Source organism: Vigna unguiculata, chromosome 7 (genome assembly GCF_037176805.1).
Source record: "Vigna unguiculata cultivar grain cowpea cultivar isolate G323 ecotype 2 chromosome 7, ASM3717680v1, whole genome shotgun sequence".
NCBI lineage: Eukaryota > Viridiplantae > Streptophyta > Magnoliopsida > Fabales > Fabaceae > Vigna > Vigna unguiculata.
In genome coordinates this window covers 25,307,289-25,451,467 of record NC_140798.1, presented here as the reverse complement: position 1 = coordinate 25,451,467, position 144,179 = coordinate 25,307,289, and the positions used below count along the sequence as shown (strand labels likewise).

The 144,179-nt window shown below is 35.0% G+C and overlaps 5 protein-coding genes and 1 long non-coding RNA gene across 13 annotated transcripts; all 6 read left to right on the top strand.

Annotated features, from left to right (window-relative positions):
• Positions 1–1,682: 1,682 nt before the first annotated feature.
• LOC114189778 (protein CUP-SHAPED COTYLEDON 3-like) lies at positions 1,683–6,327 on the top strand. Its single transcript, XM_028078465.2, has 3 exons — positions 1,683–2,104; positions 4,958–5,223; positions 5,516–6,327. The coding sequence occupies exons 1-3, from the start codon at positions 1,936–1,938 to the stop codon at positions 5,963–5,965; spliced, it is 885 nt and encodes a 294-aa protein (XP_027934266.2). The 5' UTR covers positions 1,683–1,935; the 3' UTR covers positions 5,966–6,327.
• Positions 6,328–28,687: 22,360 nt separating this feature from the next.
• On the top strand, positions 28,688–35,188 carry LOC114191244 (uncharacterized). 3 transcript variants are annotated; one of them, XM_028080417.2, is made up of 10 exons: positions 28,688–31,535; positions 32,768–32,850; positions 32,932–33,168; positions 33,243–33,905; positions 33,990–34,252; positions 34,334–34,501; positions 34,576–34,680; positions 34,770–34,818; positions 34,903–34,998; positions 35,088–35,188. In XM_028080417.2, the coding sequence occupies exons 1-10, from the start codon at positions 29,021–29,023 to the stop codon at positions 35,175–35,177; spliced, it is 4,269 nt and encodes a 1,422-aa protein (XP_027936218.2). In that variant the 5' UTR covers positions 28,688–29,020; the 3' UTR covers positions 35,178–35,188. The 3 variants fall into 3 exon arrangements, with proteins under 3 accessions (XP_027936218.2, XP_085531691.1, XP_085531692.1); XM_085675565.1 differs by lacking the exons at positions 32,768–32,850; positions 32,932–33,168; positions 34,334–34,501; ... (2 more) ...; positions 34,903–34,998; positions 35,088–35,188 and having other exon boundaries at positions 28,688–30,472; positions 33,330–33,905; positions 33,990–34,256; XM_085675566.1 differs by lacking the exons at positions 32,768–32,850; positions 32,932–33,168; positions 34,334–34,501; ... (2 more) ...; positions 34,903–34,998; positions 35,088–35,188 and having other exon boundaries at positions 28,688–30,530; positions 33,637–33,905; positions 33,990–34,256.
• Positions 35,189–73,582: 38,394 nt separating this feature from the next.
• LOC114190735 (protein LIGHT-DEPENDENT SHORT HYPOCOTYLS 4-like) lies at positions 73,583–75,261 on the top strand. Of its 2 annotated transcripts, XM_085665171.1 has the most exons (3): positions 73,583–74,285; positions 74,377–74,768; positions 74,903–75,261. In XM_085665171.1, exons 1-3 carry the CDS (start codon positions 74,038–74,040, stop codon positions 74,950–74,952), a joined length of 690 nt encoding a protein of 229 aa, XP_085521297.1. In that variant the 5' UTR covers positions 73,583–74,037; the 3' UTR covers positions 74,953–75,261. The 2 variants fall into 2 exon arrangements, with proteins under 2 accessions (XP_085521297.1, XP_027935526.1); XM_028079725.2 differs by having other exon boundaries at positions 73,589–74,285; positions 74,377–75,261.
• A 6,399-nt stretch (positions 75,262–81,660) lies between these two features.
• On the top strand, positions 81,661–89,146 carry LOC146884708 (uncharacterized). 5 transcript variants are annotated; one of them, XR_014983926.1, is made up of 4 exons: positions 81,661–81,891; positions 86,479–86,538; positions 86,631–86,766; positions 88,673–89,146. It is a non-coding gene; the product is annotated as an uncharacterized LOC146884708 (long non-coding RNA). The 5 variants fall into 5 exon arrangements; XR_014983924.1 differs by having other exon boundaries at positions 86,638–86,766; positions 88,673–89,145; XR_014983927.1 differs by having other exon boundaries at positions 81,661–86,538; positions 86,638–86,766; positions 88,661–89,146.
• A 15,029-nt stretch (positions 89,147–104,175) lies between these two features.
• LOC146884707 (uncharacterized) lies at positions 104,176–105,369 on the top strand. Its single transcript, XM_085675987.1, has 2 exons — positions 104,176–104,683; positions 104,804–105,369. Exons 1-2 carry the CDS (start codon positions 104,176–104,178, stop codon positions 105,367–105,369), a joined length of 1,074 nt encoding a protein of 357 aa, XP_085532113.1.
• Positions 105,370–111,985: 6,616 nt separating this feature from the next.
• On the top strand, positions 111,986–112,439 carry LOC146884706 (uncharacterized). Its single transcript, XM_085675986.1, has 2 exons — positions 111,986–112,102; positions 112,239–112,439. Exons 1-2 carry the CDS (start codon positions 111,986–111,988, stop codon positions 112,437–112,439), a joined length of 318 nt encoding a protein of 105 aa, XP_085532112.1.
• The last annotated feature ends 31,740 nt before the right edge of the window (positions 112,440–144,179 follow it).

Genomic DNA, 144,179 nt, shown 5'->3' with positions numbered 1-144,179 from the left:
ATACAAAAGATATACGTACATGATCATACTATGTTTTTTCTCCTTTCGTCACATTCCTTCATACATGTATTATTTCCCTCCAAACCTTAATTAATTAAGACAAGTTAAATCACCAGAAACTCATAATTAATAATTGCATGTAAACAGTTGAATTGAAGGTATCTTTAGATTTAAGTATGTGTATGATCAAATAGTTGAAGAAAAGATGGTGAGGGACCCAAGTTGAGTCATCATCTGCCATATATATACTCCCTTCGTTATCATAATTTATTTAGATGATACACGCTGTGACAAATACCATTTTTGTCCGCATCTATATTATTATTGCTCCTGCTAGCATAGCACCCCCATCACTCAGAAAGAAATAAAAAATTAATTTTTTTTAAAAAAAAAAAAATATAGAGAGGAAATGGAAAATTAAAATCCAGATAAACTAGAAAAGGAACATGGCCTTATAATTAGGTTCTGAGCGGACCCCAGATGAAAGACAAATCCGGTGCCCCACAGCACGCACATCCTTCCAAACTCTTATTCAGTGATCCAAAATGGAACATATGGGACTTCCAAGTTCATGATTGGCATTAAATTCTAATTCCAGCTATCCATACATGAATTATTTGATGTGTTTTTTTCTCGGAGCTGTCCATGTTGTTCTATCTACACTGTTCAAGAGGGTTGGTTTGGTTAATAAAAAATGCTTCCGGTGTTCTCAATCTCATACATGGCATGGTATGTGATTTCTGTGTGTTCGTTAACCTATCCATAAAACAAAAACAGATAGAGGCACCTTGTCCTTTACCAAGTGGAGCAGAGTTTTTTAATGTGCGCCATGGAGAAAGATTCTGCATGCAAAAGGAGTGCCACGCAAAACTACTGGAAGGAAAAAAACGAAGAACGTGATTTTGGGATGATCCACAAGTAATTTCCTCGGTTCAATGCACTCTAATTAAATATATTTAGTGCACCATTAGTTAATCAATTAAAGATAAACAAAACAGGAAAAGTGTTGGACTTATTACCAATGAGGTCTCGTTGCTTCACATTTCTGGCCGAAACTTCTCTAACCAGATGCAACCAAAGTTGATCCATGAACGTCATTAAGGAAAAGTAATTGAAAATGATTATCAGAATAGCCATGTCATATTAGATGGATAGATACAAAAATACGGTACAACAACAAAATCATTCCCCTCCTTCAAGTTTCATGAAAGTAGATTAATTATAGATGCGCCTTTATGTAAATTTTAAGGTAATTAAAAGAAAAAGTAAGATATGTACAAAAACAAAATAAATGTGTTGGTTTATTTTCTTGAAAGTACATAAAAACACGTTTTCTTCTTTCTTCTTGCGGAAGATATACAACGGGGAAAAAAATTAAAAATTAAAAAATTAAAAAAAGGTTAATAATGCAAACAAAAGGGGTATTTTGGAGGGTTTCTCTTAATAATTTTACATGGTGTCTTTCTCCTTTCTTTTCTTTTTCCCGTATTTGTTGCAGAAAATTAATCAATCATTCCTCTTTTATTAGTTATTAGATGCTTTCTTGTAACTTTGGTATTTCTTGAAACTTCTTACTATATTTCTCACCAGTTACACAAGCAGGTTCGTGCCTGAACAGTGTAGTAAAGAAATTTTATATGGCAAAGTCTCTTATCATCCTAACTATATATATATACGCCATACCAACCTTTCTGCCATAATACCTTAATATTTCAAATATCCAGAGGGAGTAACCTCTCAATTTAAAGCTTCAATTATATTCTTGATTTTTCACATTTCTATATCCACCTCTACCATATATATCCACAAACCTCTTTTAATCTAAACTTTCAAAAATATCTATATTAGATTTCCCTCTTTCTTTCTTTCTCTCTCTGCCTTTTGCACACTTTGCTCTGCCTTCATCGTTCACTTCCCAAAAACACTACCAAATTCATGGGTCTTAGAGACATTGGTGCTTCACTGCCCCCAGGGTTTCGCTTTTATCCCAGTGATGAGGAGTTGGTCCTTCATTACCTCTACAAAAAGGTCACAAATGAGGAAATTCTCAAGGGTACCCTCATGGAAATCGACTTGCACACATGCGAGCCATGGCAACTTCCAGGTATAAATCATATATATACACATCTTCTTATTAATTTACACAATTATTCACAAATCATGCTTTTCTTCAACATGCATGGAGTTATGTGATTGTATTAGTAGGATCATAACAATGTTTACTTCACATTCGCTAACCAGAGCCTATATACTTCACCTTGTTTGCTCATAAACATGCTGTTTCTAGCTTCAGTTCTGACTCAAAAAATCCCTCTTCAAAGCTTGGCTTTCTTTTTTTTTGTTAACAAATATGATCAAAACAATTCAAGAAATTAACATAGTTGATAGAGGAACATGTCTGGAGTATATAGTAATAACAAAGTAGAAGATCTTTGCCTCGAGAAGAGGCAAAACTGAGAAGACAACAAAACTGAATGGATAAGAGTTTGAGGAGGCTGTGTTACAGTTATGTTATTCGAGTAATAGTTTATTCAGTTCTTCAATGATTAAGGCAGCGACAACTCGATAAATATTGTCTCTGTCAGTATATAAATAATTATTTCTATTCGTTATAGGAATACATAATCTACCACAACTTGATTTCTGTATTCAAATGCATCATCAACTTGTTTTTCAGAATTTTTAAAACTATTTTACATATATATATTCATAATTTTTTTTTTTCTTTTCGCATCACTTATGGTTTCTTTGAACTGTATATACCCAAGGGGATGGGTGTGAAATCATCTTTTGTTGACAAACATATGACTATGTGTGCCTTTATAATTGCTTTTGTCCTTTTGAAGTTTGTACATAGTTGTTTTTTGCTGTAAGCGCGTCACAAGCACGTTCAATTTTTATATCGTAAATAAATCTATATGAAGATCATAACGAAGACTTTTGTCTGCCTGCTATGCAGATTCTATATTCCTTTTTTCTTTAATCCTTTTTATTCCCTTACAACCCATTTCCCATCATTTTCTTTCTTCCTCAGTCAAAACATTTTCACCAAACAGTCTATTTCCACGGTTAATTAATTCTTCCACAGTACAATAAATAGTGTTTTTCATCACTCGGTTAGTTATTATTTTTGTCTTTTTTGTACATTTTACACCAAGATGGATATACCCTTCTGAAGTACAAGAACAATTAATACTCCACCTTTTTTTTTTGTCCCTCGGTTATTTTGGGAAATCTGTTTTTGGTTTCAAAACAAATGTGATTTACATGCATGTCCTATATCTATACATGAGGGTCCTTCTCATGTGTGCAAATATCGTCTCTATTGCATGGTTAGTTACACCACCAGCAGCAAAACCGTTGAGACCAAACATTGTTCGCTGCTCTGCATGAATGTCCATAAATACACAGATGCACATGCGCCACAGCACTATTATTTGTTTCATATGCAAATGTTTTGGCTTCTTGCTCATCATGAGCCCCTCGATTAGATAAATATAACTATAGCAACATTCATTTAGTACTTTTGATGTTCTTGCAATAAAAGCACAATATCAATCTTGAATAACACAACAAATCCACCATTTTTATAACATAAAAAAAAAATGCACTTACAACTAGTGAAATCATATTTTTTATCGATCACCTACTATTTTACTATATATTGATGTTTGGTTCTATATATTTAACATACTGTGTGTTTGGTTCGTTCATCTTTCACCCGATCATGTTTTCCAAAGTTATGTTTATCGAGAAATAAGAAAATATTACTAATTAAACCTCTGCTTACAGCCAATGCAACTTGTTTTTTTATCAACAAACAATTATATATATATATATATATATATATATATATATATATATATATATATATATATATATATATATATATATATATATAATGTAATTATTTGCCCTCTACATGGATTGATTGGTCTTATTCATGCTTGTATGATTATCATTTCAATCATCTCCACACATCTATAGATAATTAACGTTTGAAATATCTATTCACCAGAAAAATAATTGTTTACCTTCTAAAATTTCTCCATGCTGTTCATAAAAAAATAAACGATTATTTTTCTCACAATAAAACAAACAAAACATCTATATATTTGTTGAAATAATTCAATTATTTATGTCAATTATATATTGCATTGATATTATGTTTTTTTTAAAATTGAAACAAAAAAGTTAGATTCTAAACATTTTAAGCCTAGAGATTAACTTGCTTACGCGAGAGAAAGTGTATAGATTTTCTAGTTTATGAGAGAGGAAATATTTTGAGTGTATAGATTGACAAACTAAATGATTTAAGAATATTCGAAAACATTGAATTCGTATCTCTGATCACTTCACTTTTGTTGGCCATGATTATTTACTATTTAAGCGACTTTGTCAATTGTGAAGATTCTTATGCATATTATACAATTTTAAAATAAAAATAATTCTTACGATGAATATACAGTACATAATATAATGGTGACTGAATACACACACTAAAAGGAAAGATTACAGCACCTTTTGTTGTTTTTACGTAATCATATAGTCCACAAATTAATGTGAAGTAAAAAGGGGTAAAAAGAAGGTAAAAAGCAGTGTGAGAAACCTCAGAGGCTACGCAATCACATATACATGGTATAATTAAGCAAATTAAAACTACGTGTTTAGGTAATGTTTATCTGATTGGATTGAAAATCGAAAATGGTATGTGATTTATGCTAGGTGACATGTGATGGTGATTACACAGAAGACCTAATTATTATGGTGATAATACTAATAATTATATTTGTTGAAGACAATTAATATTGTACATAATGATAGTACATATCTATATATCTATATATCTATAAACCTATGCGTTTTGATGGTATTATATATACCTACCTTAGTCATGCTTTGTCCATTTGCTACCAAAAACTGACCCATCATGTGTTCATGCATGCGTGCTCTACAGAGGTGGCTAAGCTTAACGCAAACGAATGGTACTTCTTCAGCTTTCGTGATCGCAAATATGCAACCGGCTACCGGACCAATCGCGCAACGACATCTGGGTATTGGAAAGCCACGGGAAAGGATCGTACGGTGTTCGACCCCTCCACGCGTGAGGTTGTAGGGATGAGGAAGACTTTGGTGTTCTACAGGAACAGGGCCCCGAATGGCATCAAAACGTGTTGGATCATGCACGAGTTTCGGTTGGAGACGCCACATATGCCCCCTAAGGTTCGTTTTCGTTTTCACTTTCATTTCACCTCTCCTAGTATACATGCCTCCATTTTCAAACGTCCAATGAATGTTAATCAAGATTAGGTCATGGAAAGCTAATGATTGTAGTTTAGCTTTGAATTAAGATTTAACAAGGTTGTATATGAATATTGTGTTGATGTATATGAAAGGATTGAATTGGATAGAATAGAATATATTCGTTAATAGAAGGTTGTCTTTGGCGCGTGATATTAAGATTGTTTAAGCGTGTGTTCTTGGTAATTAGGTGAAAATTGTTTGTTGATTGCAGGAGGACTGGGTTTTGTGTAGAGTGTTTCACAAAGGCAAATCAGACAACAGTGCCAAACTAAACTCACAACTCATGTATGAGAACACAGTTCCATCCCTAACTCTGGCTTCGTCATCTCCAACCAACCAAACCATTGGGTATAACCAACTTCCCCATTTCTCTTCCTCAATCACACCCCATCACAATCATCATCATCATCATCATCATCATCAAAATCAAAATCAAAGCCAAACCCAAAACAACAACTCCTTCATGGGCCTCCTTCACTTTTCTAGGGAAACAAATGCAAACTCTAGCACCATCACTCAGATAAGTCCCAAATGTGATGATGGGTATGGGTTTCTATGGGACATGGAGATCGAAGAAAATAGCTTCCATGATGGCGTGGCCTCCAACATGGTCGACGGAATGAGATTCGAGGTTGATAATAATAGTGTGGTCTTGTTATGAAAAACCAGAAACAAAAAAAAAAAAATGAAATGTGTACATATTATATATACCTATATCTTGTGGTTCATATATCGTAAGTTACGGAAAATTGTTGGTGTGATGTGATAATGGTGTTTAGCTTTAGGGGGCAAGTCACGTGATTGGATTGGGATCGGTTCTTCCATATGGTTGGGGCCACTGTTCAAGTGTTATATATATACCAGTGTTGTTAATTAGGTTTTTTCGTATTAATATTATTATTTTTTGGGTGGGAAAGGTTATTTATATATACATTTAGCATTTGTAGATGGAGATAGTGATACTTTAATATATGTACCATTTGTTAATTTATAATTAATATATTATTACTGTTCACTATATCATTATATTGCTCTCTTTCTAGATTATTTCTTTTGTGTGTTTTTGTTTTTGTTTTCTGCAAAGGATAGTTTTGGTTTACTCAATTCTCTCCTCTCAAATTACAAAATTTTATGAAAATAGGTGCAATTTTATTTATAAATTATTGGGATGAGTAGATTTCGGAAAGATGAATTATGCAGGTAGACCGAATTCGGAAAACGATTTTAAAACGAAGAATTTTTTTTCAATTTTCTTTATAATTTTAGAATAAGTCTTCCTAAAGGTGGCAATTTTTTTTTTTTTTTTACTCACTAACACAATTTTCATGCAAATCAAAATTTCAAGGTAAACTAATATATTTGAAGTCGCAAATATTCTTGATACATAAATGAATTAATATATCATTCTAATAATAATAATAAATAATAGTAAAAAAATAGAAAAGTGTAACTTCATAAAGTTGATAAATATTATTTTATCAATCCTATAAACCGATCGATTACTTCACTTCAGATATATAAATTTTGAAAATTGTATTTTAGATTGATACTTTTAATTACTTTCACAATATTCTCTATTGAGAAAGGTATTATTAACAAAAATCTTCTTTGGATGCTCCGGAAAATAATAAATTATGTTAGATTAATGAAAATTGAACATTCAATACTCTAAGTAAAACTCAATAGTATATTAAACAATCAAATAATTTTTTTTTTACTTTATAAAGTATTTTGATATTCAAAACGAGATTAAGGAAAAATTTTGATCTGTAAGAAAAAAATGTATAATAACGGAGCACTTGGGTGGGTGCACCAATCCTGTATATAAAAAGTATAAAATAAAATGGTATATGTTTAACGAAAAACAAAAAAAAAAAAATTGCACTAAAGTGTCATATTTTCCCATCAACTTACATCTTCTCTTTAAGGTTTTAGGTTGCTAACATTCACATGACATTACATTACATGCTCTTGTTACATTTACATGCACTAAAGTATTAACATTTTATGTGTCTGGACTTTGTCACACGTAAATTAAGAATGTATAATATTATATTGTTTATTAGAAAAAGTACTTTCATCTTTTATAATGTGTAATAATGTGTTGTGCGTAGTCATTGTTATTTAAACAAAACATAATCATATTTTTATATTTAGTTGTTTTCGGCACTTACACAAATTACAAATTATAGAGTGATGTATGGTCCACTTTTCGTTCTGTCCCCTTTTCTTAGGATTGTCCCTAACTATTGGGTCTTAGGGCTGGTCCAAAAAGGAAAAACAGACCTACTATGCCCCAAACCCTAACCTATGGTCACTTTCGTAAAAACAGAAACCACACCTCCTTGAGTTGCTGCTGCTGTCCTCTGCTAGGGTTTCAAAGTTCCCTCAGATTCACGTTTGGCTTGACCTTGATTCTGCTCACGTAAGTATCTTTTAATTCCTACCGCCATTTCTAGTATAGTTTTCGTGGTCACAGTTGGAAGCCCTGTAATAACTCGTTTTTGTCCGATATTTCCAGTTTGCGAGTCTGGTTCTAGAACTGTTGTGCTCTGTGATTCAGTGTCGAAGTCCCGTACGAACCCCTTCCAAGTAAGGGAAGCTAGAATCCTCCTTATTGTTTGGGGTAATTGTGGTTGTTTGGTGTTGGTTTCATGATTGATTGAGTATTTGCCTGTTGTCATGGATGTACGAAATGGTTGGTTTATTGTTTGGGTATGCCAATGTGTCTGCTGCAGGTGAAAACAGTGGCGAGCACTGATAAACTCGCCCAAGTGAGCTGGTCTCGCCTAGGCAAGATTAACAGAGGCTCGCCTAAGTTATTTTTTCCACGGATGGTTGCCCAGGCGACCCACTACATTTTTGAGCGAGCGAACGTCTCGCTTAGGCGAGGAGAGTCTCGCCTAAGCGAGAATGCATGCAAGGCCACTGTTCTGGAAGTCGAGCTCTCGCCTAGGCGAAGGGAGCTCGCCTGAGCGAGGGTCCTCCTCGCCTGGGCGAGACCCTTCTGCCTGAGCGAGAAGCTGGGCGAGAAGGTGGTTGGCCTTGATGTTTTCCTTGATTTCAAATGTTGACAATATGCTTGTATGGGTATTATCTTTAAGAATATGAACTAAATGACCTTGATGAATGGGATGGTGTATGAGTTGTGATTTATGAGTTTTAACATGATGTGAGTATGATATATGTATGAGATGATTCATGGAATTGAAATGATGAGTTTGGTATGAGTTCGACATGAGACATGAAAGGGTTGGTATCAATGTGGCATGATAATGATATGAGACGGAGTTCCATATTCATGGTTCGAGAATAATGAGTTGGTATGGTTTGGCTGGGAATACGAAAGAGGTGAATTATGAGAAATTGTATGTGATGTATATGTATATATGTGTGTATGCATGTTGAATCCGTTTGATTGATTAAGAATGATTGGTCTGTGTCAGTGTGTAATTCCTTGAGGTCCCTAGGTGGGACTTTCAGGGTCGCGCTTCAGTGGTCGGGATGTAATCCCATGGCCCGTGTTAGTGGGTGACCATGGTGGTGGCCCATCTATATAATTTGGTAAGGATTCAAGGTAAGGATTGCATCCTGACACTCTAAGGAGTCAGTTAGTCTCACTTAGAGTGGACTGACTCTTGTGGTGAGAGTAGCAGGAGGCCTGAAACTCATTAAGGGCTAACCTTGTGCGTGAGGGAATTATTTCATTGTAACACTTGTAACACATAACTCGGGGGTGAGCAGAGGTATCCACCACAAGTGCAAGCGTCCGCTGAATCCGACCAGGTTATATGTATCCAGATGAGTCGAGTCGAGTCTTAGTGTATTGTTTGGAAGGTCGTAACATGCTTGTGTGACGTATGTATAATGGACTGTGAATATGCATTTGATTTCTTTGATGAAATGGTTTTTGGCTCTAGCTTACCCTTTGCTTGTTTAATTGTCTTGTGTGTGGTACTTCTCTTTTGTGATGATCATCAATTTATTGATGTGAGCAGAAGCGAGAGGTTCTCGCGGTCAACAGGGGAACGGTGACTCCGCTATGTAGCCCGCCTGGGCTGGATCCTGATTTATGATCTTTCTTTTAGGGCCACGGCTCATATACCATTGTCCTTTAAATTTGCATTTGGATTACTGTAGAATAATTGTAATTGTTTCTCTTGGCACCGTTTTGCGTTCTGGTTGGTTGTATGGAGTTACTTTTAAACTACGGGACTACGTTAAGATATTATCCAAGCGTGATGCTTCGTTTAATTACGCTATTAATTAAATGGGGTGTTACAATGATGAACTTACCTTTAACACATCTTGTAAGGCCTTCTTATTTCAGCCCTAATCTTTAAGGGTCGCTCCAAATCTAATGGGCCTAAGAGTTGGCCCAAAAGAGAAACCAAACCCTAAGTCTGCCCTAACACACTCATTCTACTCACTTTCAGAAAATCTTAGAGCTGCAGTCGTCTCCCTCTTTGCTAGGGTTTGGTATCACCTTGGTCAATCAAGTTCGAACCAGTTCATTTCTTCCACGTAAGTGTTTCCTCATCTGTGCTTTCATTTTCTGCTACTATTACTCTAGGTAACTTATGTCCCTATTGTCCTTCAAATTTTTCTAGCTCCTTAAGTTGTTCCTGAGCTAACCTCAGGGCTGCTGTGCTCGCTAGTTGTGGTTTAGGAGTCTTGTGCTAGCTTATTTCCAAGTAAGGGAAGCTAGAACCCTTTTGTCTGGTGTGATTGTGGTTTGTACTATTCTTGGTTTCATGATTTTTGAGTTGAGTACTGTTATGGATGCCTGGATTTGTCTGGTTATTTTGTTTGACATATGTATGTGGCTGATGCAGGTGTGAACAGTGGCGATGGCTGATAATCTCGCCTAAGCGAGCTTGCCTCGCCTAGGCGAGATGATTAGAGACTCGCCCAAGCCTTTTCACTCGAGTGGTCGCTCAGGCGACCAGCTCAGTTTTGAGCGAGCGAGCGTCTCACTCAGTCGAGAGGAGTCTCGCTTAAGCGAGAATGTGTAGAGGCCACTGTTCCAGATTATCGAGCTCTCGCCTAGGCGAAGGGAGCTTGCCTGAGCGAGAGACCCTCTCGCTTGAGCGAGACCCTTTGGCCTGAGTGAAGAGCTGGGCGAGAGTGCGTCCTGGTTTGATATTTTCTCTGTTCTTGGATGTTTGGCATGTATTTGATTGAATTACTATATAATGGCATGATGTGAATGAATATGCATGAGTGGGAAGGTGTATGAGTTGTGAATGATGAATTTGGATAATTCTTGGCATGTAATGAACATGAAATGGTTGGTTATGAAAGTGGCGTGGTATTGATATGAGATAAAATTCTATATTCATGGATGGAGGATGATGAGTTGGTATGAATTTCACATGTGACATGAATGAGGATTGGTTACAGAGAATGGCATGAAATTTATATGCATGATGAGTATCCCTTTATCATTTGATTTTGATTGGTCTGTGGTCAGTGCGTAATTCCTTGAAATCTCTAGGTGAGATTTTAGGGTCGTGCTTCAGTGGTCGGGACATAATTCCATGAACCCTGTTAGTGGGGATTCATGGTGGTGCCCCATTTATATAATTTGGTAAGGATTCAAGGTAAGGTTGCATCCTGGCGCTCTAAGGAGTCAGTTAGTCTCACTTAGAGTGGACTGACTCTTGTGGTGAGAGTAGTAGGAGGCTTGAAAGTCATTAAGGGCTAATCTTGTTTGTGGGGGATTGAGACATTGTAACACTTGTAACACTTACCTCGGGGGTGAGCAACTAAGGGGTGAGCAGAGATATCCACCACAAGTGCAAGCATTCGCTGAATCCGACTAGATTATATGTATCTAGATGAGTCGAGTCTGAGTCTAGTGTATTGCTTGGGGAGTCATAACATGTTTGGATGACATATACTGCTTGGACTGCGAAATAGCATGTGATTGTATGATCAACTGTTTTTTACTCTAACTTACCTTTTGTTTGTTTGTTGTATGTTCTGTATGTGTGGTTTTCTCTTTTTGCGATTATCATCAATTTATTGATGTGAGCATATACAAGAAACACCCGTGGTCCACAGAGAGGTGATGGTTCCGCTGTGTAGCCCACCTGAGCTGGATTCTACTGTTTTGGGTCTTATTTTAGGGCCATGGCCTATGTATTGGTTGTCCTTTAAATTTCCGTTTTATTTCCGTTAAATATTTGTATCTGGTTTAGTGTGACATCGTTATGTGCCTTGGATAGTTGTAAGGAGTTATGTTTAAACTCCAAGACTGTGCTACTATATTATTTTGATGTGACGCTTCCTTAAATTACGTTTATTAATTAAATGGGGTGTTACACATCTCAAAAGTAATGCCATTTCATGTATAACGTTTGAACTTTCTTGCGCCCTTACATTACTTGTTTCATCATTTTACCTTTCCAATTTCCATGGTTTCTTTGGAAACTTTTATTAGAGCACTTTACATTTTTTCATCATCGTTCATCACCATCATCACCATTTTCCTTTAGGTACATCACTAATGGCTTCCTCTTCTTCCTCCTTTTATTCTTTCCCTAAAAATAGTCCTAGTTAGAGGTTGTTGACATTGGAGAGGAATTGTTTTCAGAGTTCTCTACTTCATTTCTCTAGAGAGGTGATACAAAGGAATCTTTTTTTTTTTTTCGTTCCACCATAAACTTGATGTTACCACCAAGCCATTGGCCAAAATGGTCGTGGCTGATTCCTATAAAACAACTTAATAATATTATCTCAACATATTTGAGGAATTTCAATGTCATATGAAAATGAAAAGAGGTTTCACAGATAAACATTTGTATCTATTATATTTCAATGGGGAGATTTGTTGTCCTATGTACAATAGTTTTAAATTGTATAAGAGTCAAGAGAAGAACAATTCAAATACATCTTCTTTTAACTCAGACATTTTTTTCCGAAGACAAAATTGTTACAAAAACTCCAAAAACAAACCATATTTCAAATTATAGTAATTGATTCTAATATTATTACAATAAACTTAAATTTCAATTACAAAATAAAAATATAATTTAACTCTTATCCATATGAGACATGCACTTATAGGATTCTTTTTGCGGAAAAAGAATATAAATATAAAATAATAAGGAGGAACATAACATATTATGGGATATTGAAAGTAATTGCTCGCTAATTATTTAAGTTTTGAAACTTTGCGAAACCAAGTTGACTCAAGAATATACATTATCAACTTGAATTATTATGTCTTCCCCAGCATGACACGTTAATAGATTTTAAGATTACGTTTTTATTAATTATATTGAAGAGATAAACATTTCAGCATTCAAAATTATTTTACATTTATTACGTATTTTATTATGTAGTTATGATGACACAAGCAAAATAGATATAAATATTTCACATTAAATACTTTATAATGCTTTTCAAAATAACCCAGTGAATGTATTTTTTTATATATTAAATATTGTCTTTTTCTCGCAGAAACTTTTATTTTTTAACTTTTTGAAGACATAATATAATTTTTTGATGTTTTTTTTTTTTTCTAAAATTTTATGTGGGTGGTTAATGGTAAAGCATGCTTCTTTATTGGCACAGATTCGGTTCCTTATTTTCAACGGGAATCTTCCGTCTATTCATGCATCTTAAGAGACATAAACTAGACTTGGTCTCAGTATATATGATATTTTGCAATCTCAATAAAATTTTATATTATTGGTATCATTTCAAACCCTTAGATAATGTTATTAGAATTGAAAGAAAATAAAGCACATGACACGTTAAAATGGCAAAAAAAAAATGATGTTATTAATATTACAATTTATCATTATGCATTGGTTATAAAATACAACAATATGACCTTTTAAGATTACATGACATCAGGTTCCTTTAACTTTTAAAAACAAATCCATAAGGTTTTTTCTGTTCAAACTTCTGCCATTAGTTTTATAATTCGTGAATAAGAATGGTCATAAATTATAAATTACAAAATTGACACCATAATTTCTTTTACTACTATTTGATATTATCTTTTTAGTACTATTTATTTTGTATTTTTTAATTTCAAAAATTATTTTTTAATAAGATTATTTTATTTTTATAAAAATTGTTAAATGGTTGTTAAATAATATCAAATAACTTTTTTCTAAATTATATTATATCTAAATTAAAAATATTAATATTATTTATTACCTGGGTTGATTTGAGTAAAAAGTAGTGGTATCTTTACTTTTTGAAAACTGAGATTCGGTTCAACCATTTACTAATAATGAAATGAAATTAAATAAATAAGAAGACTAAAAAGTTATAATTAAGCCTATGAATTATAAGTGCTTAGTATATTATTTAAAGTTTATAATGCATATATACACAATAAGTGTATTAGATATGACATGTATCTGATATGTCAATACGTTTATTTTTAAAATAATAGGATACGATACGTGATAGATACGTGATATATGAATAATGAAAAGTGTACAATAATTCTTATAAACATAATAAATATATGAATGTTAATGTGTGAAGCCAAATTTTCTAATTAGAGACCAATTATTTTGGTAGTCAAAACCTTGTAGCTAATGTTAGTGACCAATTTAAAAATCAATTCATCATTGAAAATATTTTAATTACCAATTTAGAGACCGGTTATAATTTTTTTGGAACTATTTTAGTTGTCAATTTGGTTACTTAATAGTGACTAATTATTTTTGTCACTAAAATTTGTCACTATTCAAGATTTTATTGTAGCGTACTACTACTTTATAAATTAGATACTTCATTGATAAGTATCATTAAAGTATCAGACACGATACGTGTCGGATATGGATATGTGACCCAAGTTGAAGCATCGATGCATTATAGTTTAAAGTAGTTATAAATTCTTCATCCAGTAAATTCCTGTCATTTATATTTATAGTAAAGATTCATTAAATCTGTATGAATTTCCTGTGAGTAAACACCTAATTAGGATATGATTTATGCAGTGTTATTTTGCACAAATTTACTATGTAAAGGAAATTAGGAAAGCGATGATTCAAGTATAATAATTGTGTTTGTTTGGGTGTGAGTAGAGGAGTTTGGAAGCGATGAATAGCGGGATTGCTCTGAAATCCCATATTGTTATATGTGTGATGATTTGAGGGTGACCAATAATCATTTACCGAATTACCCTTGTATGAACTCACGTTTCATGCACATATGTGTTGTGGTGTGTTGAGTTTGATGAAATGGAGAAGAGACCATTGTTTATGGTGAAGAACCCGTGTCAATAATGGAGGATTGGTGATTGATGTTGTGTAGGTCCACGGTGACAAAAATGAAGAAGACGAAGCATTGAACGATTCTGAAATATTGTAGAAAGAGTGGAATCGTTATTAAGAGAGATGAAACCAATTTCATATTCTTGTGTAGTGTGTTTTGGAATGATTCCCTCCATTATGGATCGATTTCAAGGTTCTGTAACGTGGTTTGGATCAATTCTCTCCACCATGAATTGATTCCATGCTTGTGTAACGTGGTTTGGAATGATTCCCTCCACCATAGAATGATTCCATGTTTCATCCATGGAGTTTGGAACAATTCCCTTGGTTTGGATCCGACTTCATGCAATTGTTTTGACTTCTTCTTTTTGTTTTGCAAGCATATGTAAATATTTAATTGATTTTCATACCAAGTATATTGTATTTTTTATATTTTTAAATAATAATTATGTTTTTTTTAATTTCATTCATTGAATAAAAATTAAAAAAATAGTTCTAACTCATCTAAATATAATTTTATAATACTTTTAAATCAACTTCACTCTCAAATTTATCCAATCCTTTCCTCTCTCTCTCCATCAAACAATCCTTCAAAAAGAACACATAGTGAACATGTTGATAAACAATAATTTAAATACATCAAACTCTACTATAGTCTATTTCAAAATATTGTTAGTGTACAATTAACCTTGTATCTAATGCATACATGATTAAACATAATAAAAAAATGTCTTCTAGTAATGAAAATGTGTTACAATAGTTTGAGAAATTGGACATCTTAAGCTACAATAAGTGAAATATATATCTCTTATTTATAGATTTATGTGATTAATATTTCCAACCATGAATTAGGTCAACATATATATTGTCCTAAATATGTGACTTAATTAGTACAGTTCTAACATATCATTGATAAATTTAATAATAATTACCTTTAGAAGAAAAAATATTATTTCAAGAACACATACATCAACCACTACAAGAAAAAATGGTATTACCTACTACACAAATCCGTATATAATGTCCAAAATTCGTAGGCAAAACAAATTTACCTACGAATTACCTATGGACAGAAATCCATAAGTAATATGATTGTAGCTAACGCTTACCTATGGATATTGGAATTCATAGGTAATTACGTACCGATATATACGTAGGTAGGTAATTACCTACCGATATATTTGTAGGTAATTACCTTTTTTTAAAGCTTTTGGTTTTGGATTGTTTGTCCTGCGATTTATCCTAAGTATATTTTCTGATACAGTTCAAATTAATATTGTATCAACACATTATGTAGAAAAATTATAATGCTTATATTTAGGAGTAACAAATAATGCACATATAACACATGCAATGTTCCTAATATAACATAATGTTTTCCAAACCTTACAAAAACATAATGTTTTATCTAAGTTAAAACTACCATAATCCAAACCTTACATAAACATCCAAGCATACTAATATAAAGGTTCTTGATATAACATAATGTTTTCCCTAAGTCTAATAATCAGTATAAGGACGAGGTGAATTAATTTGGCCTTCATTATCATGTTGCACTTGTGGATTGTCCTCCAACTCTTGATTTTGTTGTTGTTGAGTGTTTGGTGATTGAAGAATATTTTATGCAGCAACTGCTACAAGAGGTGGGGGGATACTACATGAGTGTACCAAGTAAAATTTGGAAGTTTTGGAATTAAGTTTGCATTTGGTTTTGAAATTGAGTACTCATTTCATGATTTTTCTCGGACATTCGATCCTCGGTAGTTGCTAGTCGCTGTTGAAGTTCATTAATATCTTCCAAAGGAACTTGTTGACTAGAACACGCCTGTGTATGTTTTAAGTAACTCTGAACACAATCATCTTGAGAATCCAGATGTCCAACTCCATATACTCGTCCCTTATACCTTCCACCTGTCGCCTCTAAACAACACTTGTTTCTCAGTCTCTCCTCCTCAACAGGGTATAGGGGTTGCATTGTGAAACACCGACAAAATTGATCTTTTGTCAACAATATCGTCGAAAGTCTTTCGTATGTGTGTTGTTGAAAGATTTCATCAACATGAGCTGCACGACTAAGCATTTATTTTTGCAAACACAACAAATTGTAAAGTAAGTAATTGGTGTTACATCATAAATAAGTATAAAAGTATATTAAATATGTTGTGCCAAACGGATAGTGTGGTCATGCACGCTGATAAATCCCTTGGTGTGTAATGTTCCACCTTTTTCTGATGCACGATTTTTCTTAGTTGTATCACATTTTTTTTCGATATGTTGGCATATTCCACTTTTTTGGCAAACAGTTCCAAATAGAAGCTCCAATCCAATTAGGCCTTGTTACCTTCTTTTCTAGTTTTTTTAAACATCTCTGAGAGTCTATGAAATGCTCTAGAGTGAAACTTTTTCATAATTTTGTCCTCATCCTTAGCCCTCTATGACACACTTCTCTATGAAACATAATGAATATGTTAAACATGAAAATGAGCAGAAAAAATAAAACAAGATGACTATGAGACTATGACATGTTGTCTACATGGAGGAATGATGAGACTATGAGACTATAAAGGCTTTTATGAGTGATAAAAATTGTCACGCCTACAACAGTTTTAATAAGATGTTATTGGAATTGAAGAACACAAATGGTAATACATACACATAAGTACCACCAAGGAAACAATCCAAACTAAAATTTTCCAAGTATACCTATCTTATTGTAAGTATATTTGAGGTTAAAGGGTTAGAAGAGAAGAATATATATATATATATATATATATATATATATATATATATATATATATATATATATATATATATATATATATATATATATATATATATATATATATATATATATATATATATAACCACCTTAAGAATAATTCATATGATTGCTTAGAACAATAAGAGAGAAAGTTTCAATTTAAATGATCAAGGTCAAGAGCCTAAAGAGTGTCGCAATGCAACCACAAGGAGTCACGTAAATAGTTTCACACTTGCCAAACTTAGAATGAGATATAAAATAGGAAACTAAGATCTTTAATTTTGAGGTAATAAAAAACAGTTGTTACAAATAGCCAAACTATTGCCAAACATAGTCTTTAATTTTCTATTTTGAAATTAATAGAAGTATGACAGGAAAAGATTTAGGGCCTATAGGATTATGCCGAAATGTGATACACACATAACTACCACTTTAAGTCCTTTGTTTGATCACTTAGAAGAAAGAATTATTTACATTATCGGTCATTATTTTTCACAAAATATCAAGATAAACATTTTTTTCACAAATGCCTAGTTTAGTTCAAGCGCTTCCCATAATAGTTTTAGTACGACAAATTATTTTACAAATGTTATCATACAAAACACTTAAAATATATTCGTGATATAAAATATCTTTATCGGATTTAGAAATAGAAAAAAGCATATTGTTACTAGCAAAATATATATATATATATATATATATATATATATATATATACCCATAAAATTTATTGGCTTGTTCAAAAATGTCTTAATCATAACCATAACAAACATATTATATAATATTAACAAAATTTTACAATAAAATGAATAAAAGGAATAATGATAAATAAAGTAAAACAATATAATTTTCTCTCTAAGAATGGTAGGAAAATATCAATTAAAATAAATAATTATTATTATTAGAGAAAGACAAAGATATAAATAATAGAAGATTCATCAAGTCAAACAAATAATAATAATATAGGAAAAAAATATAAATGAAGAAAGGGTAGGAAGAGCCAGGATTGAGACACATAGAGTATTGTCCTCGGGGAGAAAACGTCTCTATTACACAGAGGCAAAACAAAATATTATGTGCAAGGAATGATCTCAAAACCTTATGAACACCAACGTTTTAAAAGACAATATAAAATAAAAGACTCAACAATTTTATATAAGTTGTTTTGTGATTCTTATTGTGTTTTTCCTTGTACAAATAATAGTATTTATAGCTAAAAAGGAGTGGAATAAGAGTAAAATTGTAATAAAATCCGATTATATAAAATAGTAATTGGTAATAAAGTTCAACCCATTATAACCCATAAGTAACATTTGTCCATAAAATAATAGTCCATAAGTAATAATAGAGTAATTTATTTTATTTTATTTTAAATCATATTAAATATTTTCAACAATACCAACTCTAAAAAGCGTTTTGTCCCTCTAGGCACGTTTGGTCCTAGCAGGACAATATCTCGGGAACGCGGTGGTTGATCTTGACGATGCTGCTGACTTGCGGTCGGAACATTGGCACCGTTTGTGGGGACGACAACTCTCCTTGCCCTTGATTAGGGGTTTGTTCCGATACACCCAATAAGTCTCACATCGCTTAGGAATCGATGTCAAGCGCAGTTTAAATACTTCTTCCTCCCTTCATCCTCTGAGGCTCCTTTTAAGGACAAAATTGTGACAGAGTTCCACATTCTAAAGCGGACAATATCTCGGGAACACAGCACTATGTCGGGTCGGTATCTCCTAATTGATATAATTTGTGTTCGAAAAGGTGAGAAATTGCATTACAAATTTAGGGAGAAAAAAATTGAGACTAGAGATAAATGGAGAAGCTTGTGGGAAAATAAATCAGCCACAGAAAAAAAAAAGGAAAAAAATTAAGCCAAGACCTAAGGACTTACATAAGACGTGTTTGGGTCAATTCAAAGTGCCAGGTAATTTAACTCATAAGATCATAGAAGCCCTCTTCGTTCATTTTCGTCGTGAACAATGAAGCATATATCATGGTCTTGTGATATTCAAATATCCAATAGAATTTATCTGCACACGAGTAGTAGAAATTATATGTTTTGCAGGGAGTGAACTCTAATTTAAGAGAGTGAACCCATTAAATGAAAGTTAGACCCATAAAAATTTATTGTTCATTAAATGATAGAAATCTTAAAACAAGAGTTTTTGAAGAACAAAAATGCTCTTTTTAAACCTAATATTTTTGAAAGACACAAATTCAAGATCTGCTATACTAACATGAAAACTTGATTCACATATTCATGGAACTTCCCCTAAATCATTATATTGTAAAGTGTGATACACCTAAACCTTTTATTAAAAAAAGTAAATTAAAATCTTAATGATAACACTTTCATATTTGTCGGCGAACATGAACACTTGACTGAGACAGAAATCTAATTGCTGCCTAGGGCTTACATGAGTATAGAGATTCTTTCACTATTCTCCAACAGGATTGGGTTTTACTTTTTTATAGATTTGCTTGTTTTTTATATGCGTGCGTGTATATATTAAAATTATTTTATCTTACTTCCAAAAGAAAAAAAATAATGAATCATTGAAGTGAATTTGTCTTTCTTAATAAAAGCATTCCTTATATAGTGTCGAGAAGAAATCCTAATGAGCATGTTTTTCTTTTTTCTCAATTTTCAATTGGCACTATAATTATTTGCAAACATCTTCATTATTGATATTCACTATCCTTATTATCATATCTGGTTTTCAGTTGATAAAGACACATGACAACAATGGGAGCATAAATAATTGAAGGGCGATGATTGAGGAATGGTAATCGATGAGATTTAAGATCTATAAATCACCATTATTGTTTACACTGAATCAATATCTTCTGAATTTCTATCTATATTACACCAAATGAAACAAATGTGTTATCTTAAGTTCATAATAATATACACATATGCAAACATCTATATAGATGAAAAATTATTAAAATATAACTTTAAAATAGAAATGTTTTAGTATTATATATATATATATATATATATATATATATATATATATATATATATATATATATAATTGAAAAGAAAGATTCACAATGATGATTGATTCTGTCAAATGAGTACAATTAAATCAATCTCTCATAATAGTTTATTCTAAATTAATAAAAATAGTTACCATTTAAAAACTGGAGAGACAATATTTAAATTTTAGGTTAAACTATTTTTTTAGTTTTTGTTTTAGTTAAGAAGTTTTAAATTAGTTTTTCGATTTCTTATTGTCTCAATTTGGTTCTAGTATTTTTAAAAATGATTCAATTTGATCATTTCTGTTTGTTTGACCCAATAGTGTTAAAGTCAATATTACGTGTTAATTTGTGTATTTTTTATTTTTTAGTCAATTTGCCACTTTATATTAACTTTAACACTGTTTTGTCAAACTACTTGAAATGACCAAATTGAATATTTTTTTTAAAAGGACCAAATTGTGAAAAAAAAAATAGAGGACCAATTTGAAACTTCTTGACAAAAGTAAAAAAAGATCAAAAGAGTAATTTAACATAAATTTCAATATAAATATAAGTGATTGTTGAGGAGTATAAGTAGCTTAAAGTTAAAATATAAGAATTAAATCTCTATGCATATGTATATTATTTATTATTAGCATAAACACGAGCATTATCGCATCGCGTATGTGTATTCACATTTTTTAATTTAAATATGTATGATATTACATTAATTGGTGATAATATTGTAATGTTATTAAGTTAATATACAAAATAAAGTTATATTTATTAAAAATAAAGTGAAATAAAGTGCAATGAATACAAAGAAGATGAGTAAATAACTGATGAATAAGGAAAAAAAGGAGAGAAGATAGACAATTTTATAGAAAATATGTAGAAATAATTATTAATTTTTAAAAATTTAACAAATAATTATATTGTAAAGGGTAAAATTGAAATTATAAAATATGGACATAAAATTTAAAAATAGTTATATTTATTAACAAAAGAAAGATTTTTTTTTATATATAGTTTTAGATAGAATGATCAAGTTATACATCTTTAAATATAATGATCTTTACTAATTATATATATATATATATATATATATATATATGGAGATTTCTCTAGTTACATTTGTTTTACAATTTTACTCTTTAAATATTTTTTTTTAAATTAAAAAACTATTTTATTAATTTTAGTATTTAAGTGACCGATCTTTAATTTTAACCATTCTTTTTTATTTGATATTATTTGAAACTTAAATAAGATATATTGTTAAGTATAAAACTATCGTGCGTATAGTCCAAACCTATCCTCGTTTTGACGAGAATCTCTACATTGATTGAGTATGGATATGGGAAATTCTTGATTTTTTTAATTGGGTATGGGAATGGGTATGAGAATGTACATATATGTCACGTCTAGAAATGTCAAAAAAATCCATACTTCGAGATAAATCCCACAACGGGTAGGAAATGGATATTGTAAATGGATACTTGCGGGTAACGGGTACGAGTATTTTTAGTATTTGCATGTTAACGTGGCGGGTACGGGTATCATAGTAGTTGTACCCGTGGATGCCTGTACCCGCTATACTCAAATTTACATTAAAAAACATAAAAAAAAACAATGTTAAAATATTAACATATTGATTTTGAAGGATTTATTTTTTTTATCAATTAGTTTTAAAAAAAAATCATTTCTTTATAAACTGTCACTCAACACTATTTAAATGAGTTATTTGGACTTTGTTTAAAATTTATGAATGTTATGTATTGTATTTTATTTGAATTTACAATTAAAATATGTTAAATATTTATTTTTATTTTTTTTTTGTAAATACCCACGGGTACCCGTGGATATTAAAAAATTATGCGGGTACTCGCATAACAGATACACGACGGATATGGGTACGGGTAGGGCAAATATTTATTCAGTGGGTAGGGTACGAGGGAGTTACTACCTGTACCCTACCCGTCCCGTTGACATCCCTAGTCACGTCCCCGTCCCGTACTCGCCATAATACTCATCCCCACCATATCACCCGTCCTTGTTTAAATTATTAAATATTCATAGTTAATTAAGTAACCTTATATATATATATATATATATATATATATATATATATATATATATATATATATATATATTACTACAAACTTTTTATTTTTTATTTCTCATAATTGTTTGGTTTGTCATGAAATTCATTCGCATCTCTAATATATTTTTCATTTTATCATAACCTTTATGTAACTATGTTCAAATGGTGTATGTCAATTAAATATTTTTTATGTCTCACATTTGAATATTTCTATTCTTTTTTAATATTTTTATTTATTGTATATTTTCATTTCATATGAAAATGTTTAACACTTTCAATTTAAGTGTTTAATAGCATAAACTTTTCACAGGTAATATAAAAACATTATCTTCTTTACTCTATTATTATTAATTTTTGTTTCATTTGAAGAACCTTTTTGTTTCTTTAAAACAATTTTCGTATTTCTCAACCATTGACCAGGTTGTTATTTGAAAATTTTTCTTAGATATCTAAAGTATTTTTCATCTTATCATACCCTTAATGATACATTTGTTTTTCTTTGCGCAATTTCATTCAATAGTCTCTCAAATTGTTTCTAAAACATACATTTGATAACTTTTTAATATTTTTATTTGTTATTTATTTTTATCATGTAGAATACTATTTTGATATATTTTATATAATTATTTTTTTATTTTCTAACTCATTATCAATCATATTGTAATTTTGTCACTATAATTGTATAAATAAATTTTATTTACTATAATATAAAAATTTAATGTAATTGCCATGAATTTTTTTTATCACCATTCAACGTATATTGAAGTTCAAAAGATATAAGATCTATGTTAAAAATTTTTTATTATTAGTTTAATATTTGTTATTTGCATTATTTTGATCTAGTGGTGTGTTATAAACTTTATAGTGTATAAAAAAGATATTCATTAGAATTTAAAAAATTGAAGTAAACAAATAATGATATTTAAAATATATATTTAAATTTGAATATTTGTTTTCCTTTGATATTTGTTTTAAAATATTTTTAAATTTTATCTACTATGTTCCACTATGTTTGCAAATTTAATAAATATTTTGGTTCTCATGAAATTTTATTTGGTATTCTAATTTGAAATATATATAATTATAATTTCTTTCTAAATATTTGATATCGAAGAAATAACCCTCTTTCTAATATTGAATATTTGATAATATTATGTTTCCTTTAGTGTAATTTTTATTATTTTATAAAAATTAATTAATTAATATTGAAATAGTAAGAAAATGGGTATGTGTATAAGTACGAGAATATACCTGTCACCTGGTGGGCATGGAAATGAGACAAAAGTTTGATACTCGTTGAATTTGGGCATAAAGATATAGATGATTTTTTTTTCTGACATCTCAGACTGACTTGGCATCAAGGTGTCCTTTGCAGACATCTCCCCCTATTTGCAACTTTGGAAGACGAGTTCTTTTCGAGACCAAGTTTGAGAACCCTCAAACTTTTTAGGAGACTTTAGAGAATATATTTTGGCCTTATAAGAATAATAAACTATGTGAAAGTCATATTTGTTAAAAATTGTTATAATTAGTACTAAAGAAACTTACGGAAAAAGCCAATTTATTCTAATGAAGACATTGTATTAAAGTGGTTTTTCAGAATATAAAGGAACAAATTGAAACATAAAATATAAATAAGTTTAGTATAATTTTCATACATAATTGATATATAGATCCTTTTTAATCTATAGATATAGTTCCATTAATATGTAATTTTGATCTCTATAAAATTTAATAGCACGCTTAATTCTTTTCTTTTGTATAAAATTAAACGTTTTTGACCTAACAATAGTGGCTAATAAAAATGATAACATGTTTTCCGTGATTACAATTATTCCACAAGAATAAATAACTAATTCTGTCGTCACTAATGGGCACATCAATATAGGGACCAAAATCATTAATTTACTTAACTACGAGAATTAAAAGTAAATTTAAGTCATAGATATTCGGGATCCTTAAATACGTGGTAAGGAATTCAATTTATGAAAGGTACATAAAAAAGAATTATTAAAAGAGATAAATTTCTTAAACAAATTTGTATACCTCAAAAGATGAGTGGTTTAACTCTCGAGAAACATCTTGTTTCAATAAAACAAAAAAAGAATCTATTTCTGCCCCAAAATTATTTACAGAGTTTTTTTTCTTCTTTTAATTAAGCAAATAAGGACCTCATACCCAATTGTTTACCTTGGTGTAGGGTAGAGAGCATTTGTTTCTTGAAGGTTGGGGCTTGACTTTGTAAGGTTCTTTTGGTGCTTTTTCCTTGAATGAAAGGGAAAAGGAATCAAATAAAAGTGTGAGTAGTGGATATGGTGTTTTTCCTTTGAAGCCCAAGCCCTATGGCCCGCTAAAAAGTTGAACATCGCGTGCTCCAGTAAAGAAATACCCAATTTCGGTTTCTTGGGAAGTTGGCAACGTACGCGCAAAGTCCTAATCCCTTCAATACGTTTCACGTCATTCTTATTCTTTCACAATGGTTAACAACTGTTGCCAATCCTCTCTCTCTCCCAATCATGAAACTATATATATATATATTTATATAATACGGGTGGATAAGAAATATAAATTGTAGTGCCCCAAGGGTTGACTTAGGTGACAATTTTGGTAAAATGAAAAACAACGATGCAGATAAAAACACTACTACATAGTTGGGTACAAAAGAGAGAGCATTTCTTCCTGCACCCCCTTTTCTCTTCCTTCATTCCCATGTTTTATCCACATCTTACCTTTGAATAAAATATATTAAAAATTCTATATTTCTTTCCTCTTCCTACACTTCAATAATTACCAAAGCTGCACCTATAATAAAAAATGTATGGTCTTTCTTCCTGCACCTCCAAAATTTCTTCTACACCTTCAAATTTTCTTTAAATTCTTAAAAAACCCTTTGACCATTTAAGAAATATGACTTCCGGAAAGTCAAAATGTATCACCGGAAGTCCCAAAATTATTTCGACTTTCGGAAGTCAAAATATATGACTTCCGAAAGTCAAAATATATTACGGAAGTCAATTTCTGGAAGTCAAAATATATCACCGGAAGTCGACTTCCGAAAGTCAAAATGTATCACCGGAAGTCAACTTACGGAAGTCAAAAATCATCACCGGAAGTCGACTTCCGGAAGTCAAAAATTATTTCCGTAAGTCGACTTCCGGAAGTTGACTTCCGTAAATGAAAAACAAATTTTATTTTTAATATTTTTAATTCTTTTTAAAATTTATATTTTTTAACTTTTAACGATTTTTTTAGATTATTATTTTATTTATTTTTTACGTTTTCATATTTCTTCATATATATTTTTTAAACAATATTAATATCTATATATATAATTTTATTTTAATTTAATATACTGAAAAATAAATATAAATATAAAAATAGGTAAAATTCAAATAATATTAAACATTAAATAAAAAAAACAAAAGAATAAAAAATTTATTCTGCTTCATTTAATTTTATTTAATATTTAAATTCATTTTAAAATAATAAAACTTTAAATAAATTAAAAAAAAGAAAAAAGAAAAAATATATACAAATATATATATATATATATTCGTTTTTTTTAATTTTAAATTTCATTATTTATATATTATTTATATATGTTATTTTAAATACGATTTTTTTAATTTTTTTTTCTTTTATTAAATGTTTAATAAATTACATAAAAATAAATTTAAATTTAAAATATAAAAAATATATAATTGAAAAAATTTTAAAAATTTGTTTAAAATTAAATATTTAAATTTTAAACAAAATTAAAAAATTCAAATAAAATATAAAATAATAAATAATTATAATAATATTAATAAAATAAATAAAATAAATAAATTTTAAAAATAATTTAAATTAAAATAAAAAAACTTTAAATTTAAAAAAATTTATATTTTTTAACTTTTAAAAATAATTTCATTTTTTTAAATTTAAAGTTTTATTATTTTAATTTAAATTATTTTTAAATTTTATTTTTCAATATTTTATTTAGTATTTTTATTACTTATTTTTTATTTTTTAAAGTTTTTTTTTTTTTTTAAATTTATATGTTTTATAATTTTTAATACGTGTTTTTAAAATAAAATAAAATAAAATATATTATTCTTTTTTATATACGGAAGTCGACTTTCGTAATGTATTTTTATTTTCGAAAGTCGACTTCCGATAATGATTTTTGACTTCCGAAAGTCGATTTCCGGTAATATATTTTGATTTTCGGAAGTTGACTTCCGGTGATATATTTTAACTTTTGAAAGTCGATTTTCGATGATATATTTTGACTTCCGGAAGTTATATATTTTGACTTCCGAAAGTCGACATCCAAAAGTATTTTTGGAGGTGTGATATCCGTGAGTTTTTTTAAATGATCAAAGAGTATTTTGGAAATTTAAAAAAAAATTGGAGGTGCAGAAGAAATGCTTGGAAGTGTAGGAAGAAAGACCCAGAATGTATGAGGCGGGAGTGTATTTAATGTTGTTATTGTTGTTTGTTGGTGGCCCGTGATTGTTAGAGGTGGTGGTGGATAGTGATTGTGGTTACTGGTGGTGTACATTCAAATTTCATGCTTTTTAGATTATAAAACTCATAATACAAATTTTTAATTTGCTTTTTGGATTGTATATTTCGGAAGGTATTTTGATAACATCCTTTTTTTTTTTTTTCCTTTCTAAAAATTTAATTTTAGTTTAAATAAATATGTGTTTTTCTTTAACTAATTAGCTTTTGTTGATTATTTAGAAAAATAGAATTTTTTGAAAAATGTGATAAAAAGGTTGGTTTCAATAGTATTTTGTTGCATTTAGTTGTGTTCTCTTTAAAAATCCTTCTTTTTAGAATATTTTTATTTTATTTTTTTAAGTTTTGAAGCCTTGACTCAAATTTCTTTTATTTGTAGATCAACCCTTGCCTTGGTTAGCTAAAATGGTTGACCCATTATTCAAAACGTGCGTTTCACTTAATTCTACTAATCCATCCTTTGCTTATGAACAAGGGAGGCACAACTCTGATCCAACATTCCATCACGAAGAACGCCCCTGATGTTGCAACCTGAGTACGCGAACCAAAACTTGATGTAAACGGAAGTGAAGGCTGATGCGTGATCAAAAGAGGTGATTTGAAGATCTAGATGGAGAAAGTGAGGGTGGTTTGAGATGGACAAACGAGGAGAAGATCAAAGCAAATCAAGTGTGCATGAACAAGGAGTCTCAAATTAGCAATTTTGGTTTGGAACAAGTAGGAAATGGTTAGACAATTTTCACTTTTTTGAATTTTTTCTTTAAAGGGTTCTTAGGGGTGAATTGTAGTTGACTTTGGTTGTGTTAAAGTTTGCATTTCCAGCATTTAATTTCCATGGCATCCTGCATATGCATTGCATGACATCACTAACACAAAAAAGGCCTTTAACGTCACTCCAATAACGTCTGTCTAAAAAAAGTCCAACGTTAAAAATGCGCGGTGGCATTTTTGTAAATAATGAGACATTTTTAACGTCTGCCCGCTCCACGTCAGACGTTACTTAACGTCTGTTCAAAAACGCCCCGACGTCACTCAAAAAAGGACGTCGACCCCCAGCTCGACAGACGTCAAGGGACGTCGGACCAGCGCGCGCCAGACGTCACTTAACGTCGGCCCCCCCACCCCCGATGTCACTTAACGTCGGGCATAACACCCCCGATGTTAAGTTTTGCTTTATCTCTGCGCGAAACGCAGAACCCTCGCGCTGTTCATCGTTTTCGCGAGAGTTCCCGCCGGCGACGCCATTTCCGACCCCCTCCAGGTGAGTTTCGAAAGGTTTTGGCCATCAAACTTGTTGGGGTTTAATTATGGGTTGATTTTACGCGTTTTGAACCGATTATTTTCCGTTTTCATCCCCATTTGCAGCGTTTTGAGATTCGTCCCACTTGCTCTTCGTTCCCATTTGGCCAGCAGTGTGCGGAGACCCTAGACTTCCTCTCAAAGTTCGTCTTTCAATTAGAGGAGGTTAGTTTTTCATTGTATGTATATATTTGTTCATTGTATGTATAGAATTACTTGTATTAATTTATAAATGTCATTATAGTTTTAGTCTTAGACTATTTTTTTGTTAATTTTTTTGGCCTATTTTTATATTTTATTTAAAATTTTATAATAATATTTGTAAAATTAGTAAATAAAATTATATTTATTATTAGATATATGCATTTTAAATAATTCTCATTGCATTTTATTTTTGAATATTATTATTAGATATTATAGTATACAGTGAGCGAAACTTAGTTCCCGTTTGAGATTTAATACAAATGATTAAATTTTTAATCGTTTGTATTAAATCTTGAATTGTCCGATTGGACAGTTTGAAAAAATTATTTTTCATAATTTGCTACAATGTGTACATTGAGGTTTACGCATAAATTTCATAAAATTTCGATTGAGGCTAATTTGTGTTGTTCTCTGGATGCATACTTGATTGTGATCATGATTAATCACTTTCATTTCGTGTACTTCAGAGACCAATGCGAAATGCTGTCGAAATTTTGTGAAATTTATGATGTTTGACTTATTTGTACATGTGTTAGCAAATTATGAAAAATAATTTTTTCGAATGGGTAGGGCCTCACCTTGTGAGAGTTAAAAGTTTGAGATTGATTGAGTTTTTTACGAACATATAGTATGGATCGAAGCTGGATGAATGAGCGTCGCATAAGTGAAGAGTATGAAAAGGGGGTTTCTGAGTTTTTGCAATATGTTCAAGAACACGCAATCTCAAGTAACGGGACATATTTTTGTCCTTGTGTTCGTTGTCTTAATCAAATACGTCATGACTTAGGAACAATGCGTGATTATCTATTCATCTTTGGTATAATGAGAAGTTATACACTTTGGACTTGGCATGGAGAAGTATTAGACAAGCCTACAACGTCACGAGGAACAGATTATGTAGATGACTGGATGAATGATCATTTAGAAGATATGGTACGTGATGTTGGGGAGGAGAATTTTGGAAAAGTTCATTTATATGATTCTCTTAAGTCCGATTCAGAGGAACAATTGTACCCAGGATGCACTAACTTTACGCGACTGTCAGCAACTTTGAAATTATTCAGTTTAAAAGCAAGGCATGGATGGACGGATACAAGTTTCACAGAATTGTTGGAGTTGTTAAAGGAGATGCTTCCAGAAAATAACACGTTACCTATCCGTAATTACGAAGCGAAGAAAGTTTTATGTCCAATGGGTTTGGAATATCAAAAGATACATGCATGCCCAAATGATTGTGTTTTATACAGAGACGAGTTTGCTTCACTGAAGGCGTGTCCAACATGTGGTTTATCGCGGTTTAAAAAGAAAATTGATGGAAATAGTGGCGATGAAGACAAAGATGGTCCACCTGCTAAGGTGATGTGGTACCTTCCTATAATTCCTAGATTCAAACGACTATTTTCCATTAAAGAAGATGCAAAAAACCTGAAATGGCACGTTGATGGAAGAAAGTGTGATAATCTTCTTCGACACCCAGCTGATTCTCCACAATGGAAGAAGATTGATGAAACATATCCAGAATTTGGTGCTGAGCCAAGAAACTTAAGACTTGGACTTGCTACAGATGGTATGAATCCTTATGGGAACTTAAGTAGCAAACATAGTTCGTGGCCAGTTTTGCTGATGATTTACAATTTATCTCCTTTGTTGTGCATGAAGAGGAAATATATGATGTTGTCTATGATGATATCGGGTCCTAGACAACCTGGAAATGACATTGATGTGTACCTAAAGCCGTTGATCGATGATTTGAAACTATTATGGGAAGAAGGTGTCGATGTGTATGATTCATATTCTGAAGAATTGTTTTGTTTGCGTGCAATGTTGTTTTGCACCATAAATGATTTTCCAGCATATGGAAACTTGAGCGGTTACAGTGTTAAAGGTCATTTTGCATGTCCCATTTGTGAAAAAAACACGAGTTATATTCAATTGAAGCACGGTCAGAAAACTGTGTATACAAGACATCGAAAGTTTCTTCCTCGAAATCATCCTTATCGTAGAATGAAAAAAGCATTTAATGGAAGTCCTGAGGATGAAGTTGTAGCGAGACCCCGCAATGGTGAAGAAATATACAACCAAGTGGAAAACATTGACATTGTGTTTGGGAAACATCCAAAGAAAAAGACCACGGAAAAAAGCATTTGGAAGAAACGATCAATCTTCTTTAATCTTCCATATTGGTGTAAACTTGATGTACGACATTGTATAGACGTGATGCACGTTGAAAAAAATGTATGTGATAGCGTCATCGGGACTTTACTAAATGTAAAAGGAAAGACTAAAGATGGAGTTAAAGCACGACAAGATTTGGCTGAAATGGGCATCCGTTCTGAGTTACATGCACAATCAATTGGAAGACGAACCTACCTGCCTCCAGCTTGTCACACTCTTTCTAGAAAAGAGAAGCAAATTTTTTGTGAGTGTTTAAGAAGTGTGAAGGTTCCCCAAGGTTACTCTTCAAATATTAGTAGCCTTGTTTCTATGCAAGATTTAAAGTTAGTCGGTTTAAAGTCTCACGATTGTCATGTGTTGATGCAACAACTTTTACCAGTAGCTTTTCGAGCCATCTTACCTACTTCTGTCAGAGGTATTCTAACACGTTTGTGTATGTTCTTCAATGCCATATGCAAGAAAGTTATTGACCCTCGAGTGTTAGACGATTTGGAAAATGAGGCCATTAGACTATTGTGTCAATTGGAAATGTATTTTCCACCTTCATTTTTCGATATCATGGTTCATTTGATAGTTCATCTTGTGAGGGAAATTCGATTATGTGGGCCAGTTTTCTTGAGATGGATGTACCCAGTGGAAAGATACATGAAGATCTTAAAGGGATATGTCAAGAATCAGTATCGACCAGAAGCTTCTATTATAAAGCGGTACATTGCAGAAGAAGCCATTGAATTCTGCTCAAGTTATATGCCAAGTTGTGAACCAATTGGAGTTCCTAAGACTAGACATGAAGGTAAATGTGAAGGTAAGGGTGTGCGTGGAGTGAAGATTCAAAGTGTTAGTAGAAAATTAGTTGATCAAGCCCATTTGTACATCTTAAACAACATTGTAGAGGTCATTCCTTACATAACGCAACACATTGATGAAACGAAATCAGCACATCCACGAATGAGTGAAAAATGGGCACTTAATGAACATAACAAAACATTCTTATCATGGTTTAAGAAAAAGGTTTACGCGACTCCAAATGTTTCTGAAACTCTATTGAGGCTAGCTCGTGGACCGAACAATGATGTCATTACATATGGCGGGTACTACATAAACAATCATTGTTTTTATTCAAAGATGGAAGATGACAAAAGTAGAGTTCAAAATAGTGGGGTTACACTTCAAGCTGAATCTGTACATTTTGCCAGTTCTAAGGACAAGAATCTAGTTACAGCATCCATGAGTTACTTTGGAATAATACACGAAATATGGGAAGTTGATTATGTGACTTTTAGAGTGCCAGTTTTCAAGTGTAAATGGGTTGATAGTAATTCGGGTGTTAGCACAGATGACTTTGGCTTTACTTTGGTGGATCTTAACAAGATGAGTGATACAAATGAACCATTTATTATGGCTAGTCAAGCAAGACAAATTTTTTATGTCATTGATCCAGCCAATCAGAAATTGTCAGTTGTATTGGAAGGAAGAAACATGCACGTAAATGATGATGAAGATTGTCTAGACATACTTGAGACAACATCTTTCTCATCAAGAACCATTCAAGACAAAGTTGATGATGTAACTGATGACATCCATGCTATTCGAAGTGATCACAATGAAGGCATATGGGAGAACACAATTTCTTAATAGGTGTTTATTTAATAATATTGTCACATTTACTTTTTTTTTTATTTTTCTTCCTGTTTTAATATAATAGAGGTTAATTGAGTATATTTTCATTGTTAACATTTCCTAATGATATGTTTCAGGTATGACAAGCTCCGGATCAGACCAGGAGGGACCTGGTAGATCTGTGACTCGGTTGCCGGATGTCACAAACCGACGAGAGAGGATGCCGGTCCACATTGATCCTCGATCGGGTGAACCCAGTGGCCCTTGGGAAAAAAAGTACCGTAGCTACATAGGAATGTTGGCCAAAACGAAAGTTTCTATTGCAATTGCATGTTGGGATGACGTCGCGGAGGTCGAGAAGAACCTTCTATGGCAGGATCTTGTGGTATGTTTACTTAAACCAACTATAGTATTTTTTTATGTTACTGTTAACATAACATATTTTATGTTTTAAACAGCACAAATTTGAGATTACTCCGAACACTGAGCGAATTAGAAAGAAAGTCTTATCTCACATAGCCACCAGATGGAGGGACTTCAAGGCAAGGCTCACACGTTTATATGTGTTTGGAGATAGACAACATGACACTCCTTGTGAGAAGTACAAAATCTCGGAGGAGGAGTGGATGCAATTTCGTGCATGTAGAGAGTTTGGAGACTGGCAGGTTTGTTTGTTAAATTTGTTTATAGTGACACTAGTCATACATTTCTGTATTCAAACTATTAAATAATGTTATGTGTGGCAGGAAAAAAGGACAGCAGCCCAACAAAGACAAAGGCTTAATGATACACCACATGTACTCTCTCGAGGTGGTTATGCATTATTGGAGAAAAAATTGAAAAAGTCGCGTGCACAGACTCTGGGACTTGAGTCCCCTGACCTAGTGGATGCAATTCCTAGGTACGAGATGTGGAAGGCTGCTCGGACTAAGTCCGATGGGCAAATGACATCACAATCAGCTCAAATCATATCTCAAAAAATAGTAAGTACAAATCTTATTTGACTATCATAGTTCATATGTTTCTCCTTTTGATTAAACTTTCTTTTGTGGTGTAGGATGAATTAATTGAGCAAGAGACTCAGGGTTCGTTTGTTGGCCATGGTCGGGACGATATACTCACAACGGCAATTGGAAGGCCAGAGCACCCAGGACGTGTGCGTGGTGTTGGAGGTGCCATTGGTCTTCGAGATTACTTTGGTCCTCCACAAAGAAGTAATGAATCGTTGAGTCAAGAGGCCTTGAGGAAGATGGAGCAACAAATGGAGGAAAGATTCAACCAACGCATGGGAATTATGGAGCAACGTTTTATGGAACAACTTCAACAGCAACAACAAATACAAAGAACACTTGAAGAAAAGCTTCAGTCCATGCAGCAACAGAACATGGAATTACCCACTCAAGCTCCAACAGGACAACGTGTGAGTACAAAAGGCTCATGCTCTGGTGTAGATCATACTGACTACACAAGTCAGTATGAGCTATTGGTTGATGAAGACCCCCCGCGCGTAGTGGCCATAGGACGACAACTTCAGGGTGGGGAGACTATCCATGGTGTTCCTCTATTGCCCCATCATGTGCGTGTGATGATTGATGAAGTTCGAGATCCCCATGCCCAAGTGCCTGTGCCAACTTCAGAAATCCAATTTGTTGGGGAAGCTTTAGGCACATTTATTGCTTGGCCTAAAGCATTGATCATGCCATACTTTAGCCCACCAAAGGTATTATGACATCATGTTTTTAGTAGTTCAATCTTACAATTTATAAAACTTTTAACGTCAAACCTTTATAAATCTTTATTTCAGTCCACTCGTCCTGAAAAACAGCCGGTCCGACGTCCACGTGTTATACGTGAAGATGATGAAATGGCGGAAGCAGAAGATGATCCTCTAGGAAAGCTGCTTCTGAAATTACACAAGTTGAAAAGAGGACCGGTAGAGCTAGAGTGGGAGTTAAGAGTATTTGGCCTCCATTGTCATGTCCCATTGTACATAAACCTGAATGATGCACTAGAGATCATTACAGGAGACAAGATGTTAAATATTTCAGTCATACAACTATGGTGCATGTAAGATTTTTTTTATTGTATTTCATATTTAAAGCAAGGAATTGGTACCTTTTAATATTATACCTAACTGTCTTCTTGTAGGTACATGGACAAAGTCATTGTGGACCAAGGTCGATCTTCCGTCTATGGATTCATTGAACCTCAAACAATTCAACCTTCGGGAAACTCACCTGACCAAATCAAACTTTATTTGCAAACATGGATGGTTGAGTCAAATAGAGAGATCTACTTTGCGCCATACATTGATTCGTAAGTGTTTTTGCTAATAATATTTTGTGAAGTATTATTAATTATTTTGGCTAAGTACTTGTGATTGATGGTAGGTATCATTGGCAACTTTGTCTCATCATTCCAAGACAATGCCTAGTTGTATGGTTTTGTTCATGCCATAGGAAGATTCCACCAGCTTTTAAAAACATGTTACAAGAGTAAGTATTATTTTTTTTTCAATCCTAACCTATGTATCTACTTAGTTATAAAAACTTATATATGTTTTATGTTTCCAAAATTTCATTAGAATTGTGGGTAAACCTAGAGGCCAACAACTTAAAGTCATATATCCAAAGGTTAGAACTCATTCATTTTAAAGTTATTAATTTCTGTATGTCAACTTATGACTTTGATGTGTTTATTTTATTTGTAATGTTCAGTGTAACAAGCAAGAAGATTCATGGGAATGTGGATATTATGTCATGTCTTGGATAAGAACAATCATTCAAGCTGCAGTTAAAGATGAATGGATAGAGGTAATTATATATATCTTTCACATATTATAAATCATATCAAACTTTAAAGAATGATATTCATACATAATGAAATTGTATTACTTTTTCAGCGATTCAAGAATCCATCACCTCTACCAGATGACATTATCCACACACTAAGACAAGAATGGGCAGCATATCTATTGGAGAGATGGAGTTGATACCACATGAATTAGAACTCGTTTTAAAAACTTTATTGTACAAGAATTTCATGTTGAAACTTTTAGTTTGTTGTTATTTATATTAGTTTAGAATATATGTTGAAACTTTAGTTCTATTATATATAACTGTAACTCTAAAATTGTGCTGAAAGTTTTATGAAATTGTTCTGGGAATTTTCTGATTTTCAGGTGTGTGGATATTGTAAAAACAGTCAAATTTTTTTAAAAAAATGGTGCAGTTTGACGTCTGGTGTGCCCTGACAGACGTAATTTAACGTCGGACTGTACCAGGGCCGACGTAATTTAACGTCTGACTATTGCAGGGCCGACATTATTTAACGTCTGACAGTCTCTGACAGACGTTAAATTGCTCAGTTTTTTCCCTCTTTCTGGTGCAAAAATTGACGTCTGCTATTACTGGCCCCGACGTTGGATAACGTTGGACTCCCAAAAGGACCGACGTCAAGTGACGTCTGCTATTTTGCCGACGTTATTTTGACGTCACCCGATACGACGTCGGTGTTTGGGCAGACGTCAAAGGTCGAAAATGTCAGACGTTAAAAGGCTTTTTTGTGTTAGTGCATGCTTCAATTCCTTGAATATTAACTCATCACCATCGTTTTATATTGAGTACATTTTGATACATTTACCATCTTGTTTATAATTTTTCTCTGATTAATTCATTACATTATGCATCATTCATATTTTTTGTAAGGTCAATTCATGTATTCTAAATAATCTTTTTGCCCGTTTTTAAGCATTGATTGCACATCCATTTTAGTGGGACATATTAGACTGGACATTTGCATTGCATCTATATGTGAATTTAATTAGTTGTTTGATTGTTGTGAATTGAGTATTAAATTTGTTTTAGTAAATGCATATTTTTACCCTCATATAATGTTTAATTTTGGATATTTTAATTGAATTTTGTTTTTAAAAGATTGATTTAATTGAAATTTATGATAATTAAGTTTATGGAGTTTGTGAGATAAAAATGTCTTAAAAAATAATTTTAGTTACATAAAATATTCTTGAATATTCTAACATTTGTTGATGCAGTTGAAGTTCAATTGAGTCATTAAAAGTGTGAAATTAAATTGTTCCAAGTTACAAAATAAAGTCAAGATTACTAAATTATGGAAACAAATAAATCTAGAGCTAAATATACCCTAAGTTTTTACGTATACACTCTGCCATTCTCAAATGGCCCATACAAAATTTGTCATGCACCCCCTATTTCTACTAACTTTCCCCTGACCTATGACTCACTAATTCAACCTAACTAGATCATGTCATGTGACAATCCACTACTTTCAAATATGTCCAACAACATCTTAACATGTGGCAGCATCCTAACTCACAAAATTAGACCAATCATGTGCTGCCATAAAATCATCTTCAACCTTCCATCCTTTTCCCCACAAGCCAGAAACCCTAGGCAGCTTTTGCACATGTACCATTGACGAACACCACTATCAGCCACTACCTCTCACCAGTGTTCGACCTTATGAAGCCCATTGTGCCACTAGCAGCATCATCTTCATTGGCCATATCAAAACATCATAGAACGAAGTGCAGAACGCGCCAAAGCCACCACGATGCATTGGAACCCTCAATATCGCACACTTCACACAGTCCACAGATCTGCACCATCACAAATGCAGAATGCGAGTTCAATCTCACTAGATCCACCATGAGAAAAACGAAGTAGCAAAAAAACGCACTCTAGATGCATCCTATAACACCTCTTTTGAAATGCCACGTGTAAATTTTTGTTTCAAACTTCAAAACGCAATCACTGACACCATCCTATTAAAAAGAAATTTTCCAAATAATTTTATTTCAAAACACCACTTGTTCGAATATTAATATGAAATAATTTTATTCCTCAAAACAAAACATGATTTAACCCACCGATTGAGCTAAACAGTCAACATAACTCTTAATACAAATTCTTCAAGTTCAAAAACTTGCACCAACTAATTATTACATCTAATATAAAAGGATGTTTTCAAAACTAAGCTAAGCTTCTCACACTGTATCTGCACCATAATCTACTCCCTAATAACCCAAGTTATATGATCATCATAGGTGAAAACCATAACCACAAACATGCAAGGGTGAGCTAACCATGTCAAATATCACATAACAATACATATCAACATACACTCAGCTAGGATCATCATAATATAGCATAAACTCATTCGAGATATCAACTATAACATGTTATAAAAACCATAACATGTATCCAACAACACATTACCTTCAAGTAATATTAAATGGGAAAAACATGATCACATGATTAACCACTTAGCCAAAATTCACACGCACTTTACCAAAGATGCCACTTTCCATTACTCTCACAGCGAGCCCCGGTGAAGTATAACAATTCTCATTACTCATATCGAGAGTCTCGGTGAAGTATAACCACCCAACCAATCTCATACAAAATTTATCAAAGATGTGACTTCCCAATACTCATATCAAGAGCTCTAGTGAAATACGAAATCTCCCATTACTTTTGTCGAGCCTCGACGAAGTGCGCAACTTCCCATTACTCTTATTAAGAGCCATGGCGAAGTGCACCTCCGGTACACTTACGCAGTGATACCTTTCAAAACATTCATACCCAAGCATACACTATCTCATCATGATCTCACATCAATCAACAATAAAATGATTATCCGCATGCATAATAATAAACACACATGCACATCAAGGCCTGATCATCACATGTATCACAACACATTGACATCAAACAATCCTCATTACTATATGATGAGTCATTATTTTCTTCCATTCCACTAGCCTTTGTGTACCCATTAGACAGTTGATTAGTGCTTAATTGTTCATCATTAGAGTGTTTTTCATCTGTTGGGCTTTATTGGGCCACTGTTCCGAATTTGGACTAATTTCACATTATTTAGCCTAATTTTTGTTTTTAATTATTTTTAGGTATTTGGGTGAAGCAAATTTTGGAGCTTGGACATTAATATTTAGTTGAAGAGACTTTCCACATCATTGCCACATCATTTCCATGTCATTTCCACGTCAGCAAAGTCAATGGGTCAACATTTGAGGCCCAGAGTGGCATTTTTGTAAATCTGAGTGGTAGAGTGACAATTTTGTAATTATTAGTGGCAAGGGTGATATGATCATGCAAATTAGGTCTGCATGGGGAGGAAGGCCGCCACTTCATCTTCTCCATTCTCTCCACCTCCATTTTTTTCGTGCTCCAAGCTTCCATAGATGCCTCCCCTTGCGGTTTTTCACATTTTTGGGTCATTTTTACCGTTTTTATGCACATTTGATAGCACCCATTGAGGGTTTTGCGTTTTAATTTCGTTTTCTACATTGGGCAGCTCGTTTTGTGATTTCATTGAGTTGAAACAATACCCATTCATGGGGTTTTCGCATTTATATATGATAGCACCGTTTGGCATTCCATTTAAGCTTTGAAATCTCTATTTTTGCTCTTAAATTGCGTTTTCAGATTTGATAAGTTAGGGTTCTTGGTTCTGTTTTGTGATTGCAGTTTTGAAATGTTTAATTGTTCATTCTCTATGTCTAGCTAAGTTTTTCGTATTGGTTCCTTGAAGAAACTGATTTGAAACCATGAGGTTGATGATTTGTAGTGCACTCCAATTCCTATTTTCTCTTCATCGTATTCAATTTCGTAGCTTTGAATGAAACGGAATTTGCGATGCTTAATCGTGGGTTCATGTTTTGCACAATTTCAGAATCCTTGTCATGCTTAGTGAGTTCGGGTTTTGGCCACAGTTGCTTAATCTGTGTGTGTGTGTGTGAAATTGAAAGAATGATGTGTGCTATGCTTAATGGCATAATGAAGCTATGTTAATTTTCGCATAGTTGATTAATTCAGATTTCATGAGAGTAAAGTGGATAAGAGAATTGATTTAGTTACCTGTGATTGGTGGATTTTCAGTGGAATCAAGGAACCAGTACATTTTGAATTATGTGTTTAATTCAGTTTTGGTGTTTTTATTAGAATTTAGCAAAGTTGTGTGAATCTGCCAAAGCCCCCCCCCCCTTTAATTTGGTGGGATACGGCCTCTATCACTATACTTAACATACAACATTCATCATGCCCAATATCCAATATATTGCAAACAAACTCATAACAATTTATCACAACCACATCTCAACATAATATAACCATGAAAAACCAACAATCATGTGTAAAATATATCTCCAACTAAAAACCTCTAAACTGAGATCACACCGTTCAACCTAAAGAACAACATGTTTTCGATCAGCTGTCCAAATTTCAGCTAAATCGAATGTTTAACAAACAGTTTTAAGAAAACTATACAGATTAGAAAAACACGTACTGCCCAATGCTAAAAGCCAATGCTCATTGCTAGGCCTCTTGTAAAAAAGGTTGCTCAGTGCCTATAATTAGTTCTCAGCGCAAAACCTCTCGTAAAATCACCATACACATACTTTCATAAAAAACATTCTTAGCTTCCCAACCTTCCATATCATGCACATAATTCACCATTGCACACACCAATCCAACCAAGTACTAACTTACCCATTCATGGACACAATAACCTCATGATTTCTATATGCTATTGAATTGTTACTACACAACACACAAAAATATCCAAGAAAAATGTACATACTGAAATCATATTTGCATTATAAAAATTCACCCAAATTGATCAAAGTTAGCCCAACAAAAGGAACCCTTCTAATATCACTACGTCATGATCAATCCAACAATAATCATTGTTATTGATGTTTTACACCAACATGCTCCACTAAGTTTTCTTGCATCTCTTTCAATAAAAAAAAAATAATAAGCCAAAGCAAAAAAATTCAATACACCAAAAGTCATAATTCCAAGAAAGATAGAAATTCAGTCATACTATCATCTTCACCATATTATCTTTAGATTACTAGAAAATAAAGAAAGAATCAATGCCAAAATGCCCAATGAATTGCTCCATGCAAATGTACCCATTTTTTTCAAAGCAAAACATCACCTTCCCCACGTGATTCCGCAATTACAAAAGAAGAAGGACATTACTTTTCCCCATACCTCATCACGAATGAAAACAGAAGGGAAAAAAAAACACATAGTCTCCTTGTAATCCCATGAAAAAACCCATCCCCAATACAATATCATAAAAAATCAAGAAAGCAAGCTTAGCACCCTTTACTTGGAATTCCTACAATGAGATCACCTTAGCTTATCTCCACCCCTCCCTTGCTCCGACTCTCACTTTGCTTTTCACGTTCTATCCAAACAACTCTACTCTATCTTTTTTTTTCTTCCAAAACTACATGTTCCCTTTTTTTCTCACCCAAAGCCCAAATTTTTAACTTAGGTAAAAATTATCTATTTTCCCTTAGCTAACAATGAAAAAAAATAAAATTATTTTATCGGACTATCTGTGTCTAGATACAATGCTTGCATTTGTCTCTACTTTCCACCTTCCTAGTTGCATGAAGAATTTACTAAAAAAATATCCATAATTTCTCCCTTTTAGCTCTAGCCAGGATTCAAACACGCAACCCCCATTACTCAAGCAACACTCAAAAGCATATCAACCATCACATCTTTCTTATCATTCCACACGTATAACAACATTACAATATCTCCACACATTTAATGCATTCAAGAAAACAACCAAATAAATTCTAAACATGCCAAATAAAAATTTTAAGCCATGACAACATATAAGTTACATCCACAAGCACACACATAAGCACTCCTAAACAATTATAAGACAAAAAAAAAAAAAATACAATTACTCCAAATGCACACAAAAGACTCGAACATATAACCATCAATCCATAGTTAAGGCCTTAACCAACTGTGCTATTCTTCACCTTTGTTTGTAACCTTACGTATTAATTCAATTAATATTCCTCACGTCCAAATATCACTTTATAATTATAATTATTTTCCCGGTCTTACATTCTCCCCAACTAGAACAATTTTCTTCCTCGAAAATTGTACATACCAAGAAACAAATACGCGATGAGTCATTATTTTCCCGTATTCCATTGCCTTTTTTGTGCTCGTATTTATGGATGTTTAGTGCTTAATTGTCTATCTCTAATGCATTTTCATCAATTGGGCTTCATTGGATCATTATTATAAATTTTGATTAATTTGACATTAATTGGTCTAATTTCTATTTATAATTATTTTTAGGTATTTTGTGAAGCAATTTTGGAGCTTGGATGCTAATCATAAGGTGAAGAGAGAGTTGTCACATCATTTCTGCATCATTGCCACGTCTGCGCCATGTTAATTAGCCTGTCCACATCATTCGGCTAGCATTTTTAGCCCATAATAGCATTTTTGTAATTGCGCACCCCGTAATGAATTTTTTTTGTAAATTTTTGCATCTGTGGTGATGTGACCACCTAGGGGTTTAGGGATTTAGGGGCATAACCCTCATTTTCATTTTTTTCATCTCCTTTTTGCATTTTTGGAGAACTTGGAAGAGTCATTGATAACAACCACTCTATTTTGACATTTTGGTTCATTTTGGACAACACCCATGTTAGTGTTTCACATTATGCTTTGATAATTTACATTGCAATTCAATTTCCCCTTGTTTATGATGTGTTTTCATTCTGGTTTATGCTATAACTCGAGTCCTATGGAGAATTAATTTGGAGTATTGATTCTTTGATGAGAATGTGATGAAATCTTGAGATTTTGTGCTTATTTTTCACTATTTATATGTTGTTCTTCATCATTTTAATCGGTGGTTTGTTGTTGGATACAAATTTTGGACATGCTTAATGTTTGAGTTTTTGTTCTTGCATTAAAACAAACTTGAATTCATGTTTAATGTCTGTGGGTGTTGTTTTGGATGTTCTCCTAGATGCTTAATCAGTGGGTACGATTAAATGATGTGATGAAATCGTGTTAATCCTTGCTTAGTGGTTTAATTACAATTTCACAAGAGTTTTTAGATAGCATGCTTAATGTGGTGATCTTTGATAGCTAGAATTACATTCGAATAAAAAAATAATGCATTGTTATCAAATTTGCAATTACGTTTTAATTTTGTGTTGAAATTGTGAATCTGCCAACCTCCCCCCTCCCCTTTTGTTGAATCTAGAAAGCTTTGATTGAAAACAATGGTCACTAGGAGACGACCTTGGGTTAACTCCTGAGTACTATATTTATCTGTTTAATTTGGTTGGGTAGGACCTTGATCAAATTTAGTGCTGTTGTCGAGGACCAACATTTTCGTTCAAAGTTATTCTTAGTGTTGTTTTGTCTTATGTTTTGTTCTGTGTATGTGTTGTTTCGTGATGTTGGATTAAGTGTGGTTGAAGTTTGATGTGCATTGTTTTGTGTTGTTATTGTTCTGTTCAATGCGTCCATTGCAGTATTTCTGTTTCACTGAGTGTGTGTTGTTGTTAGAGTCATTGTAGTAGTGTTTGTAGTAGGAAAATTGTGTAATTTTTCAGCAAAATTTCAAACAACCATAACTTTTACTCCCGTTATCAAAACATGGCAAATTTTATATGCAAGTAGGTAGGCCATTTCAGAATCTCCAAATAAATCCATTTTCTTATTTAACTTATTTTTTCTTGGTTTTTTCCTATTTTTAGTAAAACTTTGTGTGTTTTGTTCGTGTAGTTAGGATATGAATTTGGGCTTCAAAGTTTTTGTGATACATATTCATGATTTTAGGATTTTTGTCAAAAAATTTCATGTCAATCTGAGGTACTTCAATTTATGTAATTTTTACCCCTAATTGACTTTTTGTTGATTTTTGCTGTTTTAGATTGATTAATGCATGAATGGGGGGAATCCTGGTATTTTACAAACATGGGATCCTAAAATTGATACAACTTCCCATAGAGGAGTTAGACATCATAAGAATCCATCTTTGCATCCTGCATATTTGATGGCTTTTCTTGATTCAATTGATACTCTTATTTTTTAGCATTTTGATCATTTTGGTTTTCATTTTGATATTGATAACATGGTTGAATCTCCACCTTCACCTCATGAGAGGACAATGAGTGAGCTGACTACACCTAAATTAACCTATGATTCCTTGTGCATTCATTATCCTAATGAGGAAGTCCTTTATGTTTTGAAAATTGGAATAATCAATTTGTTGCCAAAGTTTCATGGCCTTGCAGGCAAGGACCTGTGTAAGCACTTAAAGCAGTTCCATGTTGTGTGTTCCACCATGACGCTCGCGGATGTCCAAGAAGATCATGTATATTTGAAGGCTTTTCCTTATTCCTTAGTGGGCAATGCAAAAGATTGGATGTACTACTTTGCACTCAGGTCCATGATGAGCTGGGATGACTTGAAAAGGTTTTTCTTGGCCAAATTCTTCCCTGCTTCCAAGACCACAACCAAAAGAAAGGAGATTTTTGGCATCAAGCAACAATTTAGGGAGAGCTTCTACGGATACTGGAAGAGGTTCAAAAATTTGTGTTCCAATTGCCTCCCACCCCACCACCAAATATCTGAGCATATGCTTCTTCAACAATAGGACGCCCCAGCAACACCAACCAAACCATGATTTGTCCACTAACAGATACAATCATAGTTGGAGGAATCATCCCAATTTGAGATGGGGCAACCAAAAATAGTAGCAAAACTAACAAGTTTAAAATGTGCAGCCACCTCCTTACTAACATCAAAGAGCTGAACCTGGACAAGCTACCCAATTCCACCTGTTCTTGTTGCCACCCCAACTCTTGCTGCACCTTTATCTTCTACTTTATTAGAGGATTTGGTAAGGATGATGACCCTTCAAAATATGCAATTCTAGTAGGAGACTAAAGCCTCAATCCAGAGTTTGACAAATCAAATGGGGTAGATGGTTACTTAGCTAAACCAAGCACATGCTTATAATTCTTACAAGTTGGCATCTTAGATAGTGCAAAATCCGAGAAATGTGAGTGTTATCATATTGAGATCTAGGAAGAAGATTGAAGTTCCCACTCCTCAGCCTACACTTGAAATAGAAGTTGACCCTACCACACTTCAAAGAAAGCATGATGCTCATGCAACTGGTCCTTCCACATTTGGTGTGCCTTCCACCTCTACTATTGCGCCTCTCATTCCTCTTCCTTTTCCACCAAAAGTCATTCCAAAAAAGTAGATGGAAGAGGTTGATAGAGAGATTCTAGAAACATTCAGGAAGGTGAAAGTGAACATATCTCTATTGGATGCAATTAAACATATTCCCATATATGCGAAGTTTATGAAGGAGTTGTGCACTCACAAGAGGAGGCTAAAGGGAAATGAAAAGATCAGCATGGGAAAAAATGTGTCAGCGTTGATAGGTATATTTGTTTCTTAGATTCTTGAGAAGTGCAAGGACCCAGGTACATTCTATGTATCTTGCATCATAGGTAACAATAAATTTGGAAATGAAATGCTTGATCGTTGTGCTTCAATTAATGTAACGACTCTATCTCTTTTTAAATCTCTTTCTCTTGGACCCTTGCAGCCTACGGGTATGGTTATTCAGTTGGCAAATAGAAGTGTTTCCCACCCCATATGTTTGGTTGAGGATGTTTTGATTCTTGTTGGTGAATTGATTTTTCTTGTTGTTTTTTACATTCTTGACATGAAAAAGGGATTTTTACATGGTTATGCACCAATCATTTTAGACAGAACATTTTTGAAGGTCGCACGAACCAAGATTGATATCAAAGAACTTTGTTGACGGAGTTTGATGATATTGTGGTGCGTTTTAATACTCTGGATGCCATGAAACGTCCCTCTAAGGACCACTCTATTTTCCACGTTGATATCATTGATGATGCTATTGATGGACATATTTTTGATTTCCACCATTTGCATTGCATGAAATATTCATCAGTGTCTGAATTGTCTCAATTTGCATGCATTAATGTTGATTCTGATTCATATTGTGATTCTGATTCATATTGTGATTCTGATTCTGATTTTAATGTTGATTCTGAGTTTGATTCTCTGGGTGTTGTACCAATTGATTTTGATGTTACATATGCATTTGATTGTTATGTTAAGGTACATGCTGTGTAACCAATTTCACCCTCCCCTCAGGTTCTTGCTATTCAGTCAACAACCAACTATCTAGAGTTAAAACCTCTACCATAAAACCTCAAGTATGTCTACCTTGAGGATGAAGAGAGACTACTTGTGATCATCACTACCTCCTTCAATGCTGAACAAGAGTAAAGATCATTGTAAGTGCTCAAGAAGCACAAGAAGGCTATTGGCTGGACATTGGCTTGCATTCCTAGTATTAGCCCATCCACATGCATACACCTGATATTATGGATGATGAAGCAAAACTAGTGAAACAACCATAGAGGCAACTCAACCCTGCCATTCTAGAGGTTGTAAAGAAGGAGGTGACCAAGCTTCTACCAGCTGGGATCATCTACCCCATTTATGAAAGTCAGTGGGTCAGTCCCATCCATGTTGTTCCCAATAAGACAGACCTCACTATTGTGAAAAATGAGAGGGACGAGTTGATCCCAACAAGGGTGCAAAACAGTTGGAGAGTTTGCATTGGCTATAGGAGGCTCAATCAAGCAACTAGGAAAGACCATTTCCCCCTACTATTCGTTGACCAGATGCTTGAGCGCTTGACAGGTAAATCTCATTACTGTTTTCTTGATGGTTTTCCTGGTGATTTCCATATTTATATTGCTCCTCAGGATCAGGAAAAGACTATATATGCAATGCCCCTGGCACTAGGGGTGGCAATGTGGGCCGGCCCGACCCGCCTTGCCTGCCTTGCTCCACATTTTAAATGCGGGCTGAAATTTTTGACCCGCCTCGCATAACTGCGGACCCGCGAGCCAACCCGTTTTTTTTTAATTTTTTTTTTTAAATTCTAATGACAAAACTTTCAATGTTCAAAAAATTGGGAAACTTTAAGAAGTTCATAAAATTAAGAAAAGAGTTTTAGGGAGTTTGATGATAAATTGATGATTTAACATTTTTATCATGTTTGTACTATGACATACACGATCTATTCTTTAAATTTTGGCACAGTAAAAAATACATAATACTTGTCTTTTTCAGTCATATAAGAATTTGAAACGTTAATGCAGTAGTCCATAAAAAAATAACTAATATACGCAAGTGCAAATTTTCATTTTTTTTATTTATGCGGGCTTACGGGCCAACCCACGCGGGCTGTAGGCCAATGCGGGCATGTGGGTTCACTATCTTAGCCAGCCCAACGTTATTTTTGTGGGCCTGCAGGTTGGTCTGACGGGCCAGGCCCATATTGCCACCCTAACCTAGCACATTTCAACGGTACATGTTTAACATTTTTAGTAATTTTCTTGAAAATTGCATAGAGGTGTTTATGGATGATTTTACTATGTATGGATCCTCCTTTGATGCATGTTTATACAGTCTGGACAAAGTTCTGAATAGGTGCATCCAAACTAAATTGTTCTCAATTTTGAGAAGTGTCATTTCATGGTAGAACATGGTATAGTTTTATGGCACATCATTTCAAGTAAAGGCATAGGAGTAGACCCTGCCAAGATTTATGTTATTTCACAGTTTCCTTACCCTTCTTCTATGCAAAAGGTTCATTCTTTTCTTGTCCATGTAGGGTTTTATAGGAACTTTATCTATGATTTTTGCAAGAAAGCCCTCCCACTGTCCAAGTTGTTGCAAAAGGATATTGATTTCATATTTGATGAAGGACGTAAAGAGGCTTTTGATTGCCTCAAGAAGGCCCTAACCACCACTCTTATCATTCAGGCACCTAATTGTACAACCCTGTTTGGGCTCATGTGTGATGCATCAAATTATGCCTTAGGAGCTGTCCCAACATAAAATATTGATAAGAAACCCCGAGTGATCTACTATGCCTCCAAGATCTTAGATGTTGCTCAAGCGAACTACACCACAATAATGAAAGAACTTCTTGCGATTATTTTTGCCTTTGAGAAGTTTAAATCATATTTGCTTGGTTCTCTTGTTGTTGTGTTTACGGACCATCAACTTTGAAGTTTCTGTTGAAGAGGGCGGAGTCAAAGCCTTGGTTGATAAGATGGATGCTCTGCCTCCAATATTTTGATTTGGAGATCCATGATAGAAGTAGAACACAAAATTTGGTTGCAAACCACTTGAGCAGGATAAAGAGGTTTGCTAATGATGCTTCATCGATCCGGGATGACTTTCCCAATGAAAGTTTGTTGACACTCTCTACTTCTTCCTTCTCACCATCGTTTGCTAATATTGTGAATTACTTGGTTACTTATGTTTTTCCTCCCTTATCATCCAAAGATCAATGTGATAAACTTAAGAGCGATGCTAGGTATTATATTTGGGATTACTCGTAATTATCAAAGATGTGCAATGATCATGTTATCAGGACGTGCATTTTGGACCATGAGATTGACTCGGTCCTTCAATTTTGTCATTCATCTACACCTAGTGGTTATCTTGGCACATAAAGGACAACTCATAAGGTTCTAGATTGCAGATTCTACTGGTCCACCATGTTTAAGGATGCATGAAGGATTTGTAGCATATGTGAGCAATGCCAACGAGCAAGAGGAGCCATTTCTTGGAGACAAAAGATGCTTTAACAACCCAAGTTGTTTGCTGCGGTCTTTGATGTCTGGAGTATAGATTTTATAGGCCTTTTCCTTGTCTTTTTTTGTTTCACTTACAATATGCTTGTTGTTGATTGTGTTGCAAATTGGGTGGAAGCCAAAGCCAAAAAAAACTAATGATGCTCAGGTTGTTGTAGACTTTGTTAGGTCTCACATATTTTGCAGGTTTGGAGTTCCTAGAGCTATTGTTAGAGATCAGGGCACCCATTTCTGCAATAGATCCGTAAGGGTTTTGCTCCAAAAGTATGGGGTTGTGCACAAGTTTTCTACACTGTATCACCCCTAAACTAACGAACAAGCCGAAATCTCAAATAGATGATTAAGAGGATCTTGGAGAAGATCGTACAGCCTAACCGAAAAGATTGGAGCAACAAACTTGAGGACACTCTTTGCCTCACATGACTGCTTACAAGGCACTTATAGGAATGTCTCCCTATCGGGTTGTCTTTAGTAAGCCATGCCACCTACCAATGGAGATAGAGCACTGAGCTTACTTGGTTGTCAAATCATGCAACTTCTCACTTGATCAAGTTGGGAAGGAAAGGTGATGAGTGCGTATTTTTGCCCTCATTTAATGTTTAATTCTGGGTATTTAATTGAAATTATGTGCTTAAAGAGTGATTTAATTGATAATTTTGATAATTAGACTATTTGAGCTTGTATGATAAAAAATGTGTTAAAAAGTGATTTTTAGCTGCATAAATTATTTTTGGATATTTTAACGTTTGTTGATGCAGCTGAAATTAAGATTAAGCTCATTCAAGGTGGGAAAATAAATTGATTGAAGTTACAAACCACTTGTAAATAAGGTTGAAATTAGCAAGTTCTCAAAAAATCACTTCTGCACCCCCTAAATTACACATAAACTCCCCTTTTCCAAATGAGCTACAGAAAATCTACTTCTACACCCCTAATATTTCTATTTACACCCCCTCGTACCACTTAAACCCAACTCACTCAGATCATGCCATGTGGCAATCCACAACTTTCAAATTTGTCCAACCATATGTTGACATGTGTCATGATCCAACAACTCAAAATTCGGCCAATCAAATGGTGCCACATCATCATCTTCCATCTCTCTCACAAACCAGAAACCCTAGCCTCACATTCTGACGCCGGCAGCCACTGCTCCGTCACCACCTTCACGCCGGCAGCACCTGCACCACTCCCCCGGGAGCACTAGCACCATCCAATTCTTATATAAAGAGATCAAGGGAGGAGCAGAAAAAAACAAGCTCAGGACTTCGGAGTTTTGGAACCCTTAGGGGGGCCTAATTTCGTTTCCTTTCTCTCTCTCCATTCTTCTATTTTTATTCTGTATTCCATGAATTGCTAAATTTCTTGGGTTGATTCCATTTCCATATTGAGTTTGCCTACAATAGAGTAGTGTCATAGGACTCTCCATTTGAAGTTGTTTATGGCTTTAATCCTCTCACTCCCATGGACTTGCTACCACTTCCTACATCTTTTGATTTTATTCATAAAGAAGGGGTGGCAAAATCTAATTTTGTTAAAAAAAATGCATGAAAAGATTAAAAGCCAAATCCAGCAACAAACAAAGAGGTTTGCTAAGTACAACAATAAGGGGAAGAGGGAAATGATTTTTGAAGAAGGGGATTGGGTGTGGCTACACCTTAGAAAAGATAGATTTCTTAAGCAAAAGAACTCTAAACTTAGCCCTCGAGGTGATGGTCCCTTTAAAGTGCTGAAAAGAGTAAATGATAATGCGTATAGGCTAGTGTTGCCTAAAGGCTATGATGTGCATGCCTCTTTTAATGTTGCTGACTTAATACCTTTTGCAGGTGGTATAGATGATGAGGCAGAGACTACAGATTTGAGGACAAATCCTTCTCAAGAGGGAGGGGATGATGAGATGCCTCGAGCCAAGGGACCTACAACAAGAGCCATGCCTAGGAGAATACAAGAGGAATGGGCCTTAAATGCGCATGCAAGGCCCAAGATGAACTTCACATGGGCCAAGGAAGATGTGAAGACCTAGCCTAGGACATTTTGCTTGTAAATACTAGATTAGGATTTTATTTTGGGCTTTGTATTTTGGGCCCAGTAGAATAGGGTTTTCTTTGGGCCATGTATTGGGCCTTAGATGAAATTGGGCTTTAGAAGTAATTTTGGACCAAAAAGGGGACTTGGGCCAAATGGGCCAAGAGTAGTGTGTCTACTCTAGAAAAGCCTGGAAGCTTCTCAAACTTGCTCTCCAAGGATGAGAGTTAGCTTCCCATGGCAAGACAAGTGTGACTTGCTTTGGTGGTAAGTCACACCTCCCACATGCTCCTTTTTGGCTCTAAAATTCAACTTTCTAGACTCCTTTTTCCCTCCACTTTTTGGAGACTCCTTGGTCTCATTTTAGCCTATAAATAGAAGGCTTAGGAGATGTATTTTTCAGCTTGAAATTGAGTAATGAATTGCTGCCCAAATTTGTGCACAAATCTCTTTTGAGCTCACCTTAGAGTAAACTCTTCTCTAGTTTACTCTAGTCTTCTTCCTTAGGAGTTGGCCTCACCTCTCTTAAGAATCCTTTCACCTACACCAAACCAAACACCTTAAGCTTCTTTCCTTCATGCTTCCGCATCCAACACCATCCATGGAGCCTCCATTCTTCAAGCAAGCTTCAATGGAGACAAGAAGAAGCCAACAATTACATTTTCATTTCATTCACTCTATGTGGAATTTCGATATTGTCCTACACCTACATGTATGAACACTCTTATTTTTTATTTCTTATTTTTGCATATTTGTGTGAAAACTTGCTTCCAGTGGTTTCTTTGAGTTTCATCTATGCATTAGGAACATTCCATATGTTCAAATTGTGATTAGGATATTCACATTTCAAAAGCATGCATGAACACATACTTAGTTCATCTTGAACTTTCATCAAACACTTTAGGTGAATTTTAATTCATATAGGCATTTCATCAAACACTTTGCATCTGAATAGATTCTTGCCATTTTAAATTCAATTTAGTTTCAGTTTAAAAAGAATCTAGTAGAGGTATTGATTTCCTTCATTTCACAAAACATGTTCAATAAATCTTTCATTTCCCTTGCCTATCTTTTGGATTTATCCTTGATTGATCATTGTGCTATATTAGTTAGTATTAGTGAGGAAATTGATTTTTGATTAAATCTCTACACGACAAGAGGTTTATCATCATACTCAACATATAACACACTACATCACATAACAGAAAAGCAATATACACTAGTGCAAAATTGCATTTTTACCTCGCCTTATAGGCCTCGGTTGGCAAGGAACCAAAGCATATAATGGCGCAGTGGCATTTTTGCAATTCCAGACAACTTTTATGCCTCGGTTCAGGTAAAACTCGAAGCCAAAAGGTGTTATAGGCTTCAGTTCAAATAAAACCGGTGCCAAAAGGTGCTTATATGCTTCAGTTGAACAGACCCGAAGCCAAAAACGTGGCCAGAAAATTCAAAAATGCCATTACCTGTTACGTCTTTGGCCTCGGGTGGCAGTGAACTAAGGCCAAATAGCACTATATGCCTCGATAATCAATTGAATCGAGGCCATATAATTTAATTAGGGCACAAAAACGTGAACGCCTCTTCTTCTTCCTCGCGCGCGCTGCATCTCCTCCATCTCTCTCTGCAGCTGTTCCGGCGAAACCACCACATGAGCCCCCTTGTTCTTCCACCATCGTTGTGCTGCCACCGTCGCATCTCGCCTCCGGCCACGCTGCTCCGACCAGTCTTCGCTTCGATTGGACAGAGTCTCTCTCTACAACTGTTCCGGCGACCCTCCACCACCACACGAGCCCCTCTTCTTTTTCCACCAACGTTATGCTGCCACCGTACTCTCTCGCCTCCGGCCACGCTTCTCCGGCCACTGTCGTTGCACCTCTTTTTCCTGCACCTCCATTTCGTGCACAAATATTTTCCTTTTTTTTCCCGCAACTGCCGTGCTGCGATTCCTCCAAGGTAAATTTCCAACGCATTTTTGTTTGGTTTTCCGTTTTGTATATGTTAATTTTCAATTTTAGTTATTGTGAGTGTTAATTTGCATTGAATTGAAATTGTTTGGAGTGTTTTGATTAATTTTGTGAGAGAATTGAGTCTCAATTTAAAAGCATTGTGTCTTCAAATGTAGAGCATTAAGTCTGAATTTAAGAGAATTGTAAGAACACTATAATTAAATAGGTAATATATGATGTTAAGAAAATTGTTGTTTTTTCTTTTATTTGTTACTTATGACTTTCTCTTGTGTTTTTAGTTATCTCTTGTAGCTCTCAAACACGTTGAATTGCATCATCTTCCATTGTCATCTGCTTTTTACGTGCTCCCAGGTTCATAATTCTAATATTTTCCTATGATGCCAATATGTTGTTTGCTTTATATATGTGATTAATTATTTGTTAAAATATGTTGTTTGCTTTTCTTATATGTGAGTTAGCCTTAGTTTCCCGTTTGAGATTCAATACGAAAATTATGTATTGTCCCCGAGTTTTCATTTTGAAAAAACTTCATTTTTTTTAAAATTAGATATAAGGGGATACAATACTAATAATTTAAATGTATTGAATCTTGAATTGTCTGATTGGACAGTTTAAGAAGATTAATCACTTTCTAGTAATTTATTAGTGCATATATATGTATATATATATATATATATATATGTATATATATATATATATATATATATATATATATATATATTAAAATACATATCTTAAAATTCATGAATATTTGTCAATTATGTTTTGTATTGATCTTCGGGTGCATATTTGATTGTGGTTTATAATCACTTTCATTTCGTGTATCCTGAAGGCCAATGCGAAATGCTGGCAAAATTTCGTAAAATTTAAGATATGTATTTTAAAAGTAATATGTACCAATAAAATAAAGAAAGTGAATCTTCTTAAATGGGATAAGGTTGACACCTTGATTACGACATGAGCATTGATTCAAAGATTACTGAAATTGTTCACGCAATTTCAGTATGGATCGAGATTGGATTAATTTACCACATATCAACGCTGAGTATGAGAATGGAGTAGAAGAATTTATAAAATTTGCGCAACATTATGAGGGGAGAAGTGATGATGAGGTGAAGTTCAGATGTCCTTGTGTCAACTGTTTGAATGGAAGAAAATTGAATGCAACTCAAGTTAGAGAACATCTTATTTGTGATGGTTTCCTTAGAAGTTATACAATATGGACATGGCACGGCGAATTAATACACATTCCAACTGTTTCTCGAACTGAATATCTTGCCGATTCCTCCATGAAAGAGCGACGGGAAGAGCAATGTGAAGAGCGAGTAAAAGAAGACAATATAGAGGACATGATACGGGATGTTGGCGTAGAAGCTTTTGCATAAGTGCATGTGTATGAGATGATGTTTGCTGATGCGGAAACTCCGTTGTATGTTGGTTCAACTAAGTTCACGCGATTATTAGCGATTTTAAGACTTATGAATTTGAAAGCGACCAATGGTTGGACAGATAAAAGCTTCACAGAATTGCTCGTGCTCTTGAATAAAATGCTTCCCGAAGGAAATACTTTACCCACTCGAAACTATGACGCCAAGAAAATTCTTTGTACGATGGGTATGGAGTATAAAAGGATACACGCATGTCCTAATGATTGCATATTACACAGAATATAATTTGAAGATTTGAAAAAATGTCCAAAGTGTGGGTCATCACGATACAAGTAGAAAAGAAACAGTGAAGATGATGGTCAAATAGAGAAGGAAGGATCTGCTTTGAAAGTAGTCTGGTACCTTCCAATCGTGCCTAGACTTAAGCATTTGTTTGCAAATCTTAAAGACGCTAAAAACCTTAGATGGCATGCAACTGAGAGAAGATGTGACGGACTCCTTCGTCATCCAACTGATTCAAAGAAATGGAAAAATATTGATCAAGAATTTCCCAAGTTCGGTGAAGAATGTAGAAATATTTGTTTTGGCTTAGCTACCGATGGAATAAATCCATTTGGTAATTTAAGTACAAACTACAATTGTTGGCCCGTTATATTATTCATTTACAACTTATCTCCTGGACTCTGCATGAAGAGAAAATACATGATGTTGTCTATGATGATATCTGGTCCAAAGCAGCCTGGAAATGACATAGATGTATATCTCAATCCTCTAATTGAAGACATGAAGTTGTTATGGGTTGATGGTTGATGAGTCATTATTTTCCTCCATTCCACTAGCCTTTGTGTACCCATTTGACAGTTGTTTAGTGCTTAATTGTTCATCTTTAGTGTGTTTTCATATGTTGGGCTTTATAGGGCCATTGTTCCGAATTTGGACTAATTTCACATTATTTGGCCTAATTTTCATTTTTAATTATTTTTAGGTATTTTGGTGAAGCAATTTTGGAGCTTGGACATCAATATTCAGTTGAAGAGAGTCGTCACATCATCGCCACGTCACTTCCACGTCATTTGAGTGAATGGGCCAACATTAGAGGCCCAAGAGTGGCATTTTTGTAATTCTGAGTGGCAGAATGACATTTTTGTAATTACTATGACAAAGGGTGATGGGACCACCAAATTAGGTCTGGATGCATGCAAGGAGCCGCACACTTCATCTTCTACCTTCCTCCAAACTCCATTTTTCGTTCTCCAAGCTTCCATGGAAGTGCTTCTTGCGATTTTTCAAGTGTTTGCCTAGTTTTTACCGTTTTTATGCACATTTGACAGCACCCACTGAGAGTTTTGCGTTTTGATTTCGTTTTTTATCTTGGGTAGCTCATTTTGTGGATTTTATTGATTTGGAACAACACCCATTGATGGGGTTTTCGGATTTATATATCACATCACCATTTTACATTCCTTTGGAGCTTTGAAATCTCTCTTTTGCTCTTGATTTGCGTCTTTAAAAATTCATAAGTTAGGGTTTTTAATTTTGATGTTCTGTTTCAGATTTAAGTGCTTGATTATTCGATTTTGATGTCTACCTAAGCTTTTTGCATTGATTCCTTGACGAAATTGAAATGAAACCATGAGATGGTTGATCAATTTTGGGTTGTATTCAAAATTGCATTGAATTCAGGTTGCGTTTTTTATGATAAACACATTTTTGATGCATGCTTAATCTCAAATTCGTGTGTGCACATTGAGGGGCTCGTATTCATGCTTAATGTTTATGGGTTCTATCACAGCTTGCTTCAATCTGTGGGTGTTAATTGCCTGAAATCTGTTATGCTTAATGACAATGAATCCATGATAATTTTCGCTTAGTTGATTACTTAGGGTTGATGAGAGCAAATTCGAATAGAACAATTAATTTGGTAATTTGTGATTGGTGGACTTTCAATTTAATCAAGGAATCATCGTGTTTTCATATAACTGTTAAATTTGTCTTCATTTCGAATTTAAGTTTGTTGTGAATCTGCCTGCCAACCCCCCCTTGTGTTATTGTGTTGTGTTGATCTGGAAATTGAGGCTTTGAACAAGAACATTGGCCGTTGGGAGACGACTTGGTTCAACTGTCACATACTACATTTTAAGTGTTTTAATTTGGTGGGGTACGACCTCTATCAATGGTGTTGAAGTATTTGATGTTATTGCTTCTAAAACTTTCATGATGCATGCAATGTTATTTTGCACCATCATAAATGACTTTCTAGCTTATGGTAATTTGTCAGGGTACAGTGTCAAAGGTCATAAAGCATGTCCTATATGTGAAGAAAACACAGCATCTCATCAGTTGAAAAACGGAAGGAAGACCGTGTATTTGCGCCATCGAAGGTTTTTACAAGCTAATCATCCTTATCGAAGGTTAAAGAAAGCATTCAATGGGCATCAAGAGAATGACAAAGCACCAACTCCATTAACTAGCATTCAAATTCATGAAAAAGTTAATAAAGTACATCATGTATTTGGTAAAATGTCAGAGAAGTCATCTACATCGAGTCCTTGGAAGAAAAAAATCAATATTCTTTGACCTTTCATATTGGTCAAAGTTAGAAATTAGGCACTGCATAAATGTGATGCATGTAGAGAAGAATGTGTGTGATAGCTTGATTGGTACACTACTTAACATTCAGGGAAAGACAAAAGATGGAGTAAATGCTCGTTTGGATTTGGTTGAAATGAAGATCCGAGAAGACTTGGCACCAAGGGAGATTGGTAGGCGTACTTATTTGCCCCCTACATGTTACACTATGTCCAAACAAGAGAAGATAAGTTTTTGGTTATGTTTAAAGAGTGTCAAGGTACCTCAAGGATACTCTTCAAATATTCAGAGTTTAGTGTCCATGCAAGACTTGAAGCTTGTTGGCCTAAAGTCTCACGATTGCCACATCTTAATGCAACAATTGTTACCTGTAGCTATTCGTGGAATTTTACCCAAAAATGTTAGACAAACTATAACGCGTTTGTGTGCATTCTTCTCTTTAATTTGTAGCAAAGTCATTGATCCTTTAAAGTTAGATGAACTTCAAGCCGAAATTGTTATCATCTTGTGTCAGCTAGAGATGTTTTTCCCTCCATCATTTTTTGACATCATGGTATATTTACTTGTTCATCTGGTGAGAGAAATCAAGTTTTGTAGACCAGTATACTTAAGATGGATGTATCCCATTGAACGTTACATGAAGATTTTGAAAGGGTATGTGAAAAATCAATATTGTCCAGAAGCTTCAATGATCGAAAGATATATTGCTAAAGAAAGTGTCGAGTTTTGTTCAGATTACATGGCAAAAGCAAAACCGATAGGAGTTCCTCACAGATCATGGTTGAACATGTGTTCTATAAGTAACAACATCCGAGGTGTGAGTGTGGTTACCAAAGATCGCGAATAGTTTATGCAAGCACACCTATACGTATTGAACAACACAAATGAGGTAATGCCTTACTTATCTGCATACAAAGTCCTTGTGCAAGAGAACAATCCAAGACAATCAGAGAAATGACATTTGATGGAGCATAATAGAACATTCATGCCTTGGTTTAAATCTGAGGTTTTGAAAGATTTGCAATGCTCTGAGACTTTGATGTGGTTAGCGAATGGGTTGAAATTTGATGTCATCTATTGTACAGGTTATGAAATCAATAATTGCACATTCTATACAAAGTCTCTAGATGATAAAAGCACAGTACAAAATAGTGGAGTTAGTCTTGAAGCTGAGTCGCTACAATTTTCTACATCTAAAGATCAAAATCTCGTAGTAGGATCAAATACATACTATGGTGTAATACAAGAGATATGGGAGGTTGATTATACCATGTTTACTATTCCACTGTTCAAATGTAAGTGGATTGACAATAAGAGTGGTGTCAAAATAGATGAATTAGGAATGACTCTAGTGGATTTTCGAAAGGTGGGTTATCGAGACGAGCCATTTATCATGGCACAACAAGCATCTCAGGTTTTCTATGTTAAAGATCCTGCGTCTGAACATTGGTTTGTCGCTCTTCATGGAAAAAAACAGATTGATCCTAATGAAGAGAATATGAGTGATCTTAATATTACTATCACCCACCCATTTAGAAGAATGAAAAATGTTGATGAAATTCATCTAGTTGATGATGTACATGCAATTCGAGAAGATCACGATGAACGAATATACATATGACCAATCAATAACTTTATGTATGAATTTCATGTTCTTGTTAAAATTTAGGTGTTTTGTTAAATAATGTTTTATATATTATTTTATATGTTTCTTATTAATGTTTTTTTATGTTTTCATTTCACAGATACATGACTGAACATTATACTTCATTAGAGGATGAAGCACCTACTAAGAGACCCACCAGAGGACCCACTAGGTTGAGAGAGCTCTTAATTAGAAGAGCTAAAGGTCAGAAAACACATGTTGATATTAACGTCGACACTGGAATGCCTAGTGGTCGTTATGGGGACGTCTTCAAAAGCTATTTAGGAATGTTGGCACGAGAGAGAATATCAATCCTTTTGCCATCTTTTGATCATGTCACTGAAGTTGATCGGGAAATTATATGGCAAGATTTATTGGTAACTAATATTAATGTTATTAAGGTTATATTTTGATTTTGTTGATAATATGATAAATATTGTTGATGACATTTTCTATATTGCAGCTAACATTTGATATTCCAAATGAGGCGACGCTTAAACAAAAATGTTTGTCATCGGTGGCTGATAAATTTCGTGGTTTTAAGACCAAGTTGATGTCTAGGTATGTCTTTGGATCTAAAAAGAATGAAAATCAATTGTTGAAATACACTTGGATTGATGAAGACACATGGCGTCAGTTTCTTGAGTTTCGGACATATGAGGGATGGCATGTATGTTTATTTGAAATCATCAATAGCACAATTGATAATTATGCAAAATTTTAACTAATTCATAAAGTGGGTTTTATATGTTACATGTAAAGAGAATAAAGGCTCAAAGTATAAGTGCTCAAAAACCCGCACATATTATCTCGCGGTGGGTATAGAAAATTTGAAGAGAAGATAATGTCAGAAAAGAAAAAATCTAGGCCCCCACCTTCTGAGGGTGAAGATACTGAGCCTCCTTCACCACCAGCACGTCATCAAAAGTGGAAGTTAGCCCGTTTACGCTCATCGGGCAACTACACTTCTGAATCTGCACGAGAAATCTCTGAGAAAATTGTAAGATACAATTCTTATCTAAATAGTTCATTCATGTTTTATATTGTATTTTTTTTTAATAAATTTTTTTGTTACATTGTAGGATTCGTTGGTTGAGCAGACCTCCCAAGGAGGATTCATTCCAGAAGGTCGTCATGACATACTTGCTGTTGCAATTGGACGACCTAAGCACCCTAGACGTGTGTGTGGTACTGGATCAGAAGTCGGCATACACCAAATTTTTGGTTCCTCCTCTTGTCAGTCTTCATGCAGTCAATGTGCTGATTATGAACAAAGAATGAAGGAAATAATCACGACGCAGGTGAGAGAAGAACTTATGCGCCAATTTGAGCATTATGGCATTCATTCGCTAGTGGATCCTCTGCCAAAACTAGACCCATTTGTGCCTCCCATGGGTAAATTTGTTTTCTATAAGTTATGAATTGAATAAATGATATTTAATAAAGTAATTGAATAACATTAATAAATCGTTGACTCTAACAGGTAGAAGCGGAAAGGGGAGTTGTTTAGCTCCACCCGGGGATGACATGGATGACACTTATCCATGTCAGCTATATATTTGGGATGGTACAAAGAAGACACTAGTGGCTCGTGGAAAAGTATTTGAGGTAGCCACAGTTCTTCATGGCATGGAGTTATTAGAGGATGAGGTTAAGGTCACGGTAGAAGAGGTTCTCATGCCGTTTGCTTTAGTTCTTGTGCCAACAGATGAGGTGTATACTGTGGCACAGGCATTCCAGTGTTTCCTCGTCTGGCCTAGAGATTTGGTTGTTACTGACCCCCCGTACAGACTCTTAAACCCACAAATATACTACATTTTTAGGTTTACATGTTTATTATATTCAAAGTTAAATTATATTCCATTTTAATTGAAATTGCATCAATATAGGAAAAACCTCAATCAGAGAAGATTCTTCTCTCTTTGGACGATCCTCTTGGTGCATTGCTCCAACTTGCAGAAATCATAGCTGATAAGCCGATGCAGGTTCCTTGGGATGCTAACATTTTTGGGAGATATCTTGACATCCCACTTTACTTGCATTCCCAAGATGTCTTGGAGCTTGCACGGGGAAAAGAGGAACTAAATATTACCATTATTCAATTATGGATGATGTAAGTCTTTCAGTCATTATATATAGTTATATGATATATTTCTCTATTTACTTAGATCAAATCAATTTTATGTTTAGGTATTTGTCTGGTGTCACTGAAACTATGGGTCTGAATGATGTATATGGGTTTTGTTAAGACTTTGGCAAGTGTACCAAGTCGCGCAAGTAGTAACCGGTAAGACCGGGATATCGTTTCCCAAGAGACTCGTGTATACTAAATAGTTGTGTAATTAGTGACTAATTTAAACTAATGAATAAATTCATGATTTGGGTTTTTATATGCAAGAAAGTAAATATTTCATAAACAATTAAAATTGAACTTGGATATTTGAAGACTCTAGAAAATGGTAAAGGCTAGAAATGCAATGGATTGATATTGTTGGAGTTAGACTTCACCTACTTCACTCTCATGTATATTAAGCAATAAAACTCTTCTCCATTAATTACTAATGTCAACCCACAAGTTTACTCAAACTCTAATTCCTTAGTTGAATGAGCCTAGGTTTCCTTATTTAGAGTCAATTCCTTGAATCCCTAAATAAACAAACCCGCTTTACAAATTAAGGTTTAAGACAACTAATGGGTCAAGTTCCATTCCTAGATACAAGTTCCATTAGGTATCTTGTTCCAATTCAAGGTTTCAAGAGATATTTTCCAATACCTAATGACCCAAATATCATGCAATGAATGGGTAAAACAAAGCAAGCTTTAAATACATAAACAAAGATACTAGAAATCAATGGAAGAAGCATATATATATTCAAACCATTCGAAAATACATAAGAGTTCAGTGGCTACATCTAACCCCAACAAAAATGGGTTTAGCTCTCCATTGTCATGGAGAGCTCAAGCTTACAAAATGGAAATGGAAGAGGGAGGAGACACAAAGAGGTAGATGGAGCTGTTCCCACAAGCCCTAGCAGACCTCCAAGCACTCCAAGACGTGTTGTTCGAGCTCCAAAATGTCCAAGATCCTTTTCCCCTCGCGAAAACAGAAGAAAAGGAGCCAACTTGCCACATCAGCGAACACAGGCGCCTGGCGGAAGGGTCTCACCGCCAGGCGGTATCGAGCAAACAGTGGGCAAAACTGGCAGCTACCGCCCGGCGGTGTCCAGTTACCGCCAGGCGGTTCGTAACAGGGGCGCCTGGCTGGCGCTTGGTTGGCGCTTGACTGGCGGTCTGTTCCGCCTGGCGCTTGCTTCGTGTCGCCAGGCGCTTCCTGTTGACATTTTTCTTCTTCTCCTTGCTATTCCGGGTCACTCATTAATCTGGATTTTTGGACAAAGCTTCCCATCTACAAAAAGGACACAAAAAATGGGGATTAGTGGTATATTTAGATAAATGTAACCCAAAATGTATTTATTTACAAAAGTAAGGTAAAATTGAGGATTAAGTAGGTTAAAAGCTTTGGAAGAGATGATTTTGCTAATGAAATATAGCTTGGATAATGGTAAAAATTAACATTATCAGGTTTGTAGACCCCCAACTCACTCATGAAGGCAACAAGTTTGATGACATCCAATCATATGTGATTGGATGCTTTCAACGCGGAAAAGAAATTTATTTTGTCCCTTATGTTGCTGGGTAAGTCATTTTTGTTAACTTATGAATATAATCTATCATTTTAATGCATAACAATGAATTTATTTCCTTCTCATATATCATTGGCAATTACTTGTGGTTTCCCTAAGGGAGAACCTTGCTATGTGGTTTTTCTCTTTGCACCGCCCTCCCCCCAACCATCTTAGACAAGTGATAGATTGGTAAGAAACCTAATCTCAATCTTATGAAAATGACATGTTATATAAAAGTATCCTAACTTATTCCCTTTATCATAGTTCAATTATTGGACATAACATGTTGTTAGGGAGATCAACGGCTAAGGCAAAATGTCTTGCATGGTGTTCCCTCCAGGTTTGATATTTCTATCCATATATTTATAATTGTTTGATTTGATTTTCTTCATTAATTGATTTTAATGTTGTTGATATAATATAGTGTAATCGACAAACCAACTCATATGAGTGCGGTTACTATATAATGCAATGGATGACAACAATTGTGCGTTCTCGAACTAATTGGGAAACGATAATATATTATTGAATTAAAACAATTACTTTGCAATATTCTAAAGTTTGGTATACTAAAGTTGCCTTTCTATATACTAACTTAACTTAATGTCTTATTTTGCAGACATTCAAGAGTCCTTTGCCAATTCCCGCGAAGTCCATAAAGTTTGGTAGGATAGCATGTGCAAAATTCATAATTCAAATGTACAATAGTATTGATTAGGATATATGTATTTGAATTGTGTATATATCTTTTAAATGTTTTTGGATTGTGGATGTTTCAGAAAATATTATGTTCTGGTTTATGCTGCTCTGTGAAAAAATATGCAAGTTTAAATGTGGGAATCATAATAAAATAATAAAATTCTTTTAAAAAAAAAGCAGTAGAATAGGCCTCGGTTGTTACCAAGACCGAAGCAAAAAGGTACCCTATGGCCTCGGTTCTAACCATAACTGAGGCCAAAGAGTCTGCGAAAATTTTAATTAAAAAAAAAATATTTTTAACCTATGGCTTCGGTCCTAGCTGACCCGAGGCAGAAAAGGGGGTATATGGTCTCAGGTAACAACCAAGGCCAAAAGGGTACCTTTTGGCCTCACCCCAATATGCCTCAGTTCCAGATCCGAGGCAAAATGAGGAAAATAACTGGGGCAAAAAGCCCTTACTACACTGGTGATAACACTGAAATTAACTTTGACAACAACATTAGTCCCAAGCAACGGAGCCAAATTTGATCGATGTCGCACCCGAACAAATAAAAAGGTTAAAAATGTAATACTATGAAGACTTTTGCAAGGTCATCTCCTGATGACTGATGTTATTAACCAAAGTTTCCAAACACACACAGTAGGGGGTTTTGGTAGATTCAAGAGCAACTTCAGATTTAATAGAACTATATATAAAAACATATATACTCCTTGAATTCAAATGAAAATCCACCAATCACAAGTCACAATTTGATTTGTATTGTCCAACTTACTCTCATGAAACCCGAAATTAACTAACTAAGCAGAGATTAACATAAGTTTATTATGCAATTAAGCAAAGCACATATCATTCAACCTCACCCACACAGATTAAGAATTTGCTACTCCACCCACACTTATTAAGCATGAAAAAGGGATATTAAGCATGTTTCCATTTTGTCTTCATACATTCACCACAAATTGAAGAGGATAAAGAGCTACACAAAACAAAACAAAAATACAACACAAAAAAAAGTAAATCCTCAAGGTTTCATTCCATTTTCTTCAAGGAATCAAAACAAACAATTAATTCTCCATGGATTTTCAATTACAGCACAAACAAAAAAAAAATTCATCATTCAAATGAAGAGAAGAGAAATGAAAATGTGAACCAATGGAAACAGTGAACTGAAAATGTGAAGTTAGTTGCCTCAATGTAGAAAATGTGAAAAACCCTAAGTGGGTGTTATCCAAGTTTAGAGAAAACCAAAATACAATGGCTGACTTTAGTGGCTCTTCCAAAAAATGTGAGAAGAAGAGAATTTCTGAAAAACTAAAAACCCTAAAACTCGTGGTCACGTGACACAACATCTTCCTAATTAAAAAATTGCCACTCTAAACTCCAGAATTACAAAATTGGCACTTTGGTCCTAAATAGGAGGTGGCCCATTACTAATGCTGATGTGGAAATTGCGCTGATGTGGCAAAGATTATATGACATTTCTATCTGCATCCTAAGATTAGTGTCCCAAAAAGTGCTTCAAAATAAAAACTGAAAATAATTAAGAAATGAAAATTAGACCAAGTAAAGCCAAAATAATAGAAATTTGAATCACTAGTCCAATTAGGCCCAATAAATGGAAATGCACTAACAGCAGACAAATAAGCATTAAACATCTACCAAGATGGGTACAAAAATGTAGGAAAACAAGTGAAAATAATGGCTCATCAGCCTTGGCTCCAAAAATTATGTAGACCTTGAACTAGTTCTCTAATCCCAAGTAATTTTGCCAGCACCATTGATTCCGGACTTAAGTCCTCATTCCTGCATGCGCACCTTTTACCATTTTGTGCGTCTAGTTGGTTCTATTTAGGGTTCCAGCAGCTAGGTTAGCATTTTTTGCATAATCACAATCAAATTAGGTGCAAGCCATTTCCAATTACAACACTACATTTTTATTTTCAATTTAATGGGTCAAAGCCCTTGAGTTGACTAAGTCAGCCTCCTTTGACCAATGGTTGTCTTGTAAAAATTGAAAATTAGAGTAAGGGTTAAAGAGTAAAAAAAAATTAAGTATTTAAAAACATATTTTTAACAAAAATTTATAAAACTCCCTTTTTTATACCTAAAGCTAAAATATATGCTAACTCTAGAAAATTATACTTTAAAGAAACCTAAGAAAGGAATTTTAAAGAAGAAAAAGAAGGAAAAATCTTTTGTTAACAACTAGAATCAAGACTAACGCAAGAAAAGCTTGAAACAAAGACTCTTTGGAAAGCACTTAATCATGCATTAGCAAAAGACCAACCAACATGAATATACCCAAGAAGAATAGGTCTTACTATTATAGGGCTAATTTTCCATACACACCTATGAACTCAAATTAATGTAAGTTAGAATCATACCACACCAATTTTAATAATTTTGAGTTCCAAAAATGCTTAGGAGCTCTTGGCAATCATGAAATTAAGGTGGAAATTTTTTTTCTTTTTTAGATTCTAGCTTAGCAAAAGTTCAATAATGGTGTACAAATGTATTTGAACAATTATTGTTTAGGTCAACAAATCAATTCAAAGGCATATACAAATTAAGCTAATCATTTGACCATACATATTCAAGTACTTGCAAAACAAGGCAAGAAAGCTTCAAATAGCATATATGACATATGACTCAATACAAAAGCTAGGCACATTTAAAAGACTCACAAGACACAAAATTTGTGGCTAACATGTGACTGTAAATGGATGCATTCAATAAAGGTAAGACTAGAGCAAAAGCAACACGATCACAACTTGGCATTTGAACAAACACATAGAAGATGAGATTATGATACTCTAACCTCACAACCAAGTAGGAAATAGGCTAACACCATACAACATACACAAACTTCTACCCAAGATAACACATTTTCCAAGAATCAAGTTACGTGATTTAAAGGCCTTAATACCTGAAACTACATGCATCATTCCTACTATTTTTGGGTATGAAACCCCTCTACTTCCCTACTATTGGTTAGTTAGGAAACTAGTCCTCTATTGTTAGGACAATCCTCTATTGGTAGTAAGACATTTTTTAACACCACTCTAATAGTGAGGTTCCCCACACCTGAAACATTGTATTCTTCTGTGCTGAAAAAAGGTAGCTCCAGTCCTTTGGAACTAAGTCTTGGAATAAGACTTCTTCCTCTCCTCATGCTTGGGTTTATTCTCGGGCAGTCCTCCTACTTGTGGTCTTTTTATTAGATAAAAGAGGTAAAATAATAGACATGATTAGGATTAGTAATATTTAATTGAGAAATTACTTTGGTTAAATTTACCATGATTAATCTACAAAGTTCTTGCTTTTGATTGAGAAGTTACTTTATTTAAAAGTGAGGATGCCAACAAATCAATTGAGAAATTACATTGATTAATTTGAAATCTTAAACAAAAAATCAATAACAATAATCTTCAGAAAACCAATGATGAATCCTATGGTGAAAAAGCAATGGAATTAACTTGTTTTCTTTACTATTGTTTTTATCTCTTTTCAATTCTATTTCTCTCTTTCTTTTATCTTAATCCTCTTATAATTTGACTAACTCTTTTGTATAATTTTATAAGAATTAATTTGTTAAAAAGCAATTGCATGTTCGTTGGGAGACGCCTTTGGGTTACTTTACCCTTTCTATTTTGTTGACTACTTTCTTAACAATACTAAAGTTGTTATAAATTAGTAGTATTAATTTGATTGTTTCACGACAACGTTATCAATAATAGTAATGGGTTGTTATGGATTATGCAAAATTTTCAATGCGTATTCTATCTATGGTTGAAAATTGGTGTAGCTCTCAGACTTGTTGGCCCTTATCTAAATGTGCATTTTCTCTTTTTGATCCTCCTTTGTTCTTTTTAAAATTGTTCTTCATGGAAGTTTATGCCCAATGTACTCTACATAGTGCTCAACGCTAGAGACATCTGAAGCTTACTGCATTTTAATTTCAAAGTGCGCCCATCATGAGTACTAGGTGTTGGCCAATGCCACATTGAAAGACAAAAAGCTACCTATGCAAATCCAATTTTATCAATTGAGTTTTTTTGAACCAATTTACTTTTTTCTTCACTTAATTAATTTTATACATCATTATGAAATCAGTTCATTTCATTACCAAAATCATTCACAATTATCAAACATACACAATTATCCAACTTAAACAAAATTATTTTACTATATATATAACATCCTACCTTCGCTTATAGTTCTATTTCTCACATGATGGTCTAACTATACAAAGAAAATCCCAATTAGAGATCTAAACATATCCTTAGGATTACAAAAAAAATAGAAATTTGCTTTGAGTTATTTTGAGTCACATGCTTTGAATCACAATCCGTATGCAACTCAAAATGCTAAACTACCGTAAAAGATAACAAAAGTTGGATATGTAGAATTCTCCTCGAAAATTACTCGTAAGGTCTCTAATCTTAAATAAGGTGAATAATGGGTCAAAAATCTAAAGAGAAGATAGATAACAATTTTTGGAAAAGATATTTAGAGAGGTGATAATTTTTATAAAATATATCTCAATTAATAAAATTTCTATTTATAATTAATATTTTAAATGTAAAATAATTTTAAAACTACCATTACTCTTAACTGTTTTGTAGGTCCTTACAATATACATACTAAACTTATCCATTGTAACATCCCATTTTAAATAGATGATTCCAATTTAATAAAACGCCACATATATAAATATCCAAAGAGTACAAAAATTGGTATATGAAGGTACACAGTACCCCAAACCTATTCATAACAAAGAAAAGAGGCACCACACTGCCTATCACCAATACAATAAGTCAAAAACAGCACAAGGTTTTGTCTAGAACAAGAGAAATTCTAACTAAATAAACTCTTTCAGCCGCGGGCCCCATAGTGAGCTCAATACCCATCCATAACCATCAAGCTGCAGCATCTCTACTATCATTACCACTGCCAATGGTTCACACATCTGCTCACATCAATAAAATTGATGATCATCGCAATGGAGAAAGCCACACACAACATACAAGCAAGCGAAAGGGTAAGCTAGTGTAACAGATCCTTATATTATAACACTCAGCAGGTAAGTTCAAAACCAAACATAATTAACAACTATCCACACATGATATACCCAAACCACTTAGGGCTTTTAGACTTGACTATCCGAATACATACGATGAGGCACCACCACCAAACTATGGAATTACGTCCTAGTAGTGAGGCATCACCACGAGGCCTTCGCAGAATTACATCCTTACATGAGGCACCACCACGAGACCTCCGTGGAATTACGTCCTGGCCTTGAGGCGTCACCATGATACCCCCCGTGGAATTACGTCCTTATGTTGAGGCACCACCATGAACCCTCACCCCGAGGTTCTTGGAATTAAGTCCATTAGATGAGGCACCACCAGGGACTCCCAATAGGAAGGCCCATGGGATTACGTCCATTAGGTGAGGCACCACCATGAACTCTCACTACAAGAGTCATGGAATTACGTCCTACTCAAACTTTGTATATGTGTCACCAACCAATCAGAGAGTTCCCATAAATACTAATATCATGTTGACATGCATATGTATATAAACAACCAATCATACAACTCACAGTTCCCAATTCATACACAATAAAGCATCATCTTATTTCCATCTCCACCTCATACTGTAACTATTGCATCATCTCTCAACCCTTCTAGTAAAGCATTTAGATCAGATAAGCAAGCAACACATCAGTGAATCACTCAACGATAGTATCAAAACCTGCCCCCAATCTCGCTCAGGCTAAAAGGTCTCAGTCAGGAGAGGGAGATCCTCTCGATCAGGCGAGCCCCTTCTCGCTTAGGCGAGGGCTCGAGGGGTGGGACAACAACTTCTGCGATCTCTCGCTCAGGCGAATCCTTTCTCGCCTAAGCGAGATCACCCTCGCTCAAAAATAAACTCCAGTCTCTTGGGCGACAATTTGCACGTGAAAGCCTGAGCGAGCTCTGTTAGTCTCGCGTGGGCGAGACACGCTCGCTTGGGCGAGAAAGACAGTGTCCACCACTATACACTTCGCAGAAACACAGTACGCACGCCAAAAGAAATCAAGTTCTCACTTCTATCATATAATCAACCACGAGCATACATCACACATACGATTCAGACCCAAAAGCATACGAAAATTATAGACAACTATACGCTCAAGATTCCCTTACCTGAAATGAGCTAATATAAGGCCTTGACACCAATAGCGGAGCACCACAGCTTAAGGAACAAACTTAGAAGATGGAGTGGAAAATGAGATCGAGCTTGAGTAACTTTGACTAAGATTGAGGGGTTAAACCCTAGCAGAGAGTTTGCAGCAGCTCTAGGAGAGAATAAGGGAATTGTTTTCTAAAAAAGAGACGAATGAGTGAGGTTAGGGCAGATTAAGGTCCTTGGCTCCCTATGGGCCAGCCTTAGGCCCAATTGATTTGGACAACCCTTTTAAAATTAGGGTAGAATAAAAGTGGGCCTTACGTCCATCCAAACTAATTATTGTTTAAGTTTTTTTTTTTTAATTTTGAACGGTAAAAAAATACTATAAAGTAGTACTAAAGTGTTTATGACCACCACACAATTTTATATCGTCTAAATAATTTTATAAAGCATTCAAACAATTATATAAACTAATCAAAGTAATTAACTATAAAAAAACAAATAGAAAAGTCTTTAAAATGGGTGACAAACACAAGCAAGTGATAACAGTAAAATTTTCATTGCGTGTCGGCTAAAAATTTCGAAGAGTTACTGAACAATAAACACGTCTGCATGAGTTGTTTCGATTGAATTGATTATCTATTTTATGATGTGAAAGGCATTTCATGCATTGTCAAGTGTGCTTGAAAGTTACATTTACTTTGAAATTAAGACATTTAAAAATGTGATATACTCCCATATTCTTAGATCAACTAGCTAGAATGGTCCACGAAGCAATTAAAGTTTTTCTGCCATCTTTATTTTTCTATCTTGATTCCTAAAAAATATTATTCAAAAACACTTTGAGTCTCCACATATAATTTTGAAATAATGTCTCTTGCTTGTTTTCTCATTTTGCGGGTGTACATTTTTCTATTTGATGAATGAAAATATAAAATAATGTGGGCACTGTTGTGACTGAAACTAATTAGGGAAAGAGTAACGAATGTAACACTTTAGATTGGGATTTATAGCATAGAAAAATAGTTAAAAGGCAAAAACAGTCAAAGAGCATAGTTCAAAATTTTTCATGACAGCAAAGCAAGAATTAAAAAAATAATGAGAGACAAAAATTTCCCTATCGTAGAGAGAATCATTGAATTGCCCCCACTTGAATGTACCTCCATTGTAGGAAAATTAAAATGGTGGTCAAGTAACCAGATTCGTCTGCCATTTCTCTTTTTCCTTTTAGGTGAACTACATTAATGAGTTCATAAAATCTTCTATCCATAAGATGCACATGTATATGAGTTGAAGTCACATTTTCTTTCATTGCCAAAAAAACAAAGTCTCAATTTTCTGTTCAACTAAAGTTTCAATTAATTGCAAAGTCACACATAGTATTTGAAGAGTGATAAATTGAAAGTAAAAGGCATTGAAGGCAATAAAGAATGATTTATGAAGGGTGATAAAATAGGTCAATTCTTCTCTTCCATTTTACTCCGTAAATTTGCAATTGTAGAGAGGATTCAGAATCCTAACATGCTTCGCTAGAACGGGATAAGTTTGCTAGGCTCTTTTACCTATGATTTTGTTATTTTATTTTTTTAAATATACAAAGTGAAAGCACATTTAATGGTATAAATATCTTGTAAGTCTTTACTTGATTTAGTAATATCTCTAACGAGATAAATTAAAACGATTATTAGTTTTACATATTAAATTATTCCATCATAATTTATAAATATTAATGGTTTAAGTTGCAATATATCTCTAAGTGATGTGTATTATTCAGTTAACATAGTTTAAAATTTAATAGTTCAACGCTAAGTTGTTAATTTTAATCTTTAATTAAAAAATTGAAATAACATCATGTTGAAGGGTTCAATAGACTAAAGCATAACAAGTCGTCGATAGATTAAAAATGTTAACATGTTCCATCAAATTAATAGTAAACCAATCCACTTTGTTATTCCTAATTTTTAAATACCTTTTTATACAAACTTTTTTAAATTTTATATTTACACAACAAAAATATATACGTAGTAGAAACTAAATGGGATAGGAAGGTCACAAGAGAAGTATAAGGTAAAGTGAGTAGTACTAGGTTGTTAAAAATAAACTAATGATCATAACTGTATATTTTATTAAATTATTAAGTATGGAACTATATAAAAATAAATTGTGCGGTATTATTTTGTTAATACAACAGTTTAATTTTATACTAATAATGTTTAGTTCACAAAAACATGCATTTGTTTAAGCCGAGTTTTAGTAAATTAGTTATTTGATTCTTGAAAGTATGACTATTTTAATCATGCATCGATCAAGACTTACTAATTTCCTCAATAAAAGTTAATCCAAATTTTATAGTATAACGTTATAATATACTTTATCAATTATTATTGGTTGCATGTCATATTTATAAGATTTTTAATATGTAACAAATATGCAATAAAGAATGAACTTTTAAATTATTCATAACTTCAATATTTATATTCTTTATTATAAAATTTTAACAAATCTCTTTAATATACTAATTAAAATTAAAAAATAATTAAGATATTTAGTTGAAGATTTTAGTTGAACTTCAAACAATTCAAACTTTTATTCGTAAGTTATTGAATAAATACAATTCAATTTACTTCACTAAAAAATATTTAATTGGGCTTGAATAAATTATTTTTCTAATATGATAATTTTACTGTAGATGAAGTTGAAATTTTATTTAGGTTATTTACTTGATATGATCACGTGTACTAAAAATTTTAATTAAGTGATATATACCAATATCAATAATTTTTTTTTTATAAATTTTACAAAACCATTTGCTTTATATAAAAACATCACATGATCAAGAGAGTTAGTATTAATTATTTCTTTCTTAAAAAGAATATTATTCTAGTGATGGTAACTAACCCAAGCAACATTTGCCTACATATTTTAACTTTGCAAATACTTTCAAACGGTACTTTATTGACATATTATATCTATTAATTGTTTTATAATCATTTGTATTATGTATTTCTGTTTATAGGATTAACTATGTTCTTTTAAGCTACACTAAATTTTAAAGTATTTAGTTCATACATTTTATGTAAAACATTTTCATAAAACAAAAATGTGAATGTTATATATTATAGTTAAATGTGAAACTTCGTTTGTTACATGAAAAAATTTATATTTCGTTTGTTTATAAAAATGTTTTACACGATTTTCATATAGTGTAGGGCCAAATATTATATAATTTAATTTAAGATTGAAACATAATTTTTTATAGTAATTTGAGGATAAAAAATATATTTAACCCTTATTATATTAACTAGTAGAAACATATTTGATGATGTACTTGTGTGTCTGCAATTTTTTAAGTTTTAAGAAATAAAAATGGGAAAAGAAAATGAAAACCATGACAATTTTTCTTTCAAAAATTCAATATAGCAATTATTATTAAAAAGTTAGTTAATATAAAGAGTAAAATTGAAATTATGAAATTTGTGAGAGAATAATTTTTATACATATTAAGAAAAAGATATCGGAAGTGATAGTAAGAAGTATATGAATATTAGCTTAAAAACTACAAATACGAAGAAGAAACAAAAATGAAGAAAAGAAAATTAAATCTATGACGATTTTTTCTTTTTAATTCATTATAGAGGTTACTATTAAAAGACATTTATAATAAATGGTAAAATTTGAATTATGAAATGTGTACTCAAAAGAGAGAATCATCATTATACATAAGTATAGATACTTGATCGGAATAACTAAATGTTATTAAGGAATGTGATAAATTTAATTATACTACGTGAGAAATGAGTAGTTATTAAGAAATGATGGTGATTAGTGTGTTAAGCTAAGATATTTCACCAATATAAAAATTATATTTATTAGTGAAAATTATGCTATGCGTATGTGTGTTCACTTTTGTTGTGATAATAAAAAAGGGTTAAATATGTTTTTGGTCCCTTAACATTTAGTAAATAAAAAAGGGTTGTGATAATATTTGACTTAACATTAAAGCAAAAATGTGTTAAACAGTATAAACAACTCAAATATAACCCTGAAATGCGTACAAATCATCAATTAAACCTAACAAAATTTGATTAAAATGACTAAATCCACGTATTTCGAAAGATGAAGGACTAAATTTGTCCAAAGTTTTGAAATGGACTAATTTCAAAATTCACTGAAAGTTAAGGAACCAAAAACATATTTAACCCAATAAAAAATAATGTAATTATAAAAATAAATATAAAGAATATTTATAATTTAATTGTAGATAATTTTTATTTATTTTGTAGATGATTTTTATTTATTTAATTTAGAAAAAATACTTAAATTTAAATAAAACAGTAACTTGAAGGATAAAAGCGAAAAAGAAAGTAAATAACAACAACAAAAATCTTCTTTATATATATATATATATATATATATATATATATATATATATATATATATATATATATATATTATAGACGGCGATAGTTCATGATATTTTTTATCATTAAGTCGAGAATGAAGAATTATAGATACTTAATAAAGTATGTAAAAAACTATGTTGTTATGTGATGTTGCTAAATTATATTTAAACGAAGAGAATAAACTATCAATCTCTAAAATAATAGATGTTAATCTTTAAGTTCAGAATTAATGGAATTTTGTGGAAGGTGGTAAAATTTTAAATTATAACTTGCTATCACATATAAATATATTAATATAAATGTTAGATAATCTTCATAGAGGATTAAAAGATGTAATGTATATACTTATATGATATGTGTTTTGTTATTGGATCCTAAATAAAGAGAATTATGTAAACTACTATATTTGAAGTTGTAATAGTGAAATATAAATATATGGTTTTACGATTATTTGCTTGCTCTAAAATAAGACAAAAAGAACCATTGAAGCAACTATAATTCATGGTAAATATAATAATATATAAAATTATATTTAGACATATGGTATTGTTTAAATTTACAGGGTAGTAGGAGTTTTTGTATTGACATAATGAATTTTATATTATAATAAAATGTTCCCTCCCTTGGGAAAGGGCATAGCATGGTATAAATTTGAATCAAAATACAGCAGTAGTGGCAAGTGAAAACTTTTACATAGAGAAGAATTGTTGACTGTGTTTTTTAAGGAAAATTCTGTAGAAGATGATAATTTGTTTTGTTTATACCGAAGGAGAAAATGGGAGGAGACACGACAGAGTAGGAAATTAAAGTTTTTTGTGATGTTTGGGAATGGAAAGGCGAAAAGGGGGACATTAATAGGGGCATTGTAGTCAATGAGTAAGGAACTGTCATTCAAAGTTGAAGGTATAGTGTGGAGAAAGAGAATCATGTTATTAGCTCATTTTTTACCCTTCAAACTTTTTTCTGTCTCCATCCATCTCTTAACCTATTCTACAACTCTCCTATTTTTTTCAAAAGCCCTAGCAACCCCATACATCTACTTCCAACACAAACAACAATATTAATGGAAGCATTAATATAAGAGATGAAACTCTGAATTTGCACCACCCTTTTAAGGAAAAACAAAACCAAAATGTTATCAATCCCTGAATTCAAAAACTGCTAAAAAAACCAACGTTGCCCCGGCTAGCCTCAGTATTACTCAATATATAAAAACTGCAACTGCAAATAGTAGAGAGGAACAGTCCCCTCACACTCCCATCAATCTTATCACATCCTCAAACATAAAAAAAGAAAAATCTTCCTTTGCTTCACACACACTCTCTCTCTCTCTCTCAAAAAAAAAAAAAACAATATTAGAAATCTGTAATATCAATCGTGATTCAGACTTTGTTTCCTTTTCATTTTCTTTCAAGGTAGTTGTGTTCCTTAACACAAACCTCAAAAACGCAAAGACATTAGAAAAGAATATTTTTTAGAGAACAGCGTTGCTCCACCACTGTTTCCCAGATTATAAGTATAGTAATCCTTTATCCCGTCTAATCTCCATCCATCCATTCATTCATCCCTCACTCCCTCACTCCCTCACTCACTTCCCTTACTCACTCACTCTGGTCACTGTCTTAGGAACCCTAGAACAAGCAAAGAGACAAAAACCAACCTTGGATCTGCAAAGCCAAAGGCTCAAGTTCCATGGATTCAATTCAGGAATTTATGGACTCCTGTAACTCTCACATCACCACCACCACAACCGCCGTCACCGCCACCAGCAACAGCTTAGTCGGTACCTCCAATTCCCCTTCCGCTTCCCCCAACACCAGCAGCCGCTACGAGAACCAAAAGCGCCGTGACTGGAACACCTTTGGCCAGTACCTCAAGAATCACCGACCCCCTCTCTCCCTCTCCAGGTGCAGCGGTGCACACGTCCTTGAATTTCTCAGGTTCAACACACATCTCTTGCAGTTGCAGATACTCTTGTTGCACTTTTTCTTAATCTCTCTCTTCTTGTTGAATTGTTACTGTGGTGTTTAGGTACTTGGACCAATTTGGCAAGACCAAAGTGCACACTCCGATCTGTCCCTTTTACGGGCACCCAAACCCTCCAGCACCATGTCCGTGTCCTCTAAGGCAAGCCTGGGGAAGCCTTGATGCCCTCATAGGTCGTCTCAGGGCAGCTTATGAGGAAAACGGAGGGAAGCCTGAAATCAACCCATTTGGAGCAAGAGCTGTCAGACTCTACCTCCGGGAGGTTCGTGAACTTCAGTCCAAAGCAAGAGGCATCAGCTATGAGAAGAAGAAACGAAAGCGTCCACCACCACCTCCACCACCGCTTCCACAACCACCACCACAACAACAACAATCATTGACTCTTCCTCATCACCACCACCATCACCACCACCACCACCACCACCTCCCTCCTCCAGGTGCAACTCAATAAGATGTGCTCATCCCATGGAAAATCCCACTCATCTGCCTCTCAACGCTTTTCCTGTCATTGTTTATGATCTCTATTTTAAGTAGTATATTAAATTTAATTAGGGTTTTCGTGATTTTTCAGCTGAAAGTGAAAGTTTTCTAGTAGCAGTCCGTGTAGACTGCTGCTTGTAGTTTTATCCTGTTTGCTCTGGCAGGAACAAAAAAAGGTTAAAGATGAGATGAGGGATATATGATCATGAAGCTGCTTTTAAAGAATACTGTGTGGTACTGGGAGTAGACTGCTAGTGGGGTACCTAAAAAGTGGTAGTGCGAGTGAATGAACGAACCAACGAATGAATATACAAGGAAGCCATCATCCTCACTGTGAGGAACCAAAAGCAACGCATTATTCATAGTTTTCTTTATGTATGTATGTATCTTTTTATATCCTCTCTAGACTTGCAGACTATATATATCTATATACATCTCCGTTCTTCTCAACTTTTGGGTTTCCTTCTTAAGTTTCTACTTTCAATGTTTCAATTATATCTACTCGTTGGCCGCTCTAGAAATTCAATGCCCGAGTTGTTAATTGTTTGAAGCCATAGAATAGGTAGTGAGTCACTTCCGTACTTCTTCTATGACACCTTCCTCATTATTTTGGTCTTCTACATGTGTCTCATATTCATGCTCATTAATGGTTTCGTAGACACACGAGATTAATATTTTTTCTTTCAACTTGACACTTTTTACTGCTTTACTGTCTCCTTCCATATCTGCTCTGAATGGAGAAGAATCATATGGCCCTTCATGCTTCATCTATCATCTGTGCGCTTCAGATCACTGACAAGGTTTTTGGGATTTTTCCCTTTAAGACTGTAGCTAACTGCTGACCGTTACCATGGCCAATTTGATTGATCATATTTCTTTTATATATATTTTATATATATATATATATATATATATATATGCAGTAGTGCTGTCTTTTCAAGTGAAGGGAAATGTCGAAGAAAAGGAAATTAATGGCAGACAATGTAATTAATTCCACCATGACTAAGCTCTATTATTATGTGTGACCTCTGCACATGATCCTATTTAATCTCACCAGTTACCAAGACTTTGAAATGAATCAAATTTTGTTTCTTGTTCATAATATGTCTTCAATTCTCTTTGTTTTCGTTTTAGTTAGGTTTTGTCATACAAATTGGGAAGCCTATGCCATAACCTCTTGCAAATAAGCATTCTATTGAAGTAACAACGATTAGGTGTGAATAATTAAATGTTAACCAAGTACTGCATCAACCAACGAATGAAGTACTTAGCTTAATTAGGCAAAGTTGTCGGTGAGAGAATACATAAAGGTGAGGAAGGTTTGAAGGGAAAATCAAAGTGAGAGGTATATAGAGAGAAAGTACATTGGAAGATCCTGAAAATGTATAGGAAATATTCTTAATCTATTCATCGAGCGGACAAACTTGTCTGTCTAATAAAAACTATGGTTTGGGTCATCTCATCATCTTCCTCCTTTTTGGTAATAAAAAGAGTTTTTTGGCAATCTCTGTATTCATGAAGAGGCACCTATTGTACCTCAATTTGGCGAAGGCTAGGTGAATTATGCCAATAGGACACATTGTGTGATTCTAGTGGGGTATATGAGATGCTATCACTTTGAGACACACAGGATCTATTCCTTCCTCGAATAATATTTTGGTATATAAAGTGTTTTGTGATTGGAGGTTCCCTTAAAATAAATACTAAAACAAGGACTATACGATTAAAGCATTAGCTTTGTTGTGTCATCGTTTATTTGTTTATTAAGCGGTAGGTGGATGCTGTTAACATCGTACCATGTTTACGAGGACAACTTCTTTATTGTTTTTATTACTCTTTGATTCTCAAATCATTATATTCTAAAAATCCTACCTAGCAACTTTTACATATGCTGCTTCATCCTTCTAACTTCTATTTTTAAATTGTGAACAGAGATTTCTGTAGTTTTATGATCTCGGTTTTTCTTTTTAATATATAATTTTGGTTAATTAAAGTTGTACCATGCATGAGTACATACTTCATTGTAAATAATTACACACATTTATGAAACGTAGCTTGGAGTTACACATTTGTTTGGGGTAACTCCTGAAGTGCCTTCTTTTAATGTACAATAACTATCATCACCACAAAGAACTCACTGAAATTTCAACCCTAACCACAATCATAGTCTTTTTATTATTATTATTATTATTATTATTATTATTATTATTATTACAACAGCAAAGAAACTAGGATTTAAAATCTCAAGTAAACCCATCACTAACTCGACTAACCAGCTACAAGTAAATCACATATATACATACATATATATATATATATATATATATATATATATATATATTCTATCAATATAATACTTAGATTAATAATTGTGAAAAGTATATTAAGTAAAATAATACTTTACTTGATTTTAAATAGAAATTCTTGAGTATTATAATTTATTCATAATTATTTGGTTCTAAGAGCAGAAAATGTGTATTTTTTATATTTAATTTTTTAGAATATTATTTATTTTTATTATAATTTTATTTTTCTAGAAAACTTATAGTAAGTATTTAAATAGGTATGAGTGCAATACATATTCTAAGAATAAATTTTATATCCATGAAGTATAAAAAAACAAGATAAATATGCTTTTACTTGAGAAACAAAAAACGGATAGGGTGAGTCGAAGTTATATATATATATATATATATATATATATATATATATATATATATATATATATATATATATATATATTACTCTCACCCACCTTTCTGCAAAATATTTAAAAGTGGAATTTTATAATGTTCAGAGCTTCGAAATAAAATTCTTTTACTAACACGTGTGTTTGTCACCAATATGAATATTTAGGTACTGTAATCTAGTATAACAATTATTTTAAAAGAGCATAACGATATATATTATAGTACTTTATTTTTATTAAACATTACTTAATTATCGTATGTCACGTTTTTTTTTCATTTGCTATCTCTTTTCTTTCTATCATTTTCCATTTTGAACTGCTCATTCTTCTCCTTTTGTTTCCTTTTGTTTTATTCAAACACCCTTATACACATCACATAGGCGCTTTATTTGTTTGTAGAAAAACCCAACGTCAACATTTTTTTACATCTCACTATTTTGATCCAGAAAATTTTATCTGAATTACGATATACGAGCGACGACGACTGAGTGACTGACATTTGGTTTAATGGCGACCACATAGAGTAGTTGCAAGATGGTGGTAAAGAAGAATCTCTTATACCAAAATTACATTTAAGTACTCATTAAAAACAAATAAATAAAGTGATAATAAAAATAATTTCCGATGTTACATTATAAATGAAACTATTTAGACTTTACTTTTGGAATATTGGCCTCACACTGGATATAATATTCTGATTCTAAATTTGATGATAAAATCATTTTAAATAACAATATTTTTAGTTATTGTTCGTTTTAAAACATTAACTTCGTTATGATTTTGTCTTACATCTCAAATATAGAAAAAAGAAAAAAAATATTTAAATTGTCTTAAACTATCAATTTTTAAACGATATAGAATTATTGAATGCGGTAAAAACAATAATCATTTTCCATTTCCACTATTTTCATTAGAATAAAAAAAAATACAAAAAAGTAGAAGTAGAAATAAAAAGTAAGCTTTGGTCGAATAACATGATAATGTTATATATTGAAGTGGGTGATTTATCACTGCCACCAATCCCACATTCTAAAGTAAACTATTTTGATAGAAGGTATTCCTCATAGAAGAATTCCACCTTAACGAGTGATGGCAAAGAGGACTGTACCACAAATATTTCTCAATAAAATTATTATCAATAGAAGATATATATTTATGTATTCTTTAAATCAGTTTTTGTCCACTTGAAGATGGGAAGCAGATATCCAATAATCCTATCTGCAACTTACACATGTTGTTTCTATTAATATACATGAAAATAATATTTTTATTTTTATTGTAAAAGTAATGACATTTTTTATTTACATTAGATAGATATTTTATTTCTCTTTTATAGATATAAATTGTATTTTTCGCTTTCAAACCATATATTTACATGATTTTTTTGTTTTAAACTATTATGTTTTACTGCTCTAAAATATGTTATAAAGCTTTTATTAGCCTCACTTTTAATTTGAATATTTTACTGCATATATGTTATTGGCTCCACTAAGGAGAATGAATGTATCTGTAATTGGATAGCTTAATTTAGCAATAACTTAAAAATACATATAATAAATCTCATACGCTAATACGAGAAAATTGCGTAAAAAATCGTAAAAGTAGTTTTTTTAGTAGATATATTCATACAGTATGATAAATAAATTTACCGAAGTGGACATTGTCTTAATTCGTCACTTTTTCGACCGGAAATCCTTGTATTACTGGATATAGATATGGGTACAGAAAATATTCGATTTTTCCAATTCAGTATATTTATCACATCCTTATCCCATATCCGTTAGGGATGTTAACGGGACAGGTAGAGTACGGGTAGTAGTTTCCTCGTACCCTATACGCTAAATAAATATCCGCCCTGTACCTGTACTAATATCTGTCGTGTATCTGTTATGCGGGTACCCGCATAATTTTTTAATATCCACAGATAACCACGGGTACTCGCGGGTATTTACAAAAATGTAAAAATAAATATTTAACAACATATTTTAATTATAAATTCAAATAAAATAGAATACATAACATTCACAAATTTTAAATAAAGTCCAAATAACTCATTTAAATAGTGTTGAATGACAATTTACAAGGAAATGATTTTTTTTAAAACTAATTGATAAAAAAATAACATTCAAAATCAATATGTTAATATTTTAATCATATTTTTTTATTTTTTAATTTAAATTAGAGTATAACGGGTACGGGTATCCACAGGTACAAATACTATGATACTTGTACCCGCTTCGTTAACATGCTGGTATTAAAAATACCCATATTTGTTACTTGCAGGTATCTATTTGCAATATCCATTTCCTACCCGTTGCGAGTTTTGTCCGCGAATACCCGTAAGTACAGATTTTTTTGACATCCCTAATACCCGCCCTATCACCGTCCCTGTTTAAATTATTAAAATACTCATAGTCTATTAAGTTACCATATATATATATATATATATATATATATATATATATATATATATATATATATATATTTATACGTATATATATTACACACTTTCTATTTTTTTATTTCTTCTAATTATTTGTCTTGTCATGAAATTCATTTACATCTCGAAGATCTTTTTCCCCTTATCACAAATTTTGTGCAATTATGTTCAAATGATGTATGCCAATTAAATATTTTATTTTTTATTTTTCACATTTGAATATTTCTACTCTTTTTTAATATTTTTTTATTGTATATTTTCTTTTCACATTTAACACCGTCAATTTAAGTAATCAACAACATAAATATTTAATTTACTAGGTAATATAAAAAAACTTATATTCTTTATTCTATTATTATTAATTTTTGTTTCACTTGAAGAACTCTTCTTTTTTTGCTAAAACAATTTTTATTATCTCTCAATTGTTCAACTTGGTTGATATTTAAAAAGTTTTCTTAAATTTTTAATGTTTTTTTCACTTATCATACCCTTAACTCTACATTTTCTTTTTCTTTTAGCAATTTCATTTAACGCTCTATCATATTATTTCCATTTGATCATTTTTTTAATATTTTTATTTGTTACTTTTTTATCATGTAGAATACTTTTTTTATATATTTTTTTCTACTCATTATCGTACGTATAATTTTATCACTATAATTGTATAAATAAATTTTATATACTATAATATAATAATATAATGTAATTGCTACGAATCTTTTTTATCACCATCTAACATATATTGAAGTTCAAAAGATGAAAGATATATATGTTAAATTTCAATTATCATTGGTTTAATCTTTGTTCTTTGTGTGATTGATATATTATAATTTTTATTAATGTAAAAAAAATTCATTAGAATTTAAAAACTGAAGTAAATATACATTTAAAATATTTTTTAATTTAAATATTTATTTTTCTTTTATATTTTTTATAAAATACTTCAAAATTTTATCTACTAGGTAACATTAATGTTTACATATTTAATAAATGTTTTGGCCTTATGAAATTTTATTTGGTATTTAATTTCAATGTATGCAATTATAATTTCGTTCTAAATATTTGATATTGAAGAAATAAGAATATCATCCTTTTAATATTGAATATTTGATAATATTATGTTTCCTTTACCGTAACTTTTTATTATTTTATAAAAATTAATTGATTGATATTGAAACAGTAAGAAAGCGAGTACAAGTATAGGTACGAGTATATATTAGTACTCGATGTGATGACATAGCTGCTACCAAAGGTCCAATTACTAGAAGCACGTTAAGAAAAATAGAAGAAGGTTGAGAGCATGCTGAAATAATGGGCTTAATGGCCTTCAACTCCTTTTAACATGGGTCAAGGAGGACATCAATATTTGATGGGCTTTTAATTATTCCAGTATCATAGTTTTTAATTAGGCATGTATTAGGAAAAAATTTCAATAAACATTGAACATAGATGGCGATATAAATGAAAATGGATCATAAAAACCACCTAACTATTGAATTGGATCGATTAAGGCCCTAAATTCAATAGCTAGGTCACGAGCTCCATGCTAACATGCTTCACATGGCTTGTGATCCCTTAATCATGGAAAGGAAGTTAGCGAACATGTGCTAAAAATTCCATGTTTCCCTCCTTTCTTTGGCCAAGCTCTTGGAGCTTTCTTCTCCTATAAAAGAAGACCTCACCTCATTGTAAATTTCACTCTTGAGTTTAATGCATTGTTGTTGAGATCACTCCGGAAATTTATCCTTGAGAGTCAACTTAGCTAGAGCTTTCTTTGGATATCTCCTCTAGCCACCCTTCCTTAGGATTGGCCTCACCTTCCTAAGCATCTTCCACCACCAAATCTCTTCACCACACTAAAAATAATCCTCATCCAAATCTACTTTCGTGCTGCATATCTCAAGAAGCTACCCATCTCCCTCATTTCAAGCATTTAGAGCTTCATCAAGTGGTATTAAGAGCAAACTCATCAAGTCATGTTTGTCACGAGTTTAAGCTAAGTTCTCGATTCTAGTTTTATTTTTGTGTTGTTTGTGCATGATTCCTTGTTTGTCTTGTTTGTATGATGATTCATCTTACTTCACTTCATGAATCAATAGGTCAAAATTGATTAGGATTCCATTATATGTTCATCTGTGTATGCTTTTCAATTTTGTCAAGCCTTCTTCAATTTTAACCAGTGGATTTGTAACATTTTACATTTTATTTTGATTTGAGCATCAAATTCATGTTGTCCAAGTCATGTGCATCCTTTACATGTCATAATTTCTTAGTTTAATCGGTTTAAATTCTGAATTGGAGGTGTTTGCTAAAAATTATCAAATTTAGAGCAATGAATTGATTGAATCATGAGCTCAAGGCATATCTGAATTGTGCAACCATGAGCCATTTTCGCTGAATTGGAAGTCCTTAAAGTGATTTTTAATTACCCTTTTGTGTTCATACGTGATAGTAGATCATTATCAAGTTCATAGAGTTAGACCTTCTCTTATGTGTTAAAATAGTTTCTGTTTTCAAAATTTTGATGTTGTTTCCTCTTTGTGTTTGATGTATCATAATTTTTGTAGAGCTACAATTAGTGATCTGATTTCAGAATTTGTTTGATAAAAGAGTCGAGAAAAATATGCAAAAAAAATCAAAATAAAATATGGAAAAAATGATAAATGTTTGATTTAGTGTATGTAGCTCTCAGTTTACAACAAATTTCTGGTTGGCTTTCTTTAGCCAATTGTGATCATAACTTGTTCTTAATCACTCTGAAATTTTGGCCTTAACAAATGTGAATTACTTCACTTCTTTTCGGTTAAATTTTGTGATTAGAACAAGTGATTTCTTCATTTCATTAAGTCTTTAATTGTTTTATTGTTTTACTCAATTCTAGTACCATTCTTAAGTTTCCTTTTGAAGTGCCAATTGTTTTATTACCTTTAATTTTCTTGCTTGTCACTATTTGCCATTCAAATCCAAGTTGTCTCAATTAACTTCATCTTGATTTTAACAATTATTTTTGTTAGCTTTTCTTGTTTTATTTCTTGGCATTCTTTCGGTTTGTGTTGAATTGGGATGTAAAAGAAGCCTTTCAAGGTGGACTTCTTCTAGAGGTAGCATCTTAGGGGGTGAAGATTCAAGAGAAATTCTTTTGACCCCATATGAGGAAGGATGTCCAGAGACATTGCTTTAAGTGCATTACTTGTTTACAAGCTAAATCTAAAGTAATGCCTCATGGTTTTTACACTCATTTGCCTATTGCTTCTACCCTTTGGGAGGACATAAGTGTGGACTTTGTTCTAAGACTTCCAAGAGTTGCCAGGGGTTTTGACTCTATCTTTCTGGTAGTGGACATATTTAGCAAAATGACTCATTTTGTACATTGCCACAAAGTAGATTATGCAAGCAATATTGAAAAATAATTCTTTAGGGATGTGATTAAACTTCATGGCTTACCTCGTACCATTGTTTCTGATAGGGATACCAAGTCACTTTTAAAGGACCTTATGGTCTACATCAGGGAGCAAATTAAACTTTTCTACTACTTATAACCCACAAACAGATGGGAAAATATAAGTAGTAAATAGATCCTTATCTATATTATTGAGGGCAGTCCTGAGGGGAAATCATAAGTCTTGGGATGTGTACCTTTCCCAAATTGAGTTTGCATATAATAAAGTAGTTCATATGATGAATTCCTTGACTTGTGAAGAAGAGGAAGAAGCTTCTTATGTGCAGCAGAATGGAACAGATGCAAGTTTGAAGGCTCTTGTGACAACAGTATAAAGTGGTGAAGGGTGGAAGTTTAGGAATAGATGGTGATCCTAGAGGAAGGTGGCTAGAGGAAACTAAGTAGAATCCTAGCTTAGCCATGACTCTCACTTAAGGCAAATGATTTGAGTGCTCTCAACAATTGCATTTACCACACAAATCAAAGAGTAATCAAATACAAGTCTAGGAGTCTCCCATTTATAGTAGAGAGATCCTCCTTAATGTAATGCAAATGGAAATGCATGAACTAAGCAAGGTACATGCATCCTAAATCCGTGAGTTTTGGATCAGATGACATGTGGCAAATCATGTTTTCCATGCTTTTCCACCATGTGCAAAGTGTGAGAAGCATGCACTCAAAGTATCTCTCGGCCAAGCTTGCAAAGTGGGTATGGATTGGCCCAATTTGGAAGCTAGAAACAATGTACTTTGGCCTTTTATTTGGAAAGCAAAGCCTAACATTTGGCCTAATTTGAAAAGCTATTCTAATGCTACAAGCTTTAAGTCCATCATATTTTGACATCTTCTTTAGCCTAAAAGAAGAACATGTGAAACCCATAAAGCTTATTAAGCTCTCGTTGATCTAGGCCCCCTTTATCTTTCTCATCATACTTCTAGTGATTGGGCCTTTTAATGGGCTTGAGCTTGGGCCTTGAAATGGGCTTAGGTCGGATTCATCATCATAGAACTATTGAAATATCTCTTTTTGAGGTTGTGTATGGTTTTAATCCTTTGACACTTTTTGATTTAATACCTCTCCCTACTTTGTTTGATTTTGTTCATAAAGAAAGGGTGTCTGAATCAAATTTCATGAAGGATTTGCATGAAAAAGTTAAAACCCAAATACATCAACAAACTAAGAGGTACACAAAGTACAAAAATAAGTGGAAGAGAGAGTTCATTTTTAGTAAAGGAGATTTAGTTTGACTTCACTTGTGCAAAAGAGAGATTTCATAAATAAAGGAAGTACAAACTAAATCCTACAAGAGATTATCTTTATCAAGTTCTTAGGAGAGTCAATAATAATGCATATCAAGTAGACTTGCTTGAGGAATATAGAGTACATACCACTTTTAATATAACTAACTTAATTCCTTTAGCAGGTAGTAATTATGATGATAATATGGAACCTCTAGATTTGAGGACAAATCCTCCACAAAAGGGAGGAGATGATGACATAGTTGCTACCAAAGGTCCAATTAATAGAAGTATGTTAAGAAGAATATAAGAAGGTTGAGAGCATTTAATGGGTTTCAACTCCTTTTCACATGGGTCAAGGAGGACGTAAAGATTTGATGGGCTTTTAATTAGTCCAGTAACATAGTTTTTAGTTAGGCCATGTATTACAAAAAGTTTTCAATAAACATAGAACATAGGTGGCGGCATAGATGAAAATGGATCATAAAAATCCCCTAACTATTGAATTGGATCCATTAAGGCCCAAATACAATAGCTAGGTTGAGAGCTCCATGCTATCATGCTTCACACTTAGCACATTTAGCACATGGTGCAAATGAGAAAGGTGTGACTTGTAACATCCTAGGCAGATATTACTTAATAAAAAGAAATTATAATTGAAATAACTCAACATTTAATATTCATTCCTAAAATTGTAGGAATTAAAAATTTATTAAAGGCGCTTAAATTCAAAAATTCATAATTAAGAACTTAAATAATTACAAGTTCCAAAGTTCATAACCATACTGAAAGGAAATTCAAAATAAATGAAAAGCACATTTCTTTAAATCAATCCCCAAGCTAGCCCACACTTCAGCTCTGTGCATCTCTAGCATCACCTGAAACATCATCTATTCCCGTGTGACAAGCCACACGATCATCGTTAAGCACAAACAGAAAGGGTGAGCTCAAAGAATTAAACAAGCACAATAATAGCATAAACCCTTCACCCAAAGCATTCTAACATAACAGAATGCACATTTCTTAAAACCCTTGTTACCTAAGGAATCCTGAAATCCTTGTCTCATAGCCCTAATGAGACTAGATTATTCATTCATATCATACTCACACTTGACCATGGCCTCAGGATATTTCATGCTTCCACGAATCTGCCTACTCATGATCCAACCTCTACAATCCTTCCCGCTCGTAGTCCAACACACGTGATCCATCCAGTTACGAACCTCCTCGTTCGCAACAACTCTCAAGTGTGAGCACGGAACATACGAACCTCCTCGCTCGTATTCCCACACGAGAGTATCATTAATATGAACCTCCCCGCTCATATCAATCACGTGTTCCATCACAAATCACAAACCTACCCGCTCGTGATAATATCAAGCATATCCTGACACAAGGCCATCACCACACGATGTGCAAAAACACTCAAAAATAGCAACTTGCCCTTGGAGCATCGCTTGGCAAAGTAGAGACGTCGCCTAGTGGTATCATGTTGAAGGTTGTAAGACCCGAGAAAATTATATAAAATAAATATTTAATTATTAATAATTGGGAATTAGAGATACATTTAAAGGAATTAAATGGGCCAATTCTAACAAGGAACAATGATAGCTCAAGTGGTTGAGCGTGTTAGTGGTGTTGAGAGGTCTTGAATTTGAATCTTGTGTATGCCATTATGGTGTTATTGATTTTATTTTAGTTTTGCAAGTATGCATAAACATGTGGTGTGCCCTTGTATTGGTTTATGTGCATGAAATAACATAAAAAATGGAATGACTTGTTGGTTGTGCATATGCTTGGTAATTATGAGGATGAGAGTTTGAACCTTAGCTAGCGCTAAATAGTTCTTATTTACATGTAGGTTGAATCAAAGCTGTGTGAAGAGGAACACTAGGAGTTCTTTTGGGAGCGGGAAATCCAGGTAAGGGGAGTTACTCTTTGTGATATGATTCTCGTTTGATGTGTTGGAACCATGTATGCTTATTTTCCCATTTTAAATGTTGTTTTTTGAAGTTTCTAGGTTGATGCCCAGAAATCACTTGGCGGTCATGAAGGCCCGCCAGGCGACTCAAGTTGTTCTAACCCATAATTCTAGGTTCTGGGAAGCTTGGTAGCACTGAATGTCTACTAGGCGACACAGACTATTGTGGTTCGTTTCTATTCTTTTTTTCTTCTAAATTATATGGTGGTATTGTTATTATGAGTAAATTGCATTGATATTTGTCGAATGAATTCTATTATAAAATGTTGGAAATGGGATGAGTAGGTGAATCTTGTTGAATAAGGGAATACCTTGTAAGGAAGGTTCATGCCAGATTGGGGATAAGTTGCATAATGATTTTTAGAGTAGAAACTGTTATGCTAGGTTGTGTAATTGGGTTCAAGCGACCCTATAGTAATCTGGAAGCATGATTAACTGCTTGTATGTGAAAATGGTTGAATGGATTGGGTTTTCAGGAATATCTGGAATTTTCCTAGAAACTAATGCATCGCTTGGCAGCACATGCTTACCGCTAGGCGATAGACACTCTCCACAAACTTTTTTGTGTTGGCTGTTTTAGGTTTCAAGTTGGGGTTTCATAGGGGATTAGTGGAAATTATATATGTAATAATGAGGTAACCTAGACCGAATATAATGTAGTAAATGTAATGCCTTAAAGAGGTTTGGGTAATTATGTTCAAGTTAATGTGGGATAAGGTATTGGGTGCAGGAATTAGTGTATGGGTTGAATGCGAAGATTTTATGGTGTTGGTACAAATTATGGCACAAATGGTTGCTGGTTTTGGAATTCTCTAAAACATGATTAATTGGGGAGGCATGAAAACCACTTTTAAGATGAGGCTAAATAGGACATGATACGAGATATCGAAAGAGATGGGATGCAAGTGCTACTTACGGTAAGACATGATCTGGCATGAGTTGAATACACCCCGTAGTCCTTGTTTTGGAAGTCCTTATGAACATGTGTGAATATCTTGTCAAAATCAAGTATTGACATGTTTTAAATTAGGAATTCACTTTAATATATGAGTGTTGCATGGGAAATGTATTGGTGCTCGTTGAGTTATGCTAAAATTGTATAAACAAGTATATGGTATGCTAGATTGTGTGCTTAGATGCTTGGGGGGTATTTGGAACTGCTTTTTGGTGCGAAAAAAACCATTAATTGTACGTTATTGGTATAGCGTCTAACAACACAAGAGAGGCCGCCAGGTGATAGGAAGGATCAGGGAGGCCCTAGAGCGCGTGGTGCTTAGTGGTGAGCTGGGATCGCCAGGCAGTCTGCATAGTGACAATGTTCATTTGTGTTGGAATATGTGTGTTGCATGGTGATGGTTTTGGTCTGGGATATGGTTGCATGGATTACGAGTGGGGAGATTTGTAATGGAGTTGGAAACGCATGATAAATACGAACAAGGAGGTTCGTATTGGATGTACTCTTGTGTGGGGATACAAGCGAGAAGTTTCTTACGTTCCGTGCTCACACTTGAGGCTGTTATGAGTAGAGATTTTCACAACAGGGATGTTCACGCATGTTGGACTACGAGCGGGAAGGTTTGTAGAGTTGGACCACGAGCGGGCAAGTTCATGAGAGCATTGGAATCCCTAAGAAAATGGTTGAGTGTGTGCTTGTCTCGTACAGGTTATGAGACTGGGGTGGCATGGTATAAAGGCTTTAAAACTGAGAATGTGGTTAAGTTATTTTAGGTGAGGGCTCACCATTTTTCTTTGTGTTTAGCGATGATCATGTGACTTGTCACATGGGAGTAGATGGTAATCTAGGTATGGAAGGCGATGCCAAGATACAAAATGGGGGCTTGCACATGGGACTATGATAGAGGATTTATATTTTGAAATAAACTTGTAATTTCCTTTTAGTTTTATTTTATGATTTAGATATGTAATAGTTAAATCGTATTTTATGGATTTGGTTTTTGGTGCTATAATGTTTTAATGAAATTTTCCCACATTTTGGGAATAATAATCGATGCTTGAATATAATTTAAATTATAAATTCTTTTATTAAGTAATATCTGCTTAGGATGTTACACAGGCTGCCTGGTGGGCCACCCAATGTTGTTAGGCGTCAACTCTCTAATTTGGTCCAGTTCCCCTGAAATTTAGAAGTCGCTTGGCGAATCAGCTTGGATCGCTAGGTGCCAACCTATTGTTTCCATACCAACTAGCGGTTTAGAAAGACCTCCTGGCGCCACCCTCTCCCAAGACTTCCTGGTTACTCCTATCTCCTAACAGTTTCCCCATGTTGCCAGGCGCTATACCAGTAACATGAATTAACTGGTTTAGCACCTAAAAACAGGTTCTAATCACTCCAATATTATAAAGTGCACATCCAGAATATATATATATATATATATATATATATATATTATTATGTGATCTTTATCCTATCTCTCAAATTTACTTGTAGTAGTTCTTTATGTGTTCTGATATACTTTGTTATAAAACATGTAATTCTAAAACCCTTTGACACTCTGGTACATTACATCACAATAAGTTGAAAAAATTAATTTCCTTTCTTTGTCGGGCTCCCCACCAATCTATTAATCACAATTAATTGACTATTGTCATAATCAGATATTCATAAATTGTTATTAGTAAAGGAAAAAATAAATGCATTCTTCTTATAGGTTGCAATAATCATTATTTTTAAAATAAAATATATTGAGTCTTTTTAACCAAGAGACCAACCAATATCACTAATAATAAACAATATATGAATGACTCCGGGAAAAATTGAGCTCTTATAAAATTACCTCAGTTTAGCTTTGATGATCATGAATTCAATTTAATAAAGAAAAATTATTTCAAAACTCAAATACAATTTAAGCATAAGTAAATGAGTATAAAAAAAATTTAATATGAAGAAGACAAATCTAACGTTTTTATTTCTAAGCCGACCAATTCTCCTTCCACCATTTTCTCACTTTTCGGTATAAAGTGACATCTTTGACTGCAGCTTCATGCCCTGGAACTTAGTTAAAGAATCTAACATCTAACCGCCTAGAGTTAGAAGCATCACACCATTATCCTATTCTTATTTAATGATTCAAACATTTGTTTATTATATTGAAAATCATGTACAATATTGATAAAACTAAATTACAGAATAAAGTGCAAATCTCTTTTTGTAAATTAACTTTTTAATCTTAATTAAATTTAAAGTTTATATCGTAAAATATCTCCATGAGATCTGTTAAACTTATTATATTATCTATTTTCTAACTTCTATCCAATCAACAAATAAATTTGTATTTAAGATGTCAAATATTTGGCCTAGGTGTGTGTTGAAAATTTCAAATCCTTAACACAAACTAATATTTTTTTTTTCATAAACCAAACTAGATATTTATGATTAAAAATTCCATCTCTCGTGCAAAATAGACTACAAATGACGACGGCTATACACATACGTAGCAAAAAGAAATGTGGTAGCATTATGGTAAATATAAATTCAAAAATAACAACGATTTCACAAGAAACTGTCGTAAATCAAAACAACAACGACTGTTAGAAGTCCGTCATTATAAATCATATAATAAAGACGGTTATTTTAATCATCGATGAATTTATCGAGGCTAAAAAGAAGCAACTTTTCACTTTTTCTCATGTCTTTTGCTTTTGTTTCTTCTTATGTATCTATTTATGATGTACAGATATGATACGTGTATCGGATACGATACGTATCCAATATGTCGATACGTTTATTTTCAAAATAATAGGATACAATACATGATAAATATGCGATATATGAATATTGAAAAATATACAATAATTCTTACAAATATAATAAATATATGATTGTTAATGTGTGAATCCAAAATTCTTAATTAGAGACCAATTATTTTGGTAGCCAAAACTTGATAGCTAATGTTAGTGACCAATTTAAAAACCAATTCATAATTGAAATTATTTTAATTATTAATTTAGAAACTAATTATAATTTTTTGGAACTATTTTAGTTGTCAATTTGGTTACTATATAATGACTAATTATTTTTTGTCACTAAAATTGTTCACTATTCAAAAATTTCATTGTAGTGTATTACGACTTTATAAAGTAGATACTTCATTGATAAATTTTGTTAAAGTATCTTAAAATATCAGATACGGATACGTGACCCAAGTTGAAGTATCGGTATATCATAGGTATCTATCATCCACTGTGAGACGTCACTGCTCGCACCCTCAACGCTGTTTGATAACCACCGCGAATCGGTGTTTGTCGCCAGCGCTCCTAATTAATGTAAAGAGTTTATTAATAGACAATTATTATTTTTTTCTATAAAAGTTTATGTAATCACTTTATGTCCACCATTAATCCTCTTATTTATGGCAACATCTTTTTCTCTCAAAGTCTTTTTCCTTTCTGGGTGTTAATTAAAGATAATGACTGCCGATCTTTTCTCTAATCAATGTATTTTTTTTTTTCTTTACAACTTCTAACCAATATTATGTTTTTCCTCCGGATATGTGTAATTGTTTTTTCATCCTTTATTGTTATTGTTTAAAGATTCAATTAAAAAGGCATTAATATTACAAATATTTGTATATTATTAATTATGAAATATTATATATGATAAATTATTAACTTTTGTGACGATTATTTCAAACATAACTTTAAAATAATAATATAATATGCTAATATTATATTCCAAATTAGATTAAAAAATAAAACCATAAATAAAAAAAAAAAAGGTACGCAGTTGTGCAACAATTAGCTACATCTACATTTTGGCCTCATTAATGTGAGCTGAAATTATTTGTGATTGTTTTAATACTTGCCCCGACAGAAATTTATAGAGGGACCTATCAATTCAAGCAACAAATGAACCAAAATCTTACGAATCTTTTCGATTGACTGCAAATTTGCGACTTCATACAGTTTAATAGAAAAACTCATTAGATCACATAAATAATTAAATAAATAAATAATATTTAATGTAATGAATGCCCGAAATCAATGCTGAAATTGAGATTGTTCTTACCATTGAGATGGGATTTGTGAATGCCTAAAGTTTTTTCTTGCGTGATATGAGCTCTATGGGGAAGAGAAATTGTCATATATTAAATAACTGGGTACAATCAGAACTTCTTCTAAGTGTAATTTTATGAAGAAAAAAAAACGGAAATGGGTGCAGGTTTTGGTTGAGTATAAGGATGTTCTGAACCATGTTTGGTCATTTATGTGAAATGTACGAGAAGGTACTTCAACAGAATTCATACCATATAAACGTGATGTTCTGAGTTGGAACATCGCATCCAAACAACCACGAATTATTGCAAACGTGCTACAGTGTTTGTGTATTAAATTTTCTTATGTCACTCCAAGATGTTCCATGGATGTAACGCTGCTCTTGTCTTGTGGATCATACTTTTCAAACATCATAATAAACTCTTAATTCACTTAAGCGCTATTGGTTTGGTTTTAAAATTGGAACTTCTATCGTGAATTTGTTTTTAAAAAATATTTCAGAAGATTATAAATGAAATATGTATTTAAATTGTTTTATATTTCAATTCAACCAGTGCATATTGAACAGATTATTATCACTGATTTTAAAAGTACAAGTGCCCAGTCATTTCAAAAAAACAATAAATAAATAATTCCCTTGCTTATTAGTATTTGTATATTAGATATTTCAATTCAATAAATACAGTTAAAGTATGAAACACCACTTTAGAAAAAAGTTTAGACAAAAATTCCTTTTCGGTTATAAAATATGGCAAACAGATTAAATATTATGTTAAAAGTTAAAATGCCTTTTTTTTTTTACTTGAAATTAAATCAATAAAAACATTTATGTTTTCTTCATACATAACGTTTGAAAGCATTTCATGGTTGAGATAATTGTCCATTTAATTGAGATATCATTATCTTATAATGTTACTTATTAAATATAAAAATATTATTTCTCAATAAAAAGTATGATGACCAATTATTTGAAGTAAAAAATATAATATTATTATTATTATTTAAATATTGAACACTTATAAATTTAGTAATAATAAGAAACAACTATTAATCACTTAGTATTTCATGAGATGAGTTATAATCCTCGGTGCATCTCAATTATGACAGACTAACACGTTCCATCCCATTTTTATAAAGACCAATAATGAGACAATTATCAATAAGACAATTTTCATGTTTTAAAATCTTTAATCCAATCTAAATCATCTAAAAAAATAAAAGAAATTGAATTATATTCTTTTTTCCAGATTTTATTTTTTAAAATTGAATTGTGAGTTGTGAGTGAAGAGATTTATCATTTTAAAATTTGAGCCTTTGGATTAAAATAAATGTACAATTCTTATTTATACTTGTGAAGATGTATGTAACAAAAAGTATAAATTTTTAAAACAAATTTTTGAGCTCCTAGAAACATTATCTCACACAGCGAGCGAGTGCGAGCGAGTATCGAAAGTAAAACTCCCATAAATTTTCCCAACAAGACTCTCACTTGCCTGGTGGCCAAAATCCCCTACTTTCTAGATTTCAAACAAAACATTTTTCCTAAGTGATTCTTTTCTCTCGCCCAACGAGAGAATGGACCCTTGGAGCCAATTTCATTTGGCTTCCTAACAAGTGAATGGCCTACCTAGCAAAAAGAATGAGAGCTTCCTAGAATGAAAATTCCTTCTCACGCCTAACGACTTTGATGTTCCTCTCGATAGGATTGCATAATTCAGAAACTCATATATGTGTATCAGATTAGCCTATTGGGTTTACCTTAGTCATTTTATTCTTTTCTTATAAAAAAACAAATTTAGTTTAGTCCAAAAACATGCTCAAAAATCCAATTGACAATATATACACACATACACATCATAGATCAATTTACTTAAATTCGCAATTGAACTCAATAGAACAACACAAACAACCATTTCACAAACAAAGTTCAATATCTCATCCATTTATCACAATCATATCATCATAAATTTGAACCAATAGTATTTTAACTTTTTACTACCTTCCCTTACTTGAGTGATGGCATACCCCTAGCCATGACCAAGAACATATAAGAAAAGTCGGCATCATCTGTGGAAGGTAGGCCTAAGTTCTTATCATCATGGGCCATCAATAAGTTCTTAATAGATTAGGTTTATTTTTGGACTTGTATTAATAGATTAGGTCACCAAGGCTAGAGCACCCCTTATAGGTTTCTTCTAAGAGTTGACCCAACCTCTCTTGAGAACACTCAAACACCACCATAACCTTTCCCCATTGCTTGAGTCAAATAGCTTGGAGCAGGAACCATGATCTCATCACATAAAAACCACCATATGCACAACATATTTCAACTACCATCAAGCTTGCACAAACCACCACCATTTGTGAGTCGCCCTTGGGCTTGAGTCATATAGCTTAGAGGAGATTATCCCAATCAGAGCTTAGGTTATTTTCTTTTCCTTTGTGTTTTCCTAACTTTGTCTTGTTGTAGCTATCTTGGAATTTTCCAAATCAACCTCCCTTACACACAAAACAACGTGACAATAAAGTCTATGCTTTTGAAAATGTGACAATAAAGTCTATGTTTTTGAAAATTAAATTGCATCTAGCTTAGAGATCTAAAAATTACGTGCTTGTAGTCAAATGAAAGTCATGTGGATCTAGTTTCCAACAAAAAATGAATCAATGATTTGGAGTTCTGTAGAGAAAATTATGAGCAAAATAGTCAACAAAGGTTAAATCTACCTGAATTTTGTCATCAACTTTTTCCAGGTCCTGTTTTGGTAGTTTTGGCTACTATTTTGTGCCTTCTAAATACTCCAAAGTGTGTTGGATAACATGTTTACATGTTCTTAGCTTTTTTTGTTTTTCTTCATATTCTCCATTTGGTCATATCATATGTTTGTGTGATTTTTAACTTTAGATTATTCCATGTTGTCTAGAGTCATGTTTAGTCATTTTTATGTCTCTACTTCTTAGTTTATCTTTGAAAAATCACAAAAAATTTTATGTTCACTTTCAAAACTACACCATATATGTCCCTTTGAGTCCTTTTATTTTGCTTCTTTGAGTTCATACTTGTTATTAGTTCATTAGCAAGCTCATAGAGTTAGGTTTCCATTATTTTTACTTGAGTTTCATATTCTATCTTTTGATTCTAGTCGATTTCTTTCCATTTTGATTTGCTTCTTGTTCTAGTGAAATATAAATGTTCAAAATATGTTGTAGTGGTTTTGTTTTGGTGCTGGAAAATTATTGAGAAAAATAGAAAATAAGTTCATAAGAAAAAGCAAAAGAAAAATCAAGAAAAAAGTGATCAAAACAAGTGCACTAGAACCACAACAACTACTACCTTCTTTGAGTTGTTTATTTTGCTTGCATTTGAAGCTATATATTTGGGGTTGTAATCTGGACTTTCCAACGGCTATTGATCTCGGGTTTGAGCTAAAGGAGTGGTTATAAGCATCATTAGCTATCAACCAAAGAGAACAAGAAGTATATGCCTCTCTATTCTAGTTATTTTTGGTTTTGCTCATCCATTTTAGTGTCTTTCTTTAGGTGATTCTATTTTATGTGCTTAACCTTGTTTCTAGCCATTTATTTTATCACTTTTTCTTCTTGGTTGGTTTTGTCATACAAACTCTTTTGAAGTTAGCCTTCTTTGTTTTCAAGCATTTTCTTGCTATTATCCCTTTGGCCTCCTCATTTTTTGGTGTTGTTTTTGTTGTAGGCTCTCTTTTGAGGTGAACCAATCCCTTGAGGTATCATCTTAGGGGGTAGAAACCTTAAGTGGACTTGAAGCCTTGGTGAAAGAGACAAAAAGAGGAGGAAAGAAACACTTGGAGAGGAAAAGCTAAAACTTTGGTTGTATTTGCACCTTTCTTTAATTTGAGTTGTAATTTGTTTCTTGTAAACTTGGCCTAATTAAGTGTCTTGGGGAGCCTTTGGTATCTAATCTCATCCCCTAATTAGCACCTTAAACGTTTTAGTGCATCATTTTTGTTTTTAGTTGGTAAAGCTTTGAAGGCTTTAAGTGTCAACAAACTTTACCATTAGGTCGCATAGTGTAGTTGTTTTGCTATCTCTTTTTTAATTCTTTTTTTCTTATAGTTTAGTGTGTTTCTGATAAGTTTAGCTAAAAACAAGAAATGTCTCGATTATATCAAATCATGCATATTCACCTAAGTCGCAGAACAAAAGAATCAAGTTAAACATTTGAGTATAAACAAAACATGAGCAAGTCACTCAACAATGTCTAAACTTACTTTTTCATTGAGTTCTCATTGAGAAGTTTGGTGCAAGAGGTTTGAGCTAAACTTTGGCTAAGGAAATACTTGGTTATTAACTAATCCAAGTGATTCACCTATCTTTCTTAGAAGTAAATTTGAGCATCTTGCCTCCTTAAGTCTCCTTAGGAATTTCTTTAAAAGAAAAAGTTAAAGTCAAAGTAAATTAGTAACACTACTAGAAATTGTCTTATTACATGGGAGTTTTTTTGCAAATTTGTTAAAAATATTTGCAGGAAAAGACTTTTTTCTACCATTTTTTTTAAGAATTTTAATTGGAAGGTAATTCCTTCATGAATAATCATTTCCTACAAAATTATAAAATTTGTAAGTATTTCCTACAAAATTTGTTGCGAAAATTGTTTTATACAAAATATTTTGTAAGAATATTGGTAACAATTTTTTGCAAATTTTTTTTCACAATAAAATTTGTAAGTATTATCTATGAAAAAAATTTCAAAACAAAATTGGCAGGAAATATGAGTTTTTTTAGTAGTGTAATGACTCTAGTAAAGAAACTCCATAAAGTTTAAATCAAAATGCCTAAGAACTTAAATCACTAAAATTTTGGAGAAAGCAAGAGGCCATACAAAAGGAAAAGGAGAAAATTAAAAGAGAGGATACAAGACAAAAAGAGGCCCAACTTACCATTTTGGAGAAGGAACTTATAAATTTAAGACAAAAAGATGAGAGGATACAACAAAAGATTAGGAAAACAAGAGAGGAAAACAAGAGAAGAAAGGAAGAACAAAGAGAGAAAGAGGAACAAGAAAGAAAAGAGAAAGAGGAGGAGCAAAGAAGATATCATGAAAAGAAGATAAGAAGAGAGATGAAAGAGAAATAAAAGAGTAAGAGAAGAGAAAAGGAGAAACCTTCCACTTGCCCAATACTACTTGAAGATAAGATGTTAAGGGAAGTCTTTTAATCCTGAAACTCTTCTCCATTTATCAGTACTTCTTTCTTTATTCCAAACTTTTCATTTGAAATTTTTTCAACTTCACCTCCACCCTCCATTGTTTTAAACTTCTCTTTGGATTTTTCAAAGTCACACCTTGAGTTGATTTTACCTTCTAAGTTAAAATTAACTCAAAGTGAACAAAAACACTCTTGGGAAGTAGACCTTGAAAGTAGTTAAGGAAAGTTTTTCAAAATTAACAAAAGGCCTTCTTCTTGTTTTTCAAATAGATATATTTGTCTAGTGGTACTAAAATTAATCCAAATTTTATTTAATGATTACTATAGATGGATCTTTGATCCTGGAGGAATGATACACAAGTTGACCAATAATATTAATTATTTAGATTATGTTAGCGAAAAAGACTAAATTAAACACTATAAGAAAACTCTTAAATAATGACCAGTTTTAGTGACCTAAGATATGTTTAGAGACCAATTTTCTAATTAGAGATCAGTTCCTTTGGTGGCCAAAACCTTGATAGCTAATGTTAGTGACCAATTTAAAGACCAATTTAAAATAGAAACTATAGTTAACTATTTATACGATGTTAGCGAAAAGTGTAACACCCCATTTAAATAAATACTTTAATTAAATGACATGTCACACAGATAATATAAGAGGCGAGTCATGGAGTATCAACACGACTCCTTAAAATATCCAAAGACACTTCGAGGAATCCAAGGCACACCAAGATGCCAATACCAAACAAAATACAAGAACTTGACAGTAGTCAATAATGTACTAAAAGATAAATCAGTACATGGGCCTTAGCCCTATGAGAAAGCCCAAAACAGTAGAATCTAGCCCAGGTAGGTTACGCAACGGAACCTCCATCACCCTGTTGACCACGGGTGTCTCTCACATCTACTCCCATCAATAAATTGATGATCATCGCAAAAAGAGAAAACTACACATACAGAACATACAACAAACAAACATAAGGGTAAGCTAAAGCCGAAAGATGGTTTATCATGCAATTGCATACAATTTCATAGTTCAAGATACATATGCCAACCAAACATGTTATGACTTTTCAACCAATACACTAAGACTTAGACACGACTCATCCGGATGCATATAATTAGTCAGATTCAGCAGATGCTTGCACTTGTGGTGAATTTCCCTACTCTACCGAGCTGCTCTCCCCCGAGCTATGTGTTACAATGTCTTAACCCCCACACACAAGGTTAGCCCTTAATGGATTTCAGGCCTCCTGGTACTCTCACCACAAGACACAGTCCGCTCTATGTGAGACTAACTGACTCCTTAGAGTGTTAGGATGCAACCTTACCTTGAATCCTTACTAAATTATATAGATGGGGCACCACCATGAACTCCCACTAACAGAGGTCATGGAATTACGTCTCGACCAACTAAGGCACCACCATAAGGTCTCACCTAGAGGCTCATGGAATTACGCCCTAACCCCAAACCAACAACATGTTCCAACAACCAATATACAAGTATTGCTCATACCAATTCCATGTCACTTTAGTACCAACCATCCCATACATGTATCATGCCAAAGCCATACCAAAACTCATGAATCTAGCCCATGAATCATTCCATACATGCATCATACCCAAATTGTTGTTAAACTCATAAACCACAGACCACCATTCATCTTGCTCATGCAAAATCGCTCAACTCATGCTTTAAAAATATATAATCAGTCCAAACATATGACCAACATCCAAAAACCAAGAAACCACAGAACAAACGCACTTCTCGCCCAACTCCCCGCTCAAGCAAAAAGGTCTCGCTCAAGCGAGAGGGTCCCTCGCTCAGGCGAGCTCCTTTCGCCTAAGCGAGGGCGCTCGAAAAGAGGAACAATGGCGCTTTCACGTACTCTCGCTTAGGCGAGACGTCCTCGCCTGAGCGAGATGTGCTCTCGCTCAAAACTGGAGCTCGTTGCTTGAGCGACAACTTGCGCAGGCAATCTGAGCGAGTTACTGCTAATCTTGCCTAGGCGAGACAGGCTCGCTTGGGCGAGAAAACCAGAACCCTCCACTTTCGCGTATGCACAGTTCAATCATTTACCCACACCAATCACACAATCCATATTCATATCATCAAAACTTCACTCAAGCATACAAAATCACGAAAAAAAGTTAATAAAACTCATCAAATATGACTTAAAACGTGAAACCCTAACTTCCCTTACCTAGAAATAAATAGTACAAGACCCCAACACTGAACCACGAAGCATAGCAACTTTAGAATTAGATTTGCGAGCTGGAACTAGTGAGCAGAAGTGGGGTTATTACAGAAACTCTAACAATGACCACGAAAGTAGACCAGAGAGGAAAAATTATGAGTTAAGAACACTTACGTGAGCATAAATGAGGTCGAGCTAAACTTGAATCTGATTACACTTCGAAACCCTAATAGAGCTCTGGATGAGGAAAAAGGGAGATAAGTGAGTACTGTTTTTGCAAAAGTGAAACCAGAATGGGGGTTTGGCTGCTTTAGGGGGCCTTGGCCCTTAATGGGCCAGCCTTAGGCCCATCTGATTAAGATAGGCCCTTAAGATTAGGGTAGAAAGGAATAAAAATTAAAGTGGGTCTTACAAAAAGGACTGAATTGAATACTATAAGAAAACTCTTAAATAATGACCAATTTTAGTGACCAAAGATATGTTTAGAGACCAATTTTCTAATTAGAGACCAGTTCCTTTGGTGGGCAAAACCTTGATAACTAATGTTAGTGACCAATTTAAAGACCAATTCAAAATAGAAACTATGGTTAAATATATTTTTGGTCCCTTAACTTTCAGTGAAAATTGGAATGAGTCCCTCTTCGAAACTTTAGACTAATTTAGTCCCCCATCTTTAAAAATGCTTGGATTTAGTCCTTGAACCAAATTTTGTTAAGTTTATTTATCGTTTCAAATGAGTTTCAAAATAGAAATTTAGAGACTAATTATATTTTTTTGAAACTATTTTAATTACCAATAACTTTTAGTTTATAAATTGATATCTAAATTGGTCTCTACAATGACTAAAATGATGACCAAATTGAAAAAGTTAGACCAAAATAGAAACCAAATTAATATTTATGCCATTTATTAATTATACCTTAATATTTGTTGCATGGAAGGAGGTGTATGTTCAATTGTTTTATTTTGTTATGAGATTTTAACGAATATAGTAATTTATCTTATTTATTTTTTCTGGCGTTTCACGCCGAGAAAAAAAAAACACCTGAATATAAGTTAAATTAAAACCAGAATAAAATGTTGAAGAACAAATGAAAATGATATCCAGTAAATTGTAAATGAACCAAGCATTAACCCTACCATTTAATTTCAACTAAAAAGTAATGATACTAATCTTAAAATACTTATTTCACAAACCAATATTATCGAAAATATTAAAAATTGTTATAAACAATTGAATAACGGGACATTTATAATTCACGAGCAGGTTTCTTCATCGTAAATTATAAAATATAGCATGTTATAATGTTGTATGAAACAAACGACAAAAATGAAAAATAAAAAGAAAATTATGAAGTGTTAATTTTGGAACAAAGAAATAGCGTGACAAAAATTAAGTCCGGTGACGTATTCAGTGAAAATAAGCTAGTCTCCCACGCCAGCTTTCACCATAATCCGAATATGACCCGACACTGATCTTCATCACATATTCTCAAAATAAGTTTTTCTAATCAATTCAAGGTTGGGAACGTTATTCGAATGAGCTTACTCTAATGTCACTGCTCCAATGCATCAGAATCTGTGCAAAAACTGAAGTGTTGCATCATTAAACCATAAGTTAATTAAGGAATTCACGACAAAAGCAGCACTTTAGCACCATCATGATTATAATGTAAGTAAACCCAAGTTGTAATTCTACACATGTTTAACATCAAAATCATATATTTATTTGACTTAAACATCAATATTTTTATAGGAATAAGGAAACACACTGAAGAAAACCTGGGTTGGCTTGTCAAACACTACACCAAAGACTAAAAACATATCTGCTACAAATATTCCTCACTGTATCTTGAGGTGATGCTGAGCAACAATCAAATCAAACATAGTTTGATAGGAATAATCTCTTAAGAAAGTTTTGAGAATTGTTCATATGTAAGTATAAAAAACAGAAATCTTAATACAAATAATAAATGAATTTTAAATTTAATTTAATTTTATAAAATTGATTTATAAAATAAAATTTATATTTATATTTATATATTATAAAATTGTTTCATATTTAATCGATGTAAAAATTTCAACAATAACCAAACACTTATTAAGACGGATAATATCTCAAAATGATCGACGTTAATTCTATGATCAGAGACTTTGATATCAGAACAAGTACGAATGTTATTGGGTGTACCAGTGCCAGAACCCTTGCTTTCCATAATATACATTATGATTAAAATAAATAAAAAATGAAAATAAGTTTTGGAGTGGTGATGAAGGAGATGCAGAGAGAAAAGAGAAAGAGAGTGGCAGTGGTATGAGAGAAACAGATCGGGCAATAGAAGCCAAAAGGGACAATAAAGCTGCAGAAAGTTTAGGTTCCCGGTAAGTGCGTGATTTAAGCTAGTGACTGCCATTTCTGATTAATGAAAGAGAGTTTCTCCAATCCAAGGGACTAGCCACTGCACCCTGCACATCTCTGACCTTCTCCCACGTTATCAACAGTGTTTTGCAGATCCAAACACAATAATTGCATCACTATAATATTCATCTCAACAAAACAACACACTTACACAAGACGTGAAGAAACTACCACAACACTCTCCCCAAATCGCATGCATATGTCAAACACTCACTGCTTCATTTCATTACTTTGTGTGTACTACTACAATATGCTAATTCACTAGGCTTGTCATCATCAACTATAGTGCTCCACTACTATACCAAATTCTTTTGTCGTTATTCCTTGCTTCGTAATTTCAAATCTAGCCCTGTTTCTATCCACCACATTTCTCTTTTATATATATATATATATATATATATATATATATATATATATATATATATATATATATATATATATATATATATATATATATATATAGCTAAGTAGGATTTTCACCATTCCTGAACATGTATTCACTCTCATAAATCAATCCACTTGGTATCTAAATAGAACAGACAAACCAGAAAAAATAAGTTTTCATATCTCAATATGATGAAGCAGTAGTATATTTGGCATTCTTTAGGGCATGTTTACTTCACGAGGAAACCCCTATGTAAAGGTTTCTGCTCACTAAATTAATATATGTTATAATTTATACCATACTTTTATCCATTTAAATTAGATTATCTTGCTTTAGAATTTTCTTTCATGTCTACCTGTTTATTTTCCTATTGTAATGGACAGAATAATATTTTTTTCTCTCTCTTTATTTTGGGTTTTAAAGTTTGCTTAAATATTACACAATGCTTTTTTTTTTTGAAGAAAATTTAAATTCCATATAAATTTAATTGTAGATTAGATATATTTGGGGATTTCAAATAGGTTATTAGCTGTCAAAACGGATAATCCGGCCCTGTCCAGCTCGATCCACCACGGGTTAATCATTTAGTGAGCCAACCCAATCCGGTTCACTTGTTAATGAGCCACAAAAATTCGAATCCGACTCGGTCCACCACCAGTTGGTGGGTTAATCAGGGTTGGCTCACGGGCTCACTTAATTAAAAAACTATTAATTTTTTTAATTTTTTTTAGTCAAAACTAAATTATAATTATAATTAAAATCTAAATAAACTTCAATACAATCCAAATACAAACTAATATAAAAAAATTACCAAATTATCTATGTGTTGGCTAAAAAAATAACCTAACCTGACTAGGGATGTAAAAAATCTGTACCCGCGGATATCCGCGGATAAAACCCGCAACAGGTAAGAAACAAATATTAAAAATGGAAACCCGATACCCGCGAGTACGTGTATTTTTGATACCCGCATGTTAACGGGGCGGGTACGGGTATCATAGTATCCGTATCCGTGGATACCCATACCCGCTAAACTTTAATTCATAAAAGTACCCTCATATATATATATATTATATATATATATATATTGCTATTAAATGTATGCATGTGTGATGTGCTATGTTTTTTATGATGCCCATAATAGCTTTACATTGTTAATTTGACATGTATGTGATATCCTGAAAATATCAATCTGTTGCCCTGATAGTTGACTAGGTTACTAATATAGTTAACTACGCATATCCTGGAACTTGGTGTTGGATTCTGTCAAAATATAGTTGACTAGCCAACTAATGTAGTCGACTAGGTTCGTGCCTGATAGCAACTGTTATATAAAAACAGTTTCTGCACTTCTCGATAGTCGACAAGCCAACTAATGTAATCGACTAGGTTCGTGCCTGATAGCAGCTATTATATAAAAACAGTTTCTGCACTTTCTGAATGAGAATCTGAAAAACCAAAAGAAAGAAAGAGAAGTGCGAAACAGGTTCTTGGAGCTATCTTTGAAGGTCCTCTTGAAGAATTCTATCAAGACACATTCAATTTTGACTTGGCAAAATGAAGAAATTTCAGTCTTGGAAAAGGTGTACTCAATCCATTTTGTAGGCTTTGTTCTTGTGTTTTGATACAGTTTGAAATTGTTTGTTTCTGTTGTTTTCTGTCTAAAGCAAGTGTGTGATAGCCTTGCTGCTGTGTGGTTGTGCAAGTGTGTGGATGCCTTGCATTTGTGTTCCTTTATCTTAGAATTTAGATTTATCAAGTGTATTTGTAAATCTTGAAATTCTTGTGATATAGTGAATATATCTAGCTGTGGTTTGCTAGATGAACTAGATGTAGATTCTTAAGAATCGAACCAGTATAAAAATTCTGTGTGCTTTATCTCTTTCTCTCTTTATCTTGTCATAGCATAAATGCTCCATACATTAAGCATCAAACCATACTATTTCAATTGATTCAAAAGCAAAGGTTATTATCAAAACAATTTCAAAAGTGCTAAAGCTGGACAAAATTTGTTAATACCAATTCACTCCCCTCTTGGTTGTGAAATATTGGAGCATCAATTCTAACAAGTGGCACCAGAGCTTGTTAGTCGAATTCATAGTCGACTAGATCCTGACAGATGGCTAATATTTCACAAACTTTTTCTGAAGGGGCTTCAATAAACAGACCACCCTTATTTTCTGGAGATAACTATCCCTTCTGGAAAATCAAAATGAAGATCTTTTTAGAATCAGTTGATAAAGGTGTATGGGTTAGTCGAATTCATAGTCGACTAGATCCTGACAGATGGCCAATATTTCACAAACTTTTTCTGAAGGGGCTTCAATAAACAGACCACCCTTATTTTCTGGAGATAATTATCCCTTCTAGAAAATCAAAATGAAGATCTTTTTAGAATCAGTTGATAAAGGTGTATGGGATGCTATTGTTAATGGTCCATTTATACCTACAAAAATTGAGGAAGGAAAAACTATACCTAAAGATTTCCTATCTTGGATTCCTGATGAAAATAAACGTGCTCATTATGATGTGAGAGCCAAGAATATAATCTCATCTGCACTAACATTGGATGAATTGTACAGGGTATCAATTTGTCAATCTGCAAAAGAAATGTGGGATGTGTTAGAGGTAACTCATGAAGGCACGGATGAAGTCAAGAGAGCTAGAAAGAACACATTAATTCAGGAGTATGAAATGTTTAGGATGAAGGCTGAAGAAAAAATCTATGATGTGCAAAAAATGTTCACTCATATTGTGAATCATCTCATAGCCTTGGGAAAGGTCTTTGAAAAGGAAGAACTGAATATCAAAATACTGAAAAGTCTGAATAGAGCATGGCAGCCTAAGGTCACTACAATTTCTGAATCAAGAGATCTCACCACAATGAGTATGGCAACCCTCTTTGGAAAACTAAGAGAACATGAATTGGAACTTGGACGTTTAAAAGAGGAAGAGGAATGAGAGAAAAGGAAAAGCATTACATTAAAAGCTGTTGCAAAAACTGAAGGCATAAGCAAAGCCAACAAAGATAAAGAAACTGCAGATCAGGAGGATGAAGATTCTGATTCTAAGACACTGAATCTGATGGTAAAACGTTTTTCAAAATTTTTGAAGTACAAAAATAAATCTAATGCAAAATCTGCAGCTGCAGGAAATAGAAGATTCCCTTCCAAGAGGCAAGAGTCATCATCTAACACTCCAACATGTTATGAGTGTGGCAAATCTGGTCATATCAAACCTGATTGTCCAATTCTTAAGATCAAAAAGAAATTGGAGGAAAAGAGTGAGGCTACAAGCAAGTCCAAGAGAGTGAAGAAAGCATATATTGCTTGGGAGGACAATGACTCCAACACCTCTAGTGATTCAAGTGAAAGCCATGAAGAAGAAACAAATATGTGTTTGATGGCTGATACAAAATCCAAAGCCAACAGTGTAAGTGATCTTGAATATACTGATGAAAGCTATGAAACTAGGTTCTATCAACCACTTGATGTATATAATGAGTTGCATGAAGAGGCTAGAAAGTTACAACACTCTAATACCTGTAAGACCCGGGAAAAATTAAATAATTAATTAAGTAATTATTGGATAAATGTGGGTAAGGAGAACCTTTAAGGTAATAAATGCGGAGTGTATGACGTGGAAAAGTACTAGCTCAAGTGGTTGAGAGTACTTGGTTTGTGTGAGAGGACTTAGGTTCGAGTCCTATGTATGTTATTTTTGTGTGTTATTAAATTTGTATTATTTTTATGTATATTAAAACGTGTTGTGGATTTTTATAATTATTGAATTGTATTGGTTAGTATGAAATATGAATCGGTTGCATTGGTTAGGCATTGAGTTGGCATGTGCATGGGTGTGGGTTCAAACCTTGGGAGACCCAAAGGAAACTCTAATTTTGTCATTTTTGGTTTTGATTTGAAGTTGAAGGGTTAAGGAAAAACCCTAGCAGAAGTATCAGTTAGGGGTAGCTGGAAAGCAAGCCAATTAGTGAGCTTGAATGGTCATTACCCTCTCTTAATGCTATTTTCGTTTTAGAGTATTAGGCAACCATTAAAACACCCCTAAAAAGCCTAATTGTGAGAGAAGAGAAAGTTTTCTGCAAAGGGTATTGTGAGGTTACAGAGAGATTACGAAATTGAGGTTGAAAGGTGAGGTTTGGGTGTGAAAAAAGGGCTGAATTGAGAGAAGACAAGGGAGACCAATTGGAGTTCAAGGAAAGGAGTAGAGGAACACTCGGGGAAGGCTTTAATCCAGGTTAGGGGAGCTGTTTATATTGCTTTTACCGTGGTTATGATAAACTTTGTCGAATGTGAATGAAATTGCATGTGGTACTTGCGTTTGTGACATTTTTCGCAGTTTCTGGATTTTTCCCAGAAACCGCCTAGTGGTGTTGAAGGCCCGCCAGGCGACTCATACGTTTAAGACCCAAAAACTGGGTTTTACTCATGCACCGCCTTGCGGCAAGGTGCTGCCCGCCAGGCGACACATACTGGATTTTCCAATTCTCACAGGTTTTGGGTGGTTCCGTGTTGTTGGAGGTCTGGGTTAATTTATATGATGTGTGTATGATTGAGTTGTTGTGTGATTACCTATAATCGCGAAATTGGTGGAAGATTTCATGAAGTTTCATGTGAGTTGGTATATTTAGGTCTCGTTTGGGTTTGGGAATGAATGTCATAACCAATGATTGTGAATGGTGAATTGTTTGCGTGTGATTGATGATGATCTGATGGTAATCTGATTCTGGGTATGATGCGTGCGAAATTACATCATTGTAAAGATGAACTGTGAAACAATAGGGTGGGGGAGTCACAAGGATTGCGGAGGGGGAATCTGGGCAGAGCCCAGTTTTTCACGTACCGCCTGGCGGTACTGAGGCTGCCGCCAGGCGACCTGTCAGGAGGGCAGCAGGTGCAATCTGGTTAGTGCTCTTGCCATGGGGTGCAATGATTGGGGTTCTTATTGGAAGTATTTTGAGATAGGATAGATTGTAATTTCATCATCTAGGATATTTAGATAATAAAAGGAAGATAAAAAATGTGCTTCGGTTATATTACATATTGTTAGCTGTTATGTTAATTTGGGTGTCCAAGTGCACATAAAATGATGACCAGATTGGGGTGGAATAAATAGTAGGGTGAAAGGGTTTAGAAACCGGGATATATGGAGTATGAGAACTAGTAAGGTAATAAAAAGGGAAAAGGATGGGTGAAAGAGTTAATTGGGCATATGGCCGTAACTGGGGTACGGTAATGTTCACAGAATAACATGTATAATGATAAGTGGTAAGGGGAATATTTTTAATTGTGGCTTGTTCTGTTTGAGAATCAAAAGAAATGTGGTATGCCGATAATGTTTGAGTTGGGCATGAATTGATTGAACTAGGTGTGTTTTAGTTTTGGTGATATGTTATAAATACTATGATTAGTGTGTAGAAGTAGTGTTGCGAATTGAGGTCTTCAGACCTGTAGAATGTGCCAAAAACCAGTAGCATCTCGCTACTGGTATGGCGCCTGGCCGTACAGGGCAGACCGCCAGACGGTAGTGCCTTAAACCAGTGGCAGTGGCCTCTGCCTGCAGGAGGCGCCTAGCGGCAGGATTGTGTCTGCCAGGCGGTGACGGAAAATTACGGGTCCTGTTTGGGTCGTAGCGCCTGGTGGTGGGAGTGTGATCGCCGGGCGGTTTTCTGCCAGTATCTGCCTAGCGGTGTCTAGGCGGTACCAGGCGGTTTGTGTGGTAATGGGTATCATATTTCATTCGTTTTATATGCATAGCTCACCCTATCTGTGTGTGTGTGGCGATGATCGGATGATTTATTATCCGGGAGCAGATGTTTTGACAGGTGTTATGGGCTTTTGAAGATTTGAATTTTGATGAACTGGAGATGCTTGAGACTAGAGAGCGGGATCATGTTATGGGCTTTTGAAGATTTGAATTTTGATGTATTTATGTTTTGGAACATTAGCCATTTTTGGTTTTTATGAGTTGTAATGTTTTTGAATTGCGAACCGTTACAATGTTTTGAATTTGCGACTTTAATTTTCCCGCGTTTTGGGAATATGCCTATATAGATGAGGAATAATTTTTATATTATCGTATTTAGTCTCATTTATTTAATTGTTTATGATATTTTCAAAGTAATATTCCTTAGGGATGTTACAGTTGGTATCAAAGCAAAAGTTTGGAAAATGTTTTGAAAAACATGTTTTGGGGCTTTTGGGGAGTGAGCTTGCTATGTGTGTGCATGGTATTATATGTGTGTTTAAATTTAAGGAGGTAAGAGTGTGTTAAACTAATGGAGTGATGTTTAACAGTTGAATATGTGGCGTATCCAGGCAATGGCAGCTAACAGAAGAAGGAGGAACGCTAACGGTGTTGATGACATTGCAGAAGGCATTCATCGCATGGTGGATGCAATGCAACAACCTATTCCAGCACAGCCGAGAGTGGCAATAACACCAGCAAGAGTGCCAACAATAGAGGATTTTTTGCGCCATAAGCCCGCAAAATTCACAAGTGGGGCCACTCCACACGAAGCTGATGCCTGGCTTCGCAAGTGCGAAAAGATCTTTGGAGTGATGAACTGTGCCGACGAGCAGAAGCTGACCTTTGCTGTGTACTTGCTAAATAATGATGTCGAGTACTGGTGGGCAGGCATGAAACAACAGATGTAGGTTAGGGAGGAGTCAGTAACCTGGGAAAATTTCAGAATCCAATTCTTAGAAAAATATTTTCCGAATACTGTTAAGCAGGACAGGGAGGCGGAGTTCTTGGCTCTGCAACAGGGGAACATGTCGGTGCAAGAGTATGTTAACAATTCGAGCACCTGGCAACGTATTATTCTCAGGCAATTACCGAGGAGTGGAGATGCCTCAAGTTTGAGATGGGGCTCAAGCATGACTTGAAAAAGGTGGTCACGCCGCTGAGAGAGAGAAGGTTTTTGATCTTGGTGGAACAAGCCAAGAGTGCAGAGTACCTAGAAAGAGGGTCGAATCCGGCAAGTCGACATCAGAAGAATGTCGCAGAGGCGAGACAGATGAAGAAACCTTATAGTCGACCTTAGACTTCTCAGGGCCCCATGTGTTACCAGTGTGGGGGACCCCATTTAAAGAGGAACTGCCCTCAAATAACCGGTGGGGTAGGAGGATCAGGAGATCGTCGCAAATGCTTCATATGCGACAAACCGGGCCACTTTGCCAATAACTGCCCGAAGAAAAAGAGTATTGGGGTGAAAAAGCCAGCCGCATTCCCAGCTGAGAGAGCTAGAGCAGTGGGAAGAGTATTCGCTATGACCTCCACAGAGGCTACCTAATCAGGTAACCTTATTCTTGAGCCCTGTTTGTTAATTGGCCAGTCAGTTTTAATGTTGTTCGACTCTGGAGCAACACATTCCTTCATTTCTAATGCTTGTGTGGGGAGACTGAACTTGGAGAAACGTGGTTTGGGATGTGAGTTGCTGGTGTCAACTACTTCCTCAGGTCAGGTAGCAACCAATTCAGTTTGTGTGGGGTGTGTGATGGAAGTGGCAGGTCGCAGATTCAAGGTGAACTTGGTGTGCTTGCCTCTAGAGGGACTGGACGTAATATTGGGAATGGACTGGTTGTCCAATAATCACATCATAATTGATTGTGGACGACACAATTTGGTATTCCCAGAGCATGAAAGGTTAGAGTTGATCTCAACTCGAGAAGCTATGAGAGCGTTGCAAGAAGGGGCCACATGTTTTATGGTGATGGCTAAACCAGAAAAGAAAAACGCAGTGGAGATGATTTTGAATATCCCTATTGTCAATGAGTACGCAGATGTATTTCCGGATGAAGTATCGAGACTGCCCCCAAGTCGAGACATAGATTTCTCTATCGACTTAGTTCCTGGTGCAGGTCCGGTATCCATGACACCGTACAGAATGACACCTGTAGAATTGACAGAACTCAAGAAGCAAATAGAGGATCTACTTGAGAAGAAATTTATTCAGCCTAGTGCGTCGCCGTGGGGAGCTCCGGTATTACTAGTGAAGAAGAAGGATGGGAGCTCAAGACTTTGTGTTGATTACAGGCAGCTAAACAAATTAACAATCAAGAATAAGTATCCTTTGTCGAGGATTGACGACCTACTAGATCAGTTGAAGGGGGCAGGAATATTCTCCAAGATATACCTACGATCTGGATATCATCAGATCTTGGTGAAGCCGGAAGATGTACAGAAGACGGCTTTCAGGTCGAGGTATGGCCACTACGAATATATAGTGATGCCATTCAGAGTAATGAATGCACCGGCAATATTCATGGATTACATGAATAGAATCTTTCGACCTTGGTTAGATAAGTTTGTCTTCGTCTTTATAGATGACATACTTATTTATTCAAAGACGAGAGAAGAGCATGCTGATCATTTGAGGGTTGTATTGAAGATACTCAGGGATCATCAGTTGTATGAGAAGTTGTCCAAATGCGAGTTTTGGCTAGACGAGGTACAATTTCTCGGGCATGTCATATCAGCCAAAGGCATTGCGATAGATCCGGCTAAGATCGAGACGGTCCTTAAGTGGGAGTGGCCTAAGACGGTGACTGAGGTGAGGAGTTTCCTGGGTCTGGCAGGATATTACAGGAGATTTATGGAGGGGTTCTCGAAGAAAGTGAACCCATTGACACAACTCACAAGAAAAGATCAGCCATTCTCTTGGATTGAAAAGTGTGGGGAGTGCTTTGAGGACATGAAAAGGTGTTTGACTACCGCTCCGGTGTTAGTAATTCCTAATTTGGGGAAAATGTTTGAGGTGTATTGTGATGCATCTCATCAGGGGCTGGGGTGTGTGTTGATGCAAGATAAGAGGCCGGTGGCATATGCTTCTCGTCAGTTGAAAGTACACGAGAAAAATTACCCGACTCACGACTTGGAGCTGGCAGCTATTGTATTTGCTCTCAAGTCTTGGAGACACTACTTGTACGGGTCTCAATTTCAAGTTTTCAATGATCACAAAAGTCTGAAATACTTGTTCGACCAGAAGGAATTAAATATGAGACAACGCAGGTGGATGGAGTACCTGAAAGACTACGACTTTGAATTGCTTTATCACCCAGGCAAGGCAAATGTCGTAGCTGACGCATTGAGTCGTAAGAAGATGCATGTCTCCTGCATGATGGTAAAGGAGTTGGAGCTGATTGAAAAACTTCGGGACATGAACTTGGGAATGCAGTTTGGACAAGGAGTTATACAATGCAGTATGTTAAAAGTTACTAATGACTTCTTGAATGAGATACGTGTGGCTCAGGGGCATGATATGGAGCTGCAACAATTTGTGGGATGGCTGGGTACAGATAAAGGAAAAGATTACCAGATGGGGGAGGACGGTATTCTACGCTTCAGAGGTAGGGTGTGTGTGCCTGGAGGACCCCTATTCATGCGGCAAATTCTGAAAGAAGGTCACCAAAGTCGTCTTAGCATCCACCCCGGAATGACTAAGATGTACAAGGATTTGAAGGAGTCCTTTTGGTGGAATGGGATGAAATCAGACGTGGCCGATTTTGTTGCTCAATGTTTGGTATGCCAAAAAGCCAAAATTGAACATCAAAGGCCGGGAGGTACCCTACAACCATTGGAGATACCTCAGTGGAAGTGGGATAGTATCTCCATGGATTTTGTGACACACTTGCCGAAGTCGACAAGAGGGCATGACTCAGTCTGGGTAATTGTGGACAGATTGACTAAGTGTGCACACTTCTTACCTATAAATCAGAAATGCTCGATGGATAGACTAGCAAAAACTTATGTGCGGGAGGTAGTGAGGTTACATGGGGTGCCAGAAAGTATAGTGTCAGACCGGGATCCGAGATTCACCTCCCGATTTTGGTAGTCATTACAAGCAGCCTTGGGAACTCAACTGAGGATGAGTTCAGCTTACCATCCTCAGACAAATGGTCAATCTGAGCGTACTATACAGTCTTTGGAAGATTTGTTGCGGTCTTATGTGTTAGACCATCTGGGAAACTGGAACGAAGTGTTACCTTTGGTGGAATTCACATATAATAATAGCTATCATGCTAGTATTGGAATGGCACCGTACGAAGCATTATATGGTCGAAGGTGTAGAACACCGCTGTGTTGGTATCAAGATGGGGAAGCCCTTGTGCTTGGCCCCGAGTTTCTGCAGTAGACCACTGGAAAAGTTAAATTAATCCAGGATCGGATGAGAGCTACACAGAGTCGGCAAAAGTCCTATGCTGATAAAAGAAGGCGGCCGTTAGAGTTTGATGAAGGTGATCATGTGTTTCTACGGGTTACCCCAACCATGGGAGTTGGAAGGGTTCTAAAATCGAGGAAGTTGACACCACGGTTTATAGGACCCTATCAGATTACGCGGAGAATTGGGCCGGCGACCTATGAAATTGCCTTGCCACCTCATCTAGCGAACTTGCACAACGTATTCCATTATTTCTCAGTTGAGGAAATACGTTGCAAGTCCAGACCATGTACTAGAGGTTGATGATGTACAAGTGCGGGAAGATTTAACCGTACTAGCTGGACTGGTTCGCATCCTTGACTCTCAAGTCAAACATCAGAGGGGTAAGGAGATAAAGACGGTGAAGGTGCTTTGGGATGAGGCAACTCTGGAGATGACCTGGAGATGGAGGATCGCATGAAGTTATCCTATCCACATCTGTTCCTGGTAAGTCTTGTTTTCGAGGACGAAAACTTTTGAAGGTGGGAGGAATGTAAGACCCGGGAAAAATTAAATAATTAATTAAGTAATTATTGGATAAATGTGGGTAAGGAGAACCTTTAAGGTAATAAATGCAGAGTGTATGACGTGGAAAAGTACTAGCTCAAGTGGTTGAGAGTACTTGGTTTGTGTGAGAGGACTTGGGTTGGAGTCCTATGTATGTTATTTTTGTGTGTTATTAAATTTGTATTATTTTTATGTATATTAAAACGTGTTGTGGATTTTTATAATTATTGAATTGTATTGGTTAGTATGAAATATGAATCGGTTGCATTGGTTAGGCATTGAGTTGGCATGTGCATGGGTGTGGGTTCAAACCTTGGGAGACCCAAAGGAAACTCTATTTTTGTCATTTTTGGTTTTGATTTGAAGTTGAAGGGTTAAGGAAAAACCCTAGCAGAAGTATCAGTTAGGGGTAGCTGGAAAGCAAGCCAATTAGTGAGCTTGAATGGTCATTACCCTCTCCTAATGCTATTTTCGTTTAGAGTATTAGGCAACCATTAAAACAGCCCTAAAAAGCCTAATTGTGAGAGAAGAGAAAGTTTTCTGCAAAGGGTATTGTGAGGTTACAGAAAGATTATGAAATTGAGGTTGAAAGGTGAGGTTTGGGTGTGAAAAAGGGGCTGAATTGAGAGAAGACAAGGGAGACCAATTGGAGTTCAAGGAAAGGAGTAGAAGAACACTCGGGGAAGGCTTTAATCCAGGTTAGGGGAGCTGTTTATATTGCTTTTACCGTGGTTATGATAAACTATGTCTAATGTGAATGAAATTGCATGTGGTACTTGCGTTTGTGACATTTTTCGCAGTTTCTGGATTTTTCCCAGAAACCGCCTGGCGGTGTTGAAGGCCCGCCAGGCGAATCATACGTTGAAGACCCAAAAACTAGGTTTTACTCATGCACCTCCTAGCGGCAAGGTGCTACCCGCCAGGCGACACATACTGGATTTTCCAATTCTCGCAGGTTTTGGGTGGTTTTGTGTTGTTGGAGGTCTGGTTAATTTATATGACGTGTGTATGATTGAGTTGTTGTGTGATTACCTATAATCGCGAAATTGGTGGAAGATTTCATGAAGTTTCATGTGAGTTGGTATATTTAGGTCTCGTTTGGGTTTAGGAATGAATGTCATAACCAATGATTGTGAATGGTGAATTGTTTGCGTGTGATTGATGATGATCTGATGGTAATCTGATTCTGGGTATGATGCGTTCGAAATTACATCATTGTAAAGATGAACTGTGAAATAGTGGGGTGGAGGAGTCACAAGGATTGTGGAGGGGGAATCTGGGCAGAGCCCAGTGTTTCACGTACCGCCTGGCGGTACTGAGGCTGCCGCCAGGCGACCTGTTAGGAGGGCAGCAGGTGCAATCTGGTTGGTGCTCTTGCCATGGGGTGCAATGATTGGGGTGCTCACAATCTTGTTCTTATAGGAAGTATTTTGAGATAGGATAGATTGTAATTTCATCATCTAGGATATTTAGATAATAAAAGGAAGATAAAAAAAATGTGCTTCGGTTATATTACATATTGTTATTTGTTATGTTAATTTGGGTGTCCAAGTGCACATAAAATGATGACCAGATTGGGGTGGAATAAATAGTAGGGTGAAAGGGTTTAGAAACCGGGATATATGGAGTATGAGAACTAGTAAGGTAATAAAAAGGAAAAAGGATGGGCGAAAGAGTTAATTGGGCATATGGCCGTAACTGGGGTACGGTAATGTTCACAGAATAACATGTATAATGATAAGTGGTAAGGGGAATACTGTTAATTGTGGCTTGTTCTATTTGAGAATCAAAAGAAATGTGGTATGCTGATAATGTTTGAGTTGGGCATGAATTGATTGAACTAGGTGTGTTTTAGTTTTGGTGATATGTTATAAATACTATGATTAGTGTGTAGAAGTAGTGTTGCGAATTGAGGTCTTTAGACCTGTAGAATGTGCCAAAAACCAGTAGCATCTCGCTACTGGTATGGCGCCTGGCCGTACAGGGCAGACCGCCAGGCGATAGTGCCTTAAACCAGTGGCAGTGGCCTCTGCCTGCAGGAGGCGCCTGGCGGCAGGATTGTGTCTGCCAGGAGGTGACGGAAAATTACGGGTCCTGTTTGGGCCGTAGTGCCTAGCGGTGGGAGTGTGACCGCCGGGCGATTTTCTGCCAGTATCCGCCTAGCGGTGTCTAGGCGGTACCAGGCAGTTTGTGTGGCTGTACAATTGTCTTCTTTTGCTTGATTAGTGATCTTGAAGGACTAAGTTCGCTTCTTTTGTGCTTGGGCTTGATGGACTAAGTCCAATAGGGTTCTGGGATGTGCTTGAGTGGTTGAATGCATGATGGGCATGGAACTAGTTGAGTTCCCATCGATTACTATTGGGCGAGGAGTCCTTAGTATGGTGATTGTATGCGTTGGGCGCACGATGGGCAAGGAACTGTGATGTTCCCGTCGGCTACTATTGGACGAGGAGTCCTTAGTATGGTGATTGCGTGCGTGTCAGGATCCAAGTGTAGTGAGCTTGGATGTGTTACTACAGGCGAGGAGTCTGTAGGGTTGGACTATGAGCAGGATTGGCTCGTAGGGTTGGACCACGAAAGGGATAGTTTCGTGGGAGCACAGAGAAAATCCCAGGACCTAGTTTCATGCATGTGACTCAAGAAAGAATATTGAGATCAGGGGTGGATAATTTGTAATTAACATTAACCTGTAAATTTTTATTGGGATGGGTATCATATTTAATTTGTTTAATATGCATAGCTCACCCTATATGTGTGTGTGTGGCGATGATCAGATGATTTATTATCCGGGAGTAAATGTTTTGACAGGTGAGCGAGGAGATGCTTGAGACTGGAGAGCGGGATCATGTTATGGGCTTTTGAAGATTTGAATTTGATGTATTTATGTTTTGGAACATTAGCCATTTTTGGTTTTTATGAGTTGTAATGTTTTTGAATTGCGAACCGTTACAATGTTTTGAATTTGCGACTTTAATTTTCCCGCGTTTTGGGAATATGCCTACATAGATGAGGAATAATTTTTATATTATCGTATTTAGTCTCATTTATTTAATTGTTTATGATATTTTCAAAGTAATATTCCTTAGGGATGTTACAAACATAAAGGTGAAAATAGGTGGCTTGAAAATAGATTAAAATAGCTTGAAACAGAAAATGAAGAATTGAAAACTGAGCTTGAAAATATTGAAAAGCATAACAGTGGTAATTGCAAAAAGAGTGTGCTTAATTGTGAAAATTGTTCCAAACAATTAGAGAGAATCAAATATCTAATGAGTACATTAACTAGATTCACTCTAGGAAGAAATTATCTAGATGCTATGCTAGGTTCCCAAAGAAGTGTACTGAACAGAGAAGGCATAGGATATGCAGAACACGAAAATTAACTAGGTAGCCGACTAGAGTCAAGGAAATTCATTAACATGAGTAAACCATGTTCTATTATATGCTTTTACTGTTGCAAATCTGGTCATACATCGAATAAATGTTACTTTAAGAAGCATGGTGTTCCTGAAGGTAAATATAAATGGATAGCCAAGAATTCAAATGTTTTGTCTAACATGAAAGGATACAAATTCAATTGGGTACCTGCATCATCTCTTTAAACTACTATGCAGGTAAGTCTTGGAGCCAAGGAATCAATGTGGTATTTGGATAGTGGCTGTTCAAGACATATGACATGTGATGCAAAGAAATTCAGCAAAATATCATACAAAGCAAGTGGTCATGTTACCTATGGTGATAACAATAGAGGTAAAATTCTAGGTGTAGGCAAGATAACAAGTTCTTCTTCCACTGTCATTGAAAATGTACTGTTAGTTGAAGGGCTGAAACATAACTTGCTTAGTATAAGTCAATTGTGTGATAAAGGGCTGAAGGTTATTTTTGAATCAAATCATTGTTTGATATGTTGTGCATCATCAAATGAAGTAGTATTTGTTGGAAAAAGAATTCAAAATATCTACATGGTTGATTTTGAAAATTCTGATTTTAAATCCATTCTTTGCTTATTTGCTAAAAGAGATGATCCATGGATTTGGCACAAAAGACTTGCACACATTCACATGGCACATCTAAACAAACTAGCTAAAAAGAAATTGGTAAATGGTTTGCCTAACATTAAGTTTGAGCAAGATAGGCTATGTGATGCATGTCAAAAAGGCAAGCAAATCAAAATCTCTTTCAAATCAAAGCAAACTGTTTCTACATCTAATCCATTAGAATTAATACATATGGATTTGTTTGGACCTTCTAGAACTAGGAGCATTGGGGGAAATTATTATGCTTTAGTTCTAGTACATGACTACTCAAGGTACACTTGGACATTCTTTATCCCTGCTAAGAATGACACATTCAAAGTCTTTAAAAAATTTGCCAATGTTATACAAAATGAGAAAGATTTAAGAATTAAATCCATTAGAAGTGATCATGGAGGTGAATTTCAAAATGCTATTTTTGAAACATATTGTGAAGAAAATGGGATCTCACACAATTTTTCTGCACCTAGAACACCAAAACAAAATGGTGTTGTAGAAAGGAAAAATAGGTCCTTGGAAGAATTGGCAAGAACCATGTTGAATGAAAATAATTTGCCAAAATATTTTTGGGCTGATGTAGTAAGTACTGCATGTTATGTGCTAAATAGAGTATTAATAAGACCCATTTTGAAATTAACACCTTATGAACTTTTTAAAGGAAGAAAACCAACTATCTCTCATTTGAAAATTTTTGGATGCAAATGCTTTGTATTAAACAATGGAAAACCTAACATTGGAAATTTTGATTCAAAGGCTAATGAAGGTATATTCTTGGGTTACTCTCTCACTAGCAAAGCATATAGGGTGTACAACAAAAGAACTTTAACTATTGAGGAATCAATACATGTTGCATTTGATGAATGTTTGGAAACCTATACTAACATGCATGAACCTAGAAAAAACGATGAATTTCTTGAGACAGGGGGAGATTTAGCAGAAAAGCCTCAAAATGTTCAGATTGAAGAGAAAACTGTTGATACAGCCACATATAGTCAACTACAAAGTAAACTAGATGATCTGCCAAAAGTATGGACTACTCCAAAGGACATGTCACTAGACAATGTGATAGGAGACATATCAAAAGGAGTCTCTACAAGGAAGCAGCTCAGTCAGTTATGTTTGAATATGGCATTTGTATCCCAAATAGAGTCAAAGACAGTAGATGATGCACTCAAGGATGAGAATTGGTACTTTGCAATGCAAGAGGAGCTAAACCAATTCCAAAGGAATGAAGTTTGGGATCTAGTTTCTCGACACCAAAATCAACAAGTTATTGGAACCAAATGGGTGTTTAGAAACAAGCTCAATGATAGTGGCTGCATTGTGAAGAATAAAGCAAGACTTGTAGCCAAAGGATATAGTCAAGAAGAAGGGATTGACTATGAGGAAACCTATGCACCGGTGGCAAGATTAGAAGCTATAAGAATTCTTCTAGCCATTGCATCAATGCTGGACTTTAAACTCTTTCAAATGGATGTGAAGAGTGCTTTTTTGAATGGGTACATCAAGGAAGAAGTATTTGTAGAACAACCTCCTGGTTTTCAAGACTTTGCATTTCCAAATCATATCTACAAACTAAAGAAAGCTCTATATGGTTTAAAGCCAACTCCAAGATCATGATATGAAAGACTTAGTCTATTCTTGATTAAGTGTGAATTCCATAGAGGTAATGTTGACTCTACATTATTTGTCAAAAAATCCAATAAAGATCTCTTATTTGTACAAATCTATGTAGATGATATCATTTTTGGATCCAATAATATTTCTTTGTGCAAGGAATTCTCTACAAATATGCAACAAGAGTTTGAGATGTCTATGATGGGAGAATTAACCTTCTTTCTTGGACTAAAAATCAACCAAGTTAAGAATGGTATATTCATCCACCAAGCCAAGTACTGTGCAGAATTATTAAAGAAATTCTCTATGGACAACTGCAAGGAATCTTCAACACCTATGACCACTAATTGCTATTTAGATATTGATGAATTAGGTAAGTGTGTTGATCAAACAAAGTATAGAGGTATGATTGGTTCTCTACTTTACTTAACTGCTAGTCGTCTGGATATCATGCATAATGTGTTTGTTTGTGCACGATTTCAATCATGTCCTAAGGAGTCTCACTTAACCGCTGTAAAAAGAATTTTGAAATACTTGAAAGGCACTAAGAGTCTAGGCTTATGGTATCCTAGATGGGCTAATATATCATTGGTGGGATATAGTGACTCTGATTTTGGTGGCTGTAAAGTGGATAGAAAAAGTACTAGTGGAACATGTCATCTATTAGGTTGTTCATTAGTGTCATGGCATTCTAAAAAACAAGCATGTGTTGTGCTTTCTACCAAGGAAGCAGAATATATTGTTGCAGGAAGCTGTTGTGCATAATTCATTTGGATCAAGCATCACCTAGAAGATTATGGCATTCATTTAGACAACATTCCTCTTAGGTGTGATAGTACTAGTGCTATAAATCTCACAAAAAATCCAATCATGCACTCTAGAACCAAACATATAGAAATAAGACATCATTTTATTAGAGATCATGTTGCAAAAGGAGAATGCAAAATTGAATATATTGACACAATAATCAATTGGCTGACATATTCACTAAACCTTTGGCTAGAGAAAGATTTTATGTACTTCGAAATGAACTTGGGATACTTGATTTTACATGTACTACATAGCTACTACCTCATATTTTGTACTCTGTAGTAAATATAGTTAACTATACTGCACCAGAATTATCACCATTGTACCTGTTATTCTGTCTCTGCATTACATAGTCAACTCTGTCGTTAACTATCCCCTTCATACTACATCAGAATTTTCACCACTACATCAGGTTTTTTTGTTTCTGCATTAGAATTGTCACCATTGCACCAGTGTTTCTTCTATTTTTGCATTACATAGTCAAGTCCTTAGTTCACTATGTTTTTTCCTGCATCAGACTTGTCATATCTGCACCAAGTTTTCTTATTATGCATAACATAGTCAACTTGCTAGTTAACTAGTCACGCATTTTTCATATTTCCTGTGACATTTTGAAAGTAGTCGACTACATTAGTATCCTAGTTAACCATGTATGGCATAGAAGTGGTTTGGTAAAATTTTCTTCTCTTTTAAAACTTCACTGTTCTACAAAAATTAAAATTCCCAAATCTGTTCAGAACCCTAAAACCCCATTTTTCTCTCATCCTCTCTCCATCACACATAAACCTTAATCTCTGCACCATCATCAATGGCTTCGTCATCCTCGCATCCCAAACGTATAAAGCGCACAGCTGTCAAGATCACTTCTCGTCCTACTGACCTCGATGGCTGGATCAGCGATGATGAGTAGCAAGGCACCTTTGTCAAGAACTGGAAGGATTGCAACATTATCAATCCGAAATATATCGACATAGATTTCTTCCGCAATAATGGGTTTCAGTTCCAAGAGCACTTTGCCTATCAATGCTTGGAAAAATTTGTACAACTTCGAGGTATCTACTATCCTAACCTTCTTAAGGTTTTCTATGCCAATGCTTGAGAGGATAATGGTACGGTGGTATCACGGGTGAAAGGGGTCAATATAATCTTGAATGATACTGTCTGGACCATTGTTGCTGGCTTTCAACTAGGGGGAGAAAAGTTGCATGTTGGTTTGCCAAATCTGCGAAAAATGGAGATATACAAATCCTCGCTGCGTAATTCGTCTAGTGCAAAGAAATGTACCTTCTAAAAAACTAGTGGTATGAAGAAGGATGATCGTGTTATGGCATTCATTATAGGTTGGATTTTAGCTCCAAGAGTTGGAAATCATGGGCAACTTCTAACAGAGGATATCTTTCTGATGCATGCCATAAACTCTAGGGTCAAAATCAATTGGTCTGCTCTTGTGTGTGACACCATCATCAAGACTACAAAATTACAGATGTATCCCCTACCTTACGCCTTATTCTTGTCAAAAGTATTTGAGTGCTATAATCTTGATTTGGCTGATGAAATCTTTGTTCTGCTCACTCATTCAAACTTCATTGAACTCAATGCTCTTCATCACATGGGTTTTATTTTCAATGACAATGAGTGGACATTTAAGGATGATCCTTCTCCATCTGTAGCAACTTCACCGCCACCGTTATCCACTGATCACTCCACGCACTCTGATGTTCTACATTCTCTAGCTGCTCTCACTCTTTCTGTTGCCCGTCTAGATGCAAAGGTCACAAAATTGCTGAAACATCATGAAATTAATGATGAGGAAGATGATCCTATTACAAAAGATGCTGCAAACTCTATTTCTGATACCAGTGACGATGAATTCGCTGCTGAAGAAGACAATCCCCACATAGCAAACGCTGCTAATGCTGCTAATGATGCTACGGATGAAGATACCTACTCCACTACAAATGATATGTCAGCTAGTGTACAATCTCGCTGCTGATTACTTTTTTGGTCCCTTGGGGTTATCTTCTTATCTCTGCATATATCTGCTCACTTAGTCTAGGTTGCTATGTTGTTCTGTGTTAAATTGTTATTTCCTTGTTTAGCTTATGTCAAAAAAGGGGGAGAACTCTGTATTCAGTATTGTTAAAAATTGACTACTTATATCTAAATTAACATAACATGCTATATTGATATATTTGTATTATGAAAATTTTTAACATAATATATGAAGTAACAAATATGGGTAACAAAAAGCAAGTGAATTAGTGTATCTCTTGAATATAGTGTCTTGTTTTGGCCATCATCAAAAAAGGGGGAGATTATTGCTATTAAATGTATGCATGTGTGATGTGCTATGTTTTTTATGATGCCCATAATGGCTTTACATTGTTACTTTGACATGTATGTGATATCCTGAAAATATCAATCTGTTGCCCCGATAGTTGACTAGGTTACTAATATAGTTAACTACGCATATCTTGGAACTTGGTGTTGGACTCTATCATAATATAGTTGACTAGCCAACTAATGTAGTCGACTAGGTTCGTGCCTGATAGCAACTGTTATATAAAAACAGTTTCTGCACTTCTCGATAGTCGACAAACCAACTAATGTAATCGACTAGGTTCGTGCCTGATAGCAGCTATTATATAAAAACAGTTTCTGCACTTTCTGAATGAGAATCTGAAAAACCAAAAGAAAGAAAGAGAAGTGCGAAACAGGTTCTTGGAGCTATCTTTGAAGGTCCTCTTGAAGAATTCTATCAAGACACATTCAATTTTGACTTGGCAAAATGAAGAAATTTCAGTCTTGGAAAAGGTGTACTCAATCCATTTTGTAGGCTTTGTTCTTGTGTTTTAATACAGTTTGAAACTGTTTGTTTCTGTTGTTTTCTGTCTAAAGCAAGTGTGTGATAGCCTTGCTGTTGTGTGGTTATGCAAGTGTGTGGATGCCTTGTATTTGTGTTCCTTTATCTTAGAATTTAGATTTATCAAGTGTATTTGTAAATCTTGAAATTCTTGTGATATAGTGAATATATCTAGTTGTGGTTTGCTAGATGAATTGGATGTAGATTCTTAAGAATCGAACCAGTATAAAAATTATGTGTGCTTTATCTCTTTCTCTCTTTATCTTGTCATAATATAAATGCTCCATACATTAAGCATCAAACCATACTATTTCAATTGATTCAAAAGCAAAGGTTATTATCAAAACAATTTCAAAAGTGCTAAGATTGGGCAAAATTGGTTAATACCAATTCATGCCCCCTCTTGGTTGTGAAATATTGGAGCATCAATTCTAACAATATATATATATATATATATATATATATATATATATATATATATATATATATATATATATACATACATACACACACACACTCTAAGTTGCACATTTTGTCTTATGTTTTCATTTTTCAAACTTTAAGTATTGGTACGTTGTCTTCTTCCAAGTACACCCCTTGACACTCTTCTCTTTCTTTTATTTGAAATTGGACATATACATCAAATTCTATATAAATAATGATGTTTATGGTATGCTTGTTGTCAAATGATGGAATCAAAATAAGAATACTTGGCATGTGACAATTGAGGTTTATTATTTGTTTATTTTGTTTAATTTTTAGGAATCAATGGGAGAAAGTGGACTTTTTGATCAAAACTAATTAAAAAAAATTTATTGTGTTGAACGTCATTTTATATTTACTTTTATAATTATTTGGACTTGTATGAACTTGAGTTTATTTGAACTTTATTTAAAATTTATGACAGTGATGTATTTTATTTTATTTGAATTTATGATTAAATATTTGTTTTTTAAATAATTTTGTAAATACCCGCAGGTACCCGTGGATACCCGCGGATATGAAAAAAATAGGCGGGTACCCGCATAACGGATACCCGACGGATATGGGTACAAGTACGGGACAAATATTTATCCAGCGAGTAGGGTACAGGGGAGCTACTACCCATATCCTATCCGCCCCGTTGACATCCCTAAACCTGACCCAAATGCAAAGTCCAACTTAACAAAAAACACTTGCGTGATCCTTTATTCGCGAGTGGTGAGCCAACCCGGCTCACCACAGGTTCAACCCGGATGAGCCGGGTAAAAATGAACCCATATTGAAATTTATAAAAAAATTTCAACCCAACCTGACCCGAACCTGTGGTGGATCGGGTTTGTGGGTTCTAACCCATTTTGACGGCTATAGTTTTATAAATCCGTACTTTGAATAATTATTTTCCTTTATTTTTAATCTCTCTAATTCTTTTATAGGTTTCGCTATTTCTATATGTTTAATGCAGTTTTTCTTTTGACTAACTCTTTTTCATCATTTTAGTCAAATAAATAAAAAGTCAAACACTATTTCAAACTTTTACAAACATGTTCTTCTATTACTTTTTTTATTAAAGATAACAAAATTAACATATTTTGTATTCTATTTGAGGAGAATTTGGAACTACCCTCTCATGATATTGTGATAAACTATCCAAACCCGTTTTAGTTTTAAAATAGACAATTAGCTCTTATATTTTTAATAAGATAATATTCACATTTATACAGTTTTTAGATATATTTTTATTATAAAATAATTAATGTTTTTGTGTTTTATATAAACTTTAGATTGTAACTTTTTTTCTTGTAATTTTTATTTAAATTTGTATCAATATGATATTTTGAATAGAAGAAAAATATGCGTCGCTTTATAAAAATATATGTAAGGTGACTATCATAAAGAAGGTAATTTTATAAGAAATTATAGGGAATGTGATTGGTAAATGCAATTTCTTCTTTTGTTTAATAACCTTTATATTACTGTACTTTAACCTCTTTCCTCAAATTAATGTTTTCAATGACTTAGTGGTTCAACTTACCATGATTTTTATCCATATTAGATCAGTCAATTCAACTGAATAATCTTTTCGTGCGTGAGTGGTAAGTTCAATGAATTAACCAACCTAAAATAAAAAAATAGAAAATCACATTTCTAAAAAAATATACACGTTTCTTTATTTAAATAAATATTTGAAATAAAAATATTTGATTAATGATTAATTTTAGTTAAAAAAATAATTAGAATTATAGTAATTAATTTAGATACTAATTTATAAATTAAAAATTATTAATAATTAAAATAGTTTAAAAAAATTATAATTTATCTCTTTAATTAAGATATTGATTTCTAAATTGATAAGTAAAAATATTTTTTATCATAAAATTACTCACTATTTAGTGTTTATTTGTCTTTCTCCGTGACATCATCTTAAACAAATAGATATTACAATCTTTTAAATTTTTTAATTGTTTTCTTAATCCAGCTGTGACCTACAAAATTATAAAAAAAATAGTGCAATGAGCTGATTATTGGACAATGCGTATCAATTCACAGGTTTCAAATTATAATAGGACCAGATCAATATTTTCACAGTTGAAATATGTTCAACTTTCTAACCAAATCCAACCGAAACTCATAGCGAACCAGGTTATCGTGTGAATTTCCAATAAGTTGAGTATTTCTTTTTATAAACTAGGCAGCATCCCTAACGCTTTAGGCTATAAAGTAACACTAGTTTCAAATAAAAAACTAATTTGTTAAAATTAATAATAGTCCATAACTTCTCTTCAATTTGATACCCCACCTTCTTGCATCTAAACAAATTCATAACTTTTTGTTTTTATTCCTTTCTTATAATAAATATCTTAAATATTGAATAGACCTTTCACAAATACTAATCTTGGTAGGACTTTAAACCTTAAGAGGGCTGGACCTTACTAGGATCGTGGGTAGCCTTGACCCACTCAACCCAATGGCTGGATCCAACGTTTTTCACATTTCTTCTTAAAAAGAAAAAAAAAAGGTTTAGTATTATTGCTAATTAAGGATAATATAGTTTTTCTATATCATTTAGTGGTGTAGTGTAAAAGGAAGATAAACTCACTTGCACTATTTTACAATGTATGGGAAATAATTTTTAATTGTTTTACATAAAAGTTAAACATTAAAATTATGCTTGCACGGAAAGAAAATTTGATTTTAGAAACTAAATTGTTGGTAGTTAAAATAATAAAATTAGTCATTAATTTAATCAATGACCAATTTACAGTCCAATAATAAGTAGTTAAAATATAAATAGTTAATATTAACTACTAATTAAATTTCTAATTTAGAAATTAATGTAGTGGTCAATTATGTTAAAAGTAACCAATTACTTTGAAACATATTTAGCAACCAAATATATAAAAATCAATGTAGTATCCAAATATATAAAAACCAATTTAATGAACATTTTATATAAAAATCAATTTAATATTCATATTAACATAGAAACCAATTTAATGAGAATATTTTATAAAATTGTTTAGAAATCAAATATATAAAGATCAAAAAGTGGTCAGTATACTGGTCTCTAAGAAATGATAATTTTTTTTTAAATATTTTTTATTTCTTTATTTCTCTACAAAATCTTTCATATTTAATATTTATTTCTAAATTTGATTTCATTAATGTTAAATTAAATTAGTAATAATTAAAATTTATTTTTACTATAATTTAAAGTATTCATTACAATATTTAATAATAAATTCTCAAATCTTCTTTATAAAATGTTTAATTTTCTCACATTAAATTTATATTTTACAATTATAAAAATAATATTTAACAACATATATATGAATCAAATTGTAATATATTTAGAAACATTGATGTATGTTACCTAAACCACTACTAGACATATGTCAACGGGACTCTCAAAGCTGAACATTTGCATTATTTGCAAATTTTTCAATTTTACATTTCTAGTGTTAGCCAGATGCCATATCTATTTGTGATACATTGGGGAAGTGTCCTATTCCAAGCTAACTTCACTCTATTTTTTGCATCTAAACCACGGGACTTCAAATTGAAAAGTCCAATATTCATTCATTGAAATTTTTTCTTCCAATGCAGGAAATAAAAAAGTACCAGAACAAAATTAATTTCGGTCTCTATGTCAATACACAATAAATAATGAACACATGGAAGCAAGGAATTTCATTTTATATAATACATCCAATTCATTCATTATAGTTATGTTATATAAGCAACGTTTTTTATTTGTCCATTATAGTTTATCTCAAAACACCTTCAATATTTGCTTTAAATCCAATTATTATTTACCTATGAGAAAACATTAAAAAAGTATTAGAGATTGAAATTTAAAAATATATATAAAATAATGCAACAAAATTGTTTTGATAAGGACTAAGTGGTTGTGTTTTATCCTAATCTTGAGTTTTCTCAAAACTTTGTGACATGGATTGACGATTGACACTATTCATCCATTATCGAATCATTGTATTTTCCACAAATAACTTATCAATATTTGATATTATGATTCGAAACTCATTTTTTCTTGCTTAACTATTTTCAAGTCTTTTTTAATTTTTCAAGCTCTTAACTTTGTATCCACCCATTGATGAAGAAGATGTGCCATGATAATAAGGCTTACCTCCAATCATAGCATATTCCATTCCAAGGCCATATATCCTCCCATTCTTGGTTCCAACTACGTCACACCAAACATCTAATTCATTTGGTGGATGAATTTCTTGTGTAGATGCACTTTGTGTTAATTCTTCAAATTTTTGTGTAAATTATGCCTGTTAAATAAATACATATATAAATAGAATTTCATTATCATAAGTTCATAATTTTAAAAAAATTGTGCAATAAAAATTGAGAAGAGAAGATAATTAACATTGACATGATAGTTAATCGAACATCATAGTGAATAAAGATGGTTTATGTCATAGCACAAATGCATCTTATTTATACTCGTTAGGGGTTTCACCGTTAGATACATGTCTCAATCTATTAATTATTCTATGACGCACTTGCTAGATACCTCTTTGTAGAAGATCAATTTTTAGTGTGGAATTTCAATAAATGTGCCAAGTTGGAAATTAAAAGGGAGCAATTACCTTTTTTCAGTATTTTTTTTTTCATTTTCCAATTCACCGACATGTTACTTCCTTTAGAAGGAGTTACAATTGTGGGGTTTAGTTCCAAGTATGATGTGAAAGCGCTCCAAATAATTTAGTAGTAGATAGTTCCAGTTTTGCTTCTTGATTGGTTTACTAATAAAGAAAAAGTTTTTTCACCAAAGAAACTGAATTTTGATGTAACTTAGTTTGGTATCATTGCTAAGTTGGTTGGTAAAAAGTAAGACTCGTGTATTATAAGAAAAATATCAGTCAAATATATATAACTCTTCTTTTTCTGCAAGGAATAAACCTACCACAGTAATAGCTACTGAGAAAGGAATTAAATAAATTCAACTACTAGTTAGAAACTAAGGCATAACCATATGCAAATTTGTATACTACTATGGCTGCAATCATATATTTTATTAATGAATATAAGTAGTGGGTATAACCTCTACTTTGAACATAAATGAATATGAAGATCCATAAAAGTGTGATCTAAACCAACAATTCATAAAATTTTTGGGCTTCTATATTTGGAGACTCATCCATTCAAGAGAGTCATCCATTTCTTGATCATGATCCATTTCATACTCTAAACAAGCAACATCGTAAACCATGTTCTTAAATCTATTGAGGTGTCTTTCTTGTGTGTTAAATATCTCAAGACTAGTATTTACACACATACTTGGGTCACTTTCTCCATGACATGTAAAGATGAACTTTAACTTCTTCAAAATGGAACAATTTCAAATTGTTGCACTTAGAACAAGGAAATCTAATTTTCCCATTTGACACATTTGTTTCTTGACATACATAGGACACAAAATCATCTACTCCTTTTAGAAATACATCAGTATATCCCCTTCTATTAGGCATTAATCTATTATACATCCAAATTCGATTTGACGAATATCCATACTTTATCATATAAAAAGTGCATCATTCAATTATAATAAAGAAACTAAAAAAATGAGACTAGATTTACTAGAAAGAAAAGGAGAAGGATACATTGAAAAACTCTTATCAACAAAATAACACATATTAAAAAATTAATTTTTCTAATTTAATAAGCTTACCTAAAAATATGTGTGGTTGTAAGTTGAAAAGTCAAGAGCTCCATGTTCTAAATAATAAATTCTTGCAAATACAAATTACTGATAACATTGATTTTTATTTATTTGGGTGTATTTGTTTTAGTGAATAAAATCAACTCTTCTAAGCTTTCATCTTGTTTAATACTCAAGTTTAGTGTGTTTTTGCATTGATTTTGTGTTTTAGTTGTTTTGTGCTTGTTTTACCTCTAATCTCTCTTAAATCGTGTGAAATAAGTGAATAGGGAGTAATTTTGGCGGAGGAAAACAAGTTAGAACTTAAGGAAAGATGATTGGGCAAGAAAGAATGATTTTCAGACAAATACCCACGTTGGGGGCACTAGAATCGCACCCAGAATTGCAAACATGAAGATAGACTCATCTATAGGGTTATACTTCCATGGACCACCCCTAGACGAACAAAAAACCACCATTGGGCGATAAAGTGAGTTGGTATGTGAGTGATAAGTTCCTTATCATTGTTGTTTTTCCTTAACTAAATGCATTCTTTTGGGTTAGTTTAGTGATTTATTCTTAGATTTTAGATTAGATTTAGCTTAGAAAGCATTCTAGGTTAGTTTTACAAATATAGCTTAATTTGGTGTTTTTAGTATGTTTTTAGTGCTAGTAGATCTTTAGTTTTGATATTAGTTTCGCAACTAAGTTTGGTTTTAGAGTTTAGATAATCATTAGTTAGCATAAATAATGGTGAGTCTTAGCATAGAGTGAATGGTTAAAGTAGTGTTAGTTGAGTTCACCTTTAGAATTATAATTACAGTTTATGGTATGGTAGAATTAAACATTTAAGTTTTTCTTAGTTAGAATTAGCTTAGTTAGTGAAGCTAGTGCATTTAGTTAAGTCTAGTTTTGATTCCTTTAGGTGAATAAAAGACTAACTTGTGTTTGGTAACTTGTGTAGGATAAATCATTCAAATTAATGGTTGAAATCTAATTGGGAATTTGAAAAAGTGAAATCAATCAACTGCATAGAAAGATGAAGCAAAATTGAAGAGCATTTGAAGGATGGAAGTTTGACCTTAGGGTTGACTTCCAAATCTGAAGTTCTAATTGGTGATTCAAGAGTTGGAAGCCCTCAAGGCCAATAAAAGGAATTGGAATAGATCACTTGAAGCAGACCGCACATTAGGTTGTTCTCAAGGATTTGATCCAAGTTTTTGTACATTTTACATTTGTTTTCATGAATTGTATGTTACTACTTCCTTTTACTATGAATATAGTGCATTTCCATCGTTTGTTTTCATTTGATTCTTCTCTCCACTTCTTCATGAGCAAACAGTGGATGCTTGATATTTGATCTTTTGATGGTTGATCTCACTTCTTGAATCAATTTGAGTGTAGAAATACATTCAAAAGTGATCAGAGCACACAGTGGCCATATTAAACCAAGTGAATACACAATCATCTTGGGCTAAAGTTAATTAAATCATCAAGAAACCAAATTCAACATTTTCTGCACTTTTCATGAGAATTCTGTTGACAAAAAGAAGAAGATGAACATCTTCCTCCAATAAGGAGTTTTGATGATGATGATGACTTATGAAGAAGTATGGAAGACTTGATGATGATGCATGGAAAAATGTTGAAGACTTAAAAGAATGCTTCAATTCAAGAGATACATTGAAGACTTATGGGTTTAGTTATTTAGGTTTTGTAATATGTGTATATTATTTGAAATAGTTAAATTAGTATGTCAAGAGTCAAAAGGCAAAACCCATGTAGTAGAACACTAAGAGAATTTTATATATTTGCAAAACTCACTGGAATAATCGATTATTCTTAGTGATAATCGATTATCTCAATTAAAACTGATTTTTGAGAAATGCCTCTGGAATAATCGATTATCACTGCTGATAATCGATTATCACTGCTGATAATCGATTATCACCTGCTGATAATAGATTATCCTGACTGATAATAGATTATCACAGCAAGAAAAATATTTTCATAAAAGTTTCTGTGATAATCGATTATCACTTATGATAATCGATTATTTATGGCAGTTGCGACTTAACTTTTCATATTGTTTTAGATTTTGATTCTAGTTCCAATTTCACTTTTTCCACAGTTTAAACCGTCGTTTCTAATTTAATATTTGTTTGTTTTACCTATTTAAATGCTTTTGGATTTTTGATTGGTAGTATAAAGGCTTAATTCAAAATTTGATATGCTTACTATTGTTCTTCACATGTTCATGTCATTGTTTCATATTTTTTATTCGTATTAACTCATTTGTGCATCGTTTTCCATGATTTTTGATTCCTATAGCTCTGTTTTAGTTAGTCGAACATGCTTAAACACTTTATTTCATTTTCGAAGAGTAATATTTGAGTTCCTAATTTGGTAGTTAAGTTCATTATTTTTTATGTGTAGTTAACCTATGTTTTATTTTGTTCAATTCTCACTCCATACTTAACCAAATGTTTTCATTCAAGTTCCATTATTCATATCATGTCAAATCGAGTTGATTGAGAGGTTGAACTGATGATTTCATGCACTGAGTGAGTAAAAGGAATGTTGCCTTGCACTTTCGAAAAGAGGAAGCTCTTTGTCAACTTTGTTTTGATGTATTTTAATTGTGATTGTACCACACCTAGCCAATTCAACCAAATAATAATAATAAACGATCACCATATCTACACGCGAAGTAATTCAGGTAAACGGCCTAAGCTGACCTAAGCCTAACCGGCCTAAACCGATAACCTAAGATGCTAAAAGGAATAACCAGCCTAGAACGACATATGAGCAATGGCGGCACAAGCCGCTAAAGGGGTAATCGGCCTACACCGACTACTCTAAGAAACTTGACGAAATCAAAGCACTCCTAAAATCCACTAAGCCCACAATAGTCAAGACTAAGGGCCTAAGCTAATGCCCAGGCCCACCTATGGCCCAAACCAGCTCCTAGCCCATGCAATGGTCAAACATAATTAATAATCTATAAATATACATGGACCCCACGAATTAAAGGTACGCATTCATTACTTCATTAATCACCTGATTTGACTTTCTAAAGAGCCTTCGCTGACTTAAGCTTCGGAGTCCCTTCTGCAGGTAACCCCTCCAGGTCCAAGCAGACATGTGCCAACCGGAAAGAGGCCAACTGAGGAGATAGCGGACTATATGGGTAAGGTGACACTTATGCCTAATGTATCTTATTTGTTCTCTGCAGGAATATATGGGTAAGGTGACACTTTACTACCCTTTTTCTCCGAAGATGGTTTCAACCTATAGCAGAGCAGGAGTTAACAAGCAAGTTAACGCTGGCCCCTCAGGACCCGCTAACATCACTCTAGATCTGGCCACCATCGTAGACGATCAAGCCAAGAAGCAACAGGAGCTGGCTAATCTGAAGAAACGCAGCGCTGATGAGATGGAAGCACTGCGACAAGAAAACTCTTGCCTCAGGCGAAAGATCGAGGCTGATCCCACTCAAAAGGGAAAGGCCAAGGAAGCATCTGAAGCTGCAAGGTCCCCGGCCTTCCAGCCCACGGAAGAAGAAAGCGAGTACAATCCTACCCCACACACCTTCACCACCACCCAACAAACTCCCATCCTCTCAGCCCATCCCACTCACTTCCCCTCCACCCTCCCAGGGCACACCGTGGCCCTCACCCCTGTCGCTACCCTCCCCACCACTCATGTTCCCTACAACATGCCCACCACCCTATATACTACTCCTATCCCACCCTACAACCCTCACCACCTCCCTATAACCCATATCCCCCCTCACAACTTCACCTCCACCTTTCCCACCCTTGTCCACCATCCCATCCCCATCCCCCTCACCCACTCCCATCCCACCAACCCAGACGTCGTCACCCTTTCACCGACTTCATCGCTAACACCCTCCTCCCCACCCAGTGGGAACCCTTCACACTAAAGCGTTACACTAGTGAAACCGGCCCCGACGAACACCTTAAAGTCTACATCACCCACGTCGCCTTATACACCTCCCAAGACGCCGTCTTCTGCAAAGCCTTTCCCACCACCCTTAAAGGCCCCGCTCTCGAATGGTTCACCACCCTTCCACCTTACTCTATCGACAGCTTCGACACCCTCTCACACATGTTTACAACTCATTTTGCTGGCAGCCGCCCACACCAAACTACTACAATCTCCCTCCTCGACGTCAAGCAAGAACAAGGTGAGACGCTCCGAACATTCATGGATCGCTTTAGCAAGGCTGCCCTTCGCACCCCACACCTCAACCAAGAAATGATTCTCCAGTGCATGGCCCACACCCTTCAACCCGACCTCTTCGCCAACAACGTCTACCTTCATCCACTTGCCTCTATGCACGAGTTGAAGTTGTGTGCCGTAGACTACGTTCGTATGGAAGAAATGCAAACCCTCCATACTAAATTCTGCAATGATTACGCACCCACCACTGCCAACCCCACTCCACAACCATCTCGTCCCGATCCGAGATCACGAGAACCCCGCTTCACTAGATACACTCCCCTCAATGTCCCTAGATCCCGCCTCCTTGATGAGGCCTTACAAGCCGACTTCATCCCACCGCCGCACAAGACAACTACCCCCCCCCCCCCAACGCCGACATGGCCAAATATTGCCTCTATCACCGCAACCATGGCCATACTACAGAAGACTGTAAAGCACTCCAAGATAAATTCGAAGAACTGGTGCGTACTGGCCACTTTCGCCGCTTTATCTGCAGAGAAGATCACTCTTCTCGATCCCGCCATCCTCCTCGTCCCGACCACAGACGCCCTCTCCATGACTCTCATCACGATAAACGCCCCAACCAATCCACCAACCAAGACCCCCAACCGGCTCGCACCGATGTCACCCCCGCCAATCCTCTCCTACGCGGCACTATCAACACCATCTCCGGTGGTTTCGCTAGTGGAGGATCTACCTCTTCTGCTAGAAAGAAACACCTCTGCCATATCAATCCATCAATCACATTACCCATTCCCATCACAGACGTCGAATGCCTCCCATCACCTTCACGGACGACGACTTCCACGACCTCGACCACCAACAAGACGACCCTATGGTCATCACTGTTGAAATAGAAAACTACGCAGTTAAAAAAGTCCTCGTCGACCAAGACAGTTTCGTCGACATCCTCTACTGGGCAACATACCAGAAGCTTCAACTTCCAGACACAGCCATGATCCCATATGATGAACCAATTTATGGCTTTTCTGGAGAACAAGTTTCCACTCGCGGCTACATTGACCTCCACACCGTCTTCCGTGATGGAGCCCAAACCAAGACCATTCTTATCCGCTTCCTCATCGTTGACGCACCCACATCTTATAACGTCCTCCTTGGCCGCCGCTCGCTCAACACCCTTGGCGTCGTCGTCTCCACCCCTCATCTGGCCATGAAGTTTCCCTCCCCATATGGCGACCTCCTTACCATCCATTGCGACCAACGCCTTGCACGCGAATGCTACATGGACAGCCTACGCCCACAACTCTCTATCCAGTAAACCAATCACATCGAGCAGCCACCCAGCTCTGGGATCGCTTTGTCGGGTGACGATCTAGACCCCAAAGTGGGCTGAGATGTTCGCCTCGAACCTGTTGAAGAGACCACCCCCTTGGAGCTCCCGAATGCCCACTCCATCAAACTTGGCACCAGATTGGAATCTGAAGAGCGTGCCATCATCACGCCCGTTCTAGTCGGCAACACAGACCTTCTTACTTTGTCAGCTGCCGACTTACCTGGAGTGGACCCTCATGTAGCGTACTGGCCACTTTCGCCGCTTTATCTGCAGAGAAGATCACTCTTCTCGATCCCGCCATCCTCCTCGTCCCGACCACAGACGCCCTCTCCATGACTCTCATCACGATAAACGCCCCAACCAATCCACCAACCAAGACCCCCAACCGGCTCGCACCGATGTCACCCCCGCCAATCCTCTCCTACGCGGCACTATCAACACCATCTCCGGTGGTTTCGCTAGTGGAGGATCTACCTCTTCTGCTAGAAAGAAACACCTCTGCCATATCAATCCATCAATCACATTACCCATTCCCATCACAGACGTCGAATGCCTCCCATCACCTTCACGGACGACGACTTCCACGACCTCGACCACCAACAAGACGACCCTATGGTCATCACTGTTGAAATAGAAAACTACGCAGTTAAAAAAGTCCTCGTCGACCAAGACAGTTTCGTCGACATCCTCTACTGGGCAACATACCAGAAGCTTCAACTTCCAGACACAGCCATGATCCCATATGATGAACCAATTTATGGCTTTTCTGGAGAACAAGTTTCCACTCGCGGCTACATTGACCTCCACACCGTCTTCCGTGATGGAGCCCAAACCAAGACCATTCTTATCCGCTTCCTCATCGTTGACGCACCCACATCTTATAACGTCCTCCTTGGCCGCCGCTCGCTCAACACCCTTGGCGTCGTCGTCTCCACCCCTCATCTGGCCATGAAGTTTCCCTCCCCATATGGCGACCTCCTTACCATCCATTGCGACCAACGCCTTGCACGCGAATGCTACATGGACAGCCTACGCCCACAACTCTCTATCCAGTAAACCAATCACATCGAGCAGCCACCCAGCTCTGGGATCGCTTTGTCGGGTGACGATCTAGACCCCAAAGTGGGCTGAGATGTTCGCCTCGAACCTGTTGAAGAGACCACCCCCTTGGAGCTCCCGAATGCCCACTCCATCAAACTTGGCACCAGATTGGAATCTGAAGAGCGTGCCATCATCACGCCCGTTCTAGTCGGCAACACAGACCTTCTTACTTTGTCAGCTGCCGACTTACCTGGAGTGGACCCTCATGTAGCATCCCACAAATTATCCATCTACAAAGAAGCCCGGTATATCTCCCAAAAAAACGCAAACTCGGCGAGGAGCGACGCCTAGCGGCCAAAGCTGAGGTTGATAAATTACTGAGCGTAGGGTTCATTGAAGAAGCTCACTACACCACTTGGCTTTCTAACGTAGTCCTGGTTAAGAAAGCCAACGGCAAGTGGCGGATGTGTGTCGATTACATGAATCTTAATAAAGCCTGTCCCCAAGATGCCTACCCCTTACATCAGAGCCGACATCCTATCCAAACTAGCCAACACCAAGTTAAAAAGCCGCCACCGATCCCTATTGCAACAGACGTTATCCGCTCCTTCCATCGCAAATATTTGCCATAACCTAACCCAATCCCAAGCCGACAACTGGACCACTCCTTACATCCAGTATCTCCAAACTAGTAACCCCCCACCAAATGCTGACAAAACTTGGATAGCTAAAGTCACCAGATATACCATGATAGGCGATGATCTGTACAAACGCGGATACGACCAACCACTTCTCAAATGCATCACTACAGAACAAGTTCAGTACATCATTAAGGAATTACATGAAGGTATATGCGGCTACCATTCCAGCACACGCCCCATGACTACCAGAATCCTTCGCGCTGGTTACTTCTGGCCGAATATGGAAGCAGATTGTCAAGACTTTGTCAAAAAATTGCAAACCATGCCAAAAACATGGCAACCTCATTCACCAGAAACAAGAACAGCTCCATTCTATACTATCCCCATGGCCCTTCGCAAAGTGGGGGATGGACATCCTCGACCCCTTCTCCCCCGGCAAAGGCCAAGTAAAGTTCTTGATAGTAGCCGTCGATTACTTCACCAAGTGGATAGAGGCCAAACCACTAACCACCATCACAGCCCAGAAAGTCCAACAATTTGTTTGGAATGATATTATATGCCGATATGGTGTCCCACATACCATCATCACCGACAATGGTCGATAATTTATAGATAAAGAACTCGCCAAATTCTACACCGGTGTAGGCATCAAACACATAACTAGCTCTGTTGAACACCCGTAGACCAACGACAGGCCGAGGCGGCAAACAAGGTTATCCTAGTAGAACTACGCAAGCGGTTGGACAGCGCCAAAGGCCATTAGCCAGAAGAACTAGTAGAAGTGTTGTGGGCCTACAGGTGCACCCCTCAATCAACAACAAACGAGTCTCCGTTCAACCTAGTATACAGTGCAGACACCATGATACCCGTTGAAATTGGTAAACCATCCCTACGTCGAGAACTATATGACTCAGCCCATAATCATCAAAACATGGCCACCCACCTCGACCTCCTACCTAAGCTAAGAGAAAAAGCTCAAATACGCAACTTCGCTGCCAAACAAAGAGTTGCCAGGAAATATAACGCCAACCTATGCCTAAGATCGTTTATAAAAGGAGACTTAGTTTGGAGAATGGCCAGTAGTGCAAGAAAGAAGGATGGCAAGTTCTCTGCAAATTGGGACGACCCATACTGAATACGTGAAGACGCTGGAGGCGGAGCATATCAGCTTGAGCAACTATCTAGGGAGGAAATACCTAACACATGGAATGTATCACATCTAAAGTTCTACTTTAGTTAAAGACATACTTTGTACCAAACACTTGTAACCCTGGGTGTACTCTTTTTCCTCACCTGGTCTTTTTTCCCTAAGGAGGGTTTTGGCCGGGGAGGTTTTAACGAGGCACCCAGATTCAATGAAAAAACAAAGGGTTCCCAACTTTACGACCATTCTTTACTTCACTTCTCGCATTTGTTTAAATTCCCCACCCTTACCACAAGTAAGCGGCTTGGGTCAAACACCCTTAACTTGTTGTTAATTCGTTTAGGTTCCCCACCATTACCACAAGTAAGCGGCCTTGGTCGAACACCCTTAACTTGTTGTTAATTCGTTAAAGTTCCCCACCTTTACCACAAGTAAGCGGCTTGAGTCGAACACCCTTAACTTGTTGTTAATTCGTTAAAGTTCCCCACCCTTACAACAAGTAAGCGGCCTGGATCGAACACCCTTAACTTGTTGTTAATTCGTTTAAGTTCCCCACCCTTACCACTATAAGCGGCCTGGGTCGAACACCCTTAACTTGTTGTTAATTTGTTTAAGTTCTCCACCCATACTCCAAGTAGGCGGCCTGGGTCGAACACCCTTAATTTGTTGTTAATTCGTTTAGGTTCCCCACCATTACCACAAGTAAGCGGCCTTCGTCGAACACCCTTAACTTGTTGTTAATTCGTTAAAGTTCCCCACCTTTACCACAAGTAAGCGGCCTGGGTCGAACACCCTTAACTTGTTGTTAATTCGTTTAAGTACCCCACCCTTACCACAAGTAAGCGGCCTGGGTCGAACACCCTTAACTTGTTGTTAATTCGTTTAAGTTCCCCACCCTTACCACTATAAGCGGCCTGGGTCGAACACCCTTAACTTGTTGTTAATTTGTTTAAGTTCCCCACCCATACCCCAAGTAGGCGGCCTGATTCGAACACCCTTAACTTGTTGTTAATTCGTTTAAGTTCCCCACCCTTACCAAAAGTAGGCGGCCTGGGTCGAACACCTTTAACTTGTTGTTAATTCGTTTATGTTTCCTACCTTTACCACAAGTAGGCGGCCTAGGTCGAACACCATTAACTTGTTGTTAATTCATTTAATTTCCCCACCCTTACCACAAGTAAGCGGCCTGGGTCGAACACCCTTAACTTGTTGTTAATTCGTTTCAGTTCCCAACCCATACCACAAGAAAGCGGCCTGGGTCGAACACCCTTAACTTGTTGTTAATTCGTTTATGTTTCCTACCTTTACCACAAGTAGGCGGCCTGGGTCAAACACCATTAACTTGTTAATTCGTTTAAGTTCCCCACCTTTACCACAAGTAAGGGGCTTGGGTCGAACACCCTAAACTTGTTGTTAATTCGTTTAAGTTCCCCCCCTTTACCACAAGAAAGCGGCCTGGGTCGAACACCCTTAACTTGTTGTTAATTCGTTTAAGTTCCTCACGCTTACCACAAGTAAGTGGCCTCGGTCGAACACCCTTAACTTGTTGTTAATTCGTTTAAGTTCCCTACCCTTACCACAAGTAAGCGGCCTGGGTCGAACACCCTTAACTTGTTAATTCTTTTATGTTTCGTATCTTTACCACAAGTAGGCGGCCTAGGTCGAACACCATTAACTTGTTGTTAATTCATTTAATTTTCCCACCCTTACCACAAGTAAGGGGCCTGGGTCGAACACCGTTAACTTGTTATTAAGTCGTTTAAGTTCCCCACCTTTACCACAAGAAAGCGGCCTGGGTCGAACACCCTTAACTTGTTGTTAATTTGTTTAAGTTCCCCACCCATATCACAAGTAGGCGGCCTGGGTCGAACACCTTTAACTTGTTCTTAATTCGTTTATGTTTCCTACCTTTACCACAAGTAAGCGGCCTAGGTCGAACACCATTAACTTGTTGTTAATTCATTTAATTTCGCCACCCTTACCACAAGTAAGCGGCCTGGGTCGAACACCCTTAACTTGTGGTTAATTTGTTTAAGTTCCCCACACTTACCACTATAAGCGGCCTGGGTCGAACACCCTTAACTTGTTGTTAATTCGTTTATGTTTCCTACCTTTACCACAAGTAGGCGGCCTGCGTCGAACACCATTAACTTGTTGTTAATTCGTTAAAGTTCCCCACCCTTACCACAAGTAAGCGGCCTCGGTCGAACACCCTTAACTTGTTGTTATTTCGTTTAAGTTCCCTACCCTTACCACAAGTAAGCGGCCTGGGTCGAACACCCTTAACTTGTTGTTAATTCGTTTCAGTTCCCCACCCATACCACAAGAAAGCGGCCTAGGTCGAACACCCTTAACTTGTTGTTAATTCGTTTATGTTTCCTACCTTTACCACAAGTAGGCGGCCTGGGTCAAACACCATTAACTTATTGTTAATTCGTTTAATTTCCCCACCCTTACCACAAGTAAGCGGCCTGGGTCGAACACCCTTAAGTTGTGGTTAATTCGTTTAAGTTCACCACCCTTACCACAAGAAAGCGGCCTGGGTCGAACACCCTTAACTTGTTGTTAATTTGTTTAAGTTCCCCACCCATACCCCAAGTAGGCGGCCTGGGTTGAACACCCTTAACTTGTTGTTCATTCGTTTAAGTTCCCCACCCTTACCACTATAAGCGGCCTGGGTCGAACACCCTTAACTTGTTGTTAATTTGTTAAGTTCCCCACCCATACCACAAGTAGGCGGCCTGGGTCGAACACCTTTAACTTGTTAATTCTTTTATGTTTCGTATCTTTACCACAAGTAGGCGGCCTAGGTCGAACACCATTAACTTGTTGTTAATTCATTTAATTTCCCCACCCTTACCACAAGTAAGGGGCCTGGGTCGAACACCGTTAACTTGTTATTAAGTCGTTTAAGTTCCCCACCCTTACCAAAAGAAAGCGGCCTGGGTCGAACACCCTTAACTTGTTGTTAATTTGTTTAAGTTCCCCACCCATATCACAAGTAGGCGGCTTGGGTCGAACACCCTTAACTTGTTGTTAATTCGTTTAATTTCCCCACCCTTACCACAAGTAGGCGGCCTGGGTCGAACACCCTTAACTTGACGTTAATTCGTTTAAGTTCTCCACCCTTACCATAAGTAAGTGGCCTTCGTCGAACACTCTTAACTTGTGGTTAATTCGTTTAAGTTCACCACCCTTACCACAAGAAAGCGGCCTGGGTCGAACACCCTTAACTTGTTGTTAATTTGTTTAAGTTCCCCACCCATACCCCAAGTAGGCGGCCTGGGTTGAACACCCTTAACTTGTTGTTAATTCGTTTAAGTTCCCCACCCTTACCACTATAAGCGGCCTAGGTCGAACACCCTTAACTTGTTGTTAATTTGTTAAGTTCCCCACCCTTACCACAAGTAGGCGACCTGGGTCGAACACCTTTAACTTGTTAATTCTTTTATGTTTCGTATCTTTACCACAAGTAGGCGGCCTAGGTCGAACACCATTAACTTGTTGTTAATTCATTTAATTTCCCCACCCTTACCACAAGTAAGGGGCCTGGGTCGAACACCGTTAACTTGTTATTAAGTCGTTTAAGTTCCCCACCCTTACCAAAAGAAAGCGGCCTGGGTCGAACACCCTTAACTTGTTGTTAATTTGTTTAAGTTCCCCACCCATATCACAAGTAGGCGGCTTGGGTCGAACACCCTTAACTTGTTGTTAATTCGTTTAATTTCCCCACCCTTACCACAAGTAGGCGGCCTGAGTCGAACACCCTTAACTTGATATTAATTCGTTTAAGTTCTCCACCCTTACCATAAGTAAGCGGCCTTAGTCGAACACCCTTAACTTGTTGTTTATTCATTTAAGTTCCCGACCCTTACTACAAGTAAGGGGCCTGGGTCGAACACCCTTAACTTGTTGTTAATTCGTTTAAGTTCCCCCCTTACCACAAGTAGGCAGCCTGGGTCGAACACCCTTAACTTGTTGTTAATTCGTTTAAGTTCCCCACCCTTAACACAAGAAAGCAGCCTAGGTCGAACACCCTTAACTTGTTGTTAATTCGTTTAAGTTCCCGACCCTTACCACAAATAAGGGGCCTGGGTCGAACACCCTTAACTTTTTGTTAATTCGTTTAAGTTCCCCACTCTTACCACAAGTAGAGGGCCTGGGTGGAACACCCTTAAGTTGACGTTAATTCGTTTAAGTTTCCCACCCTTATCCGCAAGTAAGCGACCTGGGTCGAACACCCTTAACTTGTTGTTAATTCGTTTAAGTTCCCCACCCTTACCATAAGTAGGGGCCTGGGTCGAACACCCTTAACTTGTTGTTAATTCGTTTAAGTTCCCCACCCTTACGACAAGTAGGCGACCTGGGTCGAACACCCTTAACTTGTGGTTAATTCGTTTAAGTTCCCCACCCTTACCACAAGTAAGCGGCCTGGGTCACACACCCTTAACTTGTTATTAATTCGTTTAATTTCCCCACCCTTACCACAAGTAAGCGGCCTGGGTCGAACACCCTTAACTTGTTGTTAATTCGTTTAAGTTGCCCACCCTTACCACAAGTAGGCGGTCTGGGTCAAACACCCTTAACTTGTTGTTAATTCGTTTAATTTCCCCATCCTTACCACAAGTAGGCGGCCTGGGTCGAACACCCTTAACCTGACGTTAATTCGTTTAAGTTCCCCACCTTTACCACAAGTAAGGGGCTTGGGTCGAACACCCTAAACTTGTTGTTAATTCGTTTAAGTTCCCCACCTTTACCACAAGAAAACGGCCTGGGTCGAACACCCTTAACTTGTTGTTAATTCGTTTAAGTTCCTCACGCTTACCACAAGTAAGCGGCCTCGGTCGAACACCCTTAACTTGTTGTTAATTCGTTTAAGTTCCCTACCCTTACCACAAGTAAGCGGCCTGGGTCGAACACCCTTAACTTGTTAATTCTTTTATGTTTCGTATCTTTACCACAAGTAGGCGGCCTAGGTCGAACACCATTAACTTGTTGTTAATTCATTTAATTTCCCCACCCTTACCACAAGTAAGGGGCCTGGGTCGAACACCGTTAACTTGTTATTAAGTCGTTTAAGTTCCCCACCTTTACCACAAGAAAGCGGCCTGGGTCGAACACCCTTAACTTGTTGTTAATTTGTTTAAGTTCCCCACCCATATCACAAGTAGGCGGCCTGGGTCGAACACCTTTAACTTGTTGTTAATTCGTTTATGTTTCCTACCTTTACCACAAGTAAGCGGCCTAGGTCGAACACCATTAACTTGTTGTTAATTCATTTAATTTCCCCACCCTTACCACAAGTGAGCGGCCTGGGTCGAACACCCTTAACTTGTGGTTAATTTGTTTAAGTTCCCTACACTTACCACTATAAGCGGCCTGGGTCGAACACCCTTAACTTGTTGTTAATTCGTTTATGTTTCGTACCTTTACCACAAGTAGGCGGCCTGCGTCGAACACCATTAACTTGTTGTTAATTCGTTAAAGTTCCCCACCCTTACCACAAGTAAGCGGCCTCTGTCGAACACCCTTAACTTGTTGTTATTTCGTTTAAGTTCCCTACCCTTACCACAAGTAAGCGGCCTGGGTCGAACACCCTTAACTTGTTGTTAATTCGTTTCAGTTCCCCACCCATACCACAAGAAAGCGGCCTGGGTCGAACACCCTTAACTTGTTGTTAATTCGTTTATGTTTCCTACCTTTACCACAAGTAGGCGGCCTGGGTCAAACACCATTAACTTATTGTTAATTCGTTTAATTTCCCCACCCTTACCACAAGTAAGCGGCCTGGGTCGAACACCCTTAAGTTGTGGTTAATTCGTTTAAGTTCACCACCCTTACCACAAGAAAGCGGCCTGGGTCGAACACCCTTAACTTGTTGTTAATTTGTTTAAGTTCCCCACCCATACCCCAAGTAGGCGGCCTGGGTTGAACACCCTTAACTTGTTGTTCATTCGTTTAAGTTCCCCACCCTTACCACTATAAGCGGCCTGGGTCGAACACCCTTAACTTGTTGTTAATTTGTTAAGTTCCCCACCCATACCACAAGTAGGCGGCCTGGGTCGAACACCTTTAACTTGTTAATTCTTTTATGTTTCGTATCTTTACCACAAGTAGGCGGCCTAGGTCGAACACCATTAACTTGTTGTTAATTCATTTAATTTCCCCACCCTTACCACAAGTAAGGGGCCTGGGTCGAACACCGTTAACTTGTTATTAAGTCGTTTAAGTTCCCCACCCTTACCAAAAGAAAGCGGCCTGGGTCGAACACCCTTAACTTGTTGTTAATTTGTTTAAGTTCCCCACCCATATCACAAGTAGGCGGCTTGGGTCGAACACCCTTAACTTGTTGTTAATTCGTTTAATTTCCCCACCCTTACCACAAGTAGGCGGCCTGGGTCGAACACCCTTAACTTGACGTTAATTCGTTTAAGTTCTCCACCCTTACCATAAGTAAGTGGCCTTCGTCGAACACTCTTAACTTGTGGTTAATTCGTTTAAGTTCACCACCCTTACCACAAGAAAGCGGCCTGGGTCGAACACCCTTAACTTGTTGTTAATTTGTTTAAGTTCCCCACCCATACCCCAAGTAGGCGGCCTGGGTTGAACACCCTTAACTTGTTGTTAATTCGTTTAAGTTCCCCACCCTTACCACTATAAGCGGCCTAGGTCGAACACCCTTAACTTGTTGTTAATTTGTTAAGTTCCCCACCCTTACCACAAGTAGGCGACCTGGGTCGAACACCTTTAACTTGTTAATTCTTTTATGTTTCGTATCTTTACCACAAGTAGGCGGCCTAGGTCGAACACCATTAACTTGTTGTTAATTCATTTAATTTCCCCACCCTTACCACAAGTAAGGGGCCTGGGTCGAACACCGTTAACTTGTTATTAAGTCGTTTAAGTTCCCCACCCTTACCAAAAGAAAGCGGCCTGGGTCGAACACCCTTAACTTGTTGTTAATTTGTTTAAGTTCCCCACCCATATCACAAGTAGGCGGCTTGGGTCGAACACCCTTAACTTGTTGTTAATTCGTTTAATTTCCCCACCCTTACCACAAGTAGGCGGCCTGAGTCGAACACCCTTAACTTGATATTAATTCGTTTAAGTTCTCCACCCTTACCATAAGTAAGCGGCCTTAGTCGAACACCCTTAACTTGTTGTTTATTCATTTAAGTTCCCGACCCTTACTACAAGTAAGGGGCCTGGGTCGAACACCCTTAACTTGTTGTTAATTCGTTTAAGTTCCCCCCTTACCACAAGTAGGCAGCCTGGGTCGAACACCCTTAACTTGTTGTTAATTCGTTTAAGTTCCCCACCCTTAACACAAGAAAGCAGCCTAGGTCGAACACCCTTAACTTGTTGTTAATTCGTTTAAGTTCCCGACCCTTACCACAAATAAGGGGCCTGGGTCGAACACCCTTAACTTTTTGTTAATTCGTTTAAGTTCCCCACTCTTACCACAAGTAGAGGGCCTGGGTGGAACACCCTTAAGTTGACGTTAATTCGTTTAAGTTTCCCACCCTTATCCGCAAGTAAGCGACCTGGGTCGAACACCCTTAACTTGTTGTTAATTCGTTTAAGTTCCCCACCCTTACCATAAGTAGGGGCCTGGGTCGAACACCCTTAACTTGTTGTTAATTCGTTTAAGTTCCCCACCCTTACGACAAGTAGGCGACCTGGGTCGAACACCCTTAACTTGTGGTTAATTCGTTTAAGTTCCCCACCCTTACCACAAGTAAGCGGCCTGGGTCACACACCCTTAACTTGTTATTAATTCGTTTAATTTCCCCACCCTTACCACAAGTAAG

What these genes read in the sequence shown, in the direction of transcription:
- LOC114189778 (XM_028078465.2), top strand. Translation starts at nt 1,936, where the DNA reads ATGGGTCTTAGAGACATTGGTGCTTCACTGCCCCCAGGGTTTCGCTTT. An exon ending in CGAGCCATGGCAACTTCCAG is followed by an intron (nt 2,105 to 4,957) that starts GTATAAATCATA and finishes CGTGCTCTACAG; the next exon opens with AGGTGGCTAAGCTTAACGCA. An exon ending in CGCCACATATGCCCCCTAAG is followed by an intron (nt 5,224 to 5,515) that starts GTTCGTTTTCGT and finishes TGTTGATTGCAG; the next exon opens with GAGGACTGGGTTTTGTGTAG.
- LOC114191244 (XM_028080417.2), top strand. Translation starts at nt 29,021, where the DNA reads ATGGATCGAAGCTGGATGAATGAGCGTCGCATAAGTGAAGAGTATGAA. An exon ending in GTCATACAACTATGGTGCAT is followed by an intron (nt 34,253 to 34,333) that starts GTAAGATTTTTT and finishes GTCTTCTTGTAG; the next exon opens with GTACATGGACAAAGTCATTG. An exon ending in TTAAAGATGAATGGATAGAG is followed by an intron (nt 34,999 to 35,087) that starts GTAATTATATAT and finishes TTACTTTTTCAG; the next exon opens with CGATTCAAGAATCCATCACC.
- LOC114190735 (XM_085665171.1), top strand. Translation starts at nt 74,038, where the DNA reads ATGGATTCAATTCAGGAATTTATGGACTCCTGTAACTCTCACATCACC. An exon ending in CACGTCCTTGAATTTCTCAG is followed by an intron (nt 74,286 to 74,376) that starts GTTCAACACACA and finishes TGTGGTGTTTAG; the next exon opens with GTACTTGGACCAATTTGGCA. An exon ending in CCACCACCTCCCTCCTCCAG is followed by an intron (nt 74,769 to 74,902) that starts GTGCAACTCAAT and finishes GTGATTTTTCAG; the next exon opens with CTGAAAGTGAAAGTTTTCTA.
- LOC146884707 (XM_085675987.1), top strand. Translation starts at nt 104,176, where the DNA reads ATGAAGATCTTTTTAGAATCAGTTGATAAAGGTGTATGGGATGCTATT. An exon ending in AAGAGATCTCACCACAATGA is followed by an intron (nt 104,684 to 104,803) that starts GTATGGCAACCC and finishes CAAAAACTGAAG; the next exon opens with GCATAAGCAAAGCCAACAAA.
- LOC146884706 (XM_085675986.1), top strand. Translation starts at nt 111,986, where the DNA reads ATGAGAGCTACACAGAGTCGGCAAAAGTCCTATGCTGATAAAAGAAGG. An exon ending in CAACCATGGGAGTTGGAAGG is followed by an intron (nt 112,103 to 112,238) that starts GTTCTAAAATCG and finishes ATTATTTCTCAG; the next exon opens with TTGAGGAAATACGTTGCAAG.